At 40.5% G+C, this 144,179-nt stretch overlaps 6 protein-coding genes, 1 long non-coding RNA gene and 1 other non-coding gene across 10 annotated transcripts; 3 read left to right on the top strand and 5 right to left on the bottom strand.

Annotated features, from left to right (window-relative positions):
• Nucleotides 1-23,025: 23,025 nt before the first annotated feature.
• ackr3a (atypical chemokine receptor 3a) lies at nucleotides 23,026-28,476 on the bottom strand. Its single transcript, XM_026145584.2, has 2 exons — nucleotides 28,334-28,476; nucleotides 23,026-25,573 (listed from the first exon to the last, which is right to left on the bottom strand). Exon 2 carries the CDS (start codon nucleotides 25,502-25,504, stop codon nucleotides 24,362-24,364), a length of 1,143 nt encoding a protein of 380 aa, XP_026001369.1. The 5' UTR covers nucleotides 25,505-25,573; nucleotides 28,334-28,476; the 3' UTR covers nucleotides 23,026-24,361.
• A 14,385-nt stretch (nucleotides 28,477-42,861) lies between these two features.
• trnal-cag (transfer RNA leucine (anticodon CAG)) lies at nucleotides 42,862-42,944 on the bottom strand. Its single transcript has one exon. It is a non-coding gene; the product is annotated as a tRNA-Leu (tRNA).
• A 6,175-nt stretch (nucleotides 42,945-49,119) lies between these two features.
• Nucleotides 49,120-50,854, top strand: LOC113008321 (uncharacterized). Its single transcript, XR_013902395.1, has 2 exons — nucleotides 49,120-49,484; nucleotides 50,004-50,854. It is a non-coding gene; the product is annotated as an uncharacterized LOC113008321 (long non-coding RNA).
• Nucleotides 50,855-52,971: 2,117 nt separating this feature from the next.
• On the top strand, nucleotides 52,972-73,904 carry LOC113008135 (vang-like protein 1). The gene is made up of 9 exons (XM_026145314.2): nucleotides 52,972-53,129; nucleotides 58,645-58,894; nucleotides 59,917-60,088; nucleotides 66,306-66,734; nucleotides 67,117-67,292; nucleotides 68,581-68,714; nucleotides 71,348-71,498; nucleotides 72,148-72,382; nucleotides 73,195-73,904. Exons 2-9 carry the CDS (start codon nucleotides 58,824-58,826, stop codon nucleotides 73,453-73,455), a joined length of 1,629 nt encoding a protein of 542 aa, XP_026001099.1. The 5' UTR covers nucleotides 52,972-53,129; nucleotides 58,645-58,823; the 3' UTR covers nucleotides 73,456-73,904.
• Nucleotides 73,905-78,109: 4,205 nt separating this feature from the next.
• Nucleotides 78,110-83,068, bottom strand: casq2 (calsequestrin 2). The gene is made up of 11 exons (XM_026144747.2): nucleotides 82,535-83,068; nucleotides 80,703-80,787; nucleotides 80,438-80,538; nucleotides 80,226-80,337; nucleotides 79,717-79,790; nucleotides 79,509-79,639; nucleotides 79,369-79,414; nucleotides 79,238-79,292; nucleotides 78,898-78,998; nucleotides 78,688-78,762; nucleotides 78,110-78,526 (listed from the first exon to the last, which is right to left on the bottom strand). Exons 1-11 carry the CDS (start codon nucleotides 82,769-82,771, stop codon nucleotides 78,296-78,298), a joined length of 1,248 nt encoding a protein of 415 aa, XP_026000532.2. The 5' UTR covers nucleotides 82,772-83,068; the 3' UTR covers nucleotides 78,110-78,295.
• Nucleotides 83,069-84,244: 1,176 nt separating this feature from the next.
• Nucleotides 84,245-90,728, bottom strand: LOC113008276 (potassium voltage-gated channel subfamily E member 2). The gene is made up of 2 exons (XM_026145582.2): nucleotides 85,481-90,728; nucleotides 84,245-84,861 (listed from the first exon to the last, which is right to left on the bottom strand). The coding sequence occupies exons 1-2, from the start codon at nucleotides 85,508-85,510 to the stop codon at nucleotides 84,529-84,531; spliced, it is 363 nt and encodes a 120-aa protein (XP_026001367.1). The 5' UTR covers nucleotides 85,511-90,728; the 3' UTR covers nucleotides 84,245-84,528.
• Nucleotides 90,729-97,526: 6,798 nt separating this feature from the next.
• slc5a3b (solute carrier family 5 member 3b) lies at nucleotides 97,527-104,501 on the bottom strand. Of its 2 annotated transcripts, none has more exons than XM_080290453.1 (2): nucleotides 104,141-104,501; nucleotides 97,527-101,986 (listed from the first exon to the last, which is right to left on the bottom strand). In XM_080290453.1, the coding sequence occupies exon 2, from the start codon at nucleotides 101,694-101,696 to the stop codon at nucleotides 99,561-99,563; it is 2,136 nt and encodes a 711-aa protein (XP_080146579.1). In that variant the 5' UTR covers nucleotides 101,697-101,986; nucleotides 104,141-104,501; the 3' UTR covers nucleotides 97,527-99,560. The 2 variants fall into 2 exon arrangements, with proteins under 2 accessions (XP_080146579.1, XP_080146580.1); XM_080290454.1 differs by lacking the exon at nucleotides 104,141-104,501 and adding an exon at nucleotides 102,535-104,123.
• Nucleotides 104,502-117,831: 13,330 nt separating this feature from the next.
• On the top strand, nucleotides 117,832-141,858 carry dop1b (DOP1 leucine zipper like protein B). 2 transcript variants are annotated; one of them, XM_026144723.2, is made up of 39 exons: nucleotides 117,832-118,012; nucleotides 121,858-122,035; nucleotides 122,476-122,657; nucleotides 122,742-122,912; nucleotides 124,114-124,303; nucleotides 124,420-124,518; nucleotides 125,161-125,284; nucleotides 125,392-125,501; nucleotides 127,182-127,293; nucleotides 127,384-127,504; nucleotides 127,628-127,747; nucleotides 127,911-128,019; nucleotides 128,253-128,489; nucleotides 128,573-128,883; nucleotides 128,962-129,365; nucleotides 129,452-129,723; nucleotides 131,122-131,274; nucleotides 131,444-131,544; nucleotides 132,290-132,480; nucleotides 132,595-134,173; nucleotides 134,293-134,392; nucleotides 134,481-134,672; nucleotides 134,869-134,991; nucleotides 135,079-135,213; nucleotides 135,308-135,363; nucleotides 135,469-135,573; nucleotides 135,753-135,819; nucleotides 135,907-136,066; nucleotides 137,246-137,328; nucleotides 137,414-137,523; nucleotides 137,601-137,750; nucleotides 138,030-138,091; nucleotides 138,305-138,433; nucleotides 138,538-138,674; nucleotides 138,762-138,817; nucleotides 138,908-139,051; nucleotides 139,175-139,307; nucleotides 139,736-139,831; nucleotides 140,792-141,858. In XM_026144723.2, the coding sequence occupies exons 2-39, from the start codon at nucleotides 121,898-121,900 to the stop codon at nucleotides 141,047-141,049; spliced, it is 7,020 nt and encodes a 2,339-aa protein (XP_026000508.1). In that variant the 5' UTR covers nucleotides 117,832-118,012; nucleotides 121,858-121,897; the 3' UTR covers nucleotides 141,050-141,858. The 2 variants fall into 2 exon arrangements, with proteins under 2 accessions (XP_026000508.1, XP_026000510.1); XM_026144725.2 differs by lacking the exon at nucleotides 139,736-139,831 and having other exon boundaries at nucleotides 117,834-118,012.
• The last annotated feature ends 2,321 nt before the right edge of the window (nucleotides 141,859-144,179 follow it).

The raw sequence follows: 144,179 nt of genomic DNA, 5'->3' as shown, positions 1-144,179 counted from the left end.
AATTACCCTTTTTGTGATGGTCAGAAGGACAGTGTGGAACATATCTTTTTAGCCTCTCCCTTCCTTGGCTTTATGTCATCGTGGTCGGGGTCCATAAGTGGAAAGGGAAGGGTGGGGTGGGCGCTACCTCCCTCGGCTAGGTTAATGCTCCTGATCAACTTTGTTTCCTTCTTTTGTGTATGTATCTTAAGTTTAGACACGTTACAAGGATGCTATATGTGACATGTGGGCAAAGGTACATTAGAAAAACAGTATATCAGACAAAAACAGCTTGAGTAATTCTAACAAGCTTCAAAGTCAATATTTGGTAAGACCACCTTCATTCTGCAACACAGCCTGAGCTCTCTTAGGCAGGTTTCTTCTCATTTCTTTTTTTTTTTTATTTGCCTGTCCCGTTTGGTTCTTTTGCCATCAGAATTATGGATGAGGAAAAGAAAAGGGAGAAAGGAAGAGGGGGAAAAAACAGCGGAGAAGAGGGACAGGGATAAAGGGCAAAAAAACAAAAACCAACTACTGTAAATAAGCAGACAAAAAAATACATATATCAATCACCTGGATCACCTGTTGAGAAAGAAAAAAGAAAACAAGCAGAAGAAAAAGAGAGGAATACAATAAACAACATCACGATGATATATGGGAATATAACAGTAAATACTAAATATTAAACATTATTGTGCAGCACGTAATATCGACAGTGCACAGTGTGCTTTGAGGTAGGAGCCAAAAAGGGTGTAGTTTGTGTGTGTCAGCACCCGTGTGTACACCTGTGAGCATGGACGCGCTTGTTTTTAAAAGGTTCCTTCATGTAATGATCTGCTAGAGGGTGTGGGGGGGCCACAGCCCCGTCCTCCAGGGCATGAAGCAGGTATGGAGGAGATCAAAACTCCAGACATCCAGAGGCCCCCAGAACACAAGAGACCAAGGAAGACCAACAGAGGGGCAGCTGCACCACTATCCCAGAAAGAGCTGAGGAGAGTCCCAGATGAGGGGTCGCTCAGCAGCCGCTGAGCAGAAGCCAGGGGGGGTTGCAGTGACGTGCCCCTGAGCTCCGCCGGCAGCCAGCTGTGCCAGAGTGACCGAGCCCCAGGCCGAGAGGCAGAGGGCACCCCACCCTCGAAGTCTTCTCATTTCTTTAAGCTGTCTTCAGGAATAGTTCTCCTTTCAAAGCTCTTGTCTTGATGTATTCTGAGTCAACCAGGTAAGGAAATCCCAAAAAGTTCATTCTGTTCATCTGGACATAGCATTTCATCACCCATCCAAGTGATAAATCAACTTTTTGGATCTTTTGTTCTATTTTCTGTCAAGATGATCTCACACTGCTTCAGTAATTTTGAAGTCTGTGCTCTGGGGACGCCTATCCATGGCTGGCGGTGTTCCATTGTGTGTTTTTCTGTCCAGGTATGCTCTTATTGCATCAGTGCAGTGTGTTTGGGATCGTTGTAATGCTGAAAAGCAAAACTGTTACTAATCAGATGATTTCCAGTTGGTATTAAGTGGTGGAAATGCTGATGGTATTCTTCTGCATTCAAAATTTCATCCATTTTGACAAGAGCCCCAAAATGACTGGCTGAAAATCACAGCAGTGATTTTGCAGACGGCTGTAGACACTCACTGTCATACATGTCTTCTCACATCCTGTTATATAATAACAAAGATTCAAACAAAAGGATTAATCACTACATAAGACCTGTTGCCACAGATTCTCAGTCCAGTTGTTGTGCATTTTGGCATACCTCAGCCTTTTCTCCCTTTTTCCTTTCAGTAAGACTGACTTCTTGACAGCCACCCTTCCACTGAGACCATTTTAAACTATGTCTTTGGCCTTCAAATTATGTGTTTGTGCAACAGGCTATTGTAACAAAGTGCCTAAAGATACAATTTAAAATTGGCGCTTTGCTAATAATAAGTCTGTTATTGTAGACATAACACTGGTTCCCTTGAGTTTGGTGCCTTTTTATGCTTGAATGATTCATAGGTCAGTGTTAAGTGGCTTAACAAACAAAAACATTCATTTGAAAATGGTCAGGTACAAAGACCGGACTGAAAATAGTGAAAAAGCAGCCAATATTAGAAGCTCAAGACCACTTTAAAAATGACCAAAAAGTCTGGCTCCTTGGGAAAAAAAAAGAAAAACAGAAATGAGGGGTGTGCACAGGATTTTATTTAAACAGCATCACCCAGCATACGTCATGGTTTGTATTCTTTGACATGACCTTGGCATGTGTGCCCTGACCACAGCACACTTCCTAGCACTAGTGGCAAGCATAAAACAGTAATTGCCTGTGAAAACCCCCTCTAGGGAGAAATGCAATCTTCCATGAGTCGTAATTTAGTGCTTCATGCTGGACTTGTCACTTCAAAAGACCAGAAGTGGGAGCATATTTTTTTAAAAATAATAGCATGGGGTTATAGGAGAATAAAAACACATTTATAAAGAATTTTTTTGGTGATTTAATATCAGTAGCCCACAGAGAGGTTAATCTAAGCAAAGATCACCCCCTGACTTCATAAAAAAATGTAATCCACCTGATTTAATCTTTCATATTTGAAGTCTGGATGCAACAAAACACTGCCAAGTTTAATATTTTCCCTCAGTGTGTGCCTGCAGAGTGCAGGGGTTTGGTTTATGAAAACTGTAAATCCACTTCTAATAAAAATGCTTTCCAAGATCAGTCCTATACTATATGAGCATTTCTTTCTTCTTCTAAAAAGGTACACGGTCCTGAATTTAGTGTGCCAACTTGTCCTCCAGTTCTTCATAAAGCAACTTGTTTTTGTATCCATATTCTGCCTAAACTGTGAATTGTGACTATTTTCTCCTCTGTTGAAAACAGATTAAATGTTAAAAGGAACATCAGCTGCTAAGCATGACTCAGCTGTGGAGAAAACTCTTTGGCACTGAGCGTCCATTTCCTTTGGACAAAATAAGCTTATTGCGAAAAATATTTGAGAACCATCACTATCGCATGATTTAAGTGGGAGGATGGATTCTGACCCCATCTGGTGCCTTGAACAGCTGCTGGACCCACTGTGGAGCGTGCTAAAGAGCCAAGCAGTTTAGACAAATTCGCCCAAATCCTTTTTTCTCAGCGAGGAGCAATTTAGGGATTTCAACTGCAGCACAGGGAAAGGTAAGAAAAAAGAGTGAATATATATATATATGCAGTTATGTGTGTGTGTACAAGTTCAACCACTTGTTCACATCTTACGTGGACGCAGACGCTAACTGTCTGTGACATTTTCTCTTCCTGTCGTTCAGGTCAAATGCTCTCCTGACAGGATTTTGACTAGGATGGCTCTCCAGGGAGGAGAGCAGTAAGTGAACTATGTCAAACTGCCTAAAACAATCATTTGTGAATTTTACTACTTTAGTGGTGGAAAAAAGAGCAAAAAATATAAAAAAGTTTTTAAACCAAAAAGGAAGCGGAGTAAATTTTAAGACTTCAAGATTTTATTTTGTAATATTTGGGAACAATTTATACATTAAAAAAATATAACACATTAAAACATAGTGTGGATCTGAAGTGGTTTGAACTGGGCCTAGAAATCAGTATAATTACCTCAACATAAAACTATAAAAACTATGACTAATATAACCAACTATAACCACTGTCTCCACTGCCAGCTCTTAGGCGAGCTTTCTTGTGAATTCTCTCCGTAGTCTTTGGGGAAAGTTCTCCAGCCTTCTTGATGGACATTCCAAAACTCATCTTTGGATGTTGGCTGCTGTTCAAGCTGTTTTGAGAACATTTCGATCCGGGCTCTAGGGAGGCCGATCCATGACTGATAATGTTTCATTGTGTGCTTTTTCTACCCAGATGTGCTTTTACTACCCTGGCAGTGTGTCTGTAATGCTGTAAATTAAGCTGTTGCCAATCAGAGTCTTTCCAGATGGTATATCATGGTGGATCAAAATCTGATGATACTTTTCTTGGTTCCAAATTCCATTAATTTTGACAATTTTCATCATGTTTTACAGATGGCTGTAGACGCTCGTTGTGGCACCGGTCTCCTGCTCCTCCTCCAAACATAGTGACAATGATTTGAACAGAAAATTTCACATTTGAATTGATCTCTCAGTAAGACCTGTTGCCACTGATTTTCAGTTCAGTTCTTGTGTAGTTTGGCATACCTCAGCCTTTTTTCCTTCCTTCTCTTTTTTAAGACAGCATCTTGACAGCCACTGGAGATGGGTCAGTTGAAGGGCCAGATACATCTTTCAGGTCCTGTTTCAGGTTTTTGCTGGATTTTTTTTTCTTTTTCTGAAAGTCATGGCTTTCACAAAGTAACTATCTACTGTAGTTACTTTTTTTTAGACCTGACTTCTTGGGTCTTTTTTTTACTTTACTTGTCCAGTTTCTTAAAATTGTTGAAGGATACATCATATGTATATATGCCAAGTGCAGCTAACAGCTCTTTGGAAATCACCTTGTTGGTGGAAAAATGCTATTTTATAGCAATGTGTTATCTTTGGCATTTTTCATAGATTCAACTAAAGAAATGAGAACAAATTATATGCTTTTATGAAAGACTGTTTGTAACAAAGATATAATTTAAAGTTGTCTGTTATGTGTAGACAACACTGGTTCATCCTTTGAATTAGGTGCCTGTTTTTTTTTCTTGCATGATTCATAGGTTAGTGAAAACATTCCTTTAAATCCTAAAGGTACAAACACTGGACTGAAAATGAGTGTTGCAGCCAGTGTTGGACACCTATTGCTCAAGACCACTTTTTAAAAAAATGGCAAGAGCATCTGGTTATAAAGAAGAGTTGGTTCAAAGGCTTTTCCACAGTACTGTACATAAGCAAAAATAAACGTATCCATATGCAGAAGCCAGAAAACTAAAGGTAAAATCCAATAAGCCTCTCAAAGTCACCAACTTAAGTAGGTGATAATATATTTATCTCTTCTAATATTAGTGTACTTTTTACTTATGACTCATCTAACACTGATAATTTCACCTAATGTCAGGATCTTTCTGATGTACCTAATGCTCATCCCTTTCAGTCACTGACACTTAATGCCAGGTTGCAAAGTAAAACATTCAAGCCTTTCTCTCCAGATTCACCACAGTTTATTAATCCTATCTTTAGTCAGTTAATCTCATTGAGATCAATACCTCTTTTGTATGAAAGATCATATTTAACAGTCACACAGGGCAAAGAACAGACAGATCCTTTCTCAAATCCTTAGGTCTTAATGTTTCATAGAGCAAGTAAGTAAACGTAATGAAACCCTACCGCTGTCTCTCTCTGTACATTCAGCTGAGAGGGAAAGTCCAAAGTAATTACACGAAATGTATGATAATAAGTCTCCAGATACACTTCATCAACAATGATCCTTGTTCCTTGTTGTTACACACAACATGGATTTCTGAGTCTTCAGCTTGGATTGTAACAGCCAAGCACCATTATCAGGGGAAATTGCTTTACGTTCCATTAGAAAAGAAGAGGGCTATGTGAATGGCTCTATGGACTCTCACACACACACATACACATCCTGACAGAGTGTTGTCCCACTGTCCAATTAACCTCACACAGGGAACGGACGGAAGTGAGAGCAGGAGCGTGATGGGTCAGGACCTCCTGTAGGCACACAGACCTTTAAGAGCACTTCACTGACGTTTCCACAATCCCTGTGTTTTCATTCAGCCTCTAGATATCCTTTCAGACATTTTTTCCCCTTCTTTTATTCATTTTTTTCCTGCTGCTGGTTGGCAGCATAAAAGGCTAATATTGACTTTACTGACATATCTTTGTTTGGCATGGGAACGCTTGAGGCTTTGGCTGCTGCTGGCCTCTTTGAGTGGCTTACCAGAGAGGCCTGGCAGAAAGCCAGCATGTATAGCAGCTAATAATGGACTCTGCTACACTGGTCTGCTCATCACATGAGAGAAAAGTGAGGAGAAAGAAACAGCTATATTTGAACAGGACAGGAAACTGTAATTTGGATTATTGCATGTGCTCAGCACTGCGATAAAAGTGAATAATGTTGTACACATTGCTATCCATAAAAGCCAAAAAATAAAAAAAAATATATATATATATGTTTAAAAGCATTTGGCTTCCTAAAGGCTGCTCCGAGCAAACACTAGAGAACAGCTTCTTAGGGGAACGTGCTTTATCTTCTTATTCTGCCAGGAAACATGCCACGACACTGAGAAAGTAGAAAAATATGTCTTGAAATTGAAGAGCAAGGATCAACGGGCACTATTCCAACAGGTTTCATGAGCAGCTTCATCAACAGAAACGGAGGCACGAAAGGGAGTTCCACAAATCCACATGAGCCTTGACAAATAGTTTTTTTTCACTAATGCAGAAACTATCTGAGAGACAAATAGAAACACAGGCAGTTTTGAAGAAGATCCACCCAGCAATGAAATTCAACAATGTAACAAATCAAGGCTGTTTTTCAGGCTGTGACTGGGTGTTCCCTCTCTGTGTTATATAAAGTCTACCACTGGAAAATGAAAGCTGTTCATTGGGTTCATCAGAGTGGTTTTTCCTTGAGTTAAATAACCAGTCCTGTGGGTAACTGTTTAATTAACTTATTTTTATCGCAGAAACATGAATCATTACAGTTTGCCTTCCAAACCAATAAACTGCAAGTTTTAAATTGGGATTCTGTGGAAATTGACTATAATATTGTTCAAAAATACTGTCAGAAATGTCAGTGGATTTCAAATAAACAGTGCACTTTGGTTTTCTTGCTGAGCACCGAGGCGATGAACACAAAGGACCGACAAAGCACCAAAGCTGTAGCTGCCTGCTGCTAATGACTGGCTGCGGTTTTCCTTTGATTTGGCTCCAGCTGAGCTGCTGCAGGTTATGAAGGTCATAAATATCAAGCTGCAGCCACGGGGCAAATAGCCCGTGGACATGAGGAAACGGCTAGCTCATCTTTGTCTGGAGGCAAAATCCCATCCATTGAGCAAAAGATGTGAAAATATTCTTTCAATCTATAATTTATAAGCTGCTAAATATAAAAACAGTGTATAAGAGGCCCTGCTTCAAAACGGAGAGCTGGTTAGACATCTAAAAAGGCAACGTGAAAGAGATTCAAAGGTTAAAATTCATGCCTTAGGATGCGTTGTAGCTTTGAAAACTGTTGTTTGAGGCCCTCATCAAAGTTGCATGCTTACGTGTCCTTTAGCAAGATACTGAGCTCCAGAAATGTGTGACAGGAAAAGAACCATATTTGTATAAATCCTTGTGTGGGTCAAATGTATAATGTACTGTAAATGCAGGCTGTTTACCTAACAGAAAAAAAGTAAGTGCAACAGAAAATGCAGCACTAATACTGTATTCAGTCCTCATTTGAACTTGGACAACTAGATTCCTCATGGAATTAATTTGATCCAAACAAATACTCGTTTGTTTTGGGAAAATGTTTGTTTGCTCGCTTATGGGGATAGCGTAGCATTTTAATTTGCTTTCTTGTTGTATGTTAACATAATCAAAGATGCGATAAGAGACCACACACGTTCTGTGGTAGTTTCCTAAAGACTTGTTGGCTGTAAACAAACAACAGATTTATTCAAATTTAAGTCTTTACTGTTCCTACATTTAGTGTCCTTTGCTGTTCAGTAACAAATCGGAACAAACAGAAACGGCAGCAGTAACAACCACAGGGCTGTCGGGAACAACCTGAGTTTATCTTGCACCCTATCTGCAGTTGTCTTGACAGTCGAGTGAATTTTAGTTGTGCATTCCTGTGGTATTAAGGCACTCACGGATCCCTGGCAGGAATTTCCCTCAGCCTTCTCTTCTGTTTTTTTCTGCTGTGTCCCTGCCCTGCCTGTGGAGGTGAGAGAAAGTTCATCCACGTAAAATCTGAAATCTGAAAGAGCATCTTTAATTTTCATATCCAGTGTTCCACTTCCTGGGTGTGTATGTATGAAATGCTGTATGTATGCGAGTGCGTGTGTGTGTGTGTGTGTGTGTGTGTGTGTGTGTGTTTAACAAAACCATAAAGAAACAGGATAACTGTTCTATGGTATTGACCAACGGGAGTATTGGTTTACTTCCAGACAAAGGATACAAGAAACCTGTGAATAACATTTTCATAAAACACCAGAAAAACAAGAGTTGATTCATGTCATCGCCTTGGCAGCACCTCTGTGTTCCGCAGTGGATTCTTTTGTTATTTTTCTACCAAAGATGAGCTCGCCATCAGGGGCCAATTTTCAGCTTTCTGTCCAGAGCTGTCTTCAAGCCATGTTCCCCAGATGATTTATGGGTAAATGTAGACTACAATCAACATCACCTTGACTCTGTAAAGATGTGTGAAATTTTCCATGATGGGCTGATATTTTCAGAAACGGCAAAGATCAGGAAAATGGAGACACGGGTGCGACGATTGGTTTCCTGCTGCGTCCTTCCTGAGATGAGGTGGTAGGCTATCAAGTCCAGATGTTTTTCCAGGTTACAGTGGACACTGTGATACATTCCCTCTGTGCATGACATCTTTCCTTCCATGTGTAGTGCAGCTGCAAACTTCATGGAAATGACGAATTAAATGACTTCACTCGTAAAAGCCTTTTGTTATCGGCTAATGCTAGCGCTGGTTTAGCATGTTTGGGAGCTCAATTTGACATTAAATGAGATGCTAGTTTTGGTTTAAAATGAAATGTAGCTTCTTCTGCCAAAACTGAACAGCAGCTAACTCCTCTGAATTCGTTTTAGTGCAAGCAAATGCTAAACTAGAAGAATGGGCAGCCACCTGTAACTCAAACCTGCCACATTCCTACTGTTATAGCTGCCGTCAAGCTTTTGAGGAAGGTACTGCCCACTGTTGCCTCTCATGCATAACAACAGAAAAGAATTGAGTCACACTTCCTGAAGCTTTTACACATCAGATGTGTAAAATTTGCACCAATGACCGGGTGATTTTCCTGGACGACTTTTCTGATGCGAATAAACAGATCTTACCAATCAGCCCACTGCATTTTGCACCAAGTGCAGCTCAAACCACCAGAAATACCCACAAACAGTAAAATAGTACTATTTTATTCTAGACACAGAGCTGGTCACTGCTTAAGGTCAGTTGGCTCTCTGGATTTAAGTGTTTTCAGTCGTATGACCACGAGTGTGTATAATATCCAAGGAGTCTGCCTTTACAAAAGGGCCATTTAAAAGGACACTGAATTTAATCATGGTGCTGTAATGTAAAGTCAAGAGAGCAGGGTCACGAGTGCTGGGGCGCATAGTGCGTAAACCTGCCGAACCTCCTCTCGCACTGACATTAGCACAAAATGTAGTTGGCCCAGTACTTTTTTTTTACCGGATGAAAATCATCATTATCTTTGCAACATGCACAGAGGGACAAGGTGTTTATGGAAAAAAACAGTCTGGAAACTGAGCATTCACTACTTTTCAAGCACAGTAAACAGCTGTTAAAGATGGACGCTTGACGAAATCCAAAACAGAGCTGAATGTGTGTTGACATGTTCACCATATCAAAGGTATCACGCATATGTGAAGTCTTCTGTGAGGCCTTCACATATGCGAGCAGTGTTATGACTCTCTTTGGTCTACAGTGTCTTTCGACTTCTTAAATGTTGACATAATCAGGCTCCAGAGGCTGATTAGGGTTATTTGCGCACTTCTGCTTCTGGTTAATAAGTCAGCAGTATGTCCCAGCAGAGCCACTGCACTGTGACACTACTTTCATCACCACAGCATTCAGCGTGCTTAGAGCAGCAGTCGTCACTGTCACAGTTATTTGATTCGTTCTTGTGCGTCACAGCATTCAGCACTCCTGGTACGCATTCCCCACATGGAAAAGAAATAGCAAAAAAGAAGAAAAGAATTAAAAACATTAAACTAATAATAACTTTGCCATTAATTCTGAATATTTATGTTCTATTTCCAAGTCTTCATAAGCCTTGGGTTGTATGTGTCACTATATGATTAACTAAACAGGGGCTCCTTTCACATTTTTCTCATACAACATTATGTTTACTTGATTCATACTTAATTCATTCTAATCACGTTGCATGAGAAAAATGCAAAAGAGGTCACATTCACATTAACCCATAGTTTTTTTTCTAGTTTTTTTTTCCATATGGTTCTGTTCAGAGGTTTGTTTTCATCAGGCAGCATGTGGCAGCTATGCCAAGACTCAGCTGACTAACTAAGAGTGAAAGAAATCAGCGACAGTTTATGTGAAGTCTCTCACAACTTCTGGAAATAACAGCACAGACAGGACCTTAAAACACAATGATATTAGAGGGAAGCGAGAGCTGAATGTGACTTTGACATTGTCAGTTGTCATTGACTGAATGTAACATGTGGTTTTATTGAAGACGGGCTAAAGAGGGGAAAAACTGGCTCTCCTCTGTCACCACTCTGGACCAGTGTTGTATGAGCTTCCTAGCAAGGCATGGGTTATCATCCAAACTGTGATGCAAGTATTCCAGAAAATCAGTAAAAGAGAACTGTACTGCCAAAAGTTCTCATCCAGAAAACAAAGACTTGGACACTTTTTAAAGTATTGGGTGCTTCCCTTTCTTTTCTCCAGAACTCATTCATTATTTATTGCATGAATTCAACAAGATACTGGAAACATTCCTCAAAGACTCTGGTCCTTACTGACACTATAACATCAAACAGCTGCTGCTGATTTTTCAGCTGCACATCCATGACGCAAAACTTCACATTGCGGTTAGAAATGGGTGCACATGGTCAGCTGTTGGACGTGTTGTGCGTTCAGAGATGCTCTTCCCTAGTATATTGAGTGGTTATTTAAGTTATTGTTGCCTTCCTATCAGCTTGTAGCAGTCTGTCCAATCTCCACTGATCTCTGGCATCAACATGGCATTTTTGCTTAGAGAATGGCTGCTCACTGGATATTTTCTCTTTTTCGGACCATTCTCTGTAAACCCTAGAGATGGTGGGAAAGTCCCAGCAGATCAGCACTTTGTGAAATACAAGCCTGTCTGGCACCAACAACCGTGTCACATTCAAAGTCACTTAATTCACCTTTCGTCCCCATTCTGATGTTCACTTTGAATTTCAGCTGGTTGTCTTGACAGTGTCTACATGCCTAAATGCTCTGAGTTGCTGCCATGTGATTGGCTGATTAAATATTTACATAAATGAGCAGTTGTACCTAACAAAGTGGCCAGTCAGAGTATATAAAGCTGTTTCATTAACCTAAGACCATGCACCCTGCCAAGAACCATGTCATGAGAACACGGCCATAACAAGTCAACTTGTGAATTAAAGATAAAGTTGTTGTGTGGAATCACAAATCTGTAATTTGACAGAGCTATTCACTTCAATATCTTCAAGCTGACGTAAAACTGAGCCTGTTACTGTGAGAAAATGTAAACTGTGCCGCCATGTGTTTTCACCTGCTACGTGACATGCATACACATATTTCCAGACAAGCACGCATGGGTGCCTGCACCGTTACACCCTCAAATGTCCAGACACACATATACTCAGGCACATCTGTAAAACCCACAAGTCCTGATTAATGAGTGTAGAATTTAAAAAAATGGGTCTAAGCCTTTGTGTTTCTGTTTCTACTACCAGGCCACCTACTCAGCACTATTTATACAGTGTGCTGCTAACATAATCCGCATAGCGGGAGAAGAAAGAGTCTGGAGAGAATGGGTTGAATGTAACGGAAAAATGTATGAAGATTTAATTAAGAGGAAATCATTACATGGGTTAGAGGAAAGGGAGGGAGCTGAACTATTTTTAAAGCCGGGAACCTGTATGTGACTGTAAGTGACCTGTGTTTTATGTTTGTTTGTATTTGGGAGCCCCGGCTGGGCTGGATCGGCTTAGCTGCTTGTGTGCCTCATCCATGGAGTCCCAGTGGGAGGCCCAAGTTGATGGATGATGCCTGGAAGCTCAGAAACTCCAGTGTGTTCACAGAAGAGCTGTATGAGCAACTGCTAGACAGTTACAGGTGTTTACATACTTTAGAGTTTACATGCATGTGTACATGAGTTTGGGTGTACATGTTTATTGATGGCTGTTGTGCTTTAGGTGTTATTCTAACATTACTGATTAGACAGGCATGTGAAGGAAAGCTGTTTAATACTGTAGCAGAAAGCAGTGAAACACACACCTACACAGCCTCCTCCCTTAAATGTGTTTGTTCAACCCCCCCTCACCTCCTATAGAGTTACAAACCATATACCAAGTATAAGGCCAGGATGGGAAGCTCAGTTTGGGTTGCAGTCTTTAGCCATGACATTTCAACCTCAGCGAAAATGTTCATCCATCAACCTACAGCATAGACAGGTATACGGTTACATACCTTGTACATTGTTTGAAATGTATGACAAAATGTGATTCCCACAAATGCATCTCTATTTGGAAGATTGGTTTGTTTGTTTTTTGGTGTTTTTTGTCATTTCCGTCTTCATGTTCTTGAATGAAAACTGATTGGTAACTTTTTGACTGTAAACCCCGATGATACTAAAAAATGTCCAAAGCTGTGCAGCTCTGTGAGATTGTGCTTCAAAATAGATAAAACTAACTACTGTTTTCTAACAAACTCAGAAGCTAGAAGCTAGTAGATAAAATATCCACTTTTTCTCCAAGTGTTAAGTGTTGGCACCAGTGTCAGAGATTAGGGGGAAGTACAATTAAGGACAAGACAAGAATGAAAGAGTTAAGTACAAACATGAAGTGCATTTTCTTCTTAACTCATTCACTGCCAGCCATTGGCAGTGAATGAGTTAAACCCATTGACTCATTCACTGCCATTGACGGCTATAGACGTCAATGGCAGTGAATGAGTTAATAGCAGGCAAACTTGTGGCAAATACTAAACTTTCATGAGCAAGTTAAATTACGAGACTTCTAAGTCTACTGAGAGATATAAAAGCCTAACCCAGCTGTCTTAGGGCAAGAGATAGGGTACACCAACCAAGGGTGTCCAACTCCAGTCCTCAAGAGCTACTATCCTGCATCTTTTAGATGCATCCCTACTCCAACACAGCTGAATTAAAGGGTTGGATTACCTCTTCAGCATGCCATCAAGTTTGGCAAAGGCCAATTTGATGGCAATTTTTCATTTGATTCAGGTGTGTCGGAACAAGGACGCATCTAAAAGCTGCAGGACAGTAGCTCTCAAATACTGGAGTTGGACACCCCTGCCCTAGACAGATATGCAGTCTGTGAGAGGCCTAACAACATAGAGACATTTGCACTCACAAACCAATTAAGAATCACAACTTAATCTAACCTCACTTCCTTGGACTGTGGGAGAAAGCCAGAATAAGTAGAGCAAACACTAGAGGAACACTCTGGCCTGATGGTGGAATTGAACTCAGGACCTTCTTGGTGTGAGGCAGCAGTGCGAGCCACTGCACAACTGCTCATGTAGAACAAGGACTTCCCATGTAGAATAAATAGGTACATAAAACAGGATTTAAAACATAAGCACTGTAATGCATAAGTAATAAAATAAGATTAAAATACAGTTCATAAATACAAACTATATGGTAATTACCTTTAAAGGATATTTTCTTTTTTTAGTGCATGGACATTTCATTCTGAAACGATTTAGTGAACCATCTGTTTATAAAGATGACCAGCCTCAGATGTACTCAGACAAATAACATGTCTCACTGTTTCCACATTACAAAGAAATGCTGCAATAGTGAATCAAAGAACATGTCATCACCCCACAGTCTGAAAAATAAATGTGTAACCGTGTCTATAGGAAGGCTGTAAAACTGAAACATTCAGACGTCTGGCTCTGATGAAATGAACAATTCTTACTCTTTCTTTACCCCCCTTTCTAATTTTCAGTGAGCCTGTTGTGGCCCTCAGGCTGTGTGTTTAACATCCGTGGCCTAGATGATGTCTTTGAGGAACAACCCCTACACGTGTTAGCGTGATACATTTTCCGTTTAGCACTAAAAAAGTACAGCTGAAGTTATGGAGAATGTCATTAGTTAGTCACAAACTTGCATTTCAGCAACAGACATAAAGAGAAGAGTGAAAGAGGCTGAAAATTAAACTTCCCTGATATAAATTATAGTCATTTTCATGCTTTCATTGCCAGACATGAAACTGAGGGGGTTTCCACTAAAATGAGCAAATTTTAAAATCTTTCTCCACCTCATTGCTGTCATACGTATGGCATTTCTTGGCTCCCAGCACCAAATCATGACTGTTTGATGCTTTGTGTTATTAAAGTAATATAATTAGATCATGGAGCAAATGATCACACAGAAAGCAGCAGGGTTGTTTTCTCTGTGTCTTCGTGTTAAATAAATCTTCATTGTCTACCAGCCTTGCCTTATCTTTTAGCTGAACTTGAATTTGTTGGACAGCTCTCCTATCAGTTTAGAAACATTATTGCAAGATAAACTCGGTGAAAGGTTCCTGCTGTTTTCTGCCTCCTGAACAGGGAATCGGGCTGATTTACCACATCTATGCCACAGCTTCATGCTCTTGATGTTAGAGACTGGAGCTCCTTATGGGTTTCTCCTACAGCTCTCCCTTTCAAAGTTCCTTTTGGAACAATACAATAGCTGCAGCTGTGACAACAATGGCGACTTGAAGGAAATAAAACCAGCAACTGATACACAGAGCAACTCATGACCAGTGCAGGGGGTAAAAGGGGGCAGAGGGTGAAAAAAAGCTTCTGAAAATCTCCGGCTCATATCTGAATGCCAAGAGGGAAATACAATCCACTGCGTGTTTTCATTTGGTCAATTGTGTGGGTGAATGCTGAAATTTAGTGTCACGCAGGGTGTGTCAGTGCTCAGTTTCCCCACCTTAAACCACCCTCACTCCCACCCGGAAACTACAACTTCCTTTCCCATTCATCTCAGTCTAATTTTGTTTTATTTCTCAGGAGCCATTTTACAAACTCATTTGTTAAGCTACATAAAAGCATCTCGAGCCCCGTGAAACCAAGCTTAGGAAAACAGTGGCGAGGAAACTCTCCTTTTCAGACAAAGAGACGGATTAAAGAAACAGCCGTCACTTATTGTAGGTATTGAGGTTATTGTACTGGGGCCAGCTGCAGCAACCCTCTACCACAATGAGACGCAGACGTTTCACAGTCAGAACCTGGGCTGGAACCTGCATGGAAACAGCCAAAGGTAGCTGACTGTGTTTTTTGTGGTTGACTACTCATTATGAATTCCTTCTTTTCGCGGCAGGGTACACGACATAAATCACAGGTTGCTCGAGCTAGAGGGAACTTACAAGCAAAACAACATAATGGAGAAAGAGTTGAGTGAGTTCCAGGGAGGCAGTGGAGGTTTCACTCCTGCAGGGGCAGTAAGTGGGGTGTTATGGAGGATGACGAGTACCTCTCATTTCAGCCAAGACGCTCCAAGGTGGCTGTTGAGTGACACGCAGACATTCGTATTCACCTCAGGGTGTAAATTTTGTGCATGTGTGTGTGTGTCTGTGATGGTTTGAGAAACTCCCTGAAAACTGATACCATGCAGAGTCGATCTGTCTTGCTATCCAGACAAGAAGAAAAAGGGAGCAGATAGGGAAGGAGATGGAGATGTTTTTCTTTCTTTTTCAGTGACAGACAGGCATAAACACATCATCAGTGACAGGACGCGCTGAACTAACATGCGATGTAAAATGACATGTTAGATAGTTAATGGGTAAAGACTGAGAAATAACATTTCCAGGGAACATAATCCCGGCAAAACTTCGATAAAGCACATAGACCATAATTCCTTGTAGACTGCTGGCAGGACCTTTCGTTTCAAGTCTTTGTTCTTGTTGTGTTAACTGAAACTGTCAACACCTTTTACAAATACAAAGCTTTTTTTCTGCTAAAACAATACTATATACAGTATAACAGGTACAGGGAATGAACACATGCAGTTATTAATTCATGCAATCATCTTCATCCCGCCCCTTGTGATTTTTTAGAAGATGAGCCACTTGGGAATATTGCTTTACATGCACTTCCTATAAGAATTCAGGTGTTCTAATGACATTTAATAATTCCCAGAGAAAACTGGGATAAGCTGAATAACATGTTTGGTAACGCGCACGCTGTTGCACGGTGCACGCTGTGTAGTTTTGTAGTCTGTGGTGAACCGAGGTGGGGCGGGGGTTGTTCAAATAATACATTTCACCTTGGGTTAGAATGCGGTAATGAGAATATCAGAATGCAGGCGTACTGAAATGCTATTGTGTGCTGAATTAATGTGTGACTGGCAGCTATAGTTTGGGGGATTTCCAGATTTTCACCAAGCTCCAATTTTGTAAGGAAGACCTTACGTAGACCTCGGTTTTATATACTTTGCAAAGCCAAAATAAGCTATTATTCCGATGGATGTGGCGTGCCTCACAAAGAAACAAAGGCAGAAAGAGGAGGCAGCAGCGAGTTTATGAAGCTTATTAAACTGAGTTGTAGTGCAGTGATGTTATGTGGGCTCGACTGGGACGCCCTGCTTTTGTCTGAAAAAATAACAGGCGTGTTTATTCAGTGGCATGCCAGAGTCTGACCCCAGACAGGAACCAAAGGAGGACGTTTGCCTGCTCAAACATCATCACAGACAAAACATCACACGCAGCCAAAAGTTTGCCATGTGTGTGTTTTTGTCACTTCAGAGGGGCACACAAATCCTGCTTTAGATTCTCGCCACCTCTGTTAACACACCCTGTCAGTTGAGGTAAAGGTATGTCATCTTGGCTCCCTCTCTGGGACCAAAAATAAGCTTTCATTATCTGTAGTCAGTCTCAAAGTGTTGCTGGTAAGTCATTCATTATCCATTCAGGAAAGACGGGGTGATTAGACAGCGTGAAACACTATAATAAACATGGAAACTGTCTTCTAAAGCAAGATCTGTGAGTGTCGGGTGTTAGCCTGAATTCTTTGTGTTCTGCCTTTTATTCTGTGCATATTATCAGCACAGCTGAGACAGAAAACATTTAATATGATATGATAAGAAGGCAGGTGATTTAAATAAACATTTCAGTAACATACTTTCAGAAGACGCTATAATCACCCTTCTCTCCAAACATATTACTGGGTGCTCTTAAGATATATGACAGCAAAGTGCTTTGTATCGATGTGTGTGCCTCCATAAGCCAAAAAGCAGCTGCCTTCAGTTCTCTGGCACGTCTCAGAAGTTTTATTATCGGCTCTGACACGAGCGTGCTGCTGAGAAGATCGAGTGGAGGATGAACCTAAAGCTGCACATCAGGCTGAGCGCATAAAGTCGACAGGAGGATGAATGAATTAGGTGATGTCTAAACACCGGATCCGTAGCTCGGGCACGAAGGGTGGTATAAATCAGCCCCCCAAAAGATCAAGCCTTCACAGCCATGTGTGCTCTGCCTATACAATTACATTTGAGAATCTGGAAAAGATTAGAGCTTTCACACTAACAATAAGCCACAGGATAGTTTATGAGGGGTTGGAGTGGTAGGTAACAGGAGAGAACATCACATCCCATTATTCAAGGTTCATGTGAGGCTTATTTTGGAGCACTCTAATCTGTGTCTAATCTGTGTTTGCTCCATAAATTCAAGTTGCAGCCAAGCCGTATGGCACTCTGAGTCCTCCATATTTTTTACATTTTAAAGGAAATCAATCAGTTTTTCTGTGACTAAAAGGAAACCAAGGACAGCATACTCTTCAGGAGAACTTTTAAGCGCCTTTCAGCTCTTTTTTTTTTTTTGTTTAACTTCATAAACTTTAGAGGTATAAATATCAAATGCAGCTTTTTCAACAAGAAACTTTCTAAAATCCAGCTGTAGACAGTCAAGCAACTATTCGGATGTAGTGGAGAAGCAGGGTATTTACCTCAAGGGTTGTAGGACCCAAAACATTTTTTTCTATCATCTTTGCATAAATGCTAACGATTGCTCTCTTAAAACTTTAATTAGTGTCTAAAAGGTCTCCACTCTCATGGTGCTAATGTATTGCACCAATACATATATTTATATATATATATATATTTATAGATGGTGGGAGGGCCACAAGCCTGTGCACCTGGATAAAGTGGAGGCCTGTGTACAGAAGGGCATCTGTTGTAAAATCTTTGCCAAATCAAGCATGCAGATCATCAGTATTTCTTTTATAAGTCCCAGTTAACTCTGGATAAACTCTTTTATAGCCCAGTGCATCAGCACTGAAAGTGCTGATTCATTTGCATTATTTGTATTTATATATTTATTTATTTTATTTATTGTATTTATTTGGCTGAGTCAGAAATTTCTGCATAGATTAAAAGAGCAACAAGCAAACAATTCATGGGCAGATACTAATAACATTAAGTGACATTTTGTAAACATTATGAAATGCTACCAGACTTTTATTTATTTTCTTCTGCTCTGAAGCAGAAAATGATCTGGTGCACCGACCAGCTGATCTAAGCAACATAAACTTCAGCTTTTGTTATCTTTCAGTTTCTTTTGATGTACTCCAGCCCACACAAAAATATGGCCTTAAATTTTTTGCTGTCACAAAAGGTTATATAAGCTGTGAGTTTGTAAATGTGGTGCTTGAACCAAAATCGCATTCAGTGGTCGTTTCACTTACCATCTGTCCAACATCTGGGCACAGCACTTGCCCTCTCCTGACAGTAGTGAAGTCATGATGTGCTAAACTGACCCTGGTCTTCTAATTTTCTTTCTGTTTGCACTAAAAAGTCCCTCTGAGCAAAAGCAGCTGCTTTTTACCCATTCTGCTTCATTAATAATTCAAAACCCCTTCTCGTTGTTTACTCCTCATGCAAAATTCCTTCCAGAGTGAATGGAACAAGCTCGGGCTTGACTAAGATATGAAACCACTTTAAATACCTGGAAATCCAGGAATGATGTGACAGTTGCAGTGACGGCACAAGCTTTTTGTGTTTGTGTGAATAATATGTACAAAATATGAATATTTGTAAAGTGTTTCCCATAGAAAGCATTTTAAAAAGATGTCTAAATGCTCTAAATTTCTCCCTACCTCTACACCTTCCCGCCGTTTCATAATTCATTAATGTTATCTCTTTCCAGCATCAGATGGAGACAATCGTGCTATAGGAAAAACACTCCCTTAATGGTGTTCATTTCTGGCCCATTACCTGTTTTATTAAATCAAACTAAAACAGATAACCCCCATTAACACTGTACTGTAGTACCGTAACTCATATATGACCCTGCTGTAAGAGAAGCAAAGGCTGAACAGGATATTGGCTTTCTGTAGCTCATAAATTTTGTTGTAACTCTTTCCGTTTGGTGGTGAGAATTGCACAAATCTGAGGTACCCTAAGTGCTTTGGTGATAACAATAAATTGCAAACACTCTATCTTGTGAAAGAAGCATTAAGAGGGGAATCTCTTAACATTTTTCAGTGCTTGGCTTTGCATAGAGCACTGTTTCAGTATGTTTGACGGATCCTGTGTAAGCAGCATCTAATAGAAGTAGAAGAAGCACATCAGATCACAGCATAAGTGCAGTTCAAGTAAATTATAGGACACTCTACTGCAGAGTGCTAGAAGGGAAATTTACATATATATTATTACTTTTCTGACTCTAAGGGAGCCCCAACTGCCAGAAATCACGAAGTAAATGTAATTCGGATGGCTTGCATGTTACTATCAATATAATGAGGAAAAGGTGAGCTTAAGTATTTGCCTCTAATTAGATGAGAATACATCAGTACGATGTCAAAAGACGTCAGGCACTTTGCTCACCCCCACTAAATATCCAGTTTAAAGTAATCTAAACTTTCTTGTGGTTACAGTTACAGCACTCTTTAAGAATGATTATGGTGCAGTTTTATATGGAAAAGTCTTGGGCTGATTGGGACAACATGTTCAACTATATTGAACCAAAACCGCAATGTTTCTCCAACCTTGAACGTCCTGCTTTTTGTTGCTTAAAAGCTAACCACAGACGTGTGGGTATCCTTCCATAAAACCTCTTCTGCATCAATACAGTGCATAAATGTGGCAACCCCGTAAATAAAAAAAAAAAAAAAGATTCTTATAACAAACACCAGACAGCAATTGTGTTGCTCACTGGGGTGGCTTGAGGAACTGGACTGAAATATATAGAGTACATTTTAGTGCCTCATCTGGAATTGCACATAAGATAAGATAAGATAAGATAACTCTTTATTGTCATTGCACAGTCATACATAGTACAGTAGTACAATGAAATTGGAAAAACTGTCCTACGTCGGCACTACATATAACACAACACGACACGATATGACACATCACAACGTAACAAACAACACAACACAGTATATTAACTTAGTATAAAAAAGAAGAATAAGTGTATGTGTATTGCACACTGTTATTATTGCACATTAATTATTATTGCACCTTGTTATAAATATAAATATTATTGTTATCGTTTTAAACATTGTTACCTCCCCCTAAAAAGTCCAGGGAGGTATCCAGTCAGGTCAGCTATTTACATTGATCAGGGCTATTGCCCTGTTGTAAAAGCTGTCCTTGAGTCTATTTGTTCGGGACCTCAGCAGCCTGAACCTCCTGCCAGACGGCAGCAGCTTAAACACCCGGTGTCCTGGGTGTGTGCAGTCCCGTAGGATGCTGCGTGCCCTCTTGAGACAGCGAGTGCTGTACAGGTCCTTCAGGGAGGGAAGAGGATGTCCAATGACATACTGCACTTAACGATGCAAACATCCATCTTCCATGTGTAATTGTAGTATCGAAGCAATATGATTGCTTACCGTCATGCAAGTAAGCAGCGCATGGGATGTTTATAGCCTGAGCTGGACCTGAAGGCACACAACTGCAGGGACCCCAGACTCACTGTGTAGCAGTTACTTTTATGGTGATCTGGAAATGGCATGGGTTTTAAAGTGGAACAGCTAAAAAATTTTGATTTATTTGCACTTAGTTTTTTAAACATGTATCCAACTAAGGTTGCAGGCGGTGCTCGGGCAAATAGCAGTGTGTAACTCTATGTGAAAGGCCGGCTGCACCCTGAGCTCGTTGCAGAGGAACAGGTAGCCTTTCATGCTCATGTCCACAGCTACAGCCAACTCAGAATCAACATGTAACCTAATTTTTTTTTTTAAAAAGCAGGTTTTTGTACTGTGAGGAAACTAAAGGACCCTTAGAAGGCTTACATAAGTGCAGGTAGAATATGTAAACACCACACAAAAAGGCCTCAACTGTCAAGCACCAACAGTTTAAAACCTGTAAAACCCGTCAAGCAACTGCACAATCCTTACCAACATAAATTATTTTCCTAATCTAAATCTATTAGTACTCAACAGAAAAAAATGATAAGATATCTAGTACTTGATCCTGAGTCTGACAGTGTTACAGGACTGCGAGGCCAAATCAGTTCCTTCTTAAGGCAACTGCTCTTTTATTTTGAGTCAGAATCAGAATCAGAAAGGGTTTTATTTCCAAATGTTGAGCAGGTTTACAACATAAGGAAATTGCTGCGGTGCTTCAGTGCAAACATACTGTCATAAATTACGCTAAAATAGACATGAAAATAAAAAAAAGAATAAGAATTAAAAGTGCTAAGTAGATAGATATATACATGAGTGCAGGTGGTGATCAGTGCCAAACATGGAATGATGCAGTCGCTGCTCTACTTTAACATCTAAGTTTCTTATGTTTCTGAATACCTTTCAATTAAATCATCTCACAACACATTGAAATTTGGGAGCACACATGCTCATAAATGCTTGATCGGGACCTGCATGCAGGAGGATCAAGAGCAAAAGTATCCATTTCTCAGTTAGTCAGAAGCTGTCTCATTCTTTTACTGCAGATGAGCAAGTTAGCAGGGGTGAAATGAGCCATAACTAGGCTTTAACATCAGGAATGTATTGACAAAGTTCAGGGCAGATAGCTTGGGCTTGTGTGTGGAAAATCCTTCACACAAGAACAGATAGAGAGGCCATAGCTCTGGTGAGGCGACTACCACACGCTGAGTGCTGAAAGATCACGGCAGACTCTCAGACAAGAAGGAGGCCGGGAGAGTATCATTAGCAGAGCACTGACTAGGTTGACCTTTGGATATCCCTGCACAGCTTTCTTATCGCAGTCATGACATAAATGCACTCCTGGTTCAACAACGAAGACTGCTGATCTGCTCTTCAGCTCCCAATATAACACAGCAACACAGTGTGTCAGCAAGACTATACTGTCCCAAGGTTACTACAGCTGGTGGTGTGACTTAACGCTATAAAAGGAGGTCAAGACACTGAAAATATGTAGACAAGGGTTGATGAGCTGTTTTAAAATGTGTTGTTTTAAAACGTTAGAAAGAGCAGGCACATACTCAGAAACAAAGGCAACACAGAGTTATTGTTATAGATAAAATAATAGAGTTTTGGTACTTTAAATTATGAGGATAACATTATCAGTGACTCCTGAGAAAAAAAAATATTATCCATTTCCTCAGGATAGGAGGGAACACTGGAAGGAACTGCATCAACACTTCTGCCCTCAGGCAAACATGAGCATTGACTTTGGCCAAGATACCTCCCTCTTGGCCATCAAGATGATATTCCTTAATGAGCTCGTCATCCCATTAGAGGGGTGTGCACTGGCTAAAGAATTTATTGCATGCACATGGAAGTTTGCAGGTCAAGCACTGGGCATGAAAATCCAAAAAAGTGCTTAGTTTGTATCTTCTTGGAACAGTTTTGCAATTTGGTGGCAGCACGGCTGCTAAAAAGATATTAAACCCACATTTGTATATTAATCTGGTGGCAAGATGTGAACTAATCAAGGCTTTTCATCTGACCCTGAAAATAAAGTCTGTTTCCTTTTCCTTTAGTTTTTCAGTATGTCAATAACTGGAAAATGTGTTTTCCTTTTTATACTAAACCATATCTCATGAACTATAGCTGAACCACTCCTATCCTAGAGTTTAGCGTATATTAGAGGTGGCAGCTGGGATTAACAATGAAAAGTGATACTGACTTGTCTTTTTAGCTGAAGTTTGATGATTCTTTGGATGGATTTATTCAAACAGTGTAGCAAAAGCTTTTTCTGAACCACATTCCATTTTTTTTTTAAAAAGTTTAAGAAAAATAAACAATCATTTGTGGTGAAGAAGAAATCACTGAAGCAAAATATTTTGTCTGCATTTAATATAGAATAATACACGTGTTACACATTACCGTGTCAAAGGAATGCCTCTGTTCTTGTAGACACATGTTTGCTTCTCAACTTCGTTCGAATTGCAACATGAAAAAAACATTTCGGTGTAACAGCTTACATATGTAACCAATCACATGAGAAGATGTGCCTGTGTCAGCATATAAAAAAAGAAAAAGTTATTATTTACATTTTATAACATGTAAAAGTCCTCTTTTGCTGTCATGCTCTTTCATACACAGACACAGGGCATCTGTAATACCCAGACACCTCCACACACACATACACACACACATGCAAACATGATGATGTTTTTGTTATTTGGTTGCCAATAAACACTTGGGTGTTGCCTGTATGAGAGGAACAAAGCTTTTCATTTATTTTGGTCATAAGGTTTGCGCTGTCTGCGGCCTGCGTGATAACCCAGCAGGATTAATACCACATGGACATGTGTATCTCACTAGCACAGATACAAGATAAGAGTGACAGCAATGGATACTGTATAATGCCTTCCAGAACAGTCAGAAGCGACATGCATCTACTCTTTGAGCTCAGTAGTCACAGCTGATGGTTCCAGACTGATGGTCTGGAAAGATTTACGACCAAAATAAAACTGAGGCGTAAGGTTAAAGTAGGAGGGTAGGTTAAGTTGAGCTGAGCTAATCAGCAACTTGCTGTCTTTATGTTTAGTTTAGAAATATGAGAATAGCATTAATATCATAAATTCAGTCAGAGTGAAAAGTCTGTCTTTCAAAAGAGTTGAAGTGTTCCTTTAATAGGTAGAAACCTAAAAAAAAGTATTTTGTCTTATTAGTAGGCTTTTTTTGCTGATGTGAGAAGAGGTTGTGGTCAATAACACAGCAGGACTTAAATACTGAGGCAGCACTGTATGACGTGGAGCTCTGAGCAGAAATCAGTGTGTGAAGACATTTAAGAGGAAATCACATTTAAACTCATATAAATACAACTATAAACAAAGATATATATACATTGAATACACATACAAACTTACAACAAATATAATTCTACATAGACAGCAAAAATTGAACACATTTACAATCACTGGTTTGGCTTTGCAATGATACTAGCTCCATGATTTCTGTAACAGATTTTATAATAACATTGCTTTCTAAGTGCTTTTCAATCAGTCCACCAGAGATGAAGTGTCACGATCTTCAAGCTTTTCTGTGACTCTAGCATTTCCTCTTCTAATATCAAACATAATGCTGATAATAGACGAAACAAATCAGCTGTAAAATAAGTTTACACTGAATTAAAGCTTCATTAAATGCTTTGCAGAGATTTGTAACTTTTAAATCTGTGGTGGGTTTTCTACGGCTACAGCAGAGTACTCGGCCTCAGACACGTTCGGAGCCTCGATGAGACGTGCCAGACCCGTCCTCGTCGAGTATTTGAAAATGAAAGCCTTCATGAGGTCATAGCGATAGTTTCTGTTGATGAAGTTGTAGAGGATGGGGTTGAAACAGCAGTGAAGCAAGGACAGGCACTGGGTGAGATGTAAGGCCACGTAGATCACATTCTCCAGGCCACAGGTCAGCGGCACTATGCCCAGCTGTGACAGAGCGTCAGCCAGAAGGACACCGTGGTAGGGCCCCCAGCAGGCCAGAAAAACCACAATGTAAGCTAGGATCACCCTGCGGCTCACGTGGCGCTCCTGCTCCACTGGGGAAGACGATGAAGTAGAAGAAGAGGAAGAGGAGTGAGCAAAAGCTCTGGCCAGCAGGATGTAAAACACAGCAATGATGGGGAAGGGGAGAACAAAGCCAAGCAGGATGAAGCTCAGCTGCACCCCCACCATCCATTCCTTGGGGTTCTCCTCTGGGTACTCAGGCCTGCACAGCATGATGTCCCCGTGTGCTGACTTCACAGTATGCAAAAAGTAGGTGTCTGGCACGGAGGCCATCAGAGCCAGCAGCCACACCCCTACACACGCACCACGGCGGATCAACTTCCTGCGTGCACCTCCCTCATCTGCATGCCGCGTCACACTCAGGTAGCGATCCACACTCATGCAGGCCAGGAAGAAGATGCTCCCGAAAAGGTTGACGAAGTAGAGCAGGTGCGTGAGTTTGCATGCCACTTCACCAAAGGGCCAGTGGCCATGCTGGGCCAGTGAGCTCACCCATATAGGCAAAGTAGCGCACACGCAGAGGTCCGCAACTGCCAGGTGTGTGATGTACATGTGTGTCTCGTGGCGAGGGCTGGAGTCTCTTTGTGCGCGGATGTTGACCCAGAGGACCAGGGCGTTGGCGGCCAGGCCGACGATGAAGATGAAAGTGTAGAGGACGCACAAGGAATTCAGCAGAGCCGTACGGTTGAATGCCGTTGCACACACCATTGATTCCACACTTGTTATGTTGCTGAATGGGTCAGAGAAGTTGAGCTCATCCAAAGAGTCCCACAGGACCTCCATATCACTGCTGCTTAGACTCATTTTTCAGTACTCGGAGAGGACAACAGACCGCTGGGAGGTAACACACACCGCCTCTGATTGGGACAGAGTCTGAAAAACATGACAGTAAATTATAATTTCTTGTAACATATATTTATTTTGATAATGACACAGCTGCCAAATGTGAGAGGTTTTTCAACAAACCTTCGGGTATTATATTTAAGATCTGAGGTTCTGCTGCATAAAGCCTGGCTTATTTTACTCATGTGCACTGAATGAACTAATAAAACATAAACCCACTTGTGGTATGCCACCAGATCCCAAAGAATCTTAATGCGGTTAACTTGTTAAAACACTGCTTTCATGACTTAATAGAGGTTCTCTGTTACCGTGTCACAAACAGTGGGATTTACTATGATTGATGTGCAGTCAGGGGGCAGCACAATAAATGTTTACATTAGCTCCACTGGCTCAGAGTGCAGATTAGACACAAGGAAGTGGGATCGAGAAGTCCAAACAGGGTGTATTTCCTGGACGTTCCGGGCATTCCAAGATAAAGCAGTGGTCAGGGTGGGAAACCTGACGCCAGAGTCTTGTTTGTTTTCTGCTCATAAAGCAGGCAAAGATCAGCTGTCACTCCCTAGATGATCAAAGAAAAGGCAGCTCGTAACTTTGAATACGTCATTCTGCAACATCTGAATCTTATAATGCAGCAGCACATGGCACACCACACACACCACACACACATTTTTTTTTTAAAAAAGAAAAAAAAAGAGGCTTCATACATGCAGCAAATAAGGTGACTGAAACAGTATGTAAGATTAAAGAAGTATCAGTCTGGATCACCTTGGCAAGTCTAAAACCCGGTGTGATTTTGTTCACCCTGGCGGACCACCAAAATATTCGCCCTTACATGGTCTTCATTCACAGTATTCTGCTGTGATGTCTCTCTCAGCTAACTGTCAGCTTGACACAGTGTGAAAGATCAGAGGTGAAAGGGGATACATCAAAACCAGAACACAAGAGGCTTAACCCCGCCGTCGCCCCCGACTGACTTGTACGCCCACAGAGTGAATTGTGTGCGGAGACCAGCGGGAAGGCTTGACGCCTTCAGAATGGTCCGACCACAGTAAACATGGAGGTCACCAACCACTGCGTGACACAGCACGCCACAGAGCTGTGAAATGTGACCATATCGGACATCTGTCTGTGTAAGAAAACGGTGCTGTACATATAATAATTGGCACCAGTTCAAAAACGATGATGAACAGAAAGACAAGTTGAATTTTAGTCTAAACAAGGACAGCTGGAACATATTAAGATGTGCAGCTGTCTAGGGAAGGTTATGTCTGCTCTCGAAGCCTGCAGTCAGTTTGATTATTTATTTTCATTTTATGTCACTTTACACCTCTGCTGTGACAAATTTTGGGTAATATTGGTCAGTCCAGTTTACTTTGCACCATTTTGCTTTTAAGCTGCAGGACTGGTGACAACGTTTTTGCAAAACTTTGTGAAAATATTTGATTTTTTAAAGCTTTTGCATCAGTATGATGACATGATACATTTTTTAAGCAATACCATACATTAGAATGAGTTAAAAAGGAAATTCCAATCAAAATAATAATAATAATAATAATAATTTATATGTAGTGTTAAATTACATGTATCAGAAAGGGGTATGTAGAGAATTTTTGGTTTTAATATCAACATCAGATAAAAGGTTCTGTGGTAATACTGAATGCAGGCGGTTGATCCAGCATTACTTCCAGCATCCATTCCTATTATTGCTTTTACATTATAATAAATTGAAGTACTACCTGTAGCATGGCCTGGGATAAAACAGTTTAAAAAGATGTCACGTATCACACATTTACTTTTACTTTCAATTGTTTGGGATGGTATGGAGACCCATTCATCCTGGAGGGATTTCCAAAGTGTAATCCCCCTCAATTGTTTCTAATTCCCTTATATTGTATGGAAAATACCTGCAGGTGCCAGGTAGCTCCGCGGGCTTCAAGCTAATTAACCTTTCAACACCCACACCGTTAGATAACGCAGACAGCGCATGAAACCCCTCTCTATCTCTCCGTCTCTGTCTTACTCGCTGTATCGCTCAGCGTACCTCTTCTCCCCCAGCTTTTCTTCTCCAGCTTTTCTTCTTTTATTTAGCTCGCCACTATCCACTTACAAATTAGGTTCAAAGTCTTTTGTATCTCAATACACAGAAAATAAAAGACAGGGAGGACGATTTTCATGTGCAAATGCTGCCCACACGGATCGTGCAGGTGCAGCATGTTTGTCACAAGTTTCTCCTGTCAGGCTCGATTTACAGTTCACAATCTGTAATCAGATATTCGCTGTTTAGGACAGGACATGAGGATTCCGCGTAGATGAACAGTAAAAGTGCTATTTTGTGCGTCATTACGCACAAGCACTAAATCCAAGTTGCTTCCGACGACAGACATGCAATGTCATTGTTGTCATTGTTGATTTATATCAGACGAGAAACAAACGTCTGTTATCAGATTTGAGCTTGGTATACAGAAGCCCGACTCCAGATTTGAATAGGGGAGCAAACAAACAGATTACAGATAGGCTGGAAGGATTGAGAGCAATAAAATGGCTATTATTATAAATTGTTTATGTTTCACGAACAATTAAGCAATACTTTCCCCTCGTCTGGCATTTGTTATAACGATAAAGAGTCGATAAAAGTTTCAAAATGTAAGAAATAGAACAGAAACAGCTGCTGGTATAAGAAGTAAGCGTCAAAATTACGTCGCGCATTTCAGAAGAATTTTTTAAGAGGTATTACAAGTTGAAAAAAAAGAACACTTTTCCTGCCACACAGCTGCTTATTAAGCACCGTACCTGTCTTTCTTTTCCTTTTCAGCTCTCTCGAAGAGCAGGTTTATTTGCGATAACCCCTGATGTTAAAAGGATAACTTCAGATCCACCGCAGGAAACTTGCGTGCGCTGCCCTCCGCCTCCTCAAATGAATGCGAGCCTCCTGTTCTGCACTTGCTGATACTCCTAAGAGCTACGCCTTTAAGGCTGGTCCTAAACAGATATGCGTATTGACATGGCATCGCCAAGCGTTCAATCAACAGTCAGCTGCCCAGCGAGTTTCGGTTTAGCCTCACTGTTGTTCCCTTAATTCAGCTAAACGGTTAAAAAAAGAATATGTAAAACTGGCAAATTTTATTTCAGTTGCAAGTTTCAAATGACATGCAGGTTTTTGTACGTCTTCACTGTAACAATGCACTGTAATATAATTATTCCGTTATCACATAGCCAATACAAAACATATGATGTATAATAATATTACCGTATTATTATTATTTTATGTAGACCACGACAATCATTTTTACATTTTAGATTAAACGTCCTAAAAATCTTCATGCAACATCTACCTTAACTTTGTGCTGCATGTGCATTGTTTTTCTAAGTAATTGTGCATAGTATATTAGCTGTAGCTGTAGTATTGCATCTGCATTATATTTTGCCATGATTGGCATTTTTGGAAAGCAGTTGGCATATATGAAAAATCTGTTAAGATATATAAACACAACCTGTTCAGATGGTTCACACAGAACTCATAGGAGTCAACATTATTGGCAGATGGTCAAAGTGTTGTTGTTGTTGTTTTATTTTTGGTTGTTGTTGGGGGTTTTTTGTTTTGTTTTTTTGCTTATGGGCTTATCTTCACTATTTTCCTTCAATTCACTGGAGCTCTATTTATATTTAAGGAAGTCACAACAGAAATAATCTGTAATCTGCAGGAGGAGTAAAAAAAATCTTTTTAAAACAGGAAGAAGCCTACAAGTGAACCCGACTCAGGTAAGGAGACCATCTGCCTCGACCGGTTAGGTTGAGAGTAGAGCGGAGAAACAATAGATAAACACAGATAACAAAAAATACTTGGCAGTTTGGTGGGGCCAGTAAGCGTAGATCAGGAACATCCAGCTCTAGAACTCGCAGAAAGAGAAAGGGAGAGAAATGCAACAGTACAACTCTGTGAGAGAGAAGATATTAAGTTAATAATATCCAAAGGAGGTCAAGCAGTTACACAGCTCTGGAATGGAAAAGGTTCTAAATGTTAACATACCCTAACAGCTTAGTGCCTTTGTGTTGGGAAACACTGATTTTCATTTGAACAGATATGGATACTTTAAAAAATAACTAAGTGGTTACTATTTGGTTACACACACACACACCCTACTCCCCCCCCCCCCCCCCCCCCCGCCCTTGCGCGCGCACACACACACACACACACACACACACACACACACCCTACTCCCCCCCCCCAGCCCCCACCCCACCCTTGCGCGCGCACACACACACACACACACACACCCAAAAGAAGAATAGATAGCAGTTGTTGATCTTATACATCTATGAAAAAGATCACAGGCTCGCACTGATTGCAGATGGAAACATTTGTCAAACTATGAACTGAATGTGTCTCGAGACGACACAGACACTGGCAGGGCAGTCACAGTAACTCTTCCACTTTGTAATACAGAGATGTATGTATATTGTTATTGTAACTATTTGAAATTTTGGCAAATACTGCTATAGTCCTGACTGTTACTTCAGCATCCTTTGTTCCTGTTAAATAATACCCAAAGGATGTTATTTTTAAAGAAACCATTAGAAAAAATACTTTGTAGTACTGGTACTGGTAATACGGTAAGTTTATGAATATGTAATATCCCCACTGTCCAATGAATAAAGAATAAATAAATATATATTTATATATAGCCCCAAAGGAGCATACAAGTGCACTAAGAGTGCAAGAGAGAAGCAGTGATCAGTGCATCAGGGAGGTCTCCCAGCAGCAGAGGCCTACAGACACATGGAACAAGTTTGTCTTCAAGGCTTTCTGCCAAACAGGTTTTTCTAATACTTTTAACTCAAACAATGATAAACTCAACCAAGTAGCTTGTATGTTTCTATCAGCCAGGTGTACTGAAATATTTTAAAGTGTGGACTTTGGAGGACACCACAGATCAGTGTCTTCAATTCGGTATTTAAACGTGAACTATGGTCATACCATAGTGAGCCTTCTGCTCATAAGCTATGATGTTGGATAATGGCCAGATTCTTTCTTCTTTCAGGACAGTTTCACATACTGCAATTTGAGTTTTCACTGGTGTGAAATTATGTCATTATTATTCTTGAACTATGACCAAAAATATGTTTCTGAGGTCACAGTGTCGTGTGACTTGCTCCTCTTTGAGTCAAAGGGAACATTTGTTCCAAAAGTTGAAAAAATTCTTTCAAGAGACAGAAGAGATATCACGCTCCCAAGAACGAGACGAAGATAATGGCTGTTGGTGTGAAGGCAAAATAACAGAGGAAGTCTAAAAACAATGGTATCATAAGCTATTTGAACCCCAGTGTCCTGGGTTAAAGTCCCATGAGTTATGCCAACTTTCCAACTTCCCACAGTAGACTTAATAATTCTTTCAAAATAAGAGCCCTTCACTTGTCTTAGTAGCAATTTCACAAACTGCAGTGAGACTGTGTTGGTACAAAGAATGGTCTCTAATGGAAAGAAAACTGGTAGAAATCATTAAAACATGATGATATGATCAGAAAAATGATGAAAACATATTTGCTATTATTTCAAAACTCCAATTTTACACTAATTCATACAGCAAAATAAATTCCACTGTTTTTTATGTATAAAACAATTACAACAAGTACATCCCAGTACTGAGGATAAAATCATTATATTCAGCAGACATATTCATATGAGGGCAACTCCCTGCCGCACCCGCCCTAGTCAACTAAATATGAAACCAGTTGCAGACATTCAGTAAATCACATTTACTGTTTTTGGCTCCCACCCAAAACCAAGACATGGGTTAAACCCAACATTCAGCCCCAGAAAGATAACTGAAAACATCCTCTGAATAATGACAGTTACATTTTTGTCTAATGTTTGCTGTGTTTCAGGTTCATTTTGAACAATCCGACCAAATCATGATGCAAAGGGGTGTTGCGGGTGTTGTCTATTTTTTTTTTCTTAAAGAATTCATGAAATGCAATGCTCGTTTTAAAAGTTTTCTTCAGTTTCACTTCAGTCTTTATCCTCTTATTTGACTCTTACGCTGTCTCATTTCAAGAATGTTCTTTGAAAGCGCCACAAAGCAGCGTGGGAGGTTTGCGTGTTTGTCAAAAGCTTCTGCTCACCTGCAACTCTGGTGGCCTCGCAGCTGCTTTTGCCACCACCGGAGCAATTAACCCCAAGTTCAATACAAAGACGGGACCACAAAGAGAGTCAGAAACTGTGGGATTTATTTAAGGAGTCCACTGCAAAAGGATATTCGCTTTGTCAAATCATAATAATATACTTTGATCGGGCTCATGAGCCTCTGCAGAGGGAAGTAATGTCTTTGATGTTGTGTTTAATGAGGGAAGTATTGACTTAACCAGGTACAGAGTGTCCAGCCTTTCTTTCTGAAAATGATATTGTTGACCTGCTTGGGTCACCAATTGGGCTAAAGTTTATTATGACTGCATGCCTTGTATACAGCAATGAAATACAGCCAGCAGCCTACTCTGACCTCATTAAAGAGCAAAGTAGTGAAGTCAGTTTCAATAAGGCTTTAAAGAGAGTTCCCACTACGCACGCATACCCATTGTCCTCCATATCAGAAGCATCAGGGGGGGATTTGTAAGCCTTTCTGATAAGCATCCGTAGCCCCGCAGACTGCTGCCAACCTCTGTTCTGCTGTCCTCATTCACAGGGAAGCCAGAGTGGGAACAGCAGGGGTGGCTGGGTGTGTGTGAGAGTGTGTGTTGTGTACTTTCTGCTTTCAACATGCTTTCTGCCACAAAAACATCCTTAATAAAGGTGTAATGAGTAAAGAATTCACTTATATAACATTAGAGACATTTTGACTTTATTTACTTAAAAACATCTTCAGCTCACGTCTTCATGCGGTTCATTTTAGCCGCTGCCATGATGTTTACTGCATATATATGTCGCGAGAGAGAGAAAGAGAGAGAAAACATCTGAGAGAATTTCCTTCAGAAGTTCATTCGGTTGAGAAGAAAGCATAAAGTTTTGGTCATCAAGTCCAGAAAACCTGGTAAACTAAGAGAAACTGTATCTAAAAAGATGTGTGGTTAATATTCTGGATCTCTAAAGTAAGTAAATAGGAGCCATATTTTAAATAATACACTGACACAGTAGTTGTTAGTTTATAAGTGATGTGTATTTTTTCCACTGCCCTTAAGTGGTCAAGTATTACTTAACTCAGCTTTAATGCTTGTGTTATTCCACGTCTGATTCACTAATCCCACACCTAGCACGTACCAGGCTACACGTAGAGTCCACGATTAATCTTTTCTTTTCATGCTATACACACTATAAAACTCTTTTAGACAGGTTTGTTCGCTAAGGAACAAGGTTAAGTAAAATCTGCTTGTCTTTGCCAAAATTCCTGAGATGCAGCATTTGACTCTTCATTTGCACAGTCTTAAATAGAGACATCCTGAGTTATCTGTTTTGATAAAGGCTTACTGTTTTTAATCATTCAAGCACAGTTTTTGAGAGATATTTGCCCAATTAAATCAAGATGAAGCAGGATAATCTGTCATGAGATAAGTGGATTGAAAAAGATAGGGATGCTGAAGAGGGAAAACAGTGAGTAGGAACCAAACGGAGAAAGACTGCATCAGTTATTGCTAATGACGGCTGTTTGCATTGTCTAGCCCTGCTTCACGGTGGCGGGTTTGACCGACACATTCTTTTTCTTGCAAATGTCCATTCAAAGGGTACCTCTCAAACTTTCTCCCCACCACATTGTTACAGTCGACCTCCCCTCCTGCTCAGAGGCTCCCCCGTGTACTTCTCTACACTCGCACATTCCAGCTTATCCACTGCTCCAACCTCACTCATTTTTCACTTAATTACTTATTCATTTAAATTTATCTTTCAAGCCGAGAAGGACCTGCGTGAGCGAAGCTGAAAGCAGCTCGCACAAGGATGGAGCTTGTCAGGGAGTGCATGAACATGAGGGAGGGGTGACCACTGAACCTTACAAAGCTATTCAAAGGACAAAAGATTGGAAGTTATTTATTAAGCTGGACTTTGTCTTGGGTTTTTGCAACCCGTCTCTGCCAAAATAATATATTTTTACCGGAGCTTCTGATGAGGTGATCTTTCGGGATCTGTTCGTGTAGGTGCGCGTCTGGCAGAGACAGTGCGTCTCTGTCAGGAAATGTGGCAATCAAGGCATTCCTCACACTGACCAAGCATACCTTACAACAGCTCCATGAATGTAGGTGAAACCTGAGACCTGCTCAGATGTCCAAAAAAAAAAGGAAAATGTCAAAAGTCTCTGTGCTGAACATTTATGCAAAAATATTCCTAAAATTGCCTGAAACAATTGATTATGTAAGCTTTTTTTTTTAATCCTGGCCATCTGGTTAATGTATTCACTCTCCTTTTTGATCTTAGGGGAAATAGGTCTTTAGCTGCCAAAAGATCCATTATGTTCACTGGTAAGTTACTATATCTGTGTTCTGAGCAAACAGTGAGGGGTTTTCGGAGCTTTTTTGCTGAAAAAAACGCTTCCTCCTGTGAGGAAAATGGCTCTGAAGAGAACAATAAGAATGAAACAAAGCAGCATACTTGTGAGGGATCAGTTTAAAGATGGTACAAAACTTAAAAACCCTAAACAGAACTGTAAAGATAATTCTCTGTGGATTGATCACTTCCAGGACAGTAAACTGATCCTTTTTTTTTTTAATATTAGAGACCAGAGCAGTCACTTTGAAGTCTTAACTTGTTCCCATTGTTTTCCTCTGGCTCTCTGGAAGAGCTTTCTTTTTGCTCTACATTCCCTTACCTCACTGAATCTGTCAGTGCCTTCATGCTAAGTCGTTGGCCATGACCGGCTGCGGCTCATATACTCCATTGACTTTGTCCATCATCTCTGCACGCACTGGTAATTCAAACAAAAAGCAAATTCTGCTTTCCCCAAGCCGTTTACACACCCCACACTCTTTTTCTTTCCTTTACACACACACAGCAAACTGCTCATGTTCATTACTATGAGCCAGGTCACTGAGATCATGCAGGAGATAGGTAATAGGTGAAGAAAAGTCTAGCCCCAGGGGACACTGAACGTCCAGTATGGATTAGTGAATGACAGAATCTCTCCACAAGCTGCAGGAGAAGGTGTCCCTCTCTTTTTGTACCCCAGGGTTTACAGCTAATCTGGTAATCCTATCCTGACAATCCTGACATGTGCAATGCAACACATTGCCTTTCGATCCTGTTGACAAAGTTCACAGAAATTGTAGGTAACTTTCACCCCTATTGTCCTGTAACATTAGATGAAAAATGGACCATCAGGATTTCTGGAATGCGGTGTTGTTTTGGAGAAGCCTGCAGCAATATTTCAATACTTATAGGTGTCTTTGCCAGCTTATGGTTGTACATGAAAGCCTTGGTGCTGACGTACGGTCCCTGGGATCAAGTTCACAGTGTTATAACAAGTTTCAAACTTTTACGTTGCATCAACATGCCGAGGTGACCTACACAAAGCGACATTTCCAATGCAAACATAGTACATGTTAGGTTTTATGTGAGCGTGAGGCACTGAGAGAAGACCAAACAGTGTGGGTTTTATTGGATATAAACACGACTCCAAAGCACTCAAACATGATGATGGAATAAATAATGTAGGTAAACATGCTAGCAGAACGAAGTCTGACTCGGTTAAATGGAGGGAAAAAAGGAAAAAAAAGATCTACATGGTGGTAAAGTATAAATATCATGTCCTTTAAAGAAAAAAAACTGAGTGATCGATTAAAATCACAAGAGCAACATACGATGGAAAATTACCTCAAGCCATTTGTCTCTCTCCCAGGTGGTTCCCATTCCTGGTCTCCCCACAGATTTCATGCACACAAGTGAACATGGCACTGCAGGGGGATTACGGCCAGGATGTGGCAACGCAGGCCTCATCTGGAGTCCAACCCTCTGCGCTTTGGGCTGCTAGAGAGGGGCACTAGCATTAGCACCCTCATTCATCTAGCCTTTCCTCATAGTCTCATTTCTAAGCCGGAGCCCAGTTTCAGCTTTTGCTCTCAGACAAAAACATATGAGGCCATTTCCAGTCTTTCATTGCTTTTATTGATGTTTAACAGAGACAGAATGATCCCAGGGAGTAAAAAAAGAGAGAAAACAAGTCAAATAGAAACAAAACTGAACATCAGTGCAAAGGACCAAACAGAAATGAGGAATAGGGTGTGCTGTGTTCATCGTGTGTCTGTTTTTATCATCACCCTGCAGTTTGAGGTGAAGATGCTCCAAGAGAGATCTGCTTCTCATTAGAATACAGAAACGCATTTAAAGAGGGAGCGTAATGGCTGACTGGAGCCTTAACCCTGTCACTCTGACACTCCAAACCACCAAAAGCCTCCAAGAACCTCCCAGCCACACTCAACCTTGGCTTGTAAATGGAAAACAGCTTTGCTGCCTCACGTCAGCCTCTCAGTACCAGGCACCCTATACATCAGAGTCTGAATCGTAGCCAATAGCCTCATGTCCATTCATCAGAACACACGATGGCAGGCCTTCCGTGTGAGAGTTACAGAGTTGCAAAGTGCAGGCTCGCCTGGGCCCTATCAATGCCAGCTGACCCGAGTAAAAATGCCTGTCAAGAGCCTAATTTGTGGGACTGTTTATATGTGGTAATCTATGGTTAAATCCCCAGAGAAAAACATCTCCAATGAACATTCAGATCACTCATTTGTAAAAAAAATGTGTTAAATTTCCCATTGTGGTAAAAGTTTCCTGTGAGTTTTAACATAGGTGAGAGGAAGACTAACACAAAGGATGAGGATAAAGTGAGCAAGGGATGAAAGACACATCCTGCAGAAGTTCATGAAAAGAGGAAGGCGGTGGTGTTTTTGTTATTATTTTTTCACCCGTGTTTTTTCCCTCCTTTTCAGGCCTTTGAATAGAGTGTTTTGGTCCTGTTCCTCCACAGCTGTTGTAATGGACTCTTTTCATACAGGCTGTGATATTGCTTTTGGAACTGAGAGATTTACATTTTTTTATTCACAGGATCTGAATTTGTCATTTTTAACAACATTATCTACATGCTGCAAGAAAAACGTGGTTTAAAAGGCTAGCCTGATTGGTGTGGCTTTTGGACCAGGGATTGTACTCAGATGTCAGAGTAAATACCTCAGTTCCATAATGATGGGGAACATACAATGGGCACTCTGTGATGGGAAGGTAAAGGGGGCAGCTGAAAGTCAAAGCATAAAAGTTAACGCCGGTAGTTCTTCATTACAGACCTTTCCTGCTGCCAATCTTAATAGAAGTGGTCTGAAGCACGCCTCGCTTTTCTTCGTGTACAAGCACACATGGATTCAGTCTCTCACACGCAAGCAAAGTTCGACAAGCTGCATTTTTCTTTGTCAAGGAATAACTGATTGGATTTTAATGTAACCCTCGAAAGATTGAAAGGATGGATGATATAAATAATTTGCTTCGTATTTCTTCAGCGTTTTACCATCTCTCTCTCTCCCACTCTGTTGTGAGTCATCATATTTAAAGGCTGGCCTGTTGTTAACCCTGTGACATCTGGTGCAAACACAAGCACCGATTTATGACCTAATCAAAACTCCCAAAAGTTAACAAAGAACAAACAGTCATATCTGGCTCACAGAGATTTACTCGGAGATTTAGAGTAGAAGAAAGTGTTTACTTTACACTGTAAATTCTTCATATTTACCTTTTAACTTTTTGAGAAACACATTTCTTGAAGTGTGCAGTTGAAATAAACACATTCAGAAGAACTTCTTTTGTGTACTACTTATTACTTAGGCGTGAGTCCTTCAGAGTCTGAAAAAGATTCTGTGAAACTCCAGCCAAAGGTCTCAGCCGGTGTCTTCACTGACGGTGCCACTTACAATGAAAATGAGAGAGAACCTTGTTACAGTTGGAAGAAGTTTACGTTCTAACATGCAGTTAACATTATCAAAGCATATATTTTAACCCAATCCGTGATCCTTTCTTAAACCTAATCAAAAGATTTTTGTGCCTAAAGTAAATCAAACAAAAACCTAAAAACAAGAGTAAAGAAAAAGTAGCTCTGCAGTTGTCCTTTGTACCGGGTGAAGTTTGTGTGGCTTGTTCTCACCTCCTGGAAACATTTGTGAGTTTTTATATGACATCTGGCTACAGCAGAGCACAAACCATGTATGTTTAAAAATGACACTAGATGAGTACCCAGTCATGGATTGCAAATAGAATTTTATGTAGCTTCTGGGTCTAAAAAGTAAAGCTAATGAAGAAGTGTCTTAAATCTACAGACTTTCTTTAGGCTGTAGAAATAAGTTGAATTGTAAAGAAGGCTACAGGAAAAAAAAAGAAAAAGAAACCTCGGCTCATTTGATTAGGTCTGGAAACAAGATGGAACATCTCACTAGAGTCTTCCTCTGCTTTAAACAAAAAAAAAAGGAACTTGCTCCTTTAATGCCTCTTAATTAATGTGTTATTTCCTCTGTTTTACATGTGTAAGTTTTTGCAAGGCAGCAAATGAAAATTCCAGGAACTCACGGATGAGAAAAGAAAACTTATAACATCAGACTGCACATGGTGGTTTTTACTCTTTTGCTTTTGTACAATTAAAAAATATATATATTCCATATACTCCACATAAAGAGGGCCTGGGAAATGTTGCGTCCACCAGATCTACCTTCAGGTCACAACATTAGATTGTTATTTATGACTGAATGAATATCTGCATTTGGACTTCCAGCACTGTTTTTCCGGAGACTTTTCAATCACTGGTATAAGATGGTGCCCACTTCCTGCCATTGAACCAGCCAAAAATGGCCTTCAATGCAGACAGGGTGGGAGAACTGATATGGACAATGGGAGAGCAGGATGGACACCAGATCACAGAGCATGGCACAGCCCTAACATACATAAACACTTCAGACTCCAGCACTATATAGTTTTGTGTCTGGGACGATGACGTCATCAGAAAAAGTCCTCAGAATCTTCTCATGGCATTGAGAGGTTGCTGTGTAGATTTGCTTACATGGAAGATTGCCATATTTTTTCATTATTAGGCCATAATGAGTTACATATGTTATGTGCTAAAACACGTTAGCTGATAAACTTCCACTGACCTGCATGACGTCTTTAGTAATTACCTCAACAGTTTTTTTTTCTATTTTGTCATTTTAGAACAAAAAAAGGATATGATCTGAAAATGTTCTTGCTATGAAGACAGGTGATTATGAGGCTGGACCCGACTAAGACAAACAAACACGCAGTGACCTTGTGAAACCTAAGCTGTGAAATATGCACACCATCCAGTCCCTACATGTGACAGGCTGTGGTCTGCACATCTGAGTGCAAGGCCATTTCCTTAAGTGTGCCTCCCCCCCCCCCCCCCTCCATCCCCCCTCCCCCCATCTCATTTCCTCCATACCCAAACAAAAGCTGTTTCTCTGGGAAAAGGCCTCAGCCACTCATGCGTCTTCGCAGACCTCGCTCCTGCATGGAAGCGGACCCTTAACTCACCAGAGCGCTTGTTTACAAACTGCACCGTAGCTTCACCCAGATGGCATGCAAGACGACTGATTTGTTCAAAACAACATTCAGTCAGGTCACCCAAACACACGAGTCGAAGCTTTACACAAAAACGCCAGAACGAGACAAAGCGCAAGCTTCACCACATGAGCAGCGTAAATGGGAGTGGGCTTACCAGTAAAAGGGAAATAGGATTACTTCATAAAGTCAGTTTTCATCTGCTGTCTGATTTTTCTCTGATAAATATACTGCAACCTATTTTTTACATTAAAAAAACAGCTGAAATTACAAACTATATAAACACATTTGCTGAATTTTAAGAATTTTCTACTTGGCCAATGATATTTTACATCATACAGATGTTTTTACGATATCCTGGCTATATCTCATATACCAAACACAAGACAAGCTGTAGACATTCTAGGTCTTAATGACAATATTTACCATCTAGGAAGTCTAACAGGAAAATAAAATGTTCTACTCAGTTATAAATTCAGAATAGAAGCAGCTTTAATTTGCCATTAACTAAACAAACACTGTTAGTAGCTTTTGCGCAGGTGGATCTCTACTGTCAGTCTAAACTCTTTGCTATCGTGTTTCTCAAGGACCTCGAGCCTCAGCTGGAAATCCTTTTCCTAATCAAAGGAGTCCAAGGGAGTAAAAGAAGAGTGCCTCTTTTCCCTGGAAGGTTTGCAGTCATGCACGCAAGCCCTTTTGCATAGCGTTGCGGGGCTCGGAAGAAACATGAGCTGGATCCCAGAAAATCTGAGCACCTGGGTGCCACAGTTGTGCAGGATGTAGTAAATCATGTCCACCATTATCTGCCTGTTTAATGCCTTTTTATCTGTAGTGAAACACACTGGCAGTGTGTACAGTGTGACTTTTAGTCTCTTTTAATGCCATCTTCACTAAACCCTTACTCAGAACTCCCAGAGGTTAAAGACCTAATGGCTTTCTTGTTCTGTATAAGTAGTAAACAGATTCAGTGGGGGGAAATATTCCACATAACCAGACAGTATTTAAAAAATCTCTTATGAGCCCTTACTGTGAAAGCTCCCGTGGTATTTGATTCTTTTAAGTAGTGTAAGCGCCTGATCCATCCAGTTTTTCATGATTGCAAGAACACTGAATGAGTAACTGAGGATTTAATAAAAAACGTTTACAACTAGGTTTAATATGTGTTTACAGGGCAACACAAATGCTCTCAGGCACTCAGGCTCTACCTGAAAAATAATAAAGCTCTTCCTCTGTGAATTAATCCTGCCCTTTCATGTTGGTTTCCCTTCCTCCCATACCAGTTATGCAGGTTTTCCCTGCATAACAGACGTGTTTGTGATTCTTTACTTTTCCTGCAACCCAAAGTTATACCGCTGATGTCCACAGCAATAGCAGTGACTTCAAACGTCATGCCATGCCAGCTCTGTTACATCTGCTGTGCAGCTCCTAACTGTTAAAACCTCCACAGCAGCATCTTTGGCAGCAGCGCTGAATAAGCTAGTGAGCATACACAGTCAAGGCTTTCCAAGCTGCCAAGAAAAGAAATATTTAGATTAGATTAAGTCTAATCAGAAGCAAAACTTTCCACAATTACCAGCAAAAACTAGACAAAGAAAATTCCTTTTTCTGAGGCAAAGTGTCAGCTATGAATGATGGCTTACTAATGTGTGCAAGCTGCTCAGGCTAGTGTGAAGCCTAACAAGCTGTTTGTCTATGCCCATCTAGCTCTGCCACACTAAGGTGCTCTCAGTTAGCAATCGAGGTCATCAATCAGCCAGCTGCCACTGGAGGATTAATTCTCATGCCTCTTATTTCCATATATCTGTTACTGAGAATGGGTAGCACTTTTATGTGGATTCACTGAAAGTAAGTTGGAGATTTAGCCTATTTTAAACTTAAAAAATCCAAGTATTTCTTCTGCTTCAAGACAATGTGAGTTTTTTCCCATTTGGGCCAATCCTGAGAGAGACAGAGCCCATGTTTGTCTGCGTTTCTGCATGTGTGGTCTATTGTGCAGCAACTGTAGATGTTTGAGCGTGTGTGCTTCTTTCTTTGTCTTTGGGGTTTTTCAGTATGGTGTGCCACTCCTGAAGTCTTCAAGCCACATGAAACAGATGTGGCTGAGTGATCCTCTCACTCTGTTACTGGTCTCCAGCACTGTTTTCCTTTGCATTAGCTTTCTGCAAAGAAACAGTTGCTGGAGGTAAAGCCCACTCATGGAAGTTGCCCTGTAAAAAAGAAAAGAAAAATTAGAGCCAGCACAAGGCATCAAAGGCAGACATGAGCTGGCATACATCTGGGACCAAAGGCTGTCCTAAGTCTCTCTATCCCAGCCACTGTGAGGAGGAGGTGGGTAACCAGCAACTGCTGCATATTAACGCATAGCAGCATGCCACTTGAATGAGACATACAGTATAGCCTAAGCACTGTCAGCTATGTTTCATTCTGTGGTCTGTCTTTTTTTTCTAGTTTATTGAGCCTGACTTCATCTTTAATGACTGGCAGACATTTGTCAAAGCAGTTCTTAGATTTTTGGAAAACTGCGGAGCATTTTAGTGTTTATGAGACGTTTTATGTCATCTCTGTGGCTCTTCTGTTTCTTAAACTTCACTCTAGTGTGCTGCTCTTGACTGTGCTTCTTACTGAGCTTGTCATAGCATTCCCTCCCTTTGTACATTTGTTGTAACAGACAGGGATCATGTGTTTTGCTGGGGGGTATGTTTTTACAGCGATACATCCAGCTACTCGATCCCAGGCTGTTTTGTTGCAGCATTGTGTGCTCTGCTGTGCTTACGTGAGTCCGGTGGTTGAGTGATCCTCTCAATCTACAGTTGCACAATTACCAGGAGTGGGTTTTCGTGGTTGATCACATGTTGCAGTGGGGCTTCAAAACACATAGTTACACACAGATGAAACCATCGTTAGATTGTAGTTTAGCCTGCGGTCATGTAAATTATGGGCATTAAAAGAAGCAAACATAATTACATATCAATCTTATCTATATGGGTATTAATAGAAAAAGGTGAGTTGCAGTGCCATCGTGTGGACAATGGAAAGTCTTGCAGTTGTATTACTATTTCTCTAAAGTAAAAACAAATACTTACATACAAATTAAAGATATATAGCAGTATTAAAATATTGATTAAAAAAAGAATAGATAGATGTAAATAAATAGCTTAATAAATGTTATTGGGAATATATTTGGTGCTTGTGCCCAATCTGGAACCAGATCCACACGTTTCCACCAACAATTCGAGAAGTTTTGTAACAGCAGCTATGGAGTCACAACTAAAGATGTAAAAATTTTAAAAAGTTATAATGAAAATATAAAATTAATTTATTTATTAATATTAACCTTTTTCCCTTTAAAGTTGGACTGGAAATCGTATGTGCTTGAGAAGTAAGAGGTGTTGAAACCTTTTACGATACGATATGTTTTCACTAAATAATTCATTCTATTTTCCGCTGACATCACTGATAAATAATAACAAGCAACTCGATCACTCTAAAAACTGTGATTTTAAAACAAGAAGCAGTTCATGGTTCACTGTATGAGGCACTGAGCTTAGTCTGAAGAATTCATTTAAAAAGCAACAGCTTGATTTTCTTTTTTAAATCTTCCTTTATTCGCTGAGACTTCTATGGCACTTTACTGGATGCACAGAGTGAAAAGAGCCAGATGTGCCCTCTAGTGGATTCATTTTGAACAATATGACATCAACCAGGACCCCGATATGACGATTTATAAACTTTTCATAGTTCAAAGCCTCGGTTGCAGATGTCATATTGGAAACTGTTCAGTTTTACACAAAACAGATGATGTCAGAAGTGGGATTCGAACCCACGCCTCCAGGGGAGACTGCGACCTGAACGCAGCGCCTTAGACCGCTCGGCCATCCTGACTTATTCTGTCGATCCTTCAAAAACTGTTTTGTTGGATCATGTTTAGGTAATACTTCATATAAAGCGTTTGCTGAATATATTTAATATGAATTACAAATATTTGAATAACACAAATAATTATCCATTCTCCACTTTTCCTATTGAGTACTTCTGACTTACCACTAGATGGCGACATTATTTGATTCTCTTGGACCCAACACATTGATTTGATGCAGTTTATGGTTTAATCACAAACTGTAAAAATCAACAGTGAGTAATGGGCATCCAGATGGTGAGTCATGATTTGTTGCTACTGACAGAACAGAATCATTGTGAAGCATGCATACTGCAACCTTTCACGGATTAATGTCACTGGCTTAATCACTGCAATGACCAGAAGTAAACACAAGTCCAGGATTTACTGGGAGACTTTTGGCACCACCTCAGCACTGCTGCCTGGCAGCGAAACAAATGGGTTTGCTGCATCAGCCTTTAGGAAAAGATCCATGGGGATGTCCTGGAGCAATATTACACTGGCTCTGAAACTTTAAACCCTAAAATTCCTTTTTAAGGAGTCATACTGAGAAACACAGAGTTAGTAACAGTGCAAGATTCTGGTATGTATGCAGTTTCTTCACAAGTACATGTTGCCATTTGCCATTTTTAATCTATATTTTCACATTTTGTGCCTTTGTAAAGTGATGCATTTTTTAAAAGGCACATCTCTGCTCTCTCTCTACATTAGTCAGTGTGTGCGTGCAAGCGCGCTCGCCCAGCCCCTTCCTGATCCTCCCTCAGTACTTTTTTTTTTATCTGGATAATAAGTCACTTATTATATGTTTGTCAAGCAAATAGATTTTTTCAAATTCAAAGCCCCTGAAGGCAACACCATGAAGAGATGTTCACTGAACTGTGGCAGTGTCTAGCAGGGAAACACTGCCCTGTGTTCTCTGTCGAGTGGATGACACACAAACCTCCCGGATATTTGTTTGATGTTATAGCACAAGCATGAAAAAGTTCTCTATGGTTAATGTCTCCCTCTATCTCTAACATGTTGCACACTTCTGTGTGACAGTAGAAAACTTGTTAATACATTATTTTTGACCCTGTGTTGAACCCCAAATAAACTAATAAATGACAAATAATTAGCTCATCTTTTCTATTGAACCTTCTCTGTATTAATTATTACACAGCATATATATATATATATATATATATATATATATATATATATATATATATATATATATATATATATATATATATATATATATATATATATATATATATATATATATATATATATATATATATATATATATATATATATATATATATATATATATATATATATATATATATATATATATATATATATATATATAAACAAAAAAAACACCCAGCACGCCTTCAAGCTCGGGTCCTCTACCAGAGGCCTCTACCAGAGGCCTGGGAGCTTGAGAGTCCTGCGCAGTATCTTAGCTGTTCCCAGGACTGCGCTCTTCTGGACAGAGATCTCCGATGTTGTTCCCGGGATCTGCTGGAGCCACTCGCCTAGCTTGGGAGTCACCGCACCTAGTGCTCCGATTACCACGGGGACCACCGTTACCTTCACCCTCCACATCCTCTCGAGCTCTTCTCTGAGCCCTTGGTGTGTGTGTGTGTGTGTGTGTGTGTGTGTGTGTATATATATATATATATATATATATATATATATATATATATATAAATTCTTTGCCCGTGTATTCCTCCTCCTCCTCAGCATTTATAGTAGCTTATGAAGCTGTGCCAAGCCAACTGGCATTGCAGTGAGTAAAATTTATGTACTGGAAGTGTACAGAATAAAATTATCTCTCTACTTTACTAATTATTTAATGTCAGCTTAAATTTTACAGCAAAGCTTGATAATAATTCGGAACATTTGCTCACAGGTTGATGTTGTCTTCAGTCATCAGAGTTGTCTCTGTCTGTTGTTTTTGTTCACTGTTGTCGTTCCCCTCCTCCGTTGCCCTCTTTGTTTCCTTCCCTGTCACCATGAGGACTGAGCTGATTGATTAGATGCCACCAAAGTCCAAATCAGCAGAAACAAAATATGACAGCAGATGTTAACCAGGCTGAGGGGAAGGAATAGGGAACACAATAAACCTTAACTACTTTACAGTTTTTCTCAGTCGCTTTGGTGCGTTCCTCAGAACACCATTAACATTTGCACAGCAGTTAGTGCATTTCCCAAAACAATTAGTGCAAACTGCAAAACCTAGTGGATAGCCTGCAAAAGCACGTCACATGCACAGAATTGATTATCCATACCTCAAAAGCAAGTATCCATGTCAATGAAACTGTCAGTGCCATCAAAATGAAAAGTCTTGACACCATCTTTATGAACAAGATAGTCAAATGGCATTGTCATGTTTCCACTATGACAGTTTATAATTTCAGTGTTTCCCATTGCAAAAACAATTGGTGACACCTGAAAATGCTGACGACAGCACTATGGCCTACCTGTACAGCCATCTGAAATGTGCAGTAAAGTCACTGTAGATGTTATGGGAGTCTTGGGAGTAACTGAGACACTGAATACGTACGTTTCACATTTCCATTGTGTAGAAGTGTTTGTAATCCTACAGAATTGTGCAAAAGAAAAATATGCTACAGTCACTTGTGCACTGTAGAATACATGTAAACATAAAATCATCCATTTGGTAGAGCTGTGCACTAATGTGAACAATAAACAGCACATGTAACAGTACAGTAAATCATTCTGGCACATCCAGACGTTCCTGTCTGTCTGGCCACATATTTTCATCTACATCACAACAGATGTTATCCCTCGCAATGCAGCGAGGAAAGTATCTCCTGGAGTGGCGAATCCATCCTCTGCAGGACCCTGCTGTGATGTCGTCACATGCTGCATCCATGGCTGCTAGCAGGGCCATTTGCTCATGTGGATGCCGGTCATAAACTTTCCACCTCCAGGCAGAGAAAAACTCCTCTATTGGATTAAGGAATGGGGAATATGGAGGGAGATATTCAACCAGAATTCTGTCATGTGCTGCAAACCACTCTCTGACCTGATGGGAGTGGTGAAAACGGACATTATCCCAGACAACAACATACTTGCTGAGTTGGCCTCCACCTCTCTCATTCTCAGGGACTAGGTCCCTGTAAAGAGTGTCTAAAAATGTCAGGAGATGTTGGGTATTGTATGGACCAAGAAGGGGGATATGGGTGAGGACGCCGTTGTCTGAGATGGCACAGTACAGTACAGTGTATTACTGTTTGCATACCTGTTTTCCCTACGGAATGTTTGAATGATTGAACTGACAGTAGTTCTTCCAATATTGGGTTGCACCCTTCGACCAGCCTCCTCCATGGTGAGGCCGTGATTGACAACATGGTCCACAATTGTAGCCCTTATTTCATTAGGAATCCGCCTATATCTGCCTCTTCTCCCTCTTCCCCTTCCCCTTCCTCCCCGCATCCTCACCCCTCTTCCACGGTGCTGACCTTCCATTTTGTGTCACAGAAGTGTAGAAATGTTACACACTAGCTCCTGCGCAGTTTATATATGCTTGCCAATTGGGGATTCACAGGATTCATCCATAATTGACAGTGAACAACCTCATGAGTGACAGCTGTAATTCACCTGAGATCAATTGTTCAATTTCGGAGACATTTCCAGGAAAAATGATACAGAAAGGTATAGGATTTGCTTGACAGATGGCCAATATTTGGCATGTGATAACTAGTTCAACAATTTTGTGTGTGATGACTCAAGCAATGGATGTATGACTATTAGTTTTATTGGGAACGACTATTCAGCATCCATAGGTATGATTACTTTTGACTGACATGACATAAGCAAATGGAAATGTCAGAAAGCAGCAGGGAAATGTATGGAAGCAACTGATTCATGTCCAAAATCATTTGCAGCTTGTTCAGAGAGAGGAGAAATTGCTACTATGATGTGCACAAATGACTGAGTGTTGTGGAGGTTGAACTAATAGTTATGAGAATTTCAATTCTGATCTGAGAAACGCACCAAAGCGACTGAGAAAAACTGTAACTCATTCACATTTACTGTGCTGTTTGCTGCAAACTCATTATAGAAGCTGACAAATGATGATGGAGGTAAAGTTCTGGAAAATAAGAAAAAGAAAGGGGGGGGGGGGGGATACTAAGGCATATTTTCTTCACAGTAAAAATAGAAGCTTTGACAAAAACAGGAATTTTAGTTTGATTTTTGTTTTTTTGTAATTTTATTGTGTGTAAGAAAAATATTTAGCAAATGCATTTTCATAATGCCCGGGTTTGCATGAGTGTTATGAACAGATGAGAATAAGGAGATGTAAATATGAGGTTTGTGTCTGTGTCCTTTAAACAGATGGTGTCCAGACTGAGACAGATGAGAAGCTAAACCCAGAAGAACCAATAAGAAAAGGAGGAGATGATACAAGACCAGTTAGACTTTATGGTCACAGCTGCTTGAATTGAATAATGTGGTGTTGACTCAGGTTCTATATGTACATGTGTGTATAGATAGATAGATAGATAGATAGATAGATAGATAGATAGATAGATAGATAGATAGATAGATAGATAGATAGATAGATAGATAGATAGATAGATAGATAGATAGATAGTCAGTCATTAGATCTGAGCAACTGTTTGAGCATCTCCAGAATCTGCTGACATTAAGCCAAACTGTGCAGTCAAAGAAGACAAATGAAGGTCAATGAGTAAAAAAGAATAGAAAAACTAGCACAGAAACAGAGCATTTGCATATATAGTATATATCTGCAAAAGGCAGCCTGATGTAACCCTGCAAGACATCTGTGAGAAAAGCATTTTTTGGGCTGCAATATCAAGAAGCAAGTCATTACAAGGCTATGTATGGTTTTATCTTAGATTGATTAAATCGTATTTACACTGATAATTACAGTAGCTGTTCATAAAATGGTCTTTTATTCTGGCTGCTGCATGCCTTCTTTACTGTGAATGTTCTTACTATTCATTATCAATAAAAATTATCCATGTACTGGTTTTTCATGATGATGGCAAAAGAGATTGCGTGATTTTGCCAGCGGGCCAGACTGGCCAGCATTTATATTTTATAGGATATCACAGCATAAATAAAAACTTGCTGAAAGATTACAGCTACAGCCAGATACAGGCAGAGCTGATAATCACTGCTCCAGCAATGATGGTAAATTAATTCATTCAGATGTTTAAAGTGCTCACAGTCCTGCAAAAAAAAGAAAAAGAAAAAGTCAATGATACATAGGCATTAGATCTAAGCGGTGTAAAGAAATGCAAAGGATGCCATCATGTCTGTCAAGTCCTCTTTGAAAAGGCCACATGTTTGCCAACACTGCAACTTTGGGAAGCCATTGTCATAACGTGCACCTCTTTATTTCCTGTGATGAGCATCATATCCACGCCGTTTTCAAATCGACAACACATAAATGGTCATGCAGCGGCTTCGAGAGAACGGTAATGATGTTAGCCATATGCCAAGGCCATCTCAATAACTTCACACGATCCAGTCGAGCATTTACTGTGCCATTTCTGACAGCGTCTGAGGAAACATTTTCCACTACCACAGAGGTGGAGGCTCAGTGGTGATTTACTCTCAGTGATTATGTTAGTAATGATTAGCGTTGACATTTCCAGAAATGAGCAGATCAAAATGTCATAGCCGCAGATTTGCAACTAGCACACTGGACCAGACGAGGTATAAAAAACAAAAACTAATCCTCAATATAAAAATAGATATTAATGCATGGTATGCATAGCTTGCATGAAATTAGATTTTCATATGTATAAGTAAAAACGCTTCCCCTCCTGAGTCCAAAGCAAGAGTTGTGCACACTGGTTTGCAGATCCACAGCTTTCTACCAGCAATCTTGTCACATTCTAATTCTCCAGTTTCACAAATATGACTCAGTCTTGCATCAGGTCAAGGCTATTACAGCAGATATTCCACCGGCTTTTTGATTTCCTTCTGTGTAGACCCAGGTGCTCACTTGACCTTCTGCTAATAAGAGCCAGGGGAATGTGACGTCACTAGCAGAAGTTTTCGTCAAGTGGACCTTCAATGTAGTGGACTGGATTTTAACCTTTCAAATGAACCGTCTGCAAAAACAAATCTCATAAAATAGGGCGGGGACTCAGGCAGGTTTTATTTTTACCTGCTGATTAATAAAAGCGAAAGAAGACAGCGTCATCCGTCTTGCTTGTCGTCTCTGAGCTCCGTGTAGTAAGACGAGAGTGTCTAATCCTGCGCACAGACAGGCGAGGAAGCATAGGGGAGGTGGGGGGTGAAGAAGACCAAAAAATGCTGCTGCTGAATGGAGCCATACAATAGTGACAGTGTGGTGGAAGGGAAAGACGAGGTGGGCTGATTTTTACTCCACTTCAAGTCCAGTTTTCAGCTATTTTTCTCCACTCGGGTAAATCAAGAGTCAGAGACCATGAAGGCTGCTGGCAAGATAACTTTACCTGCAGCTTAAATATTTGATATTGCTGAATGAGATGAAACCTTCTCCTCGAATGCACAAGGTAAGTTCAGCCTTGTTTTTTGTTTCCACGGTCGTTACTCCAAGGTCTTCTGCGCGTTTTTCGTTTTTTTCTTTTGTTTTTTTGTTTGGTTCGTCGAAATCTGCAAGAAAGTTGAAACATTACCAGATAAAAACACAAACAATCCGATGTTCCTCTTGCACACTCTTCTACATATAGATATTATCTTCAGGAAATATATCATAAATGTGTGCTATTCTTATTATACCAGTTGTTTTTTGCAAAACAAACAAGGGCTGCTTCGCTTTGTTTTCTTGTCTTGATGTTTCAGTACCTCGGACAGCGTCGCTATAGTGGTAATACTACAGATTCTCCACTGAAGGGCAGCAGGAGTCTCTCATATCCCTGCATTTGTTCCTAATTGCCATTTAATGAGGAAAAGCCAGAAGAAAATAAAATGTTTTCATATTTGCATCCATGATTTGTGCATGTTTTATAGAATTACAGTATTGCCTCAGTTTCATTTGCCTAGTAGTATGTTTTTTATTCTATTTTTAACAGAGGTTTTGATATGATGCTCAGCGGTGATCATCAGGAGTCTGATCTCCCCTGGGGACACACGGACACCCTTCTGGACTCCCTCGGTGCGCAGTGTGGGTCCATGCCGGTCGGAACCCACGATGGAGAGGCCAAAGTGCGTTCCAAGGAGGAGAAGAGGCGCAAGAGGCGCGCCACAGCCAAATATCGATCTGCGCATGCCACCAGGGAACGGGTCCGTGTTGTAGCCTTCAATGTGGCCTTTGCAGAACTAAGGAAACTGCTCCCAACGCTCCCGCCAGACAAAAAGTTGTCCAAGATTGAAATCTTGCGACTCGCGATTTGTTACATCTCATATCTCGACCACGTGCTGGACATTTAGGACAAGTGTGGCAGTGCGTATCCAGCCACTAAAGAACAAGGGATATGGGGAATCCCTGGTCTGTATCCTAATGGAATACCACGCTGACATTATTATTGCATGATGATGTTTCATTATGAGGATGAGCTGCAGCACTGGAGACTTAACATCCGTAGAAGCACCCGAAGAATGGAAAATATTTTGGGACCTTCTCTATATCACATATTGCATTTTGTTTATTAATCACTAACTTATGGAAACATTATCATGCTTGGGGTTGGTTCTTATTCCACCAAGTATTAAAGAAACTTATATAATATAATATGTAACTGTAAAACACTCGTGTGCTCTGTGTTCCTTCTTCTAATGGCAGCTGGAATTTCATTTCAAATCAAATTTGCTTAAAATAAACAGTAAAAAGGCTCATCTTGTTTTTTCAAATTCATCTTGTAATATTTTTGAATCCGGAAGAGTTCAGAAACAATAAAGTTTCACCAAAATGCTGAGAAATAAATGTGAGTTTATATTTTCTTTTAGAGGGTTGTTTGTTGTGTTTGTAAAGAAGTTGACACCTCTGTCTTAGTCATGGGTAAACGAACACACAGGTCTAATTTCTGGGCATTCAAAAACAGATTTCCGAACATTTCAAGGTTCTGACATTCTGCCCAAATACCGGATGACATCAGGATGTAGCTTTCAGCTCACTCGCCCCTGTGGTTTTCCTCTCCATTAGTCTGAGGCTGCCTGCGCTCCTCCTGTCGTCCATTTATGCGAATCTGTAATGTGGCCCATGGGGCTCGAGGTATTGTTCATGTCCACTCCAGCAGCAAGAGCGAGAGTCCTTTGTGCATGCAGCACATTACACGCACTGGTCTACACACTGAACACAATGCTTCTGAGAATACAGGGAACACGGGGATCAGCTTAATGTCAGATTTCGGGGCAAATAGGGCAAAGAAGCATAAAGCTTGTGTGTGTTTAGAGATGTTGGTTAAATGGTGAAACAAGGGCTTATTGATCACACACATAATTTTGATACAATATATTTAATGTAATTATAAGTTTAATGCAATTCTTCCTGCACATGTATTCGAATTTGAGTTTGTAAATTTCAGAATTCATTCCAGTTTATTTTTCCTTGAAAGGAGCAACGTCGCCCTCTGCTGGCGTTGTAGAGAACTACATATACGGTAAGCGGTTTCTTCGTGGTGTGATGTCAGTTTTTAAAATATGGTTATCGAGCAGGCCCAAATAAATCTTTTGTTATCATATTATATAGATCATATTTGACATCATAGATGTCATACGGGTTTTGAGTATCTTGAGCTATTGAGAAATGTTTGTTTAATAAGATATCTCAAGAGGTTCTGCAGCATCTGGAGATTCCTCAATAGCATATGCTTTAATTACCGTGTAATCCATGCAGAAAAAGTCTCGCCATAAGGGAAATTCAGCCTGTCGAAGATGTGATGCATTTAAAAACCCAAGAGAGAAACAACTAAATGTATCTCCTGTCAACTGCTGTGTTCAAGGTCAGGAGTTAAGTAAAAACTAGCACCATTGTATTTTATTGATTACTGCTATTGTTGTGCAGGGGATCAAGAAAATCTCACTTTTTTTTCAGATTGCAAAGTTGGTTCTTTTAATAACAGTGAAAAGTGGCACGTTCCCTTCTACATTTAGTCTCTGTCACTTACCTGTGATGGAATTTCCTCTGGCAATTTATCCACTACAGAGCCCACAGACAGTTTCTGTCTGCAGAGATCAGAGGTGAGGCGCCAGGGCCCTGGAAGTGTCAGCTATGACACCAGAACCTCGAACTATTATAGAAATTGCATCCCTGGTATGACACTAATGAGATGGCACAATCAGGTGCAGGTGTTAAGCCCCTATTAACCCTACCTTTAAGCCTTCTTTCTTCTATAATTAATATCATGTGTTAAGCTGATGTGTTGCAAAAGCAAGTCCATACAAGTTAATTAAAGATAAGGACAAAGTATGAGATGAATTAACAAAGGTCTCACCATGATCATAGTTAAACAGATCCAACCCTTATCTTCAGAGTAATGGCCATCCTTACGGGTTGCTCATCATAGGTAAAATAACTGAAATGGTTCTGGGTGGATATTTCTGGATATTTCTTTAATTCTGTTATGCTATTAAAGACACCCTTAACAGACAGAAAATGTAGTCCTATTCTTAGTAATCTGTCAGTTTCCCCATCAAAATCTTCAGTCTTCAATTTACAACGTTTTCACAGAGACGTGTAGTATAAAAAAGTGCATACACTATACTATATACTGTGTTCAGTTGCACAGCGAAACATGACTGGCTTCAAACGCATCTATCAATAATGACAAAATAATAATAATTGCTATTTTAGTCTACAGGTTAGATATAGGATCGTTTGGGCGGGGCTTAATCTTTTCATTTTCTAATTAGAGAAGTTCCACGTGAGCTTCTTCGTGAAAAAATGTCAAGTTAAGTAGCAAATCACATTTAGACATCAGTTACACTCACTGACGGCCCTGACCCTTCTACAGTAGTCGTAAAGGACGACCTCTTGCGGGCCAGAGCGGAAAATACTCATTGTAACGCGCTGTAAAAGCGTGCTGTACACCCATGCTGCCTCCCTTTCTGGTCCTGCGAACCACAATGGCCAGGATCCTGTGAGCTGCCTCTCCGTGCAGACGCGCCTCACAGCAGCAGGAACAGCTGCAGCTCCTCGGCGGCAGATTCGCTGACACCGACACGCAGGTGAAGGAATATGAAACGCTTCTGAGATAAAGGTAGGTAAACGAATCCACGGATGTTCATCACACCGGGTATTGGCTGCCCTTGCCAAAAAAAAAATCCTGAGATACACCAGCACGCAGGAATCACTGATGAAGTTCAATGCTGCCGTCGTGGGAAAATGGTTTCCTTTTCGCCAGACAGATGCAGCCACATAACCCGAATTTATCTGGAGCTCATGACTTTCCTTTTTCTATTACATTAGTATCGCTTTTTATGTAAGCATATTATTTGAGCCGATCATCCAGATTGCATGGTTTATTTGAAGTGATTTAGTCTTGTGTGGTTAATGGGGTTCAGGGCGAGACTGAAAGGAGATCTGCTGTAACAGAAGCTGCAGCTGTGTAATAGAGAAGTGGCTCCCCTTGTTCTGTGCGACCTAGTAGCCTTTATATTAAAAGCGGGGTTGGAGATGTCTCCATCAGCAGCAGCAGCTGTCTGGAGAGCACACAGCTGGATGAGGTGTTAACTGTGACTGGAGCAGTTTCACGTGTCTTCTCTCTCTGTCGGTCAGAGTCATGATGCTGCAGTGAAGCCGTGTAGCACCTACAGTTATTTATTATTGAGCAGTGTTGATGGGTCCTGTGCAGAGAGCTTGAGGACACTGCCAGCCTGGGAACCCTCCCTGAATAGATGAGTCAACCCATGGAAGCTATCAGTTCTTCCCATGCATGATCAAAAGTGATGTTGGCAAGGCTTTGGCCTTTGTTCTCCTTTAAATGTGCCCGACAGGGCAGTGTGTCAGAAGTGCAACGAGAACTGGAGCTACCTTTAGGCTAAAGAGAGGTAATGGAGGAGCATGGGGTAGTGCGCAATATATTACAGTATAGTTTACAGTTGTGCATTTGGAGACATAAAGGCCCTGCACTACATAAAGGTATCTCTTCAACAGCCCTCTCAGCCCGCACTACCCTCCTCTTCCTCCCTCTCTTCTTCTACTGTACTTCTCTTTAATTCCACATGAGCGGATCAGAGGGGACTAAAGTTTGCATTCCAGAGAACTGTGTCAGGTCTTAACTTTCTCCTTTTACAATGGGCAGCAGGGTGGGAGTAGCTATATCCAGTCACTGAAAGGTCACAGGTTTGCTTCTGCAAATACTTGTGGAAAAATACACAGGAACACACTCCTGATCACGTCAGATATCCTGGCAGTGAGGGGCACAAAATAAGAAGAAAAAAAAGGGGGTGTTTCTAAGGGAGTGTCATGACTTGCATATTTGACTCAGTTTTATGTGATTTTAGCCCAGTGGTAATGTAATATGTTAATGAGCAGCAGTTCCTCTGGGTTATCTGTAGTCCACGAACGGATTTAAGATATTAACCACTATATATTACACAGGCTCACACTCTGTCACCCTTTGTTTGATTTCAGAGAGGTTTCACACAGCCTAGTGGACTGTTATTCCTGTGCATGTGTGGACTTGTTGTTTCTGCTGCCATTTTAAAAGAATGCATTTTAAAACAGTAATATAATATACACCTTGGTTGTTTCAGGTCCTAAAATGTGGCTTTTGGCTTGTTTTTATTTGGCAGTAAATGAAATGTTTTTGGCATTTGCTCTCAATTCTGGCAAACCAGTGATCTGATATAACAGTGAATCAATAATGAAATGGGTTTAGCTTATACTAAGCTAAGATGAGGCTCTAATATACCTACTGTGTGTTAGGTATTGATCCATAAGTGAGCCAACATTGATATCGACCCATATGTCTTCATACAAGTAAATTAGATGACATTTACCCATGCCGGTGGCCAATATTTATCTGTAGTGTCACATTAATTTCGCAAAGATCTCGTGATGAATATCTGAAACACCTTAAAACATATGATTACCTTCCAAAAAACATATTTACATTGGCATTTAAATGTGCTTAAACTGCGGTTTTGAACATCTGTATTGACATCCATCCAGAAATCTACTATCCACTGTATATTTGAACAGTAGATGGGAGTTTTGTAGTTTGTTTGCCTTGAAGCTGCAAAACAGCTGATACAAGAAATTCATCAGATTACCAGCTGCTGTATCTGGAAGATTATGGCATAATGCTACCGGGGCAGGGTGCACAACAAGGAAGGAAGGCATGAAAGCTAATAGGTGTGAGGAGGGCACAGATGCCATGGTAACCAGGCCTCAGCATGTGCCCTGGTTGAGCTATGAGACTCATCTGTGCCATTTCATTTGCCAGCACTGCATTGGATACCTTAATGGAATCTCAATGCCACACCCCTCCTTCTCAGCTCAGTTTAGAGGGCAAATTACTATACAGTCAAAATCTCACGTTATACTTATAAGCTGAATCAGCAGTGGGAAAAATGCTACAGTGCATTTTACTTATCATACGTTGCAGCTTTTCCTCAACGAGCCCCATGCTTATTTGTTGCAAGACTAAAGTGTGCTTATGCCTTGTCTTTATAATAGGAGTAAAAAATTACTCAATAGGAGCATAAGAGCGGGTGTGCGTGCACCCCTGAGCCTGACCATTTGTAATTACAGTAGCTCCCACTGTGCATCAGCCTCGTTCCACTAAACAAACACCCTAACGAATGTTTGCTTTACATTAGTGTCAGTTTCTGCCTTGGTGAATCTCTTCTCGGTGCAGCCAACCAGAACGGTCTGCAGTGATGCAACTGTGTTTCACTGCAGAGTCAATTTTCCGCACAGGCTCCCTCTCGGAGGAGTACTGCATTTTTGGGACAGTCTCGGAGGAAGCTCAGACAAGCGCACGTCTCTAATGCGCGTTGTTATCCCCGCATGTTTCATTCATAGTTATCGTTGGCTTGTAACTGATAGTTTTTCTTACCCCGTGGCTGCGATTTTCCACATGGCCTGGTTCACTGTGCCTCTTCATGCTCGTCCTGTGGATGAGTGGCTTCTCAGTGGGATCCCTGTGCCCCACATACCACTGCCACACGCCCAGAGATCAGCACTCAGGGGGTTAATGGATTTTATTCAAATCACCAGGCGGGATTCGGTTAACCACACGAGTGACGGGTGTGATGGAAGGCTATTGTTTCCTCTTTATGCCCTCTCACTGTGCCTCACCCCAACATCACTCTCACATACGCACTTAAGTGCATCCACAAATTTAGGCCCAGCAGGGCAGATTGATTACTGCTGTTAGATGGAGCCTCCTGCCTCCAGTGTTGCCAAGGTAACACCGGACGCTCCGGATGTGGGTTGAAGATGAGACATATGACAATCCTGTTAAAAGTCAGGCTTGTGTTTAAAATTTGATACTGCACCACTGACTTTGATTCTGTGAGTAGCATGTTACAGTGTGTTCAAGTGCATTATTTATTGACGTTCTCTGTAAGTGCTGCTCTGCCTTGTTCAACATTATGTTCCCTCAGCATTCATCAGCCTCCACTGATGGAGTCACGCTCTGAGAAATTGCACTTTTTTGTCACTGGGGCATCATTTTGCATCAGGTTGGTTCATCCCAACTTAAACTGACACTTCATCCCAAAATCAAATTTACATAATAATCCTCTGGGCTGTGGTGTCATCAAGATTTATGGGAGCTGTGGATAAAATGTCCACTTGTTCTTGAATGAATTGAAACTGAGTAGCACTTGTTAAGCACTATCTCTTTCCAACTGCTCAAAATAATCCTAAAACTTTGCCACGAGTAGTTTTATGTAAGACAGACATTTCCACGGTTGATGTCTAAAGTAATAAAAGACACTACAGTCTTGCACTAGTTTCAACTGTTTCCTTATTCACAGGGGGTTAGCACAGCAGGTAGCTCCACATGTTTGCTTTGGCAGAGTTTTTGCACTGGATGCACTTCCCCACGCAGCCCCAAAAGGGTTCTCCCAGAATCAAACTAGGGATTTTTTTTATGTATTTAGGCAAACATGTAACCCACTACACTATGGAGCCAGTCTACAGCCCAAAGAACAACAATATAGATTGTATTTATCTGACAAAAGTAATTCTTTAGGTTGCAATATTAATCTTACAGACTTTATATGTACTGTATAACATTTTTAATGGAATAGGCAGCTGAGGGAAATAAAAACCATTTAAACCCTCTTAATGGAAATCTGCTGCACAGCAGTGTCTTCTCTTAACCCTTCAGAATACGATCTCTGGAGCATTCACATCCTAATATGCTGAATGGGCTGTTTTGGTGTTAGTATGCATCATTTGCTGTAGAGATAACAAATGGCCTGTAAGTGATGGGAAGAATAGTCTCAGCTGGTAAATTGAGATGGTGATGGGGAAGTTGACTGGCAGGTGGTTGTCAGGACAACAGCTGGGAGACAGACAGGGTTGAGATTGAGGTCTAAATGAATGCTTGGTGAGAGATCGTCATGCATACATCACACATTTGTTTCACAGGAAGTGAGTCTGGCAGATTCAGCTCCTGTTAATAATGACAGGATGGAGAGAGTTCTCTTTTCCAAATCACTGGCTATCAAATAAAATGCAGTTATTATGAGATCAATTATAGTACAGATTAGAACTAAATGATCTACCTGAATGTGCTCTTTTTATGTGAATATGCAGGTTTTCTCTATATTGTACGTCTAAACTGTACGTTGACAAAGGGAATGTTTTATTTTAAAATACTTGGGTTTTGGGGGTTTTTAGCCTCTTCTATTACTGAAGGGTTTTTTTTTTTAAGAATGTAACTGAAAGAAAACCTAATCCTAATGAGTGTTAAGAGCTCATACAAGTGGGCATTTTTAACATTAACATGGGACATTAATTATTTTCTGTTTTGTTACCTGCACCTCTTAATGTATGTCTGTGCCATTCCATATTTTTTTATACAACCTTAATGTTTTTGTTTCTCCTGAGATGCATAATTATGTTTTTTGGGGGGTGGTTTACAAGCGAGACCAAGCCAAAAAGGCAGTATTTAGGCACAAGCTATAAAAACACGCATCCAAACAGAAATAAAATAAGACTTGTAAAAAGACAGAAAGACTGTGTAAAAGCTTCTTCATGAAACATGTTTTATATGTGGCATTCGAATGGCTGGATTTAAGTCAGAGTTTCCAAATAAAGTGCGTCTTGTAAATAATTCCAAGCAGAGGGTACAGAATGCACTTTTTCCAAGTTCAGGGCAAACTTATAACGACTGCAGAGGAAAGGTTTTTGGTTTGGGGTTTTGTTTTTTGTTTTTTTGCATGTTTGCTTGTCTTTGAGACACATTAGAGAGATAGGAAAATATTGGGGGAGATAGTAGGGCGTGGCATGCTGTAAAAATTGAACCGGGACCGCTGCTGTTAAGAGGATGTTGTAACACATGTAGTGTGTGTGCTGAATATCAAGTTAGATTGGAATAAATATCCCAGGTTAATACATTAATCATAGATAATCTGAAGTATATACCCACAACACAGCAGAGCACAATGGCTAATATATTAATCTGTCTGCTTTGTAAATGTGTCGAATGATGAGAATCAGAGATGCAGAAGCTTTTCTTGCACATATCTAATGCTCTGTTTGTTTGATGTCTTGGTGCATCCTTCATACTGTGCTATTTATCTGTCCCTCAGGTCAATGTGGTCACTGAAGCCGCAATCAAAGATAGTTGTCATTCGTCGTGGATTTTTGAAGCCTGTCTCTATAGCAACCCATTTGTCCTCCTGAGCGCTGCTGCCAAGTTACCCTCTCTGCCACACGGCAAGTCTCTCCTCATCCCCCTGTCCAATCACCGTCTCTGAACTGCGTCGGTATGGACACGGAGTCGACCCACTCTGGCTACTCCTATCACTCCAGTCGCTCCGGGAGATCAAACCGGCATGGGTATGTTTCCTGTCTGTCGTCAGCCTTTCCATCTGACTGTCTACTTCTCTGCTGTATCTGTCTAACCGGCACTCCTATGACAGGAATTTGTTTCTTCCAGCTCACATGCTGTATCCCACTCCCTGGCTACTGGAATGCCTTCAGTGAACATTTTGTAGCTTTGTTTGTCTTCCGTTTGAGTGGGCCACATGTTGGTTGTGAAATAATGAGGCGAGAAACTGCAGAGAGAGAACAAGCGAGAGATTGAGACAGACAGAGCTTGTGGATTAGGGTCGTCACAGCTGAGCGGTTCTAACCTATTTCAGTGATTGAGTCTGTGTGCTCTGCAAACGAGAGAATCATTTGTTTATCTCCCCCTGATGCCTATAATTGTCTGCTGGAGTATTAATGCACTTCACTGTTTACGAGCTTTCATTAATGAGAAACCGTCAAATTATTTTCTTGATTTTTGATTAATAAAGAATTAACAAGTTATTTTATAAAATGTCAGGAGCTGATAAAAAACGCTGCTCACAAGGTCCAGAAGCCAAAGATTGTCCAATAAGGAGTCCAAACCTCACAAATATTAAGAACAATTATTAAGTAAGAAGCACATTTTCACATTTTAGAAACTAGAATTTTTGTCTTCTTGGACTCACCTTAAACAAATAATCATCAAGAATAAACTATAAAACATTTTGGCTCATTATTTTTATTGATATAAATTAATGAGCTTATTGTCTCAGCTCTTATTTTGTGTGTATATTGATGATATGGTACTTATCCCAAGCTGAATCATTTTAATGAATGGAAAATAGGGACCTGAAATGGTTGTTTAATTTACATTTCTGTTAAAGAAATTATATAGACATGTATAGTGATCATTATTTTAATTTTAATTAGTATTCATTTCCATTTTAATTAGTAAAGAATAATCATTGAATAACGATATGTTAGGCTCCAGTTTCAGTCTTATATATCGGTACATTTTTCCTGTTGTATTCTCCCAGTCGTCACCATGTGTGCTTGTTCTCACTTTCCAGAGATCGAAGCCGTGAGCGACACAAAGCCAGCAGCAGTAAAGACAGCAGCCGCTCGGAGAGATCTGTGGTCATCAATCCCCCCGACACCCCTTCCCAAGACTCCCCAGTTCATAACGGAGAACCGCTGCCTGGAGAGCCCACACCTGCAGCAGAACAAGGAGATGAGGCGCAGGTATTGGAGTAACTCTAAACTGAAAACTGACAGCAACAGTGAAACTGTGAAAGATGCACATTGTTTTGTAGGAAAGCACACTAAAACTGCAGCTAGTATCAGTTTCCTTCAGAAAAAGCAAGACCCAGTAATCCATGCATGAACTTTGCGTCCCGACCTTATAAACTCGCCCTCGCACAGCTGGCTGACCGACACATGATAGGCTAACAATGGCGACAAGGGATCAGATAGGTCAGAGGATTAGCATCTCTCTTATAGGCCTGGCTGGATTTGTACAGACAGTGTTTCGTTACTGTGTCTGTGTGTGTGAGTGTGTGTGTGTGCCTACATACTGACTGTAATGCCTAATGGCTTTGAAATCAAGGCATAGTATAGCATCAAAAAGCTGATTTTGCTGCTACAAGCAAAATAGGTTTGTGTAGACACAAAATGATGCGATATGAGGCTTAAAATGCAGGGCAGATATTTAACTAAGGCTTCAAGGATTAAAGATTCATTAGAGTATAATACTGTGTGGATATTTAGGAGTTATTTCTTTCTTGCAGAGATTATTGGCTATTTTGGGAACATCTACTAGCCATTTTGTAGTGCTGTTCTAATTCTGAACTGTCCTCCACCACACAGAGTGCTTTAAAATCATCACAATGTACACTAGATCCATGCACTGAGACCATCATGCATTGCGGTCCCTCTGCTGCTACAACAGGAGTATTCAAACGATGAGTTAATGCGATTTTTTTCCATGCTGACAGTGCCTGGTGAGCGTAATACGCCTCAGGCATCTAAACCTTATGCGTCCTCCTGTCTCTGAGCAGCAGGATTTCAAAAAAATGACTATTAAAACATCTTCTGAAACTGCGTTTCAGACTGTATATTAGCAATATGGATATGTGAAATATTGCCCCAAAGCTATAACCAGATGTGGCTAATGCTGCTTTTAAAAGAATATATTAGTTTAATCCCTACATTGTGTTATTTACAATTAATATCACAAAATTTTAGGTTTCCCCATCCTGGCATTTTTTTAAGTGGCAGAAAAAAGCTTCCATATAGATGTGCATGGATTATAGATTTGTGTGTTTTATGTTAAAGTGAGTGAGAGATCTCAGTTACAGCTTCTACATATCTGTAAACAGCAATGTTATGTGGTACTGATTGGGATAATTAGGAATATCCCTAAACAGCATAAACAGCATTATATCCAACTGGTTTCTGAAATATATCAACAGCTTTCACCAAACAAGCACAATATGAACAAGACATAAATGAGGAGACTGATACCTGCCTCCTGTCTGCATGTAGATAGCAATTGGTTGGCTTGGCTTAGCAGAAAACAAGAGTGCTTTTATTAGCCAAGTGATAGCCTGGAGTGTGACCTCCTGTGGTCTTATCATCACTGTGAGATTGCAACTCCTTGTTTTACATTTAAGCTTTTCTAGAAGCTTCACATAGGAGAAAAATGTAAATATATATAAATATGTCTTTATGCTAAGCTAACTGCCACCTGAATAAAATTATTTTCCAAAATATTAGGGTTCCTTTAAATGCAGAGAATCGCACAAACTGTACTGAAAGATAAATAGAGCTTAAAGTAGAAGCAGAAATGAAGAAAATGAGAGAGATAAAGAAAGCACCTTCTTCCCTGAAGACGAGTTAAAGATATTGCTAGCCTGGGGCTGCCTTTACAGTGTCTTTGACCCACTTGAAATACATAGTAACCCAAAATGAGTGCATTTTTCATTGGCTTATTGTGCAACTTGCATGCTTAAAATAGCTGCAGAAAAGCATTGTATCAGTAGTGAAAGCTACCTTGACAAAATATACTTTCCTAATATTAGCAACATTTAATGTGACTGGAAAATAAACGTGCGTTCAACCTGACTTTCTGACCATGTTGGAGAAGTCTGACCTATTTTGCTATCTCTGCTCAGCATCCCCTTTTGGCTGGAAAGGCACATTCCACACTGGCATGTGATTGTCAGCTCCTAGCCTGCATCCATTGTTAGCAGTGTAAGGTAATCTGCCATTGTACTGCAGTACCCCTGCAGACGGTTGTGTCCGCACACCATACACCAGTGGCAGCACCAGCATTACCGCAAACACCGTCAACCACGGTGCACTCCAACCCATGCTTTTTAGAGCAGCTTTGTCAGATGGTGGAGCCGCATATTAACACTAACTAGTCTCCAGTGCAGAGGAAACATTCTCACAGACTGGGATTAGCATTAGCATCCGGCCAAACGCCACTTGGAGGAAAGCTGATATGAATAATCCTCCATGTTTACACGCATGCCTGTGACATAAGGATACGGTCTTGGAGCACAGTTTGTGTGTGTGTGTGTGTGTGTGTGTGTGTGTGTGCGTGTGTGTGTGTGTGTGTGTGTGTGTGTGTGTGTGTAAGAGTGAGTCACTGAGAATCTGTTACTGAGACTGGCCATGCTGCTTTGTTAGACACTGTGACTCTGTGCCAAGAGGGAGCAGTTTCAATTTCCTCACAGTGTTAGCTGTAGCAACACCATAGCGTATGGTAGTCTTGCTTTATAAACTTGTTTGTTTGCCCTTTTTCTAAAATACTCACCTACTCACAGCTACTACACCAGCAATGCATGTAATGTGAGGTAAAAACACAAAAGCTCCTTCTCCTAAAAGGAATGCAGTAAATTTAAGGAAACCTGGCAGGCGTTTGAAGCTTTTTTGTGTGTGTCTCACAAAGCCTATTTTAACCTTCACCCAAGCTAGTGCTGCTCAGCGATTAGGCTTTGTAGCTGGCAGACTGTTTTCTGTGTTGTGTGGCATAATCCATATTCACCCTCTGCCAGATAAAAAAGACTAAAACACTGCCAAGGGAGCAGGCGGCAGTCATGCCCTTCCACTCTTGCTTTTATAACCTTCCTTGTGTCAGTCTCTCCTGGTTTCTTTCTCTTTCTGATCTGATTAGTTAGCATTAATCTTCTGCATGAATCCACTGAGACTTAATGATAGGTATTAGCAGTATATTAGCTCACTCAATAATGCTCAGTTTTCTCCCTCTAAATGACACATTAGCCTTAAAGCATTTGCAGTAGGATCCTTGGGATGAATGAAATGCTTCAGTCATGCATTTCGCATATAGAATATAAAATGTATATGCTTAAGTGGTTAGTGCACTAAGACACACTTGGCCAACACATTTTAATCTCTTACCCACAACTGCACTTCAATGTCTAAATAAGTGGAAAATAAAACAGTAAATCTCTACAAATAAAAACAAAGCTGTGCCTCTTAGCCAACATCTGGTGAAGAGGAGGTGCCCAGACAGTCTGGTCTCTGTTTGTGATCTGTTTCCTCCTGTTCTCTGTGATCACAAAGGGTTCAAAGAAATTGTTTGGCATTTTGGGAAATAAGCTTTTCTTTTCTTGTTTTTGCAGAGAGCTGCATGAGAAGATCAGTCAAGCACCCAGTGTTGAAAAAGTACTGCACAAACCTCTTTTATGCTTACTTTTCCTTATTTGTTCTTTTCCTTTCAAAATGTTAACACAAGTTACTCTATATATTGCTTTTGATTGTAAATATTAAAGGTAGAGGCTGTTCACCAGAACACAAAACATGCATACAGCACAAGTATGAAAAATGACAAATTCTGAGCTAAGTCTTAATCCCATAAGCCCGTGATTAGCCACCCTTGATTCCATTAAAATTGTCATCTTTTGTACAACCGAGCATTTCTCAAGTGTGCCAGAAGAGGTTTATTTTGAAACTTTCAGAATTATGACTGAAAGACTAACATTCTTGGGTTTATAAGAAAAACACCAGATTAGTGAGATTAGAGAACAACAATGAGAGAAAATTGGACACTAGCTAAGTGACTACTCAGCATCTGTGTTCAAACAGGAAGATGTTGTTTCTGTGTTCCTAATTGTTCATTTGTCACAGTGGAACGCGGAATGACATTGATTGTTCACAGATGCAGGTTGGTGAGTGGGGGGTTGGCTTGAGAAAGAAACTAAGGGGGAAAAAAGAAGACGTGTGGGCTGAATACAAATGAGATCTGGCACTAAATGAAGCTGATGTTACACCTACGGTGCACAGCTGACCTCTTGTTTCTCACATTAGTCTGGCAAACACACACTCAGGACGCCAGCCCAACCTCTCCTCTCTCTGCTCATAACCTGCTGCCATCCCTCTGCGGCATTGCCCCCCTCTTCTCTGATCATGCTCATTCATCTTCTGGCTCCCGTTGGCATCCTCCTCCACCTCCTCCTCCTCCTCCAGCAAGGCTAAGCTAATTGGCTGTGAGCTGTGCTGGAGAAGCAAAATTCATATTTATATTACAATTTGTAAAATATGCAAAGTAAGTCAGATTTCCAGCGGGGTTCACTTAGGCTTCTTTTAACTTTAATAGACTGGAAAGGATCTTGCATATAGTTGGAATCACAAGCTCTAGACAGGTGAAGAGTATATGACAACGAGCTGTGCTGCTAACAGCAGCTCCATGAGGCTCATGTGGCTTCAGTGTGGATCTAAGCACTGTTTTATGGTGCTTAGGTGGATGTGTGCGCACACGTGTGTGAAGCCAGGGTGGCTTATCTGTTCAGCCTGTCAATTTTCCAGCCGTCATCCCTCTCGCTGCAGCTGCTGCTCCTTTGATTGGTTGTCGGGAGGTACAATGCAGTGACACTCTGGAGCACAATGAATGGCTAATTACATGAATTAATGGCAGGCAAACAAAAATAAATGTCTCTTTAGAGTAGACTTGTCACTAATTTATTCTCTTTGTGTCTCTTTGTCGGAAATATTTATGCTCAAAATGACCACGGTAGTTAAGAAGAAGAAAAAAACAGACTAATTTGTGATGATGGGCATGGAAAGCTTTGGCTTATGCTGTGTGTGTGTGCTTTTGCTTGCATGCACATCCTGTCATCCTTTATTACTTCAAACAGAATTTAAAAGGCTTGCCATTATATTGACTTGCTCAAAAAGAAAAAATATTAAGGATGTGCTGCATTCATGGTGCATAGGCTCTGTGGGGCCTTTGTGGGCCAAGAAAGGAGTCAGTGAGAAAATGGAAGCACTGTCTGTCTGATTCACATTCATCATTTGACTCTGCTTTGTCAACTTATGTTATTTTATGGGCCCAGGTTTTGACATATTAGTCTCATACATTTGTTTGGTGTCCAAAGCATTAAACAAAATCCATTTTAAAGATCTACTCAGTGGATAAACAGTGAACCAAATGATTGTGTGAATCTTATGAAATAGTAAACCCACATATACCCAAATCTGTTTTCCCCCTTTGGCCCTCCACAGCATTTTTAGTGTCTTTCAGCTCATTTCTGCTCTATCAATGGAAGGATCCATCAAACATTTTGATGTTGGATGATATGCAATATTTTGTTGTTTGAACAAATATTGAAGACACCCCATTATTATGGTTGAAAAAAAAGAGTGAATGTGGTGGCAGTGTCTGCTTGATGTCCTTTGTGTACATTAGTTGTGGACATGAGAGTGATGCATCCTTTTATCACTGACAAAACAAACAAGAACATTAGTTGTACTAGTCTGTGTACCTGATGTCTCAGCTAACTGTCAATCAAAAGTTGGTGTAATAACAAACAAAGACGCGTGCGCTTACAATATTATAAATATTTCTTAGGTCAGTAAAAGAGGGACTGACAGTCTGACAGTTTCACAATGTTGCTGTTTTACTAGTGTTTGCTGGGATGTTGTTTATGAAGCTGATGAACCCAGTGTATCTACCTAGCACCACAAACAAATCAATTCATACAGCTTGGACATATTTTTGGGGAGTTTTGCTTCTGTACCACCACACTGGATTTTAAGTCAAATCATCAAGATGTGTTCAAAGTGCAGACTTTTAGTTGTAAATTTAGGGGTTTAACAAAAGTATTGTTTAGTAGTTTTAGCCATTGTTATGCATATATACATCATTTTTACTTTTGAACCTCTGACAGTGGTGGACTATGAGTGAAAATGGCTGTAACTCTTTTTGTTAAACCCCTTAAATTAAAAAAGAAGGCCTGAAATTTATCATATCTTTAATTAAAATTCCAGTTTTGGTGTATAGAGGCAAACTTCCCAAGACTTTCGCAGTCTTTTAATAAATGACCTGAAATAGGTAAATACTTTAATTGACAGCATACACAATACAGCAGACCCAAATGTACATCTGTGGCATGAAACCCAGATTTCCTTCATGTATTCCTTTACATCCTTTCAGGATGATAACTGGGGAGAAACCACCACCGCTGTCACAGGAACGTCAGAGCTCAGTGTTTCCCAGGAGGAGGTGGTAGGCCTGGGGAAAGGAATACAAGACCGGACCCAAGGCTTTCGTCGTTACCTTCCCTTGGCTGTGGGCTCATGCGTGGGGCTGCTGGTGCTCGCCACGCCCTTGGTGTTCCTGCTTCTACCAGCAGTAATGTGGCCCGACAGACTGCAGGTCTGTGGTGCAGCCTGCGAGGGGCTCTTCCTCTCCATTTCCTTCAAGCTCCTCATCCTCCTGGTAGCTGTTTGGGCCTTGTTTCTGCGACCCAACCGGGCCTGCCTGCCAAGAGTGTGTGTGTATCGTGCCTTCCTCATCACACTCACACTCCTGCTCACTATGTCTTATTGGCTCTTCTATGGGGTCCGGATCCTTGATGCTCAGGTGGGTTTGAGATGTATTTCATTTATTTATGTATTTATTTATGTATTTTCTTAATTTTGCACATTAAGCAGTGAACTTTTTTTTCATCAGTCAATCTTTTTAGATCATTTAACAAATAGTTAACATGAAAATACACAATTTTTTTCCGAGTTTATTTCCTTTATTGCTTTAATGGTGTTAAATGGCTCTTAGATAAAGGTTGATTGATTCGGTTTTTGGGACATATTGTTTTTGTTTTTTATGGTATGTTGTTTGCATGTAGCCGAGTATTAGTTCAATCTAATTCATTTAGTCTTAAATAAAGCTGTAATTTGTTTTGTTTTTTAAGCTTTTATCTAATGAGAATGAAAGTTTCATTAAGCCCATGGTGTGGTCCAAGCAGGATGAGGATTACCACGGCATCGTCCAGTTTGCTGTGTCCCTCGTGGACTCCCAGCTGTTTGTTCACTACCTGGCAGTCGTACTTCTGGAACTCCGCCAACTCCAGCCCTGCTACAGCGTGTGTGTCATCCGCTCCACAGATGGAGAGACTCGTCACTACAACATAGGACAGCTCAGGTGAGCACGCTGCAGTTGCACCATATTAGCTTTGTGTGTCTTTCCTAAAGCAAACACAAGGCTGACCGACATAGATAAGTTTCACACTTTCGCATGCGGATATAACCTTTCTGTACTGTGCACAGTAAGTACACAACGGTGCTCAGCCACACTCTCCTTGTTGATGTATTTGTGTAATTGGAAGCTTATGGCCACAGGGAAGACAGGCACAGGCAGTAATTGAGTTACTCTACGGTGACCTCGGCTAGTGTGCTATTCTAGGAGTTCGGAAAGGAGAGATGAGAAAAAGCGACTCGTCATATGACTGTCTTTGTTTCTTCTTTGGACAAGTTTATTACTATGACAAGACTAGGAGACATTACTATTTATGCTTGTGTAATGAGGCTAACAGTTTAATGGGTTAATAATGGGCGTTCTTCCAATTCCTAATTTGTGGAATGGTAAACAAGAGGTTAGGACCTGCGGAGGAGAAAGAAAAGGATTCATACTGCATTAACTGTTTCCAGTAGTTTATATGGCTTACTTGGTTGTGGTGGCTTACATGGTGACACTGTAAATGGCTTCATGTCAGGTCAGTTGAGTCTTCATTGGTTGAAGAGGACAAATATGAAAATTGAATTGTCGATGACTCAGTTCTCAGCAGCTCACGTGGTACAGTGCTGCAGCTTGTATAAGGGCTGAGTCCCTCTTAACTCTTTACCCCCCACTTGGATGCCTACTAGCAGTAAGCCTTTTTTTCTCTTTGCTGAACTGAGTGAACTGAGAGCTACTGAAACCTGTTCTGACAGTCGTCGAACCACGTCTTTTTTTACATATATTGAGGTGTCTTTAACTTTACAAGAGAGGTCGCTAAATGTCTTTATGGGGGGAAAGAATTAAAATCTTTCTCTGTCAAATAAAGTCAAAATAAAATCTTTAAAATAAGAAGCCAGGGATGAGGGATTATAAAGTAGTGAGCTCACCAGACCTCAGTAGCCTGCTCATCTTTTGTCAGATGCTTGCACTGAGGCATAAAACAACAGATTCTCCCACTGAACTGTCGGCGATTGAGGTGCATCGTTGGTAATGTAGATGCAAAAGTTTGGCCATTAAGAGGATTTTATTAAATAAAATAGATCACATCTGTGCTAATGTTTGTTCTCAAATTGTTTAATTGAATTTCTAAATGACGGCATTATCTTGTAATTCAATCACTGTTTAGTGGGCTGTTCGTTCACCAGATTCAGGGGGATTTTATACTGTCTTGTACTGTTTTTAAGTTTTCTCTTTTCTCTCTTGCCTCACACAGCATTCAAAGGGCCGCTCTGTCCATTTTGGAGTATTACTACAGAGATTTTCCACTCCATAACCCGGCCCTTCTCTCTGCTTCTAAACACCGAGCTGCCAAACACCTGGCTGGGTTAAAGGTCTACAATGTAGACGGTTAGTTGCCTCATATGTCCCAATTATTTTTTTTTTTCCTGTACTACACTTCTCAAATAAATTAATGAAACACTCTGGAAATACATCAGATCTCAATGGGGGGGGGGGGGGAACTATACTGACATGGACTGGGTAATGTGTTAGGAAATAAAAGATAACACATCGTTTGATGAAAATGAAAATGATCAACCTACAGAAGGCTGAATTCTATGTCACCCCAGAATAAAAGTTTCAAAGAAAAGCATGCTGCAGGCTAGTCCTTTTGCCAAAATGACATTGCAGAATGGAACTCAGTAGTTTGTTTGTCCCCTGCATGCCTGATAACACTGGGGCATGTTCCTAATGAGAGGAAAGAGATGATGTCCTGGGCATTTCCTCCCAGATCTGGACCATAGCATCACTGAGCTCTTGGACAGTGAGGTGCAACCTGGTGATGTTTGATGGACTGAAATATGATGTCACAGAGGTGCTCTATTGTGTCCTTTAGGTCAGGGTAGCATGGGGGCCAGTCAACGGTATAAATTTCTTCATTGTCCCGGAAACGCCCTCATACTCTTGGCACATGGGGCTTGACATTGTAGTGCTCCAGGAGGAATCCAGCAACCACTGCACCAGCACAGGGTTTGACAGTGGGTCCGAGGATTTCACTGGTAGCAGTCATGGCCCATTGCCTAGCCTGTAAGATACGTTTTTTATGTTGGAGAGCTTATTGAACCATCAAATAATAATTACATTTTAATTTCCATATATGAATTTTCATTTGTGTCATATTTGCGACATCTGGCTGTTTTTTAAAATTGCTTAAAAATATATTGGGTTTTTCACGTAGAAACATCGGGTCCTCAGGATACCCTTCTGAAGTCTGTTTCTGATTGGTCAGACACATTGTTTGGACATTTTCACACCATACCCTGCTGGAGATCATTTTGCAGCTCTGGCAGTGTTCATCCTGTTCCTTCTTAAAAAGAGGAGAAGAAATTAACAACAGGTGCACCTGTTATTAATTTCATTAACACCAAAGCAGCTCAAACTGATTAACAACCCGCCCTGCTAATCAACTAGACTTGATGCTACACTCACATAAAAAGTGTTCCTTTAATTTATTTGTGCACCGCATGTAATATTTCTGCTGATGTCCCTTAGTTTATACCGTTACTTTCCCTTGTTTTAACTGTCTTCTCCTCGTTCTGCTTTCTGTGATACTCTGGTTTCAATGAGCAGCTTTGAAAAACAAACTGAGAACATACCGTTTTGACAGTAAATACAGATAAAAGCCCTCACCATCACAGGGAGACACTAATTTCACGCTTCAGTCGTGAAGCGTCACTCTGAAGCGTCCCTCTCTGACATAATGCATATATTGAATTTGCAGGGGAAAAAAGCACTCTTCTAAATGCTACAATTTTCTTGATATATTACTTTCTTGCACACATCCTGTAATGCCACATATCACACTCTTTCCTGGAGTTAAAAGGGTCTTCCACTCAACACCTATTAATCTCCCACTGGCTGCGCAGCGCTGGATTTGTTGATGTATAAAGCAGGGAAGCAATGTTGGATACCGTGTCCTCACAGTGCTTTTCATCCACCCCACCCCCTCTCCTATCAAAGTGCAATGGAAGGGTCTCTAGGCGGCCGTGGAATTCCAAGCCTTAAATAATTCATCAGTGTAACGCTCATTTCTCAAATACTCCCACATCTCTCCTTCCTCCTGCTCACACTGTCTCCAGCTCGTTCTTTCCCCTTTCTTTTCCGTCGTCAACTCCCACACATCTCCCTCACGCTATACCAGTCAGTCACTCTTCTCATTGTACAAACAGTACAAATATGTAGGGCAGGATGTATAAGGATGTTTACTCTTATTTTCATTGGAAAGTGTCTACAGTTCTTCTTCTGCAAATGATCTGACTGCATTTGCTCCACAGTACTCGCACTGGGAGGATTTTTCATCCATATTTCATCACTAAATTCAGTTTCTCTTTCTCACCTGCATGCACAAGCGTAAACATACGCCCATGCAGATCAGATTAATAATTTATATCCTTGTCTGACCTGCAGCATTTACCATCTATAACCACCCCCAGATTTAGTGATCTTCATGAATATGGACCAGATCTTACTCCGCCTCAGTGACACCACAGGATCTCTAATATACTGCTATATAAGCCCCATTAGTTTTATGGGTTTGCCACACAAACCAGTAAATTCACACATGGTCTTTGATGTGTAAAATAATGAATATTTAATCCAGACCCCCAATAAAAAGGTTTCTGCATCACAGAGTGTGTGTAGAAATGTGGATGCTTCCAGTGGAAATTGCCTCTTTTCTCAGTGCTAAAATTAAGAATGTTTTGTGATTCAGACTGGCGACACTACCCAGATAACTATCAAACCTTTCTCACAGTTAAGTGGAGGATAAAATGGGAATAATACTGGCTGGGAAGGTTGATTTACAGCTGTTTTACACCACTAATAATAAGATCTGAATTTGTCCTTCAATATGAGTTTTCCCTCAATCATTCAGATTGAGATACTGTCCATTAATCACTGGTGGGGGACTGGCCCGTTAAAGACTGCCCTCCCAGGTCAGGCTGATTTAACCAATTTACTACTGTCCTTTCTTTCTGATACAGCCCCAGGGAATGCAGCAGGGGCTCAGCCAAGTAATGGAAATCAGTCACGGGCTATGGTTACAGCTGCCGGCAAACGTAAAGACAGCGCCCACAATGAGCTGTACTACGAGGAAGCCGACTATGAAAGAAGAGTCCGTAAACGTAGAGCCAGGTGAGTCATGGGAGCAAAGTGTCACACTGTTACAGTGGCTTAATAATTCTGCATTAAATCTGTACCACAGTTATTCTGTAACTTACGCTGTAGCCACATATCCACATCCCTAGAAATGCAACCACAGCACATGTTAATGCCAGCCCATTACAAACTTTAATGGCCCGTTTACCTCTATGTGTTTCTGGCTACTTCTTCTTGGGAAGAAAATAAATCAACTTGAAGAGAAAAACCCTACCGCCAACTCCTGTTTTGGAAGCGACAGAGGCACAACAGGACTGTTATAAATCTAGTGTTAGCCACTTGCACATGGTTTGTCGTAGGTTCCACATAGATTCTGCACAGAAGTAGAAATCAAACTTGGGAAGCTGCACATACTGGGATGGCTGGTGCATGCACATGTGTAGTTAAAAAAAAACTGTCAAGAGGACTAGGCTTGTGAGAAAGCACTTAGCTATGCACGTTATTATGTAAACTTGATGACTAAAAAACTGCATGGAAAGTCCTCCACAGTACGTTTAAATACCTTTACTTTAACAGATATATACGTCTGCAGTTTCGTTTAATCTGTCTTAACATTAGGGTGCTGCTCAATGATCAGTAAAAACAACTGTATATAGCCAAATACAATGTGGTATTTCTCTGTCAGGCTGGTAGTTGCTGTTGAGGAGGCCTTCACACATGTCCGCCGCATGAAGAAAGAAGATGAGCGTGCAACACCGTCTGACATCATGGATGTGCGAGAGGCAGCTCTGGCTATATTTCCTTCTATGGCTCGGGCCCTGCAGAAGTACCTCCGCACCACCAGGAGGCAACACTGCCACAGCATGGAGAGCATCCAGAAGCATCTTGCTTTCTGCCTGGTCAATAACATGAGTCCTAAGGTCAGATTTGTTGTCAATAGCTTTGCACTAAGGCGGTGTTTACCAAGAGGTGTAACTTATGACAAAAGGATAGCAGAAAGAGTGAAAGGGAAGGTTTACAAGATGTTAATGAGATCTGCTGTGATGAATGAGGTGGAGATGGTGGCACTAACAAACAGGAGTTGGAGCTAGAGGCAAGAGATCAAGAGGTTTGAAGACAAAAACTTGTGCAGAGGAGGGATAGTGGATACTGGACAGAGATGATGTTGAAGATTGAGCTATCATGAGGAAAACAGGAAGTTCACAGAGAAGATTTATGGATGTATTGAAGGAGGAAATGCAGAGGAGAATGCAAAGGATGGGGTGATATGGGTATGGGTGATATGAGGTGGAAGAAAGGCTGTAATGACATTTATTTTTATGTCTAACAAGCTGTGACTCAAACTGAGTAAATAACAGCAGCTATCAGACAGAAAGTAAATGGAAGCATTACTTAATCGTGTCACATCAGTGAAAAGAGGTTTTATTAGTTTTGTATGCATTCTTTGCTAAATCCCCCTTGTGCGTCCATTTAATTTCAGTTTTATTGATTAATTCATTTATTATCATATGATGAAACTAAAAGAGGGGCAAGCTGTCATTCAAGAAGGGCCATGAGGTCAACTTTTATTGGTTCACTGACATTAGAAATGGTTTCATCGGTCAGGAGATTAATAAATTGAGTTAATCTTGCCATATAGATGTTATCCCAAGTTTTGTCTTTACACATCAATTTTGTTTTGTTTTTCATTGTGGGTACTTTGATATAATCAGCTGCTTCTCTGTGTGCGTAGGCCTTCCTTGAGGCTTATCTCATGCCTGGTCCAACCCTGCAGTACGGCCCCGAGCGCTGGATGGCTGATCAGTGGACCTTAGTGAGCGAAGCGTCTGTGACCAGCGGCATTAAACAGGGGACAGAGTTCCTTCTGAAGTGTCTCGACTTTAGCTTAGCCATCACCATCAAGAGCATCCCTTATATCCGACTGACCGAAGAGTACGTCGATCCCAAGTCGCACAAGTTTTTACTGTTGCTCCAATCAGAAACTTCAGTTTAACAGTGGCAGAGTGGACGAGCGCTGCTGCTCTGGACTTGCAGAACTGTTGCAGTTATCCAACTGAATTTTTTCAAGAAATATCTTTTTGTACTGTTTTTTGTACCTATGTTTATGTAGTTTTCTCACATATAGAGTATTTATGTCTTTGTCTTTGTCCCAGGAGTCTTGAAAGATGATAAAAGACACAAAATGAGGAGAAATGCACTGAAATGTCCTCTGTCGTGACATTTGCAGAACACAGTTCAGTTATGTCTCTATGCACTACAGATGACCCTCACAAACGTTTAGCTTCCTTTACGTGCATGTGCCGGTGCGTGCCTGCATAGGAGCGTTTGAGATTTTAAGAATGCAAATGTGTGCGTTAGTGTGGTTTTTATCGTAGTGTACACTGGGGTCTGTCTCTCTCCAAGACATTTAATATAAACTGAACCTCTCTTTTTTCAGTCTAAGCAGTTATTATTTAATTGTCTTGTATTGGAAATGTATGTACAGTATTTATACGTGAATAATACTTTATCCCTACAGACTTTTTATACCAAAATCATGTATCACTTGAATGATTTTTTTTATCATTTCAAACATTTTTTTTTACCCTGTCTGTCTGCGCTGTACTTGTTACGATAATTGGACTGTAGATAGACGTGTTTGTAGTTGTCAGATCATTCAAAGAAGTCTCATGTACTAAAAAAAGCAGAGGAAGAAGACTGAAAAATCATAAATAAATTGATTTGTTAAACATAGTAATTAATATTAAAAAAACATTAAAATAGGCCTTCATTTATAAAAAGGTGTCATAAATTAGAATTTCTGTACTTAGCTGATGAGAGACAGCTAGGTTTGTTGTGTCCTGGCCAATCGGATGGGCCATGTATTTGCACAGTGAAGCAGAAATTATAAAAAGAATTAAAGCAGATAAATATAGAAACCTGACTGTCCTACTGTGGGAGCGATGGAGCCTGTCCCAGCTCCAATACCTAAATAAAGAAACTAATATCCATTAAAAAAATGTTTTACCACTTATCCAATCCAGAGTTGTGCGGATGGCTACACCTGAATACTGTTAGGATATTTCATGTTTCATCTTTCCCTCTTTCTTTCTCCCTTTTCTTTTCCCCAGTCAAGTCTGTCCCGTGTTCAGCAAATGAAAATAAAATAAACAATAAAAGCAAAGGTGAATCAAATAGACCAATACGGCAAGGCTGGGATGGTCCAGTTGGTAAAGTAAAATTTTACCCACTGCTGTATTATTTCAGAACATATGGCCCTGATTTTCATCTCGATTTGTGTTTTTTATTATGGCTCCATGTAATGTAAATCTTGTTGGCCAGTGTCCTATAATCAGCCACAAGCTTAATGCAACACACAACCTAAAGGATTACCTAAAATCAGATTTCTGAAGAATTTCAAAACATTAAGTACTTTATGTACAAAATGAATCGCTCACTCCAAAATTCATATTGCATTATTTCATGCTGCAAGCATTCGAGAATTAAAAAAACAAACAAAAAAAACAATAGTAATAACTTACTGTGAACAACTCAACTCAGTATCAGTAGTTGTGCTGCCAGTATTGGACATCAGGGTGTCTCACTACTGCCACCTGCCTACAACTACTGGAACACTGTTCTAGGCATCAGCTGTTAATGAGTGAGGATATTTGATGTGTATTTTTTAAACTTTTTCTACTTATAAGGCTTGATGTGTTGTAAGTTTATATTTACAAGAGTGTTACTGTGCTTACAGAGGGTGTAGTTTTGTTTTGGACTCTTTAGGGGTGTTGGTGGTTGTAAATACCTTCTCTTGTACGACTACACACGTGCCTGGTTTGACATATTTAGGATGTGCTCAGCATACATGTGCGGTTTTTCAAGTTTGTGTGTTTCAGCATATGTGTGTGAGAAAGAAACTGAGTAAAACAGAAAAGAAGAAAACACAGAGATCGCTTTCCCAAATGTCCAAATGTGATGCAGCTGACAGGTCGTGAGTTGCCCCCGTCTCCTTTTATACAGCATAACATTGAACATTAATGCAGCGGTGTCAAAGTCACATTTGTACAAAAAATAAAATAAAATAAAAATGAAGAAATAAATATTTGTACTGATGTTTTCAGGGAATTTGATTGTTGTTCTACTTCCATGTTGTGGAGAAGTTTTTAAAGATTTAACTACATTTACGGTTACTTAGTTATGGCTGCTACTAGAAGGGACATTTGTGGCTCCTTTATGTGGCGTCTAAGGCTTACAGTTACTTTGATTTCATATTATATTAATTATGCAGCAAGCTGTGTATATTCTTCTAGGAGACGTTTGGCTATAAAAACTTTATTATTAGTTATGATCAGGTATCTGCCTAATAAATTGCTTTTTTGAGATTTCCAAAATATTTCTTCTTTTATGACAGTTGGTCTAACAAACTTGTTAACCATACATATTTACATACAATAGTAGCACTTATTATATGTAAATAAGCAAATTTCATGTAATTTGCTTTCATGTAAAGTGTATTTTTGGCACAATTAACATAATATGTTTGCAATACCATAATTCCTTACTCATTGCTACACATAACTTTATTTTATGGACATCTATGGTTTGATTTCATTGCATCTGTGGGTTGGATGGATTGTTCTGTACTTATTTTACCTGCTGTATACAGTGGCTTGCAAAAGTATTCGGCCCCCTTGAACTTTTCCACATTTTGTCACATTACAGCCACAAACATGAATCAATTTTATTGGAATTCCATGTGAAAGACCAACACAAAGTGGTGTACACGAGAGAAGTGGAACGAAAATCACACTGATTCCAAACATTTTTCACAAATAAATAACTGAAAAGTGGGGTGTGCATAATTATTCAGCCCCCTGAGTCAATGCTTTGTAGAACCACCTTTTGCTGCAATTACAGCTGCCAGTCTTTTAGGGTATGTCTCTACCAGCTTTGCACATCTAGAGACTGAAATCCTTGCCCATTCTTCTTTGCAAAACAGCTCCAGCTCAGTCAGATTAGATGGACAGCGTTTGTGAACAGCAGTTTTCAGATCTTGCCACAGATTGGATTTAGATCTGGACTTTGACTGGGCCGTTCTAACACATGGATATGTTTTGTTTTAAACCATTCCACTGTTGCCCTGGCTTTATGTTTAGGGTCGTTGTCCTGCTGGAAGGTGAACCTCCGCCCCAGTCTCAAGTCTTTTGCAGACTCCAAGAGGTTTTCTTCCAAGATTGCCCTGTATTTGGCTCCATCCATCTTCCCATCAACTCTGACCAGCTTCCCTGTCCCTGCTGGAGAGAAGCACCCCCAGAGCCTGATGCTGCCACCATCATATTTGACAGTGGGGATGGTGTGTTCAGAGTGATGTGCAGTGTTAGTTTTCTGCCACACATAGCGTTTTGCATTTTGGCCAAAAAGTTCCATGTTGGTCTCATCTGACCAGAGCACCTTCTTCCACATGTTTGCTGTGTCCCCCACATGGCTTGTGGAAAACTTCAAATGGGACTTCTTATGTTAACAATGGCTTTCTTCTTGCCACTCTTCCATAAAGGCCAACTTTTTGCAGTGCACGACTAATAGTTGTCCTATGGACAGATTCCCCACCTGAGCTGTAGATCTCTGCAGCTCGTTCAGAGTCACCATGGGCCTCTTGACTGCATTTCTGATCAGCGCTCTCCTTGTTCGGCCTGTGAGTTTAGGTGGACGGCCTTGTCTTGGTAGGTTTACAGTTGTGCCATACTCCTTCCATTTCTGAATGATCGCTTGAACAGTGCTCCGTAGGATGTTCAAGGCTTGGGAAATCTTTTTGTAGCCCTGACCTGTCTGGTGTGTTCTTTGGACTTCATGGTGTTGTTGCTCCCAATATTCTCTTAGACAACCTCTGAGGCCATCACAGGGCAGTTGTGGAGCTGTTTTGCAAAGAAGAATGGGCAAGAATTTCAGTCTCTAGATGTGCAAAGCTGGTAGAGACAGACCCTAAAGCAGCGGTCCCCAACCTTTTTTGCGCCACGGACCGGTTTATGCCCGACAATATTTTCATGGACCGGCCTTTAAGGTGTCGCGGATAAATACAACAAAATAAAACTAGTACCGGTACTGAAAAAAAAAGATTTATTCATAACACACATGAAAAGGCCCAGGAAAACCGAGTAAACGATAAAAACGATAATAAAATAACGCTGAAAACCGATAAAAACCCTGAAACCATATATTTCACACCTGAGCCGCAACTCTCGCGGCCCGGTACCAAACGACTCACGGACCGGTACCGGTCCGAGGCCCGGGGGTTGGGGACCGCTGCCCTAAGAGACTGGCAGCTGTAATTGCAGCAAAAGGTGGTTCTACAAAGCATTGACTCAGGGGGCTGAATAACTACACACACCCCACTTTGCAGTTATTTATTTGTAAAAAATGTTTGGAGTCATGTATGATTTTCGTTCCACTTCTCTCGTGTACACCACTTTGTATTGGTCTTTCACGTGGAATTCCAATGGAATCGATTCATGTTTGTGGCTGTAATGTGACAAAAAGTTCAAGGGGGTCGAATACTTTTGCAAGCCACTGTATATGTGTGTCTGTTTTTTAGCCTTCACCCCTTTGTTTCTTTGTCTCTTCTAGATTCTTTTCTAAGATCCTCACATAGAACCCAGACACTGGGAAAGTTATTTTCTCAGTCAAAAATGACCTTTATTGATATTATTTCTTTTTAATATTAATAGCAGGCACACATTAAGTGCAAAAATTACCTTTTTTTAAAAATTAACTTATTGTAGCATAAAGCTGATGCACTGATATCCACATTAGACACTCTGAAGAGGAAACAGTGGATACTCAGATAACACTGTAAATTACTCATCATCGTCATCATTATCATCATCTTCCTCCTCGTTATCATCTTCATTATCATCTTCATTATCCTCATCATCTTCATCATTATCCTCATCATCGTCGTCATCATCATCATCATCATCATCCTCAGTGTTAACTTTGCCAGAGAGCACATCTTCAATCCAGTCCTCCAGCTCCTCAGCTGTGGGTAGATCCTCCTCATCATCCATTTCCAACCACACACTGTCTGCCTGCTCACACACACACACACACACACACACACACACACACACACACACACACACACAGAGAGAGAGAGAGAGAGAGAGAGAGAGAGAGAGATCAGACAGTGCCAGTAAAAACTGAGCACAGCATGTGTCGTCGGTGTTAGTGGTGACAGTCGGGGACTTACATCAGTAACATTGACAACTCCGATCTGTGGTCTGAACAGATCCACCTTGAAGGTCTTCTCCCAGTAGGGGATCAACTGAACAGAGTCAGCAGGACAGAAAGAGAAAGAGCATGAGGTCTGACAATAATCTACATTTTCAGGTTTTCCTTTTGCGTGTGTGTTTGTTTCTTTTCTTTTTTTCATTATTTGTCTGCTTCTCTTTCTTCTCACCAGTGGAAAGTCATCGGGATCAATCCAGACGATGCTCAGCTCAGGTAGGTGAGTGTTGTCTCTGGCCACCTCCTTTAGGATTTCCAAAAATTCATAACCATCTAAAAAATAAAGAAAATTAAAAAAAAAAAAAACATCCTAAAACTTTCTGAAAAAATTCTACCTCCTTAGGCTGACCCTGATCCATTTTAAAGTCCATACCTTTTATAATTTTCATTTTACATAAGCAGTCCCTGAGGACTGAATAGTTTAGCCTTCCATATCTGCAGGAAATATGCTCAGCATCTCATGTTTACACTCGAGTAAAACAGCGGTCCATCGTTATATAATATGCTCTCACCAGGATCCTCCTCTTCTGCAAAGGCCACAATGTGAATGCCTTCAATATCATCCTCCTGAGAGAAAGAGACCAAAATGTGAATTTATTTAAAGCATTTGGGAAACTAAAATTAAAATGATTAATTTTCTCACCCAGGTCTCAAACATATTTTCTGCACGCAGCTTTCGCAGTGTTGGTCTGACAGCACAGAAAAAAAACATTAGATGTTAAATTGAAAATATATCTTTATACTTTACTAAAGTCATAAAGTATGACATTAATCTTTTTTTACCGCCTGTGTTCAGTTATAAATTCCACCAGCTCCTCCTCAGAGTGAGGTTTGCCTGGGATGGACACGGGCTCCTCCATGAAGGGCTCATAGAAGTCTACCTCATTTAACTTCAGACTCAGCTCTTTGGCCACCTACAGCAACCAAAACTGACCTGTTAGGACTACACATGCAAGTGTTTCATTGCCTTATGTGTTTGTTTGTAACTTACAGATTTCTCAAATGTAGCAAAAAACTTAATGTAGGGCTGAAACTGCTCAGCGGCTTCTTTAAAAGCTTCATAGTCTAAGGTAAAAAAGAAAGAGGAAGAAAGAACAAGTTAGCTTTTTAAACAGTTTTTTTCCTTGTTTTTTGGACGTACATCTGTTTGTCCTTTCTTTGGCCGATGGGTACTTGACATTTCCACAAGGGGGAGCGGAAATAGCAGAACTTTGACCTCAGCTTATCACTCCCACAGCTGGTCAGATGGGATGTATCTGCAAGTTAACTATACTACGCTCAGTTGTTCCACAGCGTGTGAAAGGGCGACCAGGCAGTGGCAGCTGCGTGTGCAGTAGCGGTAAAAATGGATCTGTAAATCCATGGAGACGAGTGGGTTAAAAATCCATGTTATAATGAAGGGCATGGGCCACAGAAAGTCCTTCACAGAACCATCTAACGAGGCGGTGTGGTGTGTTCAGACTGAAAAAAAACACGAGTTTTACAAATATACACACTCACGTTCGGACTCTTCGCTCTTGAAGTAACCAATGAGACGTATGTCTTCCTCCATCCTGTCAAAAGCTCGCAGCTCCAGAGCATTTCCTATGATTTCCACTGGTTCCTCCAACAGCTAGAATATAAGCATAAAGCAAGAGGAGAGGATTGCAGGGTGTGACTGGTGGTGATTAGCGCAAGCAACTGGGAATCAACCCTCAAGCAAGTTTACTTACATCCAACAAGAACTCGGCCAGAGTGTTAGCAGAGAGCAAACCATCAAACTCGATAACTCTATCAGCCTTAAAAACATACATGCTTCCCTCTTCCTCTAAGCCTGCGATCAGAAGAAATGATAAGACATTAGATTCAGTCAAACACCTAAAGTTGTCTGACTCTTAACAAAAATGACTGCTATCAAAGGCAGTTCTCTTCATCAAAATCTACCAATCAGACTGAGGTTAAATAAAAGACTTAGTCTGTACCACTACCAATACTCACCCAGTTTCTTTGCTATCTTTGCATCTTTGTGGGAGTCAACCATTCCAAACCCGATGTCCTTCTCCTCCATAACCTGAGCTACAAGCTGCAACCAACACAAAAACATCACAGAGGACTAAATTGTAAGAACAGGACTGAACACATAGCACGTAAATAGGCAAGACAAAAAGAAACTTTCACTTTGGCTTCTGAGTACTGGAAACAGTAATGCAGGTTCGGTTAAAATGTTAAATGGGACTGTTTGTGAATGGGAGCTTGACAGCATGACCAAAGTTGGCAATATGACAGAGGTGTCCAAGCTGCCCACACAGAGATACGGTTACATAATCATTCAGACTGCCTTGTTCTAAATATAGCCAGGTAAGTTTATACACATGACTGGCCTGGCAATTGTGGTGTGAAATAAGGTGGATGAGCTTCACTAATACTTTGATTAACTAATAATCAAGATTGGTAAAATTATAACATGGAGTTTAAAAAGAACTCACGAGTGGATCTTCATTTTATTTATTTTACAATCCTGTTCCAAATGAAACAGTGCATCAACATTTACAGTAAAAAAAAAGTGAATAGAGCTCAGTGTAGTTACTAATACAGGATTACTTTATTGCGTCTTTAAATGGACGTCTGCTTTTGGCAGAAGTATCTACTTATATGAGCACTTTCATTTCACATGTCCATCCATCCATCCATTTACTTCTACTTTTCCACTTCAGTGTTGTGAGGAGGCTGGAGTCTGTCCCAGCTGTCACGGGGTGAGAGCTGTGGTTGCCAGTCTTTCAAAGCATGACTTAAGTTCATTTCAACAACTTTCTTTACTTTTACATGCACAAACAAAATGTGCCACAACTTAATCCTGTCTCTGGGAATTTATATTTTAATTTTCCCCTGTTATATATGAAATTACAGAGTGTCATTACTTGGATATACTCAAGTAAAAATAGACTTATGTAAATGTATTTTGCCCATGATGGGGACAGACCTCAGAATACTACAAATTGTAGATATTGGGGGTAAATAAGCTGATATGTGGCATACTTGAGCTTCTCACTTACAACCAGTAGACTCTAATCAGCTATTACAAATACACTGTGCATGGTGTCATGTTTGCCTTATTGAGTAACTACGTGGCCTACCTGTTCTGCCTGCACGTATGGGCTCAGGTTGCCTTTAACATTTCAAAGAGCAACATGTCCTCCACCATGTGTCACACGAGACGGGTAGAATGAACAGTTTCATACAGGATTCACAAAGACAGACTAAAATCTCCTATATAGACGTGTCTCCAGCTGCTTACTCAATCTATTAAATACCTTTAATATACCAAAGAAGAGAAGGTCGCATCAGCCTTCACATGTGTGGCTTAAAAACATTATATAAATGAGCTCTTGGATTATTTCTGCCAGCAAAGAATAATCACAAGGAGAATAAATTTCACGCATTTCTGTGGAAAGGAGGCACACACTGAATTGGCTGAAATAACCTGAAGTGGCAGCACTGCATCTCATTGCATCTGTGCACACAATGACCTTGAGGAACCTCATATATACAGAGATTAAAATGGAGAGCTCTGGAGTTTTATAGCTCACCAGGTCCCTCTCTGCTTATTGTAGCACTAACATAGAGTCACTTATGAGTCTGTTTGATGGGATTATGAGCGCCCTCTGTCTCACACCGCTGTCACCCAACCAAATCATATGAGTTTTCCTTTCTTTGCTGCATCTCCTTGAGTGCTAACTCAACTTTCTTTAAAGTTATCTGCACTTTTCTCCCTGACCTGTCAAATCTTTTTCTGCACTGCATGCATTGATTTCTTTTTCCTTATACTTTACCTCCAGCACCAACTCAGTCATCTGGTGTTGTTTTTGCAGTTCCTTGCTGTCTGCTATGGGCTCATGGTAGAACAGGCAGAGCATGCTGTGCTGCTTTAAAGCTTTCTTGTAGTTCTTGTCATTGATATCAAGAACACGGTCTTTCCCATCATACTGTGGCAACTCTAGGCCTTTCTCAGACAGGGCCTGAGGCACAAAGTTTAGGCAGGGGAGCAAGAACAGCCACAGGGAGAGCATGGTCCAGAGTTATCACACACCACCAGAGTATGAGTTAGTTTCACAGTATAAAGGAAGTGCACAGTCAGAAAGGTCACCTATAAGGCCTATGAAAGGATGAGGAAATGTAAGAAACAGATATATTGCTGGTCCGTCAGTGGCAGTTTGCAGGCATCCCCCGGTGTCCAAAGAAATCCAAAAATTTAACGTATCCTCTGGGCCAAGAAACTCCTTTCGTCATTACTTCTTCACGCCTGCAGACACAAAGGCGAAAGAGGAGTACTGCAAGGGCTGCAAGACACTGGGGGTGGATACCATACATAGCAGCACTCCCCTTCCACTACTCATGCAGGATAGGCCCATTTTTAGGAGACCAGTTGTTTGAATGCTAAAAATAGAAGAGCAAACTGAGAACAGAGGATAGCGAAGGATGACAGTCAGGGTTTAATAATGAGTTACAGTACTTGCTCACTGTGATGTCTCTTTGGGAGAGTTAGTAATGTGGGACAAGCACGCTGAGCACTAGAGATTTGAGGGTTTAGTTATTCTGAGATATCGGTGAAGACCAAAAGTCCACAAGGAGCTTGGTGCTACAGTGGAAAATGTTGGTGTATTTTAATGGAATCTGGCAACAGATGTGCAAAGGACAAGCAAATAAAAGAACAGTCACTGTGCTGCTGTCCAGTGTGTTGATAATATAACAGCTTTTGCTTTGGCTGGAATGTGATTGAATTGTTATGTCTCACTGGCTTCTCATAACTAAATGTACCTCAAATGATTTTAACACAATTTTACTAGTAAACTGCATCTTTAATAACCACTGAAGCCACAAAAAAGCATTAGAAACACTTCTACTTTGGTGTCTTGCATTCATGCTCCTGCTTGAAGTACTGCAGGTGCTTATAAGATCTCGGGATAGAGGTACTGCTGCCCTCCTCAGGCCAAAATATGTACGGCTGCTGACAAACCTTTTCATAGCACTTTTGGCCACAGCACAGCAGGAATGCATGTGCAGGTGTGATTACACAAAGCTGAATCTTTGAAAAATGTGCATGAATGTCAGAATGTCTTTATGTTCACTATGCACTTTTGTTGCTTTGGAAACCTTAGACCTCTGATACTTCAATTACATTTTTAGAGTGCTACTTATCAAGTAAAGTTCTGCCCAAAACTCACAGCCCATACTTACTTACAACAAGGGAACACTGACTGTAAGTTGAGTTGATTAGTAAAGAAAATGAGATAATAGGTGTCATCTGGACACATGCAGCAGATGGCCATTGGCAGAAAAAATGTTTTTATGTGAGTGCTGTCCAACAAATACCTCTGGAAATTTACATCACAACCATCACAATGGTTAAAAATTATAAACCTTTATTCGGTGTACCTCCTCCTTTTCTTTTCTTTTTCTTTCTTTCTTTCTCTCTCCGTCTCTGTCTTGTCTCTAGGTATGTTTGTGTGGGTGCATATATGTGAGAATAAAGAAACAACAGCTCAAAGTGCAAAATCTTTATATGCTTCAAAGCGCAACATCTCAAAATCTACATTTTTTTCCCTAATACATTTCCAGTATTGCATTGTTATACATCTACATATAAGCTGTCCTTCAGAAGCTCATCTAACAGGTTAGCAGTGGGACATCAAGAAATAACTTTGCAAAATCTGCTGTTGTGCTCATTAGTAATGGTAACTGATTAATGATGGTTCTTTTTTTATATGACTTTTTTTTTCTGCTGGTCTTCACAGCAAATCTCTGCTGTGACCTCATTCTGCCCTCATTATCTAGCCTCAAAATTAGCTATGATATCGCCCTGCTGTTTTTGAGCAGTCCAGTCCTCCTTGATGTATTGGTGGTAGGGGTCATTAGAGTGCTCCCTCCTTTTAGATTTGACTGTGTTCACCAGCATGGCCACAATAATGAAGGCAAACATGCCGATCATCACGGCGAGATACCAGATCACGTCCCTGAAGTTCTCCTCAGCCAGAGTCTTGTCCAGAGAGTTGCTTGCAGCAGTCACGTTGCGCCTCCAGTTATCCAGGAAGTGATTCAGTGCGTTGGTAAGGGACGTCTCAAGATGAAGGGTCAAGTTTGACCAATTAGTGTCACTCAACTAGTTGAAAGAACCACAAGACTTTTATCAAAAAATGAAAAAACATGGAAAATTTATTTTATAGCCCCATTTGTTTGCTTTAAATCCTGTAAATCCAAAATCTGCTTGACACAAACACAAAAAATAAAGCAAAATATAAAGAAGAAAAAAAAGAAAAAACAGCAAAGAAGATGTTCTTGGGTATTCTTTAATTCAATTTTCATTCAAAGTTGAACTTTCAATTCATTTGATTTGCGTCAACAGTACTTTACTGTTTTTTATACGCAAATCATAAAATGTAAAACACTGCAAGTCTGATCAAAACATGATGTTAGGTTTTTTATTGTTACACTGAAATTCTTTCTTTAATTGCTTATAAAAGAAAAAGCATAGAAAACTGACATGCACCCTTCATGTGCCCTTTTGAATACACAAAGTAACATATTTGTTATCAGGTGAGAAAATGAGTTTTCAGAGCTCAAAAACACAAAACAAGTAACAGTGCATTATTTTTCCTTTATTTATTTCATTTAATGTCACCTGAAGACAAATTTGCTCTTAAATATATAGAGATAGATTTAACAATTTAACATTACTGAGTGACAAAGACTATAAACATTTAAGCTTCAACTGTACCAACCTTTTGCCATGTTTGAGAAGGCCACATCATGGAACTGATCAGGAAATCACTTTGGAATGAAAGCAGAGAAAAACAGGGAGAGAGCACAAGAGCGTCGGCGGTCAGAGTAACCTACGAAGTAATTAGCTCACAGAAAGCTGCTTATATTTTATTTGCTGTCTTTATCTTTCGTGTGTGTGTGTGTGTGTGTGTGTGTGTGTGTGTGTGTGTGTGTGTGTGTGTGTGTGTGTGTGTGTGTGTGTGTGTGTGTGTGTGTGTGTGTGATAGTGAGGCATGACCTTGAATAAGGCATATTAAAATGTTGATATTTGCTTTGGATACTTGAGACATAAGAGTGCTGATAGTGGTTAAAAGGTGAAAAACACATTTATACGCCCATTAATTCCCATATACCAAAAAGAAATAACATCACTTTATAGTTATTGGCTTGGCCTGACTTGTTTGAAATGTAATTCCTCATTTGCCCTCATAGAGGGAGCGCAGTATAAAATTGAGTGATAGCCAGTCTAAAGCAGTTTTAAACAGGCTTACCCTAGATGGCAGCAACACGTAATGCAACACATTTAAGAGCCATACACATATATATACATACATATATACATATACATATATATATTAATGAATTACCCCAGTAAATCAGTTCTCAGATATGCTTGACTCCATATTCAGCGAAAAACCAAGGAATTAAAATGAAGTCCTTGTTTATAGTAAATTTTCCGGTACCAGCTGTCAAGAGCAATAAGAGGTCTGTCTCAAGGACACTCCAGCTTTGTGTCTGTGTGTAAAAAGGATGCTTGATAACATACTTTATAATTGTTTGAAAGCCTGGTGTTTTTGCCCAACAGAGCCACGTTGCTGTAAGGGATGACTCCTACTATATCTGATCATTTCCAGATCATTCATGCTTTGTATTGCTGGGCCAGCAGTTGGATAGCTGCTGGGTTTCTTCCCTGTAAACACAAAACTTAAGGCATATGGAAGGTTTTGCACAAAGACCATCAGTGCAATGAGACACACTGAAAAGAGTTGTCTCTAGCCTAAAGGAGAGAGACAATAGAAGCAGAATAGATGAAAACAGTAAGTCTGTAACCCGATAGACATTCTGTGGAATATGTCTTGCAAAATTCCCCAACCAGTGTGCCAAAAAGAAAGAAAAGGGGGGAAAGAGTCTTAAAAAGTAAAATAGAAACTGCCTTATCTACTTTGCAAATGTAGGTCCTCCTGCTAATGCTCTCCTCGTGGAAAAGTTACAGGCTGGTGTCTGATGGAAATTTTCATGTGCAAATCAGATAAAAGGAGATTTTGCATAGTAAAAAAAAAAAGTCCAAGTGTTTCAGGGTCTCCACGCTGACCCTGGATTTTTTCTATGTTTCTCTTAACTCTGGTCAGTTTTCAGACACTTTTCAGGTGAATTTTTCCAGTTGGCTTAGTCTGATGAAAGCTCCTTACAACACAATATGTGGTGAAATGGACGGACAGCGGGAGACCACATGTCATGCTTTCGCAATAAAAGGCAAGAGTACCACATCAGCCTCGAGAGAGTTGTTATCTCATCCACCTTATGTATGAAATGAATGGAAAAAAATAACATACAGTTATATGAACAGTTTGATTGTTGCACTTAATGCAAGCATACAGCAGATGGGCATTAAATAAGTCACTCAGAGTCTGTCGTATATTACTACAATTACCTGTTGTAATGATGCTTTAGAGTACAAAGCAACTATAGACTAGTTGACAGATTAGCTTTTGACTTGCAAGGTTTAATGCAACACTAGTGAGTGTGACATTAATCGTTACCCTTAAATCCTTAATTGTAATTTATAATCTATATAATCTTACTTATGATATCATCATTCTCATGCGTTTTATGTTCATGCATTTCTAAAATTGCAGACACTTACTGTCACAGGCAGCAAATGCAGGTATCTTAGTTAACAAGTTTTATTTATAAACCATGTTAACTAAACGGGTTTATGAATCAAAGAGGAGTGCGGCAATCATTTACAAGGTCACAATCAAGCAGCACTAAAGAAAAACTGCTTCAATACTCTGACATGAAAGCTAAGAAAACCCCTAAAATGACCTCTGATTATATCAAACTCAATATTGCACTGACATGGGTCCTCTGGCATGGAGTCCTGAGTGCTTTCTAGAAATCCAGGGCTGTGTTGAATACATGTTTTTTGGCTTCTAAAGGGAGGCAGATTGAAAAACTCTGAGATAAATTAAGTACAGAGCCAGACAGAGAAACTGAGTTTCCCCGAATTATTAGTAAAAGGATGAGTGGAATGTACAACAACGTGATCCGAAAAAAGGGCAACACAGGCAGTCATCGCAAGCCTGGCTGGATTAAACGTCAGTGGTCACGGAAGGACCGGATGGCAAAAGAAACCCCAAGGGCGAGGGTGACATATGCAAAACAGAGGGCAGTGCCACCGGACGCAGCGAACCATAGTGTGTAGCTAGGCCAGAAAGTTATATAAACTCTGAAATGCAGATTTAGAAACGCAAAAAGAAAAAAACACACAAACTACACACACACTAAAACTACATTCTGATCATTCTTCTTTGTCACAATACTTGCAAAAAAAGCACACTCAGTTTCCTCAAAAGAGCTTGTGTGTATGTTCATGGGGTCCTGGCAGCACTTTACCATGAAGTGTTGGTTTGCAAATTCTGGGTTCACATGAGTCAGTGTTCATGGTTATATAATCATCGACAAGTACAGTCAAGACTTGTCTTTTCAGTTGATCAGGTATGTAGCAGTTCAATAGATAATACCTTTCTAAGAAAGAGGGCACCTTGATGCAAATTTCAATTATGTCTTTTAATCATGTTGACGTAGCTCATGTTTTAACTTGCTTGACACCGAGCCTTTGTGTCTTTCCACTGTGATTCACCTGACCTTGGAGCTGCAGTACTTTTCCACACATGAGCATTCTTACGTTAGCATTCTTTCTTCCTATCTCAGTGACTTGGTGCAATTGTAATGAGATACTGCAAAAGATAGCAGTCACACTGTGTTTACATGAGGATGCAAGTGCACGTTAGGGCAGAAAAAGTAAAGGATAACATGAATATGTTCAAAACAGAGATCTCCCTGCGTTTCTGAGTCCTCATTTTGATGCTAAAAACATATGTGTGTATGTGTAAAAGCAAAAGACAGTAATGGATTACCAATGAAAATGTTCCACATACTGGTCATGTGGTGCACACAGTTCAGTCTGTAATGAAACCAAAGCTGATGCTGTGATTAATAAAGAAGTGTGGACCATCTGTTTGCAGTGGCTGAACGGCCCTTCTTGTAGGGGGCAGCTGCCTGACACTGGCTATGAAACAATAAAGCAGGAAAAACAAAATAATTAAAGAACAGCCTACACTTTACTGATGAAGACATTAAAGCTGTTTAATGTGATGGATACCCAGTTCGCTAGTCTAACTAGAGATACAGTATGATATATGTCTCTTGGGTCATGGGGTCCAGTAATTATGATGATATTATCACTTAAATTAATGCTCCACAAATTAGACAGGACTAGCCATAAAATGTAAATTATAAATTTTAATCTGCTTTGAAAGGAAATGTTTCATGCACACATTCTGCTGCGGGCCAAAGCTTGGGATATGTTATTAACAAAGTTAAGATGTTTCATTTTTAACAATCAAATGACTCGGCATGGTAACAGAAGGAAAAATACATTGCTTGGCCTAGCAATAATTGCAAATATGATGTTGCTTTTATTTCTATTGCAAGCAGACTTTGGTAACAGTGCTGACCATATGGAAAATTGATGTTTTTCTATTACAGCACGTGCCTGTATTAAAGAAATACAACACATGGCAGGAGAGTAAAGTTCTAACCCTGGAGGGCCTGAAATATAACACACTCTTAAATATTTCCATTCACTCTCACCTATTTGCCTTAAGTTATTGCAGTGAGTTTACTGTCCTATGATAATACTAATGTAAGAAGAGTGATAAGGATTGTTTATCTCTTTATAATGACATACAGTATTGACCGGCATTGATAAGGATTTAGCTGGTTGCGTATTAACTAAGCTGGTCTACTTTTTTTTGCACATCATATCAATAACTTGCTGCTTCTCTCTGAGCAAACCCTTTATCAGCAGCTGTGTTGTTGAGGTGTAACTCATCAAGAATGTTGTTGTCAGGGGTCAATTTGACCCAGAAAGATAGGAAAAGACCTCGCTGGCTTCAGTGATTCGCAGTTATTGTGTTGGGGCCCTAGACACTAGTCTCCCAGCTGTTATTTCTAAAAGAGGTAAATATTTCCTTTTGCCATTGAAGCCCTATTCCATGGATTAATGCAGAATCCCAGGCATGCCGCCATAGTTTAGTCGGTGCGGTGCATTTGGAACGTCAGGAATGCATTGACTATGTGTTTGCCGTATATTTGAAAGGTCACAGCACATTGCATACATGGCTGCTTCCGTTGTCACTTCAATAAGAAAGAACAACAGAGACGTTTTTGATGTTTCAAAGTGTCTGGATAGCAACGTGACCTAAAAGGGCACACGATACAACTTACAACTTGCAGCTATCTCATTAGCTCAGCTCATTGCAACATGTTCATTTCACACTCAAAGTAGCATTAATAACAAATATTTATCGCTTTCGTTATATACTTACATACTTTAAAAAATCTTTGAACAACACCTAAGTAAAATGTGATCTTAAATATCAGCTAACAACGACCATTACTTGTCCTACAAAGCTGACAGCCCTGAAAGTTTTTGCACTGGACGACATCATGTGAACTGACTGACATTGAAATTGGTCAGTTGGGTTTACTATTAAAGCACAAGAGTCACTAAATGGCTGACTGAATGTATTCAGGTTAAGTTACCTTATCGTACCATCTTGTGAAGTCAGACATATATTTTAAAAAAAGAAAGCCGCTGGGTTGCCTTTCCTGGAACATACTTGGAGGTTACTGGAATAAAAAACCACTTCCATCAGATTTGCATTTCCCAACAGAAGTGGCACACCTCACTGGCAGTGCAACCTCTGCACATAACTTATACTAATACTATATTAATTAAAAGAAACTGTACTAACTTATGATTAATTTATTTTAGCAGTACTCATTTATATTTTGACAGGTAGGATCATAATTTTTACGTACCAGCTCCCAGTGACGCAGTAATAGTTTTGAATAGATTTGAATGTAATAAAGAAAAGGGTTATCGACCACCCACAATTCTCTGCCACTTATCTCTGTCAAACTCAGCGGCTTCATGAATAATTCTGTCGTCGTTGCCTCCCTGATGTCAGAGCAGAGATAAAGGCATTAGGAAACATAAGCCCTATAAACTCAGCTTGCAGAGCTGTTGCATTTAAACTGAACAAGATGCAACATCCACATGCCCCTGGATTCAGCTACTGACTTAGAGCGAGGATCAGACGAAGACAAAAGTCCCACCAGAAACTGTTCATTCCAAGAAAATCGTAAAAAATAAATAATAAGTAATATTTTTATTGTTTTGCAGGGGTTACAGGGGGTATGGCCTGCACAACCTCTTTTACTTACATGTGGATAGGAGATAGCAACAATGCGTGTGTTTTGTTAGATTCTTCCCAGTTTAGGTTTTGTAGAGTTTTCTGTTCAGCAATAAAAGCTCTTCTTCCTGCCTGCACACAGTCGGATCATGACAACTGCATCTAATGCTGTCCATTGTGCTTGATGATACAAAGCTTTGGATTTAGCTGCTTAGCAATGGAAACCCATAAAGCTCTCTACGCACTGTTACAATAATCTGGAGGCCGCATGAAGTTTGATCTCTAGCACTTCCACTTTGGTGTAATACCACTAACAGTTAACTGTTGAATATTTTGCAGTGAGGAAATTTCATGACGGTACTTGTTGCACAGTTGGCATCCTATCATGATGCCATGCCGGAATCGACGGTGCTCCTGAGAGCGACCTATGCTTAGGTGCTTGAATTTACACACCTGTGGCCACTGGCCGTGGAAGTGATTGGAAAACCTGAATATAGTGATTTGGATGGGTGAGTGAATACAGTTGGCAATATGGTGTGAATTTTAGCCACCAGCCGGGGGGCATTTGCTAGAAACTCAGACTTGTAGAGACTTACATACCTTAATTCAACTAAAGCGTGAAGCAGGTGGAGGTTTAATGCAGGGGATTACCTGTGCTTGAACAAAGAAGTGGCTTCATGGCATTTTTTTGTTTGTTTCTTTGTTTTATTTTGTTGCACAGGTGGCAATCTATCGTGCCATCTATTTTGTTTTAGTTTTTTTTCTTGTGAGCTCTGAAAAAAGATATATCATCTAATGTTATATAATCACAGGTGTTCTATCTATATCAGTATTGCTGCAAAAGAAAAGAGTCACACCTCATTTTATGATATTTTGCAAGGAAAATCAGAAATGGGTGCAGCAATTTATTAAAAAATGTAAATCCAGTTTATAAAATATGTGCAATTCTAAGTTTTACAACCACAATTTCTTATTACTACCATTCTCTTTCTCTCTTAGGCACGCTTTATTGTCATTTATTACAGCAGTCTTCAGGAATAATTCTCCGGGTTTTATAAGGAACAATCAAAGCTCTTCTTTGGTTGTTGGCTGCCTTTTGTTCTGTTCTCTGTCGAGACGATCCCACACAGCCTCAGTAAAGTTGAGGTACAGGCTCTGGAAAGCATAATCAATGACTGATAGTGCTGCATTGTGTGTTTTTCTGTCCAGGTGTGTTTTTACTGCATTCACAGTGAGTTTGGGATCGATGTCATGCTCAAAAGTGAAACTGCTGCCAATCAATTTTGGTATCATGTGGTTGATTAAAATCTTACAATACATTTCCCTGTTTATTCTTTCATCAGTTTTGACAAGTTCCCCAACACCACTGGTTGAAATAATAAAAATAAATAAATAAAGACCGCGCCCCCACCATGTTTTACAGACGGCTGTACATCTCTTCCTCCATGTTAACGTCATTTATTAACAGGCTTTAGTTCCTGTTTCTTAAGGAAATTACTTTTAGATACTGCTCACCATTTGCTGCAGCTTCTTGAACATCTGGCTCCTTGGAAGTACTGTATATGTCACCCCATGTTTGCTTTAAAGAAGTACGTTACATTGAAGTTGCTATGTTTAACTGGGAAACCTTTTCCTCCTCAACATCCATTCAGGACCATAAACAGCACTTTATTGTCTTCTGAAACTGCTGTGTTGTTCTGCCTATTCTGTCCTAAAATATAGCCTTTTGTTCTGTGACTATTCTTGATCCAATTTATAAGAAACAATTAATATGTCATTAAACTTTATGAAGCTGCATACATGCTGTAATGACAAATGTATTACTTGATGGTTATTACATGTAGCTGTTGACACTTTGTAATGTTGACACAGTTTCTATCCAAACTGTCATTTCAAGCATTTGCTCAGACTATTGTTTGTGTTTTCACTGTCCAATATGGACAATGAACAAAGCATGGCCTGGATGCCAGTATTTTTCCACAAGGACAATATTATTAGTTTCCTCTTGGGAACGAGGGAAGGTATGAGTCGAGTGAGGGCTGGTTGAGGAGAAAAACCTGTTTGTAAGAGAGTTGGAATGATATATTCAATTCAATTCAATTCAATTTTATTTATATAGCGCCAAATCACAACATAAGTCGCCTCAAGGCGCTTCATAGATACAGAGAAAAACCCAACAATCATATGACCCCCTATGAGCAAGCACTTTGGCAACAGTGGGAAGGAAAAACTCCCTTTTAACAGGAAGAAACCTCCGGCAGAACCAGGCTCAGGGAGGGGCGGCCATCTGCTGCGACCGGTTGGGGTGAGAGAAGGAAGACAGGATAAAAGACATGCTGTGGAAGAGAGACAGAGGTTAATAACAGATATGATTCAATGCAGAGAGGTCTGTTAATACATAGTGAGTGAGAAAGGTGACTGGAAAGGAAAAACTCAATGCATCATGGGAATCCCTCGGCAGCCTATGTCTATTGCAGCATAACTAAGGGAGGTCCAGCCCTAACTATATGCTTTAGCAAAAAGGAAAGTTTTAAGCCTAATCTTGAAAGTAGAGATAGTGTCTGTCTCCTGAATCCAAACTGGAAGCTGGTTCCACAGAAGAGGGGCCTGAAAACTGAAGGCTCTGCCTCCCATTCTACTTTTAAATACTCTAGGAACAACAAGTGCTCTAATAGGGTGATATGGTACTACAAGGTCATTAAGATAAGATGGGGCCTGATTATTTAAGACCTTGTATGTGAGGAGCAGGATTTTGAATTCAATTCTGGATTTAACAGGAAGCCAATGAAGGGAAGCCAAAACAGGAGAAATATGCTCTCTCTTTCTAGTCCCTGTCAGCACTCTTGCTGCAGCATTTTGGATTAGCTGAAGGCTTTTCAGTGAGTTTTTTGGACATCCTGATAATAATGAATTACAGTAGTCAGCAATATGGCAACAAGAAATCAACTATTTTAAATAACTAGGGTCAAGTGGTTTCTTGTATATTTCAGCAGTGATATGAAATCACAACAAAACCAGAGTGCTGGAATCCCAGTCTGTGGCTTTAATTTAAGAGCAGGTTGTTGGTTTTAATGGAGGATCTTAAAGTATTGTATCTGAAATGGGGATATTTGGATGTAGCAGTACTAATAATAATGATGGTGAATTTATTGAAGAAGAGCTATTGCAGTTGCAACTTCCATGCATTTATATTCGTAATATTAGCTTCAAAGTGTACTTAACTAAGTTATGACCAACAAAAAATGTCTGGGAAAGAAAATGAATACTTTTAGGTTTGTCTGCTTTTTTTTTTTTTCTTTATTCATCACAGCTGGCCAATCATTTTTATTTTTCAGTCATGAACACTCTGCCTCCCAAAGGTCATCTGTTGGATTAAGATCTGTTGACTGTGGAGGCCGTTTGAGCACAGTGACCTCACTGTCATGTTCAGAAAATCAGGTTGAAATGATTTGAGCTTTGTGACATGGTGCATTATCCTTCTGGAATCAGCTATGAGAAGATGGGTACACTGAGCTCTTAAAGAGATGGACAAGGTCAGCGTGGTTGTAACAAGCAGTGATTTGAGTTACTGTTGCTCTCCTATCAGGTCAAAGCAGTCGGGCCATTCTCCTCCGACCTCTGCCATCAACAAGGCATTTTCACCCAAAAAACTGCCTCTCACTGAATATTTTCTCTTTTTGGACCATTCTCTTTAAATCCTAGAGGTGACTGCAAGAGAAAAACCCAGATCAGCAGTTTCTTAAATACTCAGAGAAGCCCATCTGGCAACAGCAACCTTGTTCAAAGTAACCTAAATCCATTTATTGTTCATTCTGAGGCGCAGTTTGAACTTCAGCAGGCACTCTTCACCATTATTACATGTCTAAATGCATTGAGTTGCTGTCCTGTGACTGGCTGGTTCGTATTTCTGTTAATGTGGAGTTGAACATGTGTATCTAATCAAGTAGCTGGTGAGTGTATATATTATGGTAGAGGGGGGGGAATATAAGGTCATGTGAAAAAGAAATACTGTGCAATACTAAAAAAAAAAGAAGTCCCCCCCTCCTGCTTCAATTGGAATTAAGCAGGTAAATAGCAGCCAGGTGCTGCAAATGAAACACATTGATTAAGTGATCAGCTGTGAATGTGAGCACCTCTGTGACAGTAGAGGTTTTGACAGTTTCACCTGGCATTCAGGTTCAACAGGTTCATGACAGTACAATCAGAAAAAAACTCCAATCCAAATGTATTTATAAAGCACATTTAAAGACAACAAAGTTTAACAAAAGTGCTGCACATGAAACAAAGGTTTACATAGTAAAACAGAAGGGACCATATGCATTATATACACAGACATTCGTCCACACACACAAAGCAGTAACACAACAACAGAATTACAAACGTCACAAGTATGGCTTCTAGAGCGATGTCCGTTTGGAGACAAAACTAAAGAGCAGATGTTTGCTCATAATGTACAGCACCACATGTGGAAAAAACCAAACATAGCATATAAGGACAAACACCTCATGCCAGCCGTGAAGCACATTGGTGGAGGGCTGATGAGTTGGGTTTGTTTTACATCCTGTGACTGTAAAACAAACAGATTGCAGTAATTGAGCTGAGCGTGACTCCTCTGAAAACTAATAGAGTCAAATGTGAGGTCGTCTGTAAGAAAGCTAAGTCAAAACTGAGTCAAGCAATAGGACAATGATCCCAAGCGCAGCTGAAAAGAATCAAGGTGTTGCAAAGGCCCAGTCAAAGTGCAGACCTTAACCTAATTGAAAGACCTCTGCATAAATGAATGCTGGCAAACCTCAATAAACTGAAGAAATGTTGTAAAAGACTAGGCAATTTTAGAGACTGACAAACACATACAGAAAATGAGTACTTCAACTTATTGCTCTTAAAGGTGGGTCCACAAGCTATTCAGTCATGCCATGTATTCATTTTTTCTCAAGATCCGGTCATGGCATATTCTGTCAAGTCCATCTCCGAGGCAACAACCACAAAATAGTTTAAACACCTTTCACCTAAAATAACCTAAAATAAGCAAAGTGGCCTAGAACTAAAAAGCTTAGGCAACATTTTCTGATTTATCATTACATACAGTTACATTACATACACTTCAGCAAATGTTCTTGGTTACCTTACTTTCTTTCAAAATAAATGAACTGCTACACCAGTACCCATAGAGGAGGAATTGCCTGATCAGCTCACTAAACCTTTTTTTTTTTTTTTTGCCTTGTTTATCAGATTTTCTTTCATAAGAGGCAAATGAAGTCCATTGCTATACATGCTCAGACACTTATGGTCCTCATCCTTGTATGAATAATCCATAAACATTAATCATGTCTTCACGGGGAGGTCAACATTGTGACACAGTTCTAACAAAACAATGCTTTTCCCAAAACCAACTGAGAATCTGCAGGCAGGGTTTCAGGTGACAATTCTAAGTTATTAATTAACATGCTTCAGTCATGGCACCTTCAGAAAAACCTGCCAAGGAAAGTCTGTGTTTGTCTTCCTTTATTCCAATGTGCTACCCACACAGCCGCCTTTGAAATGTGAATGCTACATTCTAACTTGTTGCTATGGGGAGTCACAGGACATCGCTGATATGAGTCATCGTCTAAATTGAAACAGATCATGGCCACTAAATACCACCCTCTGACTAGAAGCAGTTAATGGCAGTGATGACTGTGTCACTCTAAAAAACACACCGTATTAGTCAACAGATTACCTAACCGTACAATATAGCATTTTGCCTTTGGCATCTGTGCTTCATGCCAAGAAAATTTGCATGATGAATGTCTGTTTTCACAATGTAACTTTTAATCCACCCTTAATTGTGGAAAATTACAGAAGTGTGAGGTTTGGTCGCCAGAGGATAAAAGGATGTATGGAGCTAAACTGGTAAGCAGTGGAGATTTGTAAGCCACCGATGCTGGCCTTTTGATTGGTTAAATCTTGTGGGCCTGGAATCACCCAATCCCTGTCTGGCCCTGAGGAGATTATTAGAGCCTTGCCAGGGTTTATATAATCCTGGTCAACAATAAGTAAAAGCTCCCTCCATATATAAACACTGCACACACATGGGATGAAAATTTTGCTACTATAGAAATCCAACATGGAATCCTTCATCTCTTCAGCAGCTCTGAAAACAACATCTCAATCACAGCAAGTTGCAAAATGCCATTTAGACACAATGCAGTTATTCAGAAGTTGTAATGAAAGTCAGTACCAACAGAACCACAAGGGAGGAATTGAAAAGTGAGGTCCATAATTAAACTAATCTGAATTAAAACCATTTAGCAGTTTGTTTGTTTTTTAAACAGATGCCTATGACTTCTTGCATCTTGGAACCAGCAGATAATTACACTGCAATAAAATGTGCCTATAATGCTGCAATAACAGCAAACGCCACCAGCAAACAAATCGTTTGCTGCATACTTCAACTTAATCCTATTATTGTCCAGAAGTGACTTCATTACTCTTTCATTCTCGTTTCATTTCTTTGACTATGAAGAACGAAAACACATCTGGCTTTAGTCTCCACGAAAACTTTATTTTCAATCTCTAAAAATAAAATCCATAAAAATAACAATGTAAAGTCTCTCAGAAAGAAAGAAAGCGTTTTAAAGCTCTTTCCCCATACTCATACAGCAATCGTCTGTTAACCATCCTCCATGTTATGCATCATTCACGCCTGACACAGATAGGGATTGGCCTATCACATTATAAAACTGACGTTTTGGACTGAGGTCATTCAACATTGGTGTCAAAAATACATACAAACACAGTACTTTTCGTTTATTTTTGTATTCTGGGGATGAGGTGTTGATGCGTGAACACGTTACACTGTGGGAACAATGACCACAATCTAGAAGGCCAATGATTTCAAGCACCCTGGCTGAATTGCTTTTTTTTTTTTTTTTTTTTTTTTTTAAATTAAGAGCTGAATTGCTCTTAATAATCTCACGATTAAGCTCGTCCAGTAAAGTGCTACTTTGTCAACAAATGCCTGAAATGTCATTTCTGCTTAGCATTATCTGTTAATGCTAACTAAAACTGTCTACATGACAGAACAACAAAATCCTGAAAATGACTTTAAACAAACAAAAAAAAAAAAAGAAAAGAAGAAATGTGGTATCTAATGCACAAAGTTTCAGTACTTAAAAAACTTAAAGTCTGTGTTCGTCGATGTTTTGTCACTTTAACATTGCACACTAAGACACATTCGGTAGGAGGTTCATAAAAGATGCACTTCAAACAAGATTAAATGACATTTCAGCACTGCAGTGCACTAGAAATACATTAACACACAGTAGATACACAACAGATAGCCTGCTATAGAAGAAATGTACATTGTAGGTGATGCAGTGAGCCCTGAAGTATATTGTACACAATGTGGACATAATGCAATAGAGACAAATTTCAGTAATGTAGAGCACAAAATGAAATTTGCATAAAACACAATCTGACAACTCAACTCAACTCATGACTGTTGGTACTTGTGACTTTTTGTTACGATACAATATTAGTACATGAACTTTCAACACAATACAGTCACAGAAAGATAAAAATAACAGTGAAAGTAATGAAAACAAAGAAGAAAACACACTACTAGGAAATGTAGTATAATAAAAATAGCAGTACAGCTCCAGTTATGCCCTGATTTAGGTCATCAGTGACAACATCGTAAACAGCCAATTCAAATGGACCATTTACATTATGTCATTCATTGCAAGGGGAAATGATAGTAGCGATAATAACAACATTATTAGTCTTGTGCTTCTTTCTGCTCTCTCTTTTCTCTCTGTACTGCAAAAGATGTATATATTAAAAACATTAAATATTAACCGTAAGTTTCACTAAATTTAGATGCAACACCTTCAGTAGGCTAAATCAAACAGATATAATAATCACAATAAATATAATGGTAATATTCAATACCAGCAGCGAATGCAATGCTTCGCAGCATTAACTCTTTTTTTCCCCCCAAAGTTCATAATGGCCCCTCAACCAAACAAATAAAAAGAAAAAATTAAAAATAAATGGATATTTGTTAATATCCAATATATGTATGCTACACCAGCAACTAAGCCTACAGTCACTGAGAACAAGAGTAAAATAAAAAGCTTAAAAAAAAAAAAATAAAAAAAAAAAAAAAAAAAAAAAAAAAAAATCACAGAATACATTTATTTTCACAATACAAAAAAGACAAGTGCATATGTCAAATAAGGCAAATATTGAATTCACTTAGAGTACAACAATTCTAAAAATCCCAGTAGATATTTTGAATACAGGAATAACAATAAGCACTGTACAAAATTGACACGCTAGTGTCAAATAAGATTCAGAGTCATAGAGAAGTCATAGTTTTTTGTTTTGGTTTGGTTTTTTTTAAAATGTGAAGAAGCTTTCATCATTTAAAAAAAATGATTACACTAAGCTTAGATCCCTGTTAGAGAGCTACAAAATACAACTGTAAATATTACAGACAGAGCTTCATACATCTCTGAAAAGTCAACTCTTTCTAAAAGCCCCAGACACCTCCCACCCCACTCGGTCCTTGTTACTACAGTGAAAAATAAACAAACATGAAGATGCCCACAGAGCAGACTGAGACCAAGCCCAGGTTGAGGAGAAGTTTGACTCGAGGTGGCTCGTACAGCATCTCGGCGATGGCTCTCGCGTCCTCCTTCGCCCCTTTTTGCTGAGCGCTCTGCGATTCTCCCTTATAGCCGCAAACCCAGTCCAGCAAACGCATGCACCTGCTCGTCTCCGCACCACTACGGCAGCCTTCCTCTGCTCTGATTGTCTCCATATTTCTGTTACCAATCTGGGCTCCAGGAGTGGTGGCAGGGGACGTTTCTGTACTTGGTGTTGCTGGGTCATGGTCTGTGGAAGGGACCAGAAGTTTGATATCCATCCCGTCCACGCACCTCTCTTTTTTAACGTCTGGGGGCAGCTCTTTACGCAGGCTTGTGTCACCATTACAGTGGTTCTTCTCAGTCAGCCGGTACGTTTCCTCTCTGTTCTTAGGGGGAGTCATTTCAGTGCTGTAGAGCCCCCAGAGGGTGGTGGTGCGAACTTGCTCCTTATCTGGTGGAGAAGTACAGAGACTGACCACAATTGCCACCAACCCTGAAATCCAGAACAGCCCAGCAGCAAAATACATGTAGTGAATTCGAACAACGAAGGCAGGCCTATTATCTGGCTGGTCACAGTGAGGCTGACGGTAGATAAATGCCAGGATCAGTCGTATGGTACCTAGGGTAAAACCCGTCATGCCTCCCCAGAATGCACCTCTCTCATTACATCGCTTCCAGAATACACCTAGAAGGAAAAGGGCAGCAATTGGTGGAGTGAGGTAGCCAGCAACTTCCTGGATGTAGAGGTATGTCTGTCCACCTTGCATCTCAATAATGACAGGCACCCAGGCAATACTGATGACCACCATGACCACAACAAACATGCGGCCCACAATCAACAGTTCGCGTTGGCATGCCTTCGTCCGAAATGTCTGGTAGATGTCCAAGGTGAAGATTGTGCTTGCGCTGTTGAAGATCGAGTCAAGGTCACTCATCAGGGCAGCTATCATGACTGCCATCATAAGACCCCTAAGTCCCACAGGCATCACCGCCATGACCAGACGTGGGTAGGCAATGTTTGAGCAGCCAGCTCGGGAACCACAAACAGCCATGCAGTGCTCCGGCCCGATGCAGGCAATCTCATCTGCAAACAAAATGCGGGATATCATTCCTGGAATGACTATTAGAAACATGGGCAGGATTTTGAGAAATCCAGCCATGAGTGTTGAGCCCTTTGCATGAGCAATGTTTTTTGCTGCCAGTACTCTCTGGACAATGACCTGGTCCGCACACCAGTACCAAATAGATGCAGGCGTCTGGCCAAAAAGAAAACCTGGCCAAGGAATGTCTTCATCCAGGGGACCTCGAAGGATGCTCAGCGAGTTTGGTTTAGGGTCAATGCGACATGAAGGCGAGTATGTGTAGTTTCCAGTGGCTAGTATAGCGGTAACATTAGGAACTGCCTGCATGTACTTAGTTCTGACACCCTCTAGCCCACCGACTTTGATCAGGCTCATAATGGTTAAGGTGAGGGCTCCACCGATCATCAACACTGCCTGAAGGGCGTCGGTGTAGAGCACTGCCACCAATCCACCAGTGACAGTGAGCAGAGCAGTCATACTGATAAGCAGAACAATAGACAAATAGAGATTCCATCCAAGGGACTCCTGAATAAAGAGAGCTCCAGCATACAAGTCCACAGACAGTTTGGTAAAAATGTAAAGCAGCACAGACAAGAAAGCAAAGTAAACCTTGAGTCGTTTGCCACCGTAGCGTTTTGATAGGTACTCTGGCATGGTGTAGACTCCTGAGTGGATATACACAGGGATAAACACCCAGCCAAGCAGCTGCAGAAGTAGAAGTGCATTAAATTCCCACGCTCCTACAGCATAGCCACTTGCTGCTCCTGACCCAGCCAGGCCAATGAAATGTTCACTGCCAATGTTGCTGACAAACAGCGAGGCACCTATCACAATCCATGTCATGGAGCGTCCAGCCAGGAAGTAGCCGCTCACAGTGCTGCGATTGGCTTTCCACATGGCAAGAAACCCGATGGCTAGCACCAGGACGAAATACAGTGCCACCACAGCTATGTCCACTGCTTCCATTCCACCAGCCATTTTTTTTACAGATTATGTTTAAAAAAAAAAAAAAAGTCTTACAGGAAACTTTAAAAAAATAAAAGAAAATAAAGAAAAATGGAAATATATAAATATACTTATTTTGCACTTGTTTAAATGGAATGGAAATGTTGTGCTTTGGTTTGCTGTCTGGATGGAAGTTGTTAAGATCCACTGTCTGGTCAAATACACTACTTGGATGGGGTTATCCACTGGCACTGAGGTCGTTCTAGTTTTTAAGCGGAGGATGCTGCACGTCTCTGGTCTAGAAAAGCCAAGAGTTAAAATTCCTGCAAGACAGCAAAGAAAAACACCACATTAGAGGTTTGATTTGAAGTGTAGTGGGGGCAAAAAAAAAAAAATTACAGAAATGTGTTGCATCTGATGACAAAAATAAAAAGATCAAAAATCACTAATAAAAGAAAATATATGTAAATATATGAAAATATGCTCAGTAAACTACATGAAGCTCAATATATTATTGCTCATTTCCAGCTTTGCAACTCTAGTATTTTTCCAGTGGGATTAGACTTCCTGTGACTTTCCTCGTTAATCTGTTTAAACACAAAAGGACTCAAGCCACACTACTATAAAACCTTCAAAGAAGCATTATGTAAGACATCATGAAATGTGGCAAAGACTATGCCGCTGCGCCACTACCAAATGTGCAGTTTGACTTGTGCCTTACACAAAAACTTGCAGCGCATTAAAATAAACAGGTAGCAAAAATACATTTAGGGCTACAAGTTTAAATATGGAGCTAAAGGAGTATAGCTCCTTTATATATACACCACACAAAACAAGGACCGATTCACAATGTCTGCTTTTATGGACACACCTGAATCTGTTAAACTGGCATCGTCATATTCCACTCCTGAAATTAGAAGGACATTTAACTGCACCAAAAGTTTATAGCTAACTGCATTCTGCATATGCTAAATATTCCAAATTCTGCAGGAACATAAGATTACAAGAGGGATGGATTAAAATAAAATTCTTGTGTCAGCAAAAAGTAATATGCAAGGGAATGTCAGAGCACATCTGTTTTGTGTCAGTCTCATACACACATACACATACAAACATACAAACACACACTTGGCTGCCAGGCCCCTCCTGAGGTTTCAGCTTGCCATGCATGGGAGAAAATAACCCCACGCATCGGACTTCACAACCATGCTTTATGCATAACCATCCCTCTCTGTAAAAGAAGCCTTTGTTTTCATTTTACCATCTCATCATCAAGGCCTGCGCTCCATGTGTTCACCACAAACTGCCCATGAGACTCTGAAATATAGCATTCATTCATTCAGCAGACAAATAGAATTGTATTTGCAATATCATTATTTAATGCAAGAGTCAAGCTCAATCACCAACACCCCGGTATGCCAGGATGGGGACTCGCGCAGCATGCTCCCACATACTGACATCATGGGTTTAAATAATGCCACGGGGCAGACTTTAGCACATGCATAACACATTAATAAATCCATGTAGTTAAAGTTTCTTTCTTCTTCTTTTTTGTTTCTAAGCCAAGACCTATCTAAGAAGGTCTAGTGTGCAAGTGCATAGCAGTTACTTGACAGCAGAGATGCACGCCAAGACAAACGTGTCCTGGCATGTGCCAATACCACATTGGGAATACGAATTACAATAAAATATATAAACCCTGAGGATAAACAGAAGCTGCAATTTATTTAAGGAGTCGTTAAGGACTAAACTTATGCTGAGCAGCTTACTTTGCACAGCCGGATTTTAAATGAATGTCGCTCTCTGGCAACGGTCACAGCAGCCTACAAGGAGACACCAAATGTGGCACCTCTGCTTTAAATGTCTAATAACACAATAAGCGATCAAGGGCTTTGGAGCAAAGGCCGACTGACGCCATCGTGGAGAGCAGCGGTATAATGGATAGTTAGTGTACAAAACAATGCCAGATGTGCCTGACAGCCTGAGAGTGCCTTTGTGAATACAGAGAGGAGGGCGACACCAGTCTACCACGGTCAGGCAAGTAGTCCCAACTGCACCTAAGTAGTGGGGGGAAATTTCTAGAACAGTCACTCATTCATCCGCCTGCAAAAACTGCGCATCTTCCAAGAGATAGCAGTCGTCATCATTAGCCATCCTCGAGATGCGGGACGCGTTTCCAAACACACACGGACGGCTCTACGCGTACTCCTTCACACTTTTTACCCTTTAAAACATCCGTCATTTCCCCCTGCCTGACGTCAGCTGTAAAACATGAGTCTGGTGGCTCAACAGTCAGTTGGCACCCCATTGAATGAGACCTAGCGTAGCTTTAAATAAAAGCAGCCTCAATGGACTTCCCGCTGGCACGTGCTCGGATATTTTGGTTTATTGACAAAACAGCTCAGCCTCCACACACACACTCACCGGTTCTGCTGATAAAAAAAAAAAAAAGTCAAAACAAGTCGCTACACATGTACCTGGATCGCTAGTGTTCGCGAACGCGCCAAAAGCAAAGAGATTCACAACCGTCTCTCTCCACGCCCCATAGGCGGAGATGTGTGTGGAGAAGCGTCTTCGTACTGAATGCTCGCAGCTTCCTCGGCTCACGTAGGTCGCCTCTCCAGGTTGTGGACTTCACATTAACTGCCGGCGTGTCTCTTCCGACTTTCACAGAAAGCTGTGATGCCCGTCAGACAATGCTGCCCTCGCTCCTTATAGGCATCCGCTCGATTCCACGCCCCACACGTGTATTACACCCGTGACGTGTTACAGGGCGCAAAATACCGCCTACTAGAAATTGCTCCGGTTTATTATCACTAGGCTACTGGTTCTCCTGGTCACCTGTCTTTTTATGTAAGCTTAGGAAGACAGGCAGGTGCACACTGAGCGATTCAACGGGAAGTCGAGAGTCCTGGGTCACGCCCACCCTTTTCCTCAGCGTGCTTTGAATGAGGAAGATCATTTGCTTGTCCTTAAACAAAATAAGTAGGTTAGGCATATGCATTTTTACGAACTCGTGAAAATTAAAAAGTGTCGGGTTTACTTAAACGTGAAAATGGAGAATAGATGTTAGTATTTACTGGTTTGTCTAACTGGGTAAAGTTGTCTAAATGTTTAGTAACTTTCCACTGCTGATCAGACAAAGCATCCCTAAGCTTGCCAAATCTTCCATAATCTTTTATGTACCCCTAATTAGATACCAAGGTGGCTGCTTAACCTGAACTAACACACCTGGAAGGTCTCGAGCTGCTGCCAATCGGGGAAACTGCTAGAAACCCATTCAAGGCCAGGTCACTGAAGTGTAGCTCCTAATGATATTCATTTTTTTCTGAAGTCTCCCCAGAAAGGAATTTTTGGCCCGCATGCCAACAACAATGCCCATCAGAGGAATAAAGTTATGCATACTTTGCTGTTGCAACAACACATGTTTTCATTTTCCAAGTGACCTGACACGGACGCTGCTATTTGTTGGAGAGCATCGGGCTTGCAATATGGAGGAAATAGTTGTCATTGTAGAGCAACAAGAGAAAACACCAGCAATCATCAACACCTAATTTATAGTGACTGTTGTGCCATCACTCCATTGCAACACAGAGCTGAGCCACATGAGCTTTGCTCTCTAAAAACAATCATAATAACATTACATCCAGTTGGGAGAAAAGCAAGTGTCTCATTCTTATCAGACAGCAGCACCTCTTGTGTTGAGTGGGCCCTAAATAGTGTGTGCATGTGAAGTAGGTGTGTGCATTAATGTTACCGCTTGCAAATATTTGCATGCTCCGATTCTTCAGTGTGTGTCTGTTTGTGCGTGTGTATGTTGCATAGTGTAGATAGTGTTAGAAGAGGCTTGCAATGCAAGTTAAAACACTCACTATAATCAACCGCACAGCTTGGGTTCTGTTAAAACAGCTGGCACTACTACTGAGCAAATAATATAAAGAATGTACCAGAAGGTTGTAGAGCATAACAATATTATAACAATAATAATCCAAAAGATATTGCTGTAATCAGGCATGTTGCCCTGACCATGATAATAACCGTCAACAGCCTCAGCAGACAGATAAGAATATGATTCTACTGGTTGAGTTTCAACAAAACATCCTGCACGGCAGACACAGTTCTGCATACTACGAAGGGAGGGAAACGGAGTAAATTTCCACTCACTCTGCTCTCGCAGATATCTTGGAAAATTCCATTTCGTGAAAGACTACATTTCCCAGCAGGCATTGCGCCTCTTTCGGTTGCGTTTTTGTTGCGCGACACTATGTTGCGGTGTGTTTCGATTTCACCAGGAAGTGGGAATTGATTGACTTTTGTGAGCGCGTGTGTGTTTTTGTTTGTTGTTGTTTTATTTTTAAATTTAATCTATTTTGGACTTTAAACTTTTTTATTTTGCTGGTAAAACCTAGTTATATTCCCTACCAGACTATGGCCTGAGCGCTTAATTGCTAGAGAGGGGCTCCTTTTCCCCTTTTTTCCTTAGTTACAGTCTTAAGTCAGATGGGAGACTAATAGTAAATTATTTGCCTCAAGGTTTTTGTACCCAGTAAGCATCATTGATTGAAGAGATGAGGAAGAGGTAGGAAACTTTATTGCAGTAAACTAACATGTGTATGGATGAATGAATGATTTTTGTTGTTGTTATTGTTTTTATCCCTGTCTAAATTATTTGCGTTTTACATCATATCTCTATAACGTCCTAGAAGAAATCACATGGAATAAATACACCCGCCCTCTACTTAATTAGGTATTCCTTGCCAGTACTGCATTCAGCCCCTTTTTGGCTTCAGAACTGCTTTTCTTCTGTGTGGCATGGATTATATAAGGTGCTAGAAACACATTGGTTTGGGATTTGGTGACTGTGGAGGCTATTTGAATATAGAAAATTTATTTTCGTGTTCAAGAAAACTGGTATGAGATGATTTGACCTTTGTGATATGGTGTGATTTCCTGTTGGGAGCGGACATGAGAAGATGAGTACAATGTGGTCATAAAGGGATGGACATTCTCAAAATACTCAAATAGGCTGTGGTGTTTAAATGAGGCTTAGTTGTTACTTTGGGACCTAAAGTGTGCCAAGAAAATATCCCCCACACCATTACACCACCAGCAGCTGATGCCGATGCTTTGCTTGAACTTCAATAAATACAGAATTTTGGAAGTTTGTATACTCAAATAAGCCTTTTTATTAATCCACCCCACTCGAAACATTAAAATCTATTCAGAGAGCAGTGAAAGTGTCTGCACTTTGATCTTACAATTCTTTAACCTTTGACCTACATATTAGATTTTCTTTTCCTCTCTTCACTTTTAGTGTCCTTTATTTTCTGTTGTTTTGAATTGCTTTATCTACATTTTCCCACGAAAAGCACCTCCGAACTGTCCCAAAACATTTTTGTTTGAAATACCAATATGATTTTTTTTATTTATTTATGCCAAAATAATGCAACCCAGTGTCATGTGTTGAATGAGTAATCCTTTACAAGCCTCTCCCAAGAGATCTGAAAAGACTTTGAGTTTCCAGTGTACACCGGCCGTTCTGTATTACTTCATCGTCGCAGTCATAAAACCTGTGGTGTTGATCGGAATTAGATTGAACAGCTGCGAATGGGGGGGGATTAAACAAACTGACAATTTTGGTTCTGGCCTGTTGGTTGTGAGGTTATTTATAAACAGGCTTTTATGCCTTGAAGTGGTTTAATTGCTTAGGATGAGTGCTGAACCCTAAAATAACAGCCTGGTCAGTTGCCCATTAAAGTGCATGTTTTAATCACTATATTTCAACACATTTTCAGGTCAAAGAACAGTAGGTGTGCAATGTAATGGGTAGTCTGTTATATGAACAGTAGTTACATTTTTATTGTGTGCTTTTTTTAGATTCTATATCAGTAGTAATTTTACAACATTTGTCCTTCTCGTCGTGGCAGTTTAAATCACAAAGAGTGACAATGCGATCATAGATTACAATTTTTACTTAAACCTGAGATCAATTAATGTGAAATTAATATAGAAATGACTATAAATAGACTACAAATAAATACTAGTTTGTTATTTTTGCCATCTATTAGAAGGAGCCTCAGCCTAGCAATAGTAAGACAATTTTGTTTCACTTGAATAAGACTTGATGCAGAGCTTGAAGTCAGCATGCAGATCGATCAAACACAGAAAAGGCTCACTGCACTTAACAGCACATCTGTGCACACAGACAAAAGAAGAAGATACACTCTTCACTTTGCAAGCCTTCCACATTTAAAAGCCAAATGAGATTGCAATTATCTAGATATTGTTATACAAGACAGGCGTTACAGATGGAGAGTAGCAAGACACTTTACAGTCCCAGTTATTTAGTGGTTGTTCCTGCACTGTAGGTTTGACTTCCTAGTATTGTTGGATTAGTGCTGAAGGTTAGAAGTATATGTGTACACTATTTTCCAACAGCCATTTTAAAAACTTGTTAAAAAAACAAAAACTATCCCGCCTAACTGGTTTGATATGACTCACACTGCAGTGCGTTAACATTGTTGTTCATTCTATCCACGCATTGCTGCCCTACCTCATTCAATGTTCAAGCAAAATAGAGGAAATGTTAGCGGGAGAACTGGGGTGCAGAATAACTCACGTTCACACCAGTAATAAGCATTCGGTAAACAGGTGACTTTGGGAGATTGTGCTGGATCGTTACAGCTGTGAATACTTTCTTTATTAACCCAAAAAGGTATTTTTGGGAAAACCTCTGGTGTCTCGTGTAGTCTAGGTCACTCGAATTTGTTGTTAGTACCAACCCTGCATATTAAGAGAAATGTAGGACACAATATCCAAGGAAAAGTCCTTCGTCTGGCAGGTGCCTATAAATAAGGTTGACGCTGTTCATCTCAGCAGCTGCTGTATTGTTTTAATTCACGGTCAAAGTCCTAACAAATGTTAACTTAGGAGTTAAAGTGTAATCGTAAGGAACTCAGCACTGTGATGTGACAATAAAAAGTCATTCGATTTGATTTGACTGAGGCTGGTACTTTCTAAGTTTGTTTTCAGGGTTTTCTTATAATATCTTTCTTTGGATTCTTCTAAGAAAGACAAACCACAGATCTCTTTTGCAGAAGGCACCTGTATCTTGGGTGTGGTATGTGGAAGTATTGTATGTGTAAAATGTTAGTTCAGTTAGTCAAGATCACAGAGACGTGTCTGCTATCAGAATGACTAACATTTTCTCAGAAATATCCAGACTGGTCGACTCCCAAAGAAAGCCAGGTGTACTGGAAGGACCACACGTTGCACTGTTTACTATCATGTTGCACACCTCACTATGTAACTTTGTTGGATACTTTTTCTTTTGCTGGCAATCCAAGAGCTGATAAACAGTCCTTTTCTGAAAAAAAAACCACAACAAAAACAAACAATAAAGTTCTATTTTATGTTTTTTTTCTATTGTGTTCTATTCTGTTTAAATCTATTGTGTAGTTGTGGAGCCACCTTGAGGCCAAGGAGCACAGAAATGTGCCATTTGGGATAGTTCATCCATAGCAGATGTAGTATCAGTTAAGATGAAATTACACAATGTATGTGAGATTTTAACAGCGTATTAATGAGAAACCAGTCATCAGTGAAACAGAACGTGAGGGCAGGAAACAGACAGGAAAAAGAAAAGAGAGGCAGAAGACTAACAAGAAGAATAAATCAAATCTTTCCCCTCCTCTTTGTCCAACTTTGTTGTGTCTGATCTTAAATACTGTAGCACAACTTTTGTGTTTAGAGTGTAAACATAGCTATAGGATCCGTGCTTTTGTCTTAAAGCATGTTTGAGTTAAATTAGCTAACTTGGCTCACAAATTTAAAACCTGGAAGCATTCAGAGAGCATCAGAACTACAAAAGCTAAATGGTCCAGTTTAGAAAGTATTCATTATGAACTTTAATATGCGTCTGCATTTATGTCCATAGTAACAGAGATCTTCAAGCTTCCACACTACAGTAGCATTAGTACTAATGAATTCATTAGTTAAAGAGCAGTCAAAGGTTTGTGCACAAAACTTGTAAGACACACAAAACCTCATTAACTTGGTAGGCCTGTTATTCTACAGTGGGTGTTTCTAGGCTTGACTAGATATCTAAAATGAAGTTAACTGTTATTAATAGTTACCAGTTAAGGGGATCCACAAGAGATTCAGAGGACTAAGAACAACTGCAAGCCTACTGAGCAGAAAGCCAACACAAAGTTACCCAAGTGACTGCAAAGCAAATGCAGGAATGTTCAGGAGGGCTGGCGAAGGCTGCACAATGGGGATGTATGTCGAGGAGGAAAGGAAACTTTCTCTGCGGCCTCCTCGCAAAAGTCAGTGTCTGAAGCGTTCACAACAATAATGAGCCAGAGTCGTTTTGGAAACAAGTGCTGTTGACAGATAAAGTTCAAATTGAGCTCTTTGAGAGTCATGAAAGATGTGTTTAGAGAAAGAAGGAACAGCATTTGTTGATAGTAGCATCATGAACACTAGTAAGCATGGGGGTGGAAATACTATGTTTTTAATGCAGGGTGAATCCTAAAGCAGGACAATGACCCAAAATGCAAAACTCAAAATCCATGAGAAGGAGCTTCAAGAAACATTGCTGAAGCTTTCCAAACAGCCCTCGTGGTCCCCTGAATTGAACGTCCTCAGAAATCTTTGTGTTAAAAATAGCCTGGCGAATTCTCAGGACTTGGCATGAACTGTGTGTACAAAGCAAATAAGATGTTTATCACTCACTGATCCATTTTTGGGGCACGGTGAGCAAGCACTTCCCAATACTGGAATTTCTCACTCGACCCATATAAATCTTTTCTATTATTAGACATAGTCTCCAAATCTAGTGATTATTGATAACATGCCACTCACTGGTATTCACATAACATGAAAAAAGGAGCTTCCGATTTCAGATTTACATGATGTTCCTCTTATTCAGACACACTGTACAAGTAATTGTGATGATAAGATATGCTTTATTTCAACTAACTTTAAACTGAAAATATATTTATATATAATTTTTCGTCATGAGGCAACCACGAGCACAAATGACAAGAGGAAATTGTGGGTGTCATATTTGAAAAACCATAAAAACTATTTTATTCTGTGTCCCAGCATCAGTGTAAACTGAACCATCTGAAGCAAAGAATGGTCAGCATGCATCTATTTATAGCTCGCTGTATTAGAAGGAAGAATCTGTGTCTTCTTCTTCTTTCAGCTGCGCTCTTTAGGGCTTGCCACAGCGGATCATTTACCTCCATTTCACTCTTTCCCAGCATCCTCCTCTGTCACATCAAGCATGTCCTCCTTCCCCATATCCATGAATCTTGTGCTCTTCTTCTTTTCTTCTTGCCTGGCAGCTCCATCTTCAACATCCTTCACACAGCGTATCCACTATTCCTCCTCTGCATATCTCCTAACCCATCCTGAGCTGTACCTCTGATGTTCTCATCTCTAATCCTTCCCAGTCACTCCCAATGAAAATAAGATGGTCTTATACCATCTTTAAACTCTTGCTGACATCTTTCTGTCACAAATCACCCCAGGTGTTTAAACTTCACCACCTCTACGCCTTCTGTGTTCATCCTCCAGACCTTGCCTAAGCAATACAATGTAACAACATTTTTTTGGCAAAAATAAGCACATTTAAATTATCATTATTATTTCAAATAGTGTAAAACTTCTTCTTTTCTACATCGTGAGGGATATTACTGAAAAAATATATCCCCAAAACCTGTAAGAAATGATAGAAGTGTATCTGCTTTAAATGTATTTTATTTAACGTTTACATGAGAAAGAATAAAGTCTACACGGTGATGATTACATCCTTGAACTTTCACACACATCAGGCCACATAGTTAAAGTTGAGGTTTTACTGCATGCGTGTAGACGCGTTCAGTCCTGGATTCTTATCAGATGTTGCCCAATAGACTTACAAGTCATCTCCTGCCATGTGACATCAGAGAAAATCTGTTGTCCTGTATGAGATGTGTAGATGTTTGTCAAATAAGACAGCCACTTTCAGGCTCTGGACTGTAATCACATATGTGAAGTTTAGGACAGAGAGTACATGAAGCACTGTATGAAGCCTAACTTATTTGATTCAATGAAAGTCACATTCTTTTGTAAGTAGCCTGGAGACATGTTTGTGTAATCTCAACTGAACTTAAAACACATCAGATTTCCTGTACAGATAAGACAGCCAAAAAGGAGTCTATCAAACAAATAGCAAATGGCCAAAACGGAAGAAAAAATTGCACAAAAATGACAAAGCAACTGACTTTTTGTGAAACATCTGCCTACCAAATTGTGACACATGGAGGTATAACTAATGGGGCTGCTAACATTTTTAGTTTTATAAATACATTGAATTTCTTCAAACTTGAACCACTCTTAAGTGCACAAGAAGGCATTCTCATTACAACTGTGCCCGATTACAGCGGCTCACACATATTTAAAAACCCTGATTAGAATAATCCAAACTCTTGTCTTTCTGTGAAAGTACAAGATTTTTGTAGCTTTTGTTAAAAACTTGGGACGTCAGAGATAGACAAGCACCACACGCTGCACTATGTCACACTCATGTTGTATGTCTCATGTTTCAATTTTCTAATATGAGGAAACTGTAGTATTTAAAATGCTTCACTTGTACTTCTGCTTGAAGCATTGTCATGGTCTTTAAGTAAGGTGACAGCTGGATTAGTGGGAGTTTAAAAAAAAAGATATCTACAGTTACAAGAGCTCCATCTACAGACGTAAACTCGATTTCGCAGGTTTCAATGCGTGGAAGCATCTGCAAAAGCAGTGCCATTATATAACTGCACAAGTCGCAGTTAAGACTTATTATGCAATATATAATACTTCAATTTTATGAATTGGTGCATTTGTCCAGTAAGATGGGGGGGTTGTCTTGATCTAACAGCTATAAAATGAACATAGAAAGGTCTTAAATTTGGTCTGAGAGGCTAGCGCAGATTCATGTGTAGTGTGGAGATATAACTCAGTCTGTGTTGAAATAATATTGGATTGTAAGTTATAGCCTACTCCTCTTATCTGGAAAAACTGTTTGAAATGACATTAAAGCAACAATAATAACAATAATAATAATAATGCTTGACACGTACCTTGGCAAGTGAAAGTCACGTTTAAGATGACACTCAGAAACCTCAGATTGCTTGTTTATGAAAATATATAGTTTGATTTTGTGGTTTGGAACAGGCATTTGAAAAACTATAACTTCTAAAAATTGATATAGCAGCATATTACCAGTAACTACAATGTCATGTCATGTCTTATAAAAGGGCACGTCAGAGTGACAGTGAGCCTGCATGCAATAACAAAACCCTTAAATCACAGCTTCAGCCACCATTCATTATACAGACGCCTGTTCTGCTTCTGCTGTAAGAGATCAAAATGTTTTCTGTGAAAAGAGCCTATGTCAGGGTCATGGCACCTACATGGAATATAACATTAGTTATATTTACTGTTATAAATTAAAAGCAAGGTAATAATGTAGCTGGATATACAGTGACTTGCAAAAGTATTCAGCCCCCTTGAACTTTTCCACATTTTGTCACATTACAGCCACAAACATGAATCAATTTTATTGGAATTACATGTGAAAGACCAACACAAAGTGGTGTACACGAGAGAAGTGGAACGAAAATCATACATGATTCCAAACATTTTTGACAAATAAATAACTGTGGGGTGTGCGTAATTATTCAGCCCCCTGAGTCAATACTTTGTAGAACCACCTTTTGCTGCAATTACAGCTGCCAGTCTTTTAGGGTATGTCTCTACCAGCTTTGCACATCTAGAGACTGAAATTCTTGCCCATTCTTCTTTGCAAAACAGCTCCAGCTCAGTCAGATTAGATGGACAGCGTTTGTGAACAGCAGTTTTCAGATCTTGCCACAGATTGGATTTAGATCTGGACTTTGACTGGGCCATTCTAACACATGGATATGTTTTGTTTTAAACCGTTCCATTGTTGCCCTGGCTTTATGTTTAGGGTCGTTGTCCTGCTGGAAGGTGAACCTCCGCCCCAGTCTCAAGTCTTTTGCAGACTCCAAGAGGTTTTCTTCCAAGATTGCCCTGTATTTGGCTCCATCCATCTTCCCATCAACTCTGACCAGCTTCCCTGTCCCTGCTGAAGAGAAGCACCCCCAGAGCATGATGCTGCCACCACCATATTTGACAGTGGGGATGGTGTGTTCAGAGTGATGTGCAGTGTTAGTTTTCTGCCACACATAGCGTTTTGTATTTTGGCCAAAAAGTTCCATGTTGGTCTCATCTGACCAGAGCACCTTCTTCCACATGTTTGCTGTGTCCCCCACATGGCTTGTGGAAAACTGCAAACAGGACTTCTTATGGTTTGCTGTTAACAATGGCTTTCTTCTTGCCACTCTTCCATAAAGGCCAACTTTGTGCAGTGCACGACTAATAGTTGCCCTATGGACAGATTCCCCCACCTGAGCTGTGGATCTCTGCAGCTCGTTCAGAGTCACCATGGGCCTCTTGGCTGCATTTCTGATCAGCGCTCTCCTTGTTCGGCCTGTGAGTTTAGGTGGACGGCCTTGTCTTGGTAGGTTTACAGTTGTGCCATACTCCTTCCATTTCTTGAACAGTGCTCCGTAGGATGTTCAAGGCTTGGGAAATCTTTTTGTAGCCTAAGCCTGCTTTAAATTTCTCAATAACTTTATCCCTGACCTGTCTGGTGTGTTCTTTGGACTTCATGGTGTCATTGCTCCCAATATTCTCTTAGACAACCTCTGAGGCCTCACAGAGCAGCTGTATTTGTACTGACATTAGATCACACACAGGTGCACTCTATTTATTCATTAGCACTCATCAGGCAATGTCTATGGGCAACTGACTGCACTCAGACCAAAGGGGGCTGAATAATTACGCAAAACCCACTTTGCAGTTATTTATTTGTAAAAAATGTTTGGAATCATGTATGATTTTCGTTCCACTTCTCACGTTTACACCACTTTGTATTGGTCTTTCATGTGGAATTCCAATAAAATTGATTCATGTTTGTGGCTGTAATGTGACAAAATGTGGAAAGTTCAAGGGGGCCGAATACTTTTGCAAGCCACTGTATATTGGTGTTTGTGACAGTTCATAATAATAAAATAAAAGTCCCTAGCAGGGAACTTTTATTTTAATATTTTTTTCTATTTGTAAAATAGCTCAGCTTTTATCAGCTTTCACTACATTTCAACATGAAAATGTCCTTTGCACAACACTGAATTTGAAACAATCAAAACATAACATAGAAAGCAGTGCTTACAGAAAAGATGCAAAAACAGAAAAGAAAAGCACTACTTACGAACTCACGACAGTAATCATTAGAACCTGGATCTGATCTGTATACTGTATTACTGGGCTGTCTGAGATACACTGATATCAGCATCTTCGTTTGTTTTGTTTTTTCCAGGATATAACACAAAAAAACACAAAGTGTCCAACATATCTTGCACTGACCCCATTGCTTCCAGTACAGTAGCACCATATCTGAACAGATGGTGGTGCATGTTGTGTCTTCTTGATGAATTACCAGCTAATTTGGTGAATATATTTATGGAAAGTTAGTAAACAAAATCTCTTCTGTAAAACTAGGATAATGGATGTACTGTGTGGAAAGTAAGCACCAACGTTGTGCCTGCTCCAGAGTATTCTGTGTATAAGAAATAAAATATTTTTTTGTTGTTTACAGTACTCATGTGTTTTAGAATGCTTAATTTGCAGTAATCTTACTATTAATAATGTATTCGTACTATCTGGGAACACGTTCCAACATGAATGAAACTATCTCCTGTTTCCTTTTACTAATTATGTTCGGCAGGTAGGAGAAAAGATAAGGAGTTAGAAAAAAGAGTGTGAATGATGTTCTTCCTGTTGAAACTACAATGTGCAGAAATTGGACTACAAAACGCACATCTCAGTTCACCACAACATGTTCTTGCCCTCCTGTTTTATGTCACTTATGTAAACTAGGAACAGTCCAAAAAAAGCGTTTACTACAAAGTTTGGAATGTTAAAGGAGAAGGCGCGTGGGGTTTTTTGTTTATTGTTAAAAACACTGGATTTAATAAAGGGGCACTGTGTCAGTTGTGTGACTGAAAGTTGTGGACAGGGATATTTTTGTTGCTGGACTTGTGGATTATTTAGTTCTATGTGTTTTTCTTGCAAGAGGAGAATATTCAAATGAACTGTGCAACTGTAATTTATTACAGTATGAAACATGCAATTTACTGTAAATTGCGCGAAACGTGATGCTTAAAAATAGCATGTCTTGTGAATCTGGTGGTTGTGATAGTTGCTACTAGGCGTGTTTGTTTGTATTTGAAGGACTTTTATTATTAAGACATTTAAACATTTTGGGTTTGGAGATGCATTTCTGGATATGATGACTATGTTATACACTGATATTATAATAGTTGTGTTTCCCTTTCAAGGCACATGTCCCAGGTTCAGGGTGGAAAGAGGCATCAGGCGGGGCTGCAGCATCTCGCCTCTTTTATTCATTGTAGCCATTGAATTCCTTGCTATTACTGTCATAAATTCAAACATCAAAGGATTAGACATAAATAACCACAAATTAATTATAAGTCAGCTTGCCAATGATACAACAAACTTTCTAAAAAATAAAGAACAAATTCCATTGGTATTATTGATACAATAAAGATCTTTTCTGATGCTTCTGGACTACGCCTGAACCTGGACAAATGTGAACTCATGAGTATCCATACTTGTTCTCACTCTTCTTTGTATGATACACCTGTCAAAAATGAGATCAAATATCTTGGAATTTGGTTAACTAAATGCATGGCTGATAGTGAAAAAAAGAATATTCAGAACACAATTGACAAATGCAAAAAAAACCTTTGAACCATTGGCTACAGAGAGATTTAACGTTGTTCAGAAGGACAATGTTAACCAAGGTTGAATCTTTGTCCTGATTAATCTATCCAGCTTATTCCCTTGTCATCTCACCAAGGATTGTAAAAGACATCAATAAGGTGAATTTTAATTTCATATGGAAAAATAAACATCACTATATCAGTAACAGGGACTTGATAAAAGATTATGAAGAGGGGGGTTTAAAAGCAATCGATTGTGAAAAAATGACTGGCGTGTTAAAGATTAATTGGCTCTGATCTTTCTTAAAAAAATGATGAGATCTGGTTCTTGATACCATCTTATTTTCAACAAAGTTGGGGATATCCAATTTCTATTAGTATGTGATTTTGAAATTTCTAAACTGCCCATAAAACTCTCCAAATTTCATCAACAAGTTTTGTTAAATTGGAAATTAATGTTTAAACATAACTTTAGTGCCCACAATGTTCCATTGTGGAATAATAGGGTGATATTGAATCGAGGGAAATCTATGTTTGTGGAAGAATGGATGACAAAACAAATTTGGTCTGCGACACATATAATGGATGAAAATGGAGATATACTTGAATTAAACAGGTTTAAATTTGTGTCAGACAACTGTTATATTTGTAAAACAACAAAGCAACAGAGCGCATGTTTTATGGGCGTGTGACTGTCCAAAATTTATGGAAATCTCTCCATGACCTCATATTGTCCCAGTCTAGAAATATTGAATTTTGGTCTTTTCAAAATATTCAAATTGGAGTAATTCTTAAGGACAAAAATAGTGAGTTTTTAGCTAACAATCTCATTATTATAACAAAATATTACAGTCATAAATGCCAATATGCTAAATCCTGCTTTTAAAAACGAACTCTCCCTTTTGCGTAAATCTCTGAAGCTAATAAATAAGCCCCGCCACGCAGATACTTCCGGGTTACTTCACTCATTTAAGGAACCTTCATTAGCAATGCGGCCTAACCGAACGCACCCCGTGGTCAGATCTCTGACGGCGAGGTGAGAGGTTTGTAAACACTGCACATCCTGGAACATACCAAAGCAGAGGGGGAGTGATGACATTTCATTACCGTCTACATCTCAATTTCACAACTGCACAAAGTGTTTAGTTTATGCTTCTTTTAGCACACATTTTGTAGTGTATCGACTTTTCTTTAAGGCACCAAGAAGGCGAATATTTACATTTACCGACTACACTTTCCCGGCTCCCACCCTTTCTTCTTCTCTGTGAGGAAGTGAGCGTCTGGTGCTGGATCAGCTGATCAGCTATAGGAGATCCCCGCCCTGGTGCTCCGGGTATGGTTGTTTTCACACACACATCCTTTTTTTTTTCCTGTGAGCGGCTTTTGCCTGGAGGATGCACCATCAGGACCGGACTGTCTGCCGCTCGTGTCTGAGTGCTGTGAAGCGAGCGTGGCCCCGCGCATCTCGTGCTGCTTTTTCTGTCGGTGAGTCATTCATGCACCACGTAGCTAGCTGATTTTGTTTGCGGCGGGGTTCTTTGCTTTAACACTATGCGCTTTATTATTATAACCAAAGAAACCCTAACCAAAGAAAACAAATGTGATTTTCCTGTGACGTTAGGAAAAAATAGGAAAATTCTATTTTTAGGATTTTTATCTGCTTACCTATGGGGAAAAAACGTGTCTGACTACTCTTTAATATATTTCCTAGCCTGTAAGGTAGTGATAGTATCATGCAGGTTTTGGTCTGAAGTCGTGCTGTTACATAATCTGTAGGCTCTAATGCTACAGTGTACTTACAGGCTAAAGGCTGCTGCAGCCAACTGTTATTTGGCCACATTTCATGCTGCATCCACAGCCTCTTTCATCATCATCCTATGCGCCAGCACCGTCACGTTAAAGCCTGCTGTGGCCGTGTTGGTGGTGTTAGTCAGCTGACGGGGCTTGTTGTGTGCCTTGGAGCGTGCGTCCACCCTCAAAGCACACACACTCCTGTTTCTGTAGAAATGCACGGGTTTATCACACTTGCTGTTTTTGCCGATACTTACAATGAGGAAGTGAGAATTTAAACTTTGTTCTGCCCGGCCTGCACAATTTGGTTATCAAGCTGTCACTTGTAATTCTCCAGAATGCTTTTTTCCCCCCCCAGTCGCTACACACACACATGCACACAGACACACACTCAGAGTATTTGCAGGCAGACGTATGACTAAAAACACGTTAAACTGGTCAAAAGTGTTTAGAGTTATTTGTCTTCTAATTGAAACCCTTGTATATAAGTTCTGTTAGTGGGGAGAAAACCCCCCACTTTGAAACATATCAGCAGTCCAATCCACCCATGACAGGGAGGAAAGCCTGGATTTTACAAACAGTGCTGGTTTTGCAAGTAAGCCTTGATGAAAGACTGTCTAACCTCATAGTTGCTGTGGTGCTGGTCCGTAGGTCAAGAAAACTCTTTGTGAACAGAGCTAACATGTGTCACATGCACGTGTCATTGATCACACATACACACCCGTGCATGGATGCTCTGGGTATTTTTGAACCGGCTCTTCTTTAATATTCAATGCACATTACAGTTAAAACACACACACACACAAAAAGAAGATGTGACCTTTTTTGTTTTTTTTTTTAGATTAATACATGATCGGCCTGTATTTTCTAGTCACAGATGTGCACAATGATGCTTTTATGACCAGCAGTAAGAATCCGCACTACAGAAATGACGATGTCTGGGGTCATTTAGCAAACCTGGCACCACTGCAGGACACTTTATGTATCTAAAGCGTGTCACCACTTTTTGCATGACATTCGACTAATGTAAGATTCTATGCTGGGGGCACTTTGCATAATGTTTTAGCCATGCAGAGGGAGGGAATTGTGGGAATGCGCAAGGACAGTGCATTCCTGAATTCCATTCCACCAAGATGATCTAATGAACAGGTCGAATTACAGTTATTTGAAAAGTTTGAACAGGAAACGGAGTGACAGCAAGGTTCACATAGAAGAGGAAGAGTTTAAAAAACAAACAAACATTGAAGACCACAAAAAGCTCAGACGAGAAGCGCAGAAAATGGCTGCAGTGACTTCAGTCTTTTTAATACTCCATTCCACATATTTTTGTCACTGTTCCCAAATTACAGTACACAATAACATGTAGACGCTGGTTTGTGTTTGCATGTTCTCCCTCCACAGTCCAAACACTCTTATGTTAGGCTAACTGATGACTCTAAATTAGCTGCAGATGTGAATATGGACAACAGAATGGTTGTCTGTCTCTGTGTTAGCCCTGTGGCTGAGTGGTGATCTATCAGGACCAATTTTGCGAAGGGGCTTCATGAGAAACTGGGACTATTGTGGAGGGCCACACTGATAAGGTGAGCTCATACACCCAGTTTCTCATGCGGCATCTTGGAAAAGATGGTGATTCCCCACCGTGCAACCCTGAATTGGATAAGATGAGGAGCATGGATGGATAGATGAATTCACCAGTTTCATCCAAGAGTATTTTTAAAGAGACCAAAAAAGGTTCAATTGAAAAATTTGGGTTTTGTTTGTTTTTTGCTGTTTAAAAAAGAAATGCATTTTTAGCTTTATTAAGCTAATTGTAAAAATCACCAACCAGGTTTTTTTTTTTTCTTTGGAAGGCCAAAACTTAAGGATGACACCAATAATTGTATATGTAGGATAATGTTTACTCATTTTTCAAATCTACCAGCCAGTTAGCCTACACAGCTTTGTGGAGAGGCCTGTGTTTTTCTGTTTTGTCTGTTGTGTGTACTTTTTTCTTTTTAAATTTGCTAAATGTTCAAAGAAGAGCCTTTAAAAAGTTTTTATTCTTTATTTTCAGAAATTAAATGTAAATATGGGGCAGTGGGTTTATTTAATAGCCTAACAAAGTGAAGACTCTTTTGTCCAACAACGTGTAAAACACTTCACTGATCACAATGACGTGAAGAAAAGCCAAAATATAATATGCCCATATCCTCCTGAGAACCGAGGAAAGGGGAATCTTCCCATTGAACGTTTTCTGTGATTTCCTTCCTCTTTGGAGCTAAAAGAAGCCACCCAAACACACGAGATATCAATGGAAAGCCCAGAGTGTCCTCTATTTAGTACATCAGGACTTAGTAGGGTGGCTCAAATAAGTCAAAAGATATAGACCAAAATCAAACGTCAATTACATAGGACATAAATGAGTAGGCTCGTTGTCAGGACGATATGAAAAAGCAAGGTCTCAGTTGATCACCGCCTCCTCTGGACATGAAATAACCTCAACTCTTTCACATCCTCACTCAGTCTAGAGCTGGGTTTGTCTATTTTTCACTGGTGTCCTAGGCAGAGTTATATTGGTAGGCTTTAACATTTTGTCTTTTATTAGATTTGAATTCTTTCAATCAATTCCTAAATTTTTGTAGGTTATAAATTTGCCAAATGGCATGTGATTTTCCCCGTGAATGAACTGTCGTCCTGAGCATGTGCTCGGGACGGTGTTTACAGTGGTAAAGCCCTCTTAGATCAGCCACAGGGAGTCCAGATGCCCGTGCTTCTCTAATCCTGCCTTCCTGCTCCCCCACCCATTCCTTTGTTTAGCTATATTTGAATACATAATATGCACACGTATTCACAAGCAACTGTCTTTACCGCAAAAACAAAGCAGGTAATAACTGGGCTTTACCGGTGGAGCATTAATCAACTTAAGGGCCAGACATTTCCCTCAAAAGTTGGTGGAAACTGAAACACGGTTTCAGTGCATTTATTCAACCGGTGGTCCAAAATCAAACTCTTTAAAAAAAAAAAAAATCTTAATCTTCCTTTGTGTCTGCAGGCCACTGTTTGCTAGCAAGTTTTCTCTGCTGAACCTAAAAGCTAAGCGAGCTGCAATGTTGCCCCATTTTTTTAAATTGTTTTTAAATTATTATTTTTTGCTTCCCAGAGGCCCAAAAATCAATTAATGCTGTTCTAAATTTTCCTGTAGACAAGAGAGATGCAAAGTGTATCTCTTTGTGTGTTTTTAAGCTCAGCTCTTTGCTTGTTTTTCTGCGGCTGTGCTCGCAGGGCTGCACAGTTCGTGTTAGAAAGAGTCCTCCTCCTCAGACTGAGAGACAGGTCAGACAGCCAAACACCGAGCAGTCATGAATGAGGGCATTTGTCTCCTTTGCCTCAGAGCTCGTGTATGTCAGTGAACAGAGCTAATTGGATAATTTTATTTGGAATAAACAAGCCTCAGAGGCTGAGGACATCCAGCAGGTTTCACACACATTTATGCTGCTACTGTTTTTTTGTTTTTTGAGTTTTTTCCCTCAAAAACTCTCATTTGCCATTTTTACCAGAGATATTATGCTGATGATGCTGGGATCAGACTAAAGTATCATGGATCCTGAGGAGTTGGAACTTCAGAATGACTACCGTTATCGTAGCTATGCGGCAGTCATCGAGAAAGCGCTGCGAAACTTCGAGTCTTCGAGTGAGTGGGCAGATCTCATCTCATCCCTGGGAAAGCTCAATAAGGTACAGTCTGAATGTGCAGAGATGACATGCTTTTAGCTCTTTTTTTCCATGTCTTCCTGGTGTTGACATTTTTGGTTCACCGCTGTTGCCTGTCTTTCAGTTCCCTATAGTTATGCATTAGTTCTCATTTCCCACATAAAAACTCTCCCTATGTATTTAACAGCTTTATAACTAGTAATAAATGAGCCACTGTCCTTTTTTTCAGTACAGCAAGATGTTGACTTTGGAGTGTCTGTGTGTGCCGATGTCGAACAGTTGGAATGCGAGGGAGAAATTTACCTGATTGATTTAAAACTGTAAATGACTTTAAGCACTGAAGTGTAATCTGTGGGGGGGTTTAGTTTAGTCGTCGTGTTTTGACAGGTTCTCACATTTCCTCTTAACGGTTTTTCGCCGTCATCTAAAGAGTTTTCTTATTATTTTCTCTGCATTTGAAACAGGCCCTACAGACTAATCTGCGATACTCCCTCCTGCCCAAGAGGCTGATCATAGGGAAGCGTCTGGCTCAGTGTTTACACCCGGCCCTGCCCAGCGGTGTACACCTCAAGGCTCTGGAGACCTATGAGGTCATTTTCAAAATCATTGGAACAAAATGGCTAGCCAAGGATCTGTTCATTTACAGGTAGAAAAACCAAACCTTTGATGCTTAAAGAAAAACAAAGAGTTCATAAGTTTACTTGAGCCTGTGTGTTTTTGTGCTTTTTAGTTCAGGATTGTTCCCACTTTTGGCCCACGCAGCCATGGCAGTAAAGCCCGTCCTGCTGACGCTGTATGAGCGTTACTATCTCCCTCTGCAGAAGGCTTTGCTGCCCAGTCTTCAGGCTTTCATAACAGGTCTCCTACCAGGCCTGGAGGAAGGACTGGAGGTCTACGACAGGTACGTAGCATAAAAAGACAGTTTATTATGACTGAATTCCACGTATGCTGTTAGTACCTACAAGTTCACCAAATCCGAAGATGAAAGTAGAAATGCAAGACATCTCTTTGCACCTCTGAAGAAACAAAGACATTTGCATTTTCAGGGTTTTTCTTGGTGTTTGTTGTGCTACACATTTTGCTTTTAAAATGGAACAGCATGCATCTAACAAACAAGCCATCCAGATCTGGCCGCCGTGGCGAGCCCTGTGAATAAGGGAGGGGCTTTAGTATAATTCTGGTATTATTTATGAGATGCTATCAAATATTTTACAATTATACAGTTTTGAAAAAAATGAAAAAGAACCCCGTATATGATTTAAGTTTGGTTGTTGTTCCTTAGAAATTTGCCTCCATGTGCAGCTGATCACCGCTCCCAGCGCTCCTGCTACATTTGGATCACTGCCTGGAAGTTCCAGTCTGATCCTTCTTTAGGAACAAATTTGCAATTCATCCATCCTGCATCCTGTTCAGTTTTCTGGCCGCACCAACACAATCATCACTAACCACTCACAATTTTATATGGATACCTGTGACCCTCTCCTTTTCTGCAACGTGAGATTCAGGCTGAACGTGGTCACCGTCCCGATACAGTGGACCAAATCCAGCACGGGTCATGAAAAACAAATAAATAAATCTTTAGGTACTGATCCAAAAATGGCAGGAATGCTGAAAGTGGTGTATAAAAATTAAGTCATTCAAGTTTGCTGTTTATGCATGCCTTCATAACACGTTTGCTTCTCAGCTGACCTAATGCAGTAGAGCGAGTCCTCACTTTACCGTTTTTCTGTTTGCTCACTCAGACATGCATTGTCAACATTTCAGCTTTAGTCTAACCATAAATGCCTTTTTTATTGTTTGTTTTGCACTAATGTACACAGCACTGGATGTAGACAGGAAAAACAGTCAAAAATTATTCAGGACTTAACTTGCGGCAAAAGTTTCACAAGTGAAAATTATGTTGTGAGTCACTGGGCTCCACAGGACCGTGTCCTGACTAATCATTCTTTCTATACTCAGTCAGTGGATATCATTGGTCAGCACTGACAACAACACTGACGTGACATCACTGACGGCAATGTAGAAATATAGATTTATAATTGTACGTGTTGCTTTGTGCGTGTCACTGAGTCATCTCCACTTTGTGCCCTTCTGCTGTCAAGGACCGATGCTCTGCTGGTCAAGTTGTCACTGCTCGTGGGTCAGCAGGTCTTCTATGGTGCCCTGTGGGGGAGCATGCTGGTCACCCCTATGGTGCGGCTGCCTGCCTCCGTCTTTATAGTCACACATTTTGACCGAATGGCCTCACTGAGCCAACAAGCGTACATGCTAGGCTACGATCAGCGCGTAGTGGTGAGTGCCTCTGCACATGAAATCCTTACTTATGGGTACAATTCATGTCACTTTTCTTCCGTTTTTGTTTTTTACAATTCATGCTATCGAATGTCTGAACTTCTTTCTGTCTACAGGTGAAGTCACTTTGTCTATCTCTGCAAGATTCAAATGCCTTGGTGCAGAGGAACACACTTGAAATCCTGCTCTACTTTTTCCCATTTGCAACATGCCTGGTAGGCACTCCTTGTGTTTTCTTTTGTTTTTTTACTTTATATCTTTAACACTAAGCAAACTAAGTGCATTTATTATCCTAATCTAAGACCCGTTTCCAGTTTTATGTCCAAAGAAAACAATTTGTTTATAACCAGTCTTGTTTCTATTCATTATCACAGCACTTTGTGCACCAGTGCTTAACAGTCTGGTGAGACGGTCAGTTAATCCAGTTATCTAAACACAGCAAGCACGCGTCTGTGTCGTATTCATTCTCCGTTCACTTGTGGAAAAAGTCCATCGGATGTTGGCATTTTAGTGCTTTATTTTTCCTAACAAATAATTAAGTTGAAATAATTGAGTTAAACTGTAAAACATGATACTCTTTGTGCTCATGATCCAGCATTGGCTGAAAATTTCAAGCATTGCAATCAATGAATGTTTTCATGATCAACACAAATGTAAGGCAAAAACAAATATATTCGATTTGGGGTTGGGCAGTGGGGGGCGGCAGTGTGAATTGCACCCTTTCAACTTTTCAGACTCTCAAATCAAAGACGGACTATACCAAAACACATGTATCATGTTTATGGTAATACTGTTATAGTATTAGGACTTTTTTTGTTGTTACTCGGCTAACTGTGCATCTTCCTGTTGTTGGCTAGAACCCAGCAGAGCCCACCATTGCTTTGAGCTTTGAAGACATGATCACAGTCGTCTCTGCAGCCTCACTCACGCTGCTCAGAAGAGACATGTCCCTCAACAGACGCCTCTACGCCTGGCTTCTAGGTCCTTGTCATCAGAATATACCAGAGTGAAAATTCATACGTACCACCGTTTGGCAAAATTGTCTGGTTCACTTACACTTCTCATCTATATATGCGTGTCGTTTCCAGGGACGGATATAAAAGGAGGAATGGTGGCTCCACATCCCGAGCTCTCCACCACCATGGAGGAGCATACGGCATTTTACTTCAGCACCTACTCCAGGGATTTCCTTGTGAAGGTAGCTAATGTATTTAATAGCAAATAGGCAGAGAAAAAACATCAAGAATACACAAAAACATATTGTATGCATGTTTGCTTTTTAGTTTAAACATCAAGTATATGTTTCTGAATCAAGTAGCTGGTTTTCTTAACCTAAAGGTTGGGGGTAAACAAAAAGAAACAGGTGATGTGGATGTTTCAACCATATCACAAATTACATCTAACCATCACTGACTGGCCTGTTAGATCTTGTGTTAAACAGTTTTTTATGGAGTCAGTCCTCCACATAACTTCTGTTTAACTAACTGCATTAAAGCAGATGTGTAGTGTATTTACCAAAACTGTAAAATGACCATAAATGAGAAGAAGTTGCTCATGAGAGTGAAGTAAAAATGAGTACGAGTGGCTGGTTGACTGTTTTATGGAGATTTAGTAGTTTCAAATTGCTTCTGCTGGTACACCGCAGAGATTCCTGTAGTGAAACTTGGAGCAAAGTTGTTTTTTGCATGTGTTGAAGGTCTCACTCGGTGTGATTTCCCCTTAGCCTGATGTATAGTACTAATAAAGTCACGAGCCACCCCTCACTTCTTTATATTTTGGTAGGAAAATGAGAAGTGGGTGCAGTTATTTATTGAAGCATGTGCAACCATACATGGAAATATAGTAAAATATAAAGGACAAAAATTGACTGTGTACAATGAGCTTGAAAGGCAGTTTGTTTGTTTTTTCATCACTGTTTTAAGCAGTTCTTGGGAATTGCTTTTACAGTCAAAGCAAAATATCAAGAAATGGGGCTGACTCAAGACTTTTGCACATTCATGTACATGTACTTGCCTGTGCTTATTTTTATCTTCCATTGGAACAAATTAATGATATTAATTAACAATGTGAATAATAATAATAATAATACTTAAATAAAAAAAATATGATTCATCATAAAAAAAAAATTAGCAAGCACTTAAGGTTCTGTGACAGTAGATTGATCACCAGACCTCTTTCCCGAAGCAACAGACTACTACAGTACTAAACTTCAGCTGAGGTCAGTGTTACAACTGAGACTGAAACTGTGTTGGAGTTTTCACCACTGAAAGGAAGGCAGGAGTCCATCATCTAAACAGACCGTTTTCTTAGTCTGACAAGTAGGATTGCATTGTAGTGGCCTTTTTGTGTTTTTCTGGTTATGCATTTTAAGATTATTTTGCATTAAATATTGAAGCTAAGTGGGACATCTGCTCATGCTGTGGTTTGTGAGACGGTGAATACTTAGAAGTAAAAATAGCATTTACACATTTGTCGCATCTTTCACTGCATCCCATGTGTTCTCAAGAGGAATGGAACTAAAGGAGGATACTGAGAATATTAAGCAGTGTAACTTATTTAATTTCAAATGAAAAAGATCAGTTCATATCTCATTGAAAATGAAAACGAGATATAGTGAAACGAGGGGTTACAGAATAAGAGTAAGAGATACTGCGGTGTATCTCTGACATGACTTGATTTGCAGGTCACATGTTGTTCAAACCTCTCACTAAGTAGCAATAAAATGTGTGCTCTTCATCAAAGAATGGTATGCATCGGTTAAGCGTCTGCGTTTTCTCACATGACTTGAACAGGTGAGGTACACTTGTTTAAAGTGTGCATCAATAGATGTTTGTCACATGTTTCTCTAAGTCTCATTTGTTTATGTCTCTGACTTCAGGCTCTGATTAACATCCTCAAACAGAAGGATGTGAATAGTGACCCGGAAAATGTGACTAGTTACCTCAGGCCCTTTCGCATCATTATCAGCCTGCTCGATAAACCGGAGATAGGTAAGCAGCATGTGTGCAGTACACAAAAACGTCAAAAGTCTGAATTACTTTATCAACCACTTATTTGATAATAGTCATATTTCTCCTCAGGTCCGCCTGTCTTGAGCCGTGTGTTGTTGGAGGTGGTCCGAGCTTTCTACAGCTACTGTCGAGAAATGCTGGGAGAGGAAACCATCACCAGCTCAGGACTCTCAGGCAACCAGCTAGCTAGGTAAGAGCAGTAAATGGTAAAACACATGAACTGCATGTTCACTGCTGATTAAAGAGCATGTGACAAAACGTCAAACGCCGAGATGAATCCAAAAACATGCTTTCTTGTGTTTTCCCTCCACAGTAAGATAAAAGAGAATAAGAATGCATCAGAAATCATAAAGACGGTGAACATGCTCGTGAGTTCCATGAACAGCGAATATCTCTGGGAGTACATGACTCGACGCTTCTGCGCCTCTCTCGGGTACGAGGATGACACCGAATTCTTGCATGGGAAATTCTAAAAAGCTAAAGGCTGAGTCAAACAAATAACTAGTGCCAAGATTATATGCAGCGTGTATGTGAAGATTTCTTGTTTGCTGTCAAACATCACCTTACAAGGATCGTCGTTTCTCGCTCTACTCTAGCAACAAGGATGACCCACCAACGCCTCCTGAACAGGACCGCAGTCATCCCGCTCCCTCCGTCTCAGAGATGTCCAGCCTCATCATTTTCCTGCTTGATGTTCTTCCTCTGGTAAATGTCACAAACATCTGCACATCATTGCTGATCTATCTCTGTGAAGGCTGTCGTCAACAGCTCAGGGAGATGTGACCTGCATTTTAGATCAGAGTCAGCATCAGCCAGTCGGTATTTTAGAACTGATTGGATTATTTGCCAGAAAGTCACAGAAAAAGCAATCGCAAGTCAGTCTCACGCATACACCCATTCATAAACAGCACAATCATCATGTTTCTTCTTTGCAACAGGAGCTCCATGCAGACATCCAGTCACATTATCTTCCTGAGATGCTGGGCACCATGCTGCGAACCCTGTGCAGTCACATTGATGCTGTTTGCCTGGAAGACGTCACACAGGGACTGCGCGCATGCTTCAAAGTCCTCAGTAAGATCCAGATGCCTGTGGCTTACATGGATGTTGAGGCAGGGGCGCAGGCAGAGGAGACGGAGTTACAGTCACTGAAAGAGGAATGCGCAGAGACTCAGGTTTGGCATCCAAGATGTCTCTTTAAAAATTACACCGTGTGAAGTTTGACTGTACCTCATCATGTCAGTTATACTCTGTCTAGGATAAAGAGAATGAAGGAGAGAAAAGCGGCTCCCCCGGTCAGGCCGACGGGAATCACGAGGATGAAGAGATAAACAGAGATGGAGGCGTTGAGGCAGAGACAGCAAACAGTGCTTTCCCAACACTCAGGTCTGAGGACAGCGGATTAGGCATCAGCGCCTCACCCTCAGAGCAGCACCTGCCACCAGGGGTCACGATGGGGACTGAGGAGAATGGAGTTTTCAAAGAAGGCGAAGGAGTGTGGAGAAGGGGGGGCAGTATAGACACCATGGCCCAGTGTCTGCAGGACATCCTGGCCTTCATAACCACAAGGTGAACATCTGAGCCGGTTGTAGTCTAAATGATCATCATGGGCCGCTTTTATTAACTGTGATTTCTAAATATTCGCAGATACTTGTTGGTGCAAGTGGAGGATGTCAGGGGACCAATTGAAGAGCCTCATCCTGACCTACGTGCTTCCTCTGTAGATCAGAAGTCTTTGATGGTGAATGTGGGTGGGCGTGAAATCAAAGACAAACTGACGGAGCTGTTCACGCCAAATAAACGTAAATCCCGTTCCTCTTCTGACACCCGGGTCTCAGCAGCCTCTGCTGAGAAGAAAAGGGATCACAGGCATTCGGGGCACCTGGACTGGTCAGCTGGTTATATGCCCCGCGGCAAGGCAGAGATCTCTGAGGCCTGTCGACAGGCCTTCATCGCCACCTGTCACCTTCTGCTGGAGTGCACTACCTTCCCCATTTACCTAAGCGAAGAGGAGACTCTAGCTTTCCACACAGATATGTTTGGTCACACAGGTCAGCGCATAGATGTGTGTGTTAATACCGCTGTCAGTTATCCTACAAAGAGGGATAAGTGACTAACAACTCTTCTTTTTCATCAGGTTATCAAGTGGACAGCCTCCCAGTGTGGCTGAGGTCCTTAATGACGCTGTGCTGCCTGTCCAGAGACTACAACATCCAGCACACTGCAGTGGCTTCCCTACTGGAACTGATCAACCACTCCCAATCCTTAACACTGGTTATTCAGGACAAGCAGAGACGCTACCAGAGCTCTGAGTCTAACCCACTGAGTGGGCGGCTGCAGATGGTCACTGTGCCACCCATCTACCCTGCCCTGCTACGCACCATAGAGGAGGGCACCGACTTCTATCAGGTTAGGTTTTCATTCATTTGAATCTTGTTCTAACTTGGTGTAAATGGGCTGATTTACATTATAAGACAGTAGAGAAACAGATGAAAGATCCTCAGCAGTAAAAGTATTATTAAACAATTAAAAAGGCAAATTTATAAATAAATAAAATCGCAAAAGTAATGAAATGTATTCCAAATCCATGCCGTGAGTCAAATAAAACAATGTAAGATTTAGTAAGATAAGATTGAATTAATTAATAATAATGATTATTATTATTTTATTAATTTGCATGTGTTTTTAAGCTACACCAACATCTTTCAAGTTGATGCAAAGTGTTTATTATTAGCTACCAAAATCTCTGTAAGGGCAGCTGTGGTAAGACGAGGAAATGTGAAGGAAAACTTAGAGTTAAGAGAATAAACTGCCTTCAAGAAATCTGCTGGATTTGAATGAGATAATTGGATAAACTAATAATAAATTACACATGTTCATTTGTTTCTAAGCTGCCTAAATGCAAGCCAGTAGCCAGACTGCCCAGTACAGAGTGATGTTGCAGGGTCAGTAATGTAGCAAGAAGCTTCTAGGTGCAAGTACTTTAGTCAGCAAGAGCTTTTCCTGTGCCTGTGTGGGTTTCCTGTGTATGCTGGCGTCCTCTTGCAGTCCAAAGACATGCTTGTTAGGCTATTAGGTCATTGAGTCAAACTAGCTATGGATGTGAGGTAGAAGTGCATATAATAAAGCACTGTGTGAATGTATGGGTAGCTTGTAGTCTAAAGCTGAGTGACTAGAAAGGTTCAGTATGAATGCCAGTCCATTTCTGTTTTCATTACTTGTCAACACTGCAGGCTGTATTTCTTTCTTATGTTAGAGTCCCAGGTACTCGAGTTTTCTGTGCTCTGTTTCTCTAAGCCAGGTTCTTATCAACCTCCTTTTTTTTTTTAAACTGTGAGGCAATTCACCGTCATGGATCTCAGCAGTATCACAGAAATGTATTAATTTCTATCACACTGCATAATTACTGCTTGCCCGATGATGCACTGATGGATGTGTTTATTGAGGCTTTGAATGTGTACAAGACTGAGGGTCAACTGCTTTCAAAACAATTACGTGGTTTTTAAATGTATATACTCGTACGGATTTGCCTCTGACATATGTCTTCCGTACAATAAGAATTAAGACTAAAAATAAAACTGAAACAGATATAACTTGAACTCATTACAAAATACAAAACTGTGCTAACTATCTGTAATCAACAGATAATTCAAGGAGCTACCCTCATGGAATCTTTGAATGAAATTCAGTCTAATCACCATATCATCAGCACGTTTGAGATGAATTTGGTCTTTTTGATTTGTGATTTCTTCTTCTTTTTTCTTATTATCATGTATTTTTGGATTCTTTTTGCTCGTTTTTACTCAGAGGGTGTCTCGGGTGCTGTGGAGTCAGCTGGACACGGAGAGGCGAGAGCAGCACATTTCCTGTGTGGAACTGTTCTGCAGGCTGCACTGTTTGGCTCCATCAGCATCCATCTGTGAGGACATCATCTGCCAGGCGCTGCTGCACAAGGACAAGGTATCTGTGCCTGCGGACCTGCTTCGCTGCATTTTTTTCTTTCACATATTTACATTTTTATCTCTTTATGACATGTTACAGTTTACTAGCTCATCATGCAAATGCGCCCGATGGACGATGTGACAAGTTGAGCAAATAAGTGAAAGTTTTGTATGTTTGCTTTCCTCAGGCAGTAAGGCTGGAAGCACTACACCGCTTCACAGTGCTGTGGCACCTCACCCGGGAGATCCAGACCAACAGGACCATGTCCCTCAGTCGTTCCTTTGACCGGTTAGTACATCGGACAGAAATAGTGGATGGTTTGGTTATAAATGGTCTGGAAATAGGTGCTAGTTCAAAAGTGGATTAACCTGACACTCTTTGGCATCAGCAAGGTAGCAGTTAAACAGCATGTAAATGCCGCTTTGAACGATCAGCTTGAACACAGGCACTTTAGTTTTTCCCACAGAGAATGTTTACACAGCCACTGACAGCTGCCTAATGTGAATATGTAATGCTACAGGATGTAAAATAGTAGAGTGTGGTATTAGGTGGGAAAGCTGTACAGTTTGGGATCCTTGATTTGGATTTCCTAAGTTTGCTGTGAGTCATGTGGGTGTTGATGTTGATTTTGATTTTTTTTTTTTTTAACATTCTTGCATTCTTATGTGTAAAATATATTGTTGTTCAAGTGCTCCTGCAGTTTTTAGTATGGTTGTGTGCCAAATGAATAAAATAATCATAAAATTTACTCAATTAAAAATAGAGGCTTGCAGTTGATGACAATGAGAAACTGTTTGAGTAACGGTTGCTGGTGGCTTCCTAAAGAGGACCAATTATGTTCATGTGAAGCTCCATGCTTTTATTCTGGAAGTCTACTAGAGCAGCTTTAGATGATCGATAGTTCAAAATTTTCCTCATTTAACTTATACTTTGTTGCACCCACTTGGTTCCCTTTCCTCTGATTTGCTGCCCCTTTGAAACAAAAGGTTTGCTTACTAAGATTTTGAAATGCGTGTTTCCTCCTGTCTCTTAGATCTCTGTGTGTGGTGGTGGACAGTCTGAGCTGTACCGATGGCTCAATAAGTGCAGCAGCTCAGTGCTGGCTGGTCCGGGCTCTGTCCCTCAGTGATGTCATCCGGATCCTGGAGCCTATTCTGTTGTTGCTGCTGCATCCCTCCACTCAGCGCTGCTCCATTCAGAGCATCAAACAGAATGTTACTGCTGGTAAGTGCGTTTTTCAGCATGTGTTGTTTTGGCGATGAAATGAAACCTTTTAGTTGGTCTTATGCGTTTGGTCCTGTTCATTTATGCTGAGCTAACACGTCCATCGTTTTTAAGGTAACCTGAAGATTTTAAACAGTAGAAGTCGAAGCTCAAGCAAAACCTCAGGATCAGCGGACACAATGGCAACAGAAGTCACCACCTTAAATGTCCTGAACATTGTGGACCGAGAGTCCTTGTGGGCAGAGTTGGACAGCGGCCCAGATCCTGCAAAACCACCAGACAGCTTAGTGGCATCCAGGAGCGAGAGTGAAGAGACGGAAGAAGGAGAGGAAGAGGACGAGGAGGAGGCTGAAAGTGAACACACTGAGTCAGCTGACACCAGCGGTGCTCAGGTTTCCACAGATAACACCAGCTCAAGCTCGACTCCATATCCCAGCATTGAGGAAGGAGGAATGGTCAACGGGCTGCGGAGGGTTGAGTCTGGGCACACGCAGGCATCTGATTCACTGTCAAGTGAAGATGAGGAGGACTTGGAGCTGGAAGCCATGGCCAAGTCTCGCCTGTTAAAACAGGAACGTGAAAAGAGAGAAGCCATCGACTCCCTGTTCCGCCACGTGCTGCTGTACCCTGTGGCGGGTGGTTGGCGCCATCTGCTCCAAGGCTTGGGGCTGCTGGACAGTTTGATGAGGAGCAGTGCTGAGTGCCCTCTGGTGGATGCTCTATCCTTCACCTCGCTCGACACGAGCTCCGCTGCACATTTAAACCTGGTGTCTAACCTTCTGCAGCGTCACCAACAGGCCCAAGATGGCAAGAACTTCTACGGGTGCCTCCTTTCCCCCTCCTCCACTCCTTCCGCACCCCCGTCCCTGCTCATTGAACTGCTGGTTTCATTGTGCCTGCGATTCCTTCGCTCTCATTACCCTTCCTATCTGAGCCTGAGTCCCCTTGACCTGCAGGGGAACAGAGAGGTTCAGGTGAAAAGCGTGGCGGTGTTGACCCGCATTGTGAACCAGCTCTGCTGCACAGCGCGAGGACAGGATGCGTCCGATATGGAGTCCATCCGCAGACTCCTCTCTGGTTGTAAAGTGCAGCAGTATGCTCTGCTTACACTTTCTGCATCTATGTACATTAGCCAGAGGGGGACAGCCAAAGGACAATCTAAAGGTGTGGAGCTGCTAGAGGAGCAGGGAGGCCTGTCGGAGGAAAGTCTGGTGAATTTCGGGGCAGGAGGTGGACAGGAACAATACCCCTTACAGATGGAATTGCTCAACCTTCTCCAGGCTCTAATAGTCCTGGAATACCATGTGTGGTCAGGTAGAGCTGCCTCAACAGCTGGGCCTGGCGGGACACCTGGCCAACCAGGGGAGACTCGTGAATCATCACCTGCCAGCACCCCCCTTGCTCGCGAGTGGCAGACTGCAGTCCTTTTCCAACAGTCTATCAAAGCAGCCCAGTACGTCCAAAGCCACCCGATCACAGCCCAAGGCATGTTTGTTTCTGCTGCAGCCAGGGCTCTGCAGCCCCAATACGGCTATGCCATGCACCCCCACTGGGTGTCGCTGCTTTGCTCCTCTCTGCCATACTTGGGACGTTCATTAGGCATCATTGTCACTCCGCTCATCAGTCAGATCTGCAGAAACCTGGACGAGCTCGTCAAGCTCTATGAGCATGATGGAGGGAAGACAAACCAGAGGTAACCTAAATACACAGGATTTAACAGGATATGAAAATAGGAATTCCTAGAATGGGATTTTGAATATTAGTTGTACATTTAATGCAACATTTTCTTTCTTTCTTCTGACTTTTTACCAGTCTGAGTAGTAGGAAGGAGAACATTGCCCCTGATTACCCACTGACTCTGTTGGAGGGTCTGACCACCATTACACACTATTGTCTACTGGACAACAAAAGGGTAAAAAATAGAGCACAGATACAGTATGTACTTCTTACATCTACAACCATTTAATGCTCATTTTATTTCCTCTCTGGCTTTCCGTCAGTCCCTCGTAGCCTGCGACCCTGTGGATGTCCGTAACGCACGCAACGCTGTGATTGAGGCGCTGCCACAGATGCTCGGTAGCATGGCATTGTTATGGGGCGTGGTCATGAGGGAAGAGTTTCAGCGGCGCGCATCGGACTCTGGCCAGAGCAGCAGACACACTTCTACCTCTGTTTATTTCAGAACGACCAAGGTGTGTATTTGCTGTTTATAAAAGTCGAAAAGTGGGGAATCGGCAATAGCCGTAAGCTTTTCTGTGCAGCACTGAGTTTTGTTCACAGTGTTGGAACTATGTTAACTGTAGACTGCATCATCGCAGTCATCATTAATGCCGCATGTGTTGTTGAAGAAGTCATGAACTCATCCAGACACAATGTTGCCATTTCTAGGTCTTGCGGCAGCGGATACTGGAGTTCCTGCTCCCTCTAACTGGTCAGTATGGCGTTCAGGTAATGGCGTCACTTGGAGTCGTGTGGAGCAACAGGAAGAGTAAAAGGAGGCACAAAAACAAAGTAAGACCTACAGTGCGCGTGGAAACGATGAAAGGGCGTTCATATCCGAGTCGCTCGGTGGCAGCTTCACACTCTATTCTCCTTCAGGTTTTGCCCGTAGCCAGCGAGTCTCGTCAGACCATCGTGGAGATGGTGAAATCACTGAGCACTTTGCACACAGACACTGTCCTACATTTGGTCAAAGAGGTGGTGAAAAAACCACATCAGATCAAAGGAGAACAGGTACAAAAACACAGGTGCATGGAAAGACATTTAAGATTTGTAATTTGTACATTTCTTGAATCTTTTTTTTCTTTCCCATTTTTCTCTCCATTAGAAGTCGACACTGGTCGATATCCCCATGTTGCAGTTCAGCTTCACCTATATCCAGAGGTATGAGCAAGAACATAATTCAAGCACAAACCAAGGCTTTATATAGATCAGAAAAATGCTCTAAAAATAATCCCATTTTGAAACCATCTCTTCTTCCCTACATAGTATTTCAGCTCAGGCTCTGCAGGAAAACATTGCACCTCTCCTCAGTCTGTTACGGGAGTCTGTTCAGCTCAACCTGGCCCCCCCTGGACATTTCTTACTCCTGGGGTCAGTTCTCATCTTAACTTGACTACCAGTAGTATTTAGAACATCTTTTGAAAAGTAGGATTATTAATTCTGCCACAGAAACTGATGTAGATGCTTCGATGTATTAAATCTTGTTCATATTTAACTTGTTTGTGTCAGTTGGGAGGATTTGATGTTTAGTAACAGATTCTCTCTTGCAGAATCCTGAATGACTTTGTCAACAGGCTCCCTAACCTGGACAATAAGAAGGATACTAGAGATCTGCAGGTGAGATGCTGTGTGCTAATGTAAGTGAAAGCAGTGGATTGACTCAGTAAGCAGGTGCAAGTGTTTAATTATTAAATTGTTGCACAGGAGGTGACTCAGAGGATCCTTGAAGCAGTAGGTGGGATTGCAGGGTCATCTCTGGAGCAGACTAGCTGGCTCAGCCGTAGCCTTGAGGTCAAAGTTCAACCTCAAGTGTGCCCGGAAGCTGATGAGCCAGATGACGGTGATGGGGATGGCGACCATTGTGGTAACTTTCTTTGACAAATGTGTCACCTTGACTGTGATACGGCCATTTGCCTGTTGCTTGAGGAAAGTTAAGACATGGGTATAAATGCAGGCCTCAGTCATGTTGGACCTAGCAGAGATTGCTAACCGCCATAAAATAAGCTTGAGGCTGTTGTGTTCACAATTTATTAATTTCTTTTATTTGTTGCATTTCACATCTGAATATCCTTGAATCCCAAGCCCAGCTTCCTGCCTGAATGGGTGTATTTCTTTGAGTTAAAGGGGGGCCTATTATAATTTTCTGCTTAAACTGAGTAATAGTTTAAACTCAAATGGCATCATCATTCAATATCTATGGGAGCAGTGCAGACATACAGTGAATGTTATATGGGTATTTTATTATCAGTCTATATCCAGTTCAGGGCCACGGGAGGGCTACACCCTGTCGGCAGTCTTTCAAAGAGCACTTTTTTCAGTTGTAGATAAGTTATCTAAAGTTCAGTACCAGGACCATACCATAAACACTCCCCTTCCTTTTGTATCAAACTTACCCAACATCTCTGTTTGTTTTCATTTAGAAGAAGAATAGCCCTTTATTGTCCTTGCACATGTACAACGTAATTGGGTGGGTTGGTGTATAATCATTTGTCTACAGGCCGTTCAAACCAAGCAAAGATGGTGTTGAGGTCCTCTGGTGTCGGAGGTTTGGGGGCTCTGGCCTTTGTAGTTATTGAGAGTTCTGGTACCTCTCCAGGCCCTCTCTCCCCCTCCTGTAGGCCTCCTTGGCCTGTTTGATGCCCCTCTTCGGGTTCGCTCTTGCAGTGCTGTACAGAGTTCTGATCAGACCCTGTAATTCACTCTTCATCCAAGGTTTTCCGTTAGGGTCTCCAGGTCCTGCTGTTCAAAGATGTACCAGTCTGTCCGATCCGAACAGTCCTGTAATTAGAGGAGAGCATCATCTGGCCATGTTTTAATGACCCAGGTGTTCGTTTTTCTTTCACATTACGGGCTGGCGACCATGATAGCGAATCATTGCTTGAGGGTTCTTGTCTACTTCATTTTTTTACTTGAATACTGTTGTAACATTCCTTTGCCATTCTAGATTCAAAGCACTAACATGGTCAGACGTAGTGGCCACAGCACCCACACACCTCTTATTACAACTAACAAACTATCTTGCTGTTCTTTCTGTCCTTGACAGAGTCAGCAGCTCAAGCTAGCACCATGGTCTCCTCTTCTGCTCCCTCAGTTTACAGCGTGCAGGCTCTTGTACTTCTGGCTGAGGTGGGATTTTATTTGTTATTAAATAAATGGATTCATGGTTTGTCTGCGCTTCAGGCACTATTTAGCACACTTTCTAACCATGTAGATCTTGGCACCGCTTCTGGACATGGTGTATCGCAGTGACGAGAAGGAGAAAGCTGTTCCTCTCATCTCACGTCTCATGTATTATGTTTTCCCCTACCTGAAGAACCACAGGTAACTTGGATAATCTTAACACCTTTGGTCTCATAGGGCTTAATGGAATTCTTTAACTTTAACTTTTTCTCCTGCAGTGCCTACAACATGCCCAGCTTTGAGGCGGGTGCACAACTTCTTAGCAGTCTGAGTGGGTATGCCTATACCAAAAGGGCCTGGAAGAAAGAGGTCTTTGAGCTTTTCATGGACCCCCTCTTCTTCACAATGGATGCCTCTTGTGCACAAAGGTTAGTAATATTTGTGTGTTGGATGTCAATTTCTAATACACAAAAGTATTTACTTTCACCTTAAGATGCCCCATTAGTGTCATATAACAGCTATGTACTTTTTATTGCATCTAATTCAAAGAACATAAAAAAAAAAGTTGGATTAATTAAAAAAACCAAACTTTTCCCTTATTTTAATTTCATGTGAATCTGTTACAAGTTTGAAATTATATTACACATATAACTTTGACATCACCAGCCTCTAATTTCTGCTGCTTGCCTGTTCCGTGTTTTCTGTAGTTGGAAATCCATTATTGACCACCTGCTGACTCATGAGAAGACCATGTTTAAAGACCTCATGAGTGAGTACAGACTCCAGAAGATGTTTAATTCTGAAAAGACACTGAAAGTATAAAAGTGAAGCTTTTGTGTGATAAAAGAGGACATTCAAGGATTCAAAATGATGTGCAGACACAAAAAGAATTTGAACAGAACAGTCGCAGTGTCACTTTTAATAATGTAGTTTACCAATTTAAATGGGCGCTGTTATAAATCTCCATTTCATCGTACTGCAGGCATGCAGAGTAGCTCCCTGAAACTGTTTGCTAACGCTGACCAGAAACCCATGCTGCTGAAACGCCAGGCATTTGCAATGTTCAGCGGAGAACTGGACCAGTACCACCTCTATTTGCCCCTCATTCAAGGTTAGCTGCTGTTACTGGATATTTTGCAAATTTAAAGGTGATCTAGCTCAATCTGACTCAAAAAAACAAGCAAAAAACTGTTTTGTTCTTTCTCTTCCTTCTAGAGCGTCTCACAGAGACTTTACGTATGAACCCCAGCCCTGCTGTTTCAGCCCAGATGTTCCTGATGTTTCGCGTTTTCTTGTTGCGGATTTCCACCCAGCACCTGACATCTCTTTGGCCCATAATGGTTACAGAACTGGTAATGATTAATTTCTCTAAGAACGTGGATTAATACATGGAGCAAACTGTGTTTAGCATCTATTTTCTGTCTGTCTCTGTTTTTCAGATTCGCACTTTTACACGTCTGGAGAAGGCTCTGCAGGTGGACAAAGACAACTCAAAGTGGGTTAATTGTTTTATTGACAAATTCCTGTTTCATTCCACCTTTTTGAGTGTCTAAAAACTTTGCTTTTCTTCTTGTAAATCACCAAGACTGGCTAAAGTGGTGCGTGGAACCCTTGACAGAAATGGACAGGTTAATTTCTCTCAGGCAGAGTTGGACATGTACCTGTCAGCCTGCAAGTTTCTGGACACCTCGCTGGCTTTTCCCCCAGAGCGGATACCACTCTTTCAGATGTAAGAGAGGAAATGGGGTCAAAGGGACTTTAAAGCATGCTTAGATATTTTGTGAGATTGACTAATAATTATTAATTTTGTCTGTTTTTGACTCATTTGCATGATTATCTGTTCATCACACAGGTATCGCTGGGCATTTGTCCCTGAGGTGGATGTAAACCGCTACAGTGGTCCAGAAAATACACTGATAGAAGGTGAACAGGAATGCATACCACACATTGTGAGAGTACTAGAAGGAATACAGCAACGCTATGGGGTAAGAACAGTCAATGTTTCCCCAAATTCAAGTGTTTTGAACTTTTTGAAGTCAAACACTCATAATTAGGGTCACTAGAATGGAGAAAAAATGGGACGAGATGATCATCTTCCTCCAGCATGCAAGGAAAGCAGACCTGCTTAAGCCCGCATTATGTTGCATTCTGCGTTAGCATGTTCCTGAAAATAGCTAGAGAAAAACAGGATTTGTTTTGGTTTCTGGGAGGGTGGAACCGTGCAGGTATCACTACCAACACAGCATTTGTGTATGCTTAAAAATCACATTCATAAATAGAGCCTGATTAGTGTTCTGCATATAGCTTATTGAGTGAGTCAAAAATACACAACATTGGCACCACAGAATAAAAGTTTACAGTTTTACTGCTGTTTACGTTCTCGGGGTATTTTGGTCTGCTCTGACTTTCTAAGAGGGAAATCCAAGTTGAGGGTGTGTTCCACATAAAGCTTCCGACATTCGACTTATTCAGGAATGCACCATGTATACTCTGTTGCAGACATGGACAGGTGAGTAGTCATTCCTGTTCTACTTCTTTGAAGTCCAGCGTCTGTGGTGCATGCATAGTTGGTGCATTGTCATGTAAATACACAAAAAATAGGCAGGCACACAGACGGTCACACATCTGATGACGAAATTTATGTCATAGTGGAACCCTTGCAAACCGTAACGGATTCGCCGACGTAGAACGTGTGATCCCTGCTTCACGAGTCATAAACCAGGTCACAATCACGGCCTCACAGTTCAGATATTTGTGGTCTTTCACACCTCCACTTTTCCATAATTTTCATAATAACCATTCAGAAATGTCTCGTATGTTTCTTGAATAAGCACACAGTCTCAAAACTCTCAAACTTGGATGTAAATGCTGTTTGTACAACATGATTTCGAGTGGAACAGTGTAAAAGCACAAGCAGCAGCACATTGTTAAACATTAATGAACAGATGGTGGGCATCAGCTTCTTGACGGAGCGTCTTTATACTCCAGCAGCAGCACCACCACATTCTGTAGCTTTAGTGACAAATATCAGGCCTGCTTTGTAGCTTTTTTTTTTTCCAACAGACCAGTAACGCTTTTTTAGCCAGTGACGCATATGCATGAATGACAAAGGGCTTGGTCACCTAGATGGCGTTTGATGTTCTGTCTTGAGTGCAGATGCCAAAGTAACTCTTGAATTGGAGTTTTTATCAGGAACAAAGTTCAAATAGAGAGCTGTGTTAGATAACACACAACATGAAAGGAACAGTTGTAAGAGGAATACATCAGGAGTTAAAAGTGTCTCACATTTAGTGTATTAGTTTCTCAGAGTTGAAAATCAAAATCACACAATCAAAGTGGAAATGTCAGGGAGGTTTACCTTAAACTTCTTATGTTATCTCTATTTTAATTTAAAATATAGTTTAATAGAAGCTATTTGTAATGTTCAGTCATCTCACTCTGATTATGCTGCCCTGTTGCATGATTTCAGACACTGGACGAGCTGAGTGAGGAAACTTCTACTGAGCATTTGGAGTTCCCCCTCCTCCCTCAGCGCTCCCTCTCCTCCATCACCCAGCTGTTGCCTTTCCTTCGCACCCTTTTTCATTCCTTCCAGAGCCCTCCCACCTCCAGCGATCCCGCAACCTACTTCCCTGTTGCAGACTACCCACCCGCCAGTTCACACGCAGTCCTGATGAGGCTGGAGCACATCGCAGAAGAAGAGTTCCTCGACTCCATGGAGAGCTAGAAAGCCTTTCGTGAACCAGCCATGCAAGCTGAATATGTAAAACGGGCAGAATCACTGATGACGATGTATTGTGAACTAGGAAAAAAAAGGAAATGTTTTGAGATTTTGCTTTTTAATTTCACTGGAAAACAAAGGGATGTTATTTACAACTGACTTTTTTTGGTATCTGATATGATGGTACTTAACTGTTTATGGAAAATAATTACAAATAATTGGAAAATTCTTCTTTCTGAGCAATTCACATGAGACTGTCCCATTAACATCTTCTGCTTGCTTTATGACTAAAAACAATTGCCATTAATTATAATAATGGAAACCAACGTAAAGTTACCAACGTTTTTTTTTATAAAGCATGCATAAAATAATAATGATTGTTCCTGTGACGATTATTTAACTTTTGCACCAATAGGCAGGTTCCCTTTTCAATGATCTTAATGAGTAATATTGTTCATTTGCATAACTGGTTAACTTAAATCTGTAGTACAGCTGTAATCAGGTCTCTCTGACTCAAGAGAATGTGACGACCAAATGTCTCTTGGTAAAAATTCATAATAAGTTATGCTAAGAGTTCTACTGTTAAGTTACTGAATGTGCTTTGTGTATAACAGGGAAATAAGCTCTGGTTTTGCTATTTTTGGTGTTCAAGGGAAATTAGCCTTTCTTTGCAGTTGTTCACTGAAAGTTTTTACAACTGGCCATTGTCTTCTCCTTTTCCACAGTGCTAAATGTTTAAGTTATTTTGAATGTTTAAAAGACCAGGTCAGGTTTTAATTTAGCAAAAATAAAATTGAATAAATTAAACATTAAAATTGAGTGCTGTATTTATTTATTTATTTGGCTGTACAGCTTTAAAGTTACATGTTTTGGCGTGTTTGTATTGAGGGAAATTGTTGTGGAGCCTTAACTCTGCAGGGGAGACAGTAATGCATATTTATTTCTCAATAACCTGATGTGGCCCAGAGGCATATGAATTATGGATCAAATAGATTTAAAAATACAGTTTATGGAGCTGTGATTCTAAAGTTACAGGCTTGGTTTTACACTGACTGCAAACCTCTAGTTGTCTATTTTGCATTTGTAAAACTATCTCCGTGTGCTGGTGTAGCTCACCAGATGGAGTAGGTTACCCATTTACTGTGTGTCATCCCAGCTTTCCTGTCTTCCTCCATGTCCAACTCAATACAAGTGACTTTCAGCTGTTCCATTGTCACAAGGGGTTGGCACAGCAGGTAACTCCACATGTTTGAGCCTCCTGGGTTTTGCACCAGATGTTCTTCCTGACACAATGCTAACAGCATTTATGTCTCTGGCTGTTATCAAACCAGCAATTATAACAGTCGAGACACTGTCCTAGCTTAATAAAGACTAAAAATAAGGGGGAAAACCTGTTTTGACAAAGTTATGTGTTATATAAACGTCCTTAGAATGTTACAATCGTGCAATACTTGGATATATTCACATCATTTTCAATTTGATGCTAATTATGAAACTATAACGAGCATCTTACATAATGGTGTGACAACGAATGACAAATCACAATATAAGAGAACATCTTACTGTTTCATATAAACGGCGATTACCACAGTATTACACACTAAATGTTTCAGTGCAGAGGTGGTGGCTGACTGGAATGGAGTTTTTAACCTCAATAATTTGGAGAGGTTTCAGTACTTTCCTGACATCCTGTTTGTCCTGCAGACCAATCATCAGTATGTCTTTGAACTATCAAGTCCAAAGACATACTGATGAAGAAAATAATGTGAAGAATAACTATTTGAGTTTAGAACTTCTGATTGGGTTAGCCATGAACAAATCCCATGCAGCCACAAATCAAGTGAAGTGACCACATTACAGAAAAAAGGAAGTATTTTAAAATTTCATACATTTGTTCAGGCATTTTTGTACACTCCTTGACACGGACAGATGCTCTTCATTAGGTTGGCATGATATCAAAGTATTTAACATCTCACAGCAAGGACGTTTCTGGTCAAAATTCTGGCAGGTGTCAGTGATTCTGTATCAGCAGTGAATGTGAAATCGAGTGCTGTATGTATAGTTAAAGCTGTTGACTTGTTGAAAGCACTTTGAGTGATCGGTAGGACTAGAAAAGTAGATTAAATTACGATCCTACCTCTAATGCACAAAGTACATTTTTAAAAAAAGACAAGCTGAAATCCATTTATTCTGAACTAACTGAGAACGAGATCAAAGGAAGGGATGGGGAAGTCATAAATTACAAAGGCACCTGAGCTCCTGTTTCAGTGAGTGTGGGAAACGCATGCAAATCCAGCACACGCGAGGTTTCATAACACATATTTGAATATACAGACTAGCTTACAATAACAAAATTGTGTTTTCGTTTTAATTAGTGTTGAATTTATATATCTATAATTTTACATTCTTGATGTGATTATTTTTTTTAGGTTATAGCATTTTTTTACGCATGATTACATAAAAATCAGAATGATAATAGACAATTATTTTCATTTCCACTTTCATCCATCCATCCATCCATCAATTTTCTTCCGCTTATCCGGGTCGCGGGGGCAGCAGTCCAAGCAGAGAAGCCCAGACCTCCCTCTCCCACCTCCTCCAGCTTGTCCGGGGGAACACCAAGGCGTTCCCAGGCCAGCCGAGAGATATAATATCTCCAGCGTGTCCTGGGTCTGCCCCGGGGGCTCGGCATGCCCGCTTTCAATAGATCGGAATATGTTTTAAATAATTGTTTCTGATGTTTTCATGTCTTAGATAAAACAGGATATGGTGTTGTGAGAAAATAGATGGGTTTTTTTCAAAAACTTTGTAAATCCAAGAAAATACCTTCCATCTATTCTCTGAAGCCTTAAAGATTAATCCATGTATTTAATTATTTCCTTTATAAAATAAAGAAATGAACTGTTTTTTAAATATCATTTATGTCTCTGTGCTATTGCCCCTACATTATAACCAATCCAGATATTTTGCGTCATTGAAATATCCTTATAGAACTATGTTATATTTGTTAAAATCTCTGCCACCCTGTTGGCCACATCCCCCAGTTTAAATACGAATAATCCCCTTTTTCTCACTTGCACTTTTCATCACTTGCACTGGCACAACAACACTGGCACGTGTATCACATTCCGTAACA

Source organism: Astatotilapia calliptera, chromosome 16 (assembly GCF_964374335.1).
Source record: "Astatotilapia calliptera chromosome 16, fAstCal68.1, whole genome shotgun sequence".
In the NCBI taxonomy this organism is placed as follows: Eukaryota; Metazoa; Chordata; class Actinopteri; order Cichliformes; family Cichlidae; genus Astatotilapia; species Astatotilapia calliptera.
Note: the sequence above shows the minus strand (reverse complement) of the source record. Positions and strands in the feature narration are given on the sequence as shown.

What these genes read in the sequence shown, in the direction of transcription:
- LOC113008135 (XM_026145314.2), top strand. Translation starts at nt 58,824, where the DNA reads ATGGACACGGAGTCGACCCACTCTGGCTACTCCTATCACTCCAGTCGC. An exon ending in TCCGGATCCTTGATGCTCAG is followed by an intron (nt 66,735 to 67,116) that starts GTGGGTTTGAGA and finishes TGGTCCAAGCAG; the next exon opens with GATGAGGATTACCACGGCAT. An exon ending in AAAGGTCTACAATGTAGACG is followed by an intron (nt 68,715 to 71,347) that starts GTTAGTTGCCTC and finishes TTTCTGATACAG; the next exon opens with CCCCAGGGAATGCAGCAGGG.
- slc5a3b (XM_080290453.1), bottom strand. Translation starts at nt 101,696, where the DNA reads ATGGCTGGTGGAATGGAAGCAGTGGACATAGCTGTGGTGGCACTGTAT.
- ackr3a (XM_026145584.2), bottom strand. Translation starts at nt 25,504, where the DNA reads ATGAGTCTAAGCAGCAGTGATATGGAGGTCCTGTGGGACTCTTTGGAT.
- dop1b (XM_026144723.2), top strand. Translation starts at nt 121,898, where the DNA reads ATGGATCCTGAGGAGTTGGAACTTCAGAATGACTACCGTTATCGTAGC. An exon ending in TCCCATTTGCAACATGCCTG is followed by an intron (nt 124,519 to 125,160) that starts GTAGGCACTCCT and finishes GTTGTTGGCTAG; the next exon opens with AACCCAGCAGAGCCCACCAT. An exon ending in CAAACAGAATGTTACTGCTG is followed by an intron (nt 132,481 to 132,594) that starts GTAAGTGCGTTT and finishes ATCGTTTTTAAG; the next exon opens with GTAACCTGAAGATTTTAAAC.
- LOC113008276 (XM_026145582.2), bottom strand. Translation starts at nt 85,510, where the DNA reads ATGATGTGGCCTTCTCAAACATGGCAAAAG. An exon ending in CTTCTCAAACATGGCAAAAG is followed by an intron (nt 84,862 to 85,480) that starts GTTGGTACAGTT and finishes TCTTTCAACTAG; the next exon opens with TTGAGTGACACTAATTGGTC.
- casq2 (XM_026144747.2), bottom strand. Translation starts at nt 82,771, where the DNA reads ATGCTCTCCCTGTGGCTGTTCTTGCTCCCCTGCCTAAACTTTGTGCCT. An exon ending in TGACTGAGTTGGTGCTGGAG is followed by an intron (nt 80,788 to 82,534) that starts GTAAAGTATAAG and finishes TGTTGGTTGCAG; the next exon opens with CTTGTAGCTCAGGTTATGGA. An exon ending in AAAGATAGCAAAGAAACTGG is followed by an intron (nt 80,539 to 80,702) that starts GTGAGTATTGGT and finishes TTCTGATCGCAG; the next exon opens with GCTTAGAGGAAGAGGGAAGC.